This window comes from Metopolophium dirhodum, chromosome 2 (assembly GCF_019925205.1).
Source record: "Metopolophium dirhodum isolate CAU chromosome 2, ASM1992520v1, whole genome shotgun sequence".
Taxonomy (NCBI): Eukaryota; Metazoa; Arthropoda; class Insecta; order Hemiptera; family Aphididae; genus Metopolophium; species Metopolophium dirhodum.
Window position 1 is genome coordinate 33,254,297 of NC_083561.1, and position 144,179 is coordinate 33,398,475.

General features: G+C 30.5%; 1 protein-coding gene across 1 annotated transcript; it reads left to right on the top strand.

Annotated features, from left to right (window-relative positions):
- Positions 1-22,978: 22,978 nt before the first annotated feature.
- On the top strand, positions 22,979-110,381 carry LOC132939865 (uncharacterized). Its single transcript, XM_061007270.1, is given in 14 exon segments — positions 22,979-23,945; positions 68,795-69,080; positions 94,666-94,844; positions 94,984-95,177; positions 95,855-96,649; positions 96,768-96,852; positions 97,445-97,995; positions 98,690-99,369; positions 102,391-102,443; positions 102,445-102,552; positions 102,855-102,988; positions 105,048-105,214; positions 105,646-105,845; positions 109,502-110,381. Coding segments are annotated over 14 exon segments (3,708 nt in total). The 5' UTR covers positions 22,979-23,714; the 3' UTR covers positions 109,547-110,381.
- The last annotated feature ends 33,798 nt before the right edge of the window (positions 110,382-144,179 follow it).

The window sequence follows — 144,179 nt, forward strand, 5'->3', positions numbered from 1 at the left end:
CTAAATCGATAATGTCAAAAACTTGTTTTGTAAAAATATTCCTGTTTTCCATAATTTTATTTTGTTTTTCTCGATTATTTTGAATAGTACTCAGAGTTTTTGACTCTTCAAAGTATTAAATACTAAATAGATTCAATTCACTACTAGAATACTAGATACCACCCTCAAAGTGGAAGATTGAAGCATTTTTAATACACCCAGACATATACTAAAAGAAAAAATACACATTCATATAATCCTAAAACACCACCGCTCAGGATCTAAATGGCGCAAATATCATATTAATGAAATATTTTATTCGATTTCACACATTAACCAACTTTCAAATGCAGCGAAACAATAATTTAACCATACCACCCTGAACTAGCGAAATATAATTTATTTTTCAATAGTGTGATATATAAGTAGGTAGTTTCTGTTCGGTTCGATATCTTTTTATTATCGAACACTTTTTAATATATGTGTAGATATTTAAGTATTTTAAAGTTGTGTAACAATTATTTAATTTACTTAATTAATTATTTAATTATACTGATATATTTCTATAGTAGGTAGTTAGGTACATATTATTATTATATAATTATATAGGTATAATACAGGTGCACTCATCTCAACCATTTAAATATATTATCACCTATTGGTAGTTATTGTTGGAAAATGATGATAAATATATGAAATAATATTTAAATGTACAAAAATTATATTTATTTATAAATGATAAATCGACTCGTCGATCTGGTCTCAGACACGTCGTAGTAACCGTCACCTGTTCTTTATAATATTATGTTATTGTTACAACTTACAATCCGAATAATAAGCATTAGGTACGTAAATCATATTTTTTTAAATAATATGCAGTAACAGTGACTTTAATTTAATCATTCATATTACCCCCAACACTCAGTGGTGGTGTGCATTTTCTTTTTTCTATGAAGCAACTATTTAAATAATAAGTAAGCCACCCAGCATCCACTAATTGTTCTCGTGTTATTGTAAAGCGCTAACCCCCCCCCCACCATCCACCTAACCCCAGTTCATAAAAGTACATAAATCATTCGTAAATTATAAACGAGTCTGCAGGGATCATTAAGATACTTACTCACCCACACTTTTACAAGATGCGGTCGCATCACAAAATAGCTATTCTCGCCGCTACAGAACCTAGCTCATAGGCGTAGTTAGGGGATAAGGGCTTGGAGAGGGGGGCTTAGCTTAATGATATCATTTTTACATATACATGATTTTCTACTTTTAACTAAGTTTTTAAAATACAAATTTGTCGTACAATCCATAATGCACATGAAAATGAATATCATAAACATCAGTTATATCTCCCAAAATAGAACTACCTATAAAACCTTTATACCTATTTATTTTAAGAGATAGGTTCTAAGATTAAAAAAAAAGATTAACCTTATATAAAACTGAAGTGTCAAGGGAAAATAATAAAACAGGTACAATCTATCAAATTAGAGTAAATTTTACGCCCATATAAACTTAGCCCACCTACGTGGCACATAGTACACCTAGTTACAAAGTATAGGTACCTTAATTCTACAAAAACTAATTTATTAAACGCAAGGAAAATGTTGGTAAATAGTTAGTGATTGCTATAACAAAACAATTTTTGAATTTAGCAAATTGCTCCTTCTTTTAGTTAAAAGTTTATATAGTTAATAATATGGATTTATCAATATCATTTAGGTGTGTAATATTTCAGTTGTTAACTTGTTGAAGCCAAGATGTTTGCAGCCTATTTTTAAGTCATCGTCAGGCGTATAGGTATAGGTTAAGACTTATGGCAGTTTACATAAAAAAAACACAAATTGCCGTCCTCTATCCCTAGAAAAGGAAGCACGAAAAACTTTATACTATATCATAAATCATAACAAAAAATACCAAATAAAACATATCTAATATATAAACAACCAACAGTAGAGACAGTGATGTATTCAGGGTCTTAAAAATAGGAGAAATGAAAATGTTACCACCTCACCCCGCTTTTTTTACAAAATAACAAAAACAATCACAATAACCGCTTCTTGTACACGGTGTTCATCGTGTTTGATACATTTTAACATAAACCTGCAGTTACAGAAAAAAAATTAGAAATAATTACTGTATGTTAAGAATAGATACAATTTTTAAATTGATTTAAAAAAATCATATTTAGTAATAATGTATTTATATGAACATTTAATAGTATACTATTTCGAGAGCATTTCCTATTGGTAACTATAGTTTTGAATCATAGACGGATTAATATAATTTTATCTCTAATTATTTCTATAGAAGTACCTATTCAAGTAATCACTTATGTTATTACTTATCTTATTTATACCTTCCTATTTATTTGTATATATTTTCACGATCTTTCGGAGATTTTCGGTGTTAAATATTATGGTCACCTATTATTTAAATAATGGTGGATCCAGAAGATGAGCTGTGATGAGTTCTACTCTCCATACCACCATATCAACATATCACCACTCTTCATTAATATATTATAAGTTATACTTATTAACAACTTGACTGCCACGCTGTTTTATGTTAACTTGCCATAACTGACATGAGACCCAATTATGATTTACGATCGGATTAACTTAGATTAGGTACATAGTTTTTGTTTATAAAATGATTACATTATATATATATTAGTACATATGAATTAATAAATTAACGTTATTGATTTTAATATAAGCTATACTTACTACTAATTCAACTATATGGCTGGATATTTTGGGGTTAGCTGTTTCGACGTATCGCCAACATTTCCAACTCTCGCTTAACTCACTAATTAGCAGCTATGAACAATACTATCTATAGGTATAAAATTAATCTAATAAAAGAAAACCAAGTAGGGACGACGATGCAAATGTCCATTTCAACGTATGGAGCCGCCAGCGACTATAATATTATAAGGTTGCGACCGTTTAATTAATAATTATTGTTTTGGAGGGAAACCGCCGCCGCCCACCACCAATTGATCTTGACCTCGGCGATGGCGGCCGCCACGCAGCGTACTGGTTTCCCTGACACTAAAAAATATCAAATCGACTTCCCCTAGAAAATAAAAATGAAAAGCAACACTGAATGAGAATCACGTGTTGTATTGTATCCCAAATTTATAATAAAAGGTAATATAAATATATAATAAACATATTATATGATATAGAAAACCACTACTGACAATATAGAGGCAGTGGGTGTTCAAAATAGTGGGAACGAAAATGTTCCTATAAAAAAAAATACCTGTGTCCGCTCTTCTTACAAAAGAACAACCACAACAATGTTGACAACAACTTGTCAACGTTTCAACTCTTGCCCATGATGTTATATAATCGTGATATTTTCTATAATAATACGTCGGTGACTTCAGACTTATTAGTGTTAATGCAACTACCTACTTATACTTTATATTATATTAAAATTGAAAATGTTATAGGAAAATATTATTACTGGTAAGTGATAGACTTAACTTTACCATTTCAACCATCTGAATAGTTAAAAAATTTAATAATAAATAATTAGAAACAAATTGGCTACCTCAATGGATTTTCAAAAAAATTCTACTAGAGGCAAGGTGTCCAATCGCCTCTACGACTTAAGGTTCTACGCCTCTGCGTAAATACGGCACTGAGTAGTGAGTTCATAATGTTCGTAGGTAGGAAAACAGTAAAATACTAAAATATTCTTATCGGCTATCGCAACACGTACCTATAATAATAATAATAATAATAATAATAATAATAATAATGTAGTCAAATAGTATTATCGGCTGGCGCAGACGATTGAGGTGACCTACAACGGCGGCGGCATAGATAAACTCGTATAATAATAATAAAGGTACAGATAAGTCGACGAGTGACGGTGAGCGGCGTGCGCAATCCGTGAGCGCTTCTCGCGCCGGGAGAAGATTGCCGCGGCCCGCGCAACTAGTCGTGGTCTGTGGTGGGGGCGGCGGCGGCGCGCGCGGTCATATTATAGAAAACGCGGGCCGAACCGGTTGAGCGACGTTGCCGGGCCGTGCGATGTTTCTGACCGGAACGCGTTCGCCGGCGCGACCGTTCCATCGGACGGGTGTGCGGGGGGGTTACTCGATGCTGTCGCGGAGGAGGAGGTGGTCTTGTCCTCCTTCCACCGAAATAAGGTACGGCTCTCCGTCGTCGTCCTCTCACCCCCGTTCTACCTGTGTCTGTGCGTTTGCGTGCGTGCACCGCACCGTTCGAACCTCGGAGCCGCCGCGCGCGCGCGTTCAGTAATTCAGTTTGGTAACGTGGCATCCCCGAACAGGTATACCTGTGCGGTCCGTCTCGTTATTTTTAATTTTATCATTCTGTTCGACGGAGGAAGGGAATAAAAAAAAATCGAAAAATAAAAGAGAAAAAATTAAGTCGTGCGCGCCCCTACCCCGCCAGGTTTTGTTTTCGCGAGTGCGTGTGCGCGTGTGTTTGTGTATGCTCGATCGTGTGCGCCTGCGTGTGTGTATGTGATATATATATATTATATTTATTGTTATTGTACGCGTGTGTGCGAGGTTCGCCGTATCATCGTGCCAGTGCGAAATTTTTGAAAAATACCCGTCGTTTTGGTGCCTCTATCCGTCGCCGCGTTCGAGATTTCGAGAATCTCGCGCGTTCGGTTTCGGTTTCGGTTTTATATTTTTCCATACCGATTTGCGGCCGCGCGCTTGTACTCCGCACTCTGGTGCAGTGAAATTTTCGGTTGTTCGTTTTTTTTTTGATTTGTTTATTACTACATTTGTTTATTTGTTTATCAATCGAACGACAGGCGGCCTGAGTGATCCGAGCACATTAAATATTAATAATAATAATAATAAGTATCACGCGCGCCGCGCTGGTGTCAATAACCGACAAGTGGGACATCGCGCGTCAGCAAAGAAGTTTCTCCTTTTTACGGAGAGAGACATTCTACGCTGCGTGTACCGGTCTGCAAAACGGTCAGTGTACACGAATTTTATGTTTGCATTCTTCTGAACTGGCAAAATGGTACCGGGGTGGTTAGGCCTTATCGACTACCAACCCATCTCGGGAGTCAGCTGCGATGTCTATATCACGTGGAGGACGGCCCTGGTCGACTATTTCATATGTAGGTTCTATCACCTATTATGTAGATGTATAATATAGAGTAAAAATATTAAACAGCTTTGTACTGTGGTTTTCTACTCATCTCGTTAGCAGACGACTAGACGAGTACCTATTAGTTTTCACATGTATTGTTATCACGTATAATAAGCAAAACACTTGCCCGTTTAAATGTGTACCTATATGGCTTTATAGGTAGGAAGTACCCAAGCTTTGAGACTTCTGTTTGGTATTTCATATCAATATTATACTTGAATCTTCTTAATATAAGAACGTCGAGAAATAGGATGTTTCTGTGAAATATCAAGAGAAATATAGGTAGGTAGGTACTTACGTCGAGGTGTACAAATATTAAATGGGTAGTGGGTATACATATTTTTGTCCTCTCTCGGAAACCTAACCTAGCCAAAATTACGTCCTTACAAGTTACAACAGTAGTATATTAAATTATTAACATTATAATATATTGACTCTCGCATCGTTTCATTTGAAATAAATGTATATGATTTTTAATACATTTTTTAAGGCAAAATAAATAACTAACGGGCATAATAATAATATGTAGTTATGTTCTTACTAAGAGGACGTCACACCCGCATGTCTTATAAATGTAGAACACAATAAACACTTTTTTGTGTGGGACAACTTTACTCTCTCTGTATTTATAGTAGAATTACTACAATTAGCAAAATTTCACAACGCATAGGGAATCTCTTAATCTGTGTCGTGGTGTTTTCATTTTTTTTCGATAGCACTAACCAATCATTTTTAATAATCAAATGAAAAAAAACAAAAACACCTTAATATGTTATCAAGCCGATAAATTTAAATATATTTGTTATCCAAACAATAAAAACACTACAATACAGATAAAGTTCTTCCCCATGCATTGTGGAATTTTGGTAATTCTACTATAAATACAGAAGGAGTAAAGTTGTCCAACGCAAAACAGCTTTTGCCGAGGTTTTTGCTATGTTGTACATTTGTAAGACAGAGACAACACGTGAGGGTGTGAAGTCCTGGTTAGTCCTTTTGGCAGACATTTTACTAATTACTAACTGTTTAAGTCTCTTTGACCCTTGTGTAGTATACATATCTATTGGCTACTACACGTTAAATGGCAAGTACAAAATTCTTAAATTTACTTAAATGTACTATATATGCATATTATATACCTGTGTATACCTGAGAATTTATTTCGGGGGGGGGGGGGGGATTATACCATTGGATTTTATATCTGAAAAAAAAATGAAATTTGAATTTAATAAAAATACCCTAGTTGTACTGTATGCTCTTTACCTTTTTGGTATTGTTTTTAATTAGTTGGTATTTAAATGGTACACTTCTGTATTTTAAAAATTATGATAATATCAATTTTTAATAATATACTTCGGAAAACATCAATGGAAAATTGTAAATGGCCATCAAAATTGTCAAATCTGCTACATGTACCTATAATATGTATAATACACTATATAGATACTATAAAATAATCATATATTATACTAAGTGGATTGTGGATAGTTACGTGATTTACAAAACAATACGAATTTCCAATGAAGTCCTGAAAACGTAATATTGTCAATGTACGATTTTAAGTACATTAGAGCAAGGCAGACAGAAAATGTATTTATAATTTTTATTTCTTGCTCATTATTTCTTAATAACAAAAATATTACTTACCTAAGAACTAAGGATTTTCGTTTATGAAAAAATAATAGTCACTTTGTTAGATTAAATTCAAAACGAGACTTTATATAGGTACGCATTATTCAATAATTGTACAATTATTTATTAATTATTACTGAGGGAAGCGGTGTATTAAATTATACTATAAAGTATAAACTTATATACCAAACTTGAAGAAATTAAATTATTATACGTCTTAGTTTTCATTCTCTTGTTATATTAATACTTTTGGCCCATATTTTTTCCACAACAAAATGATTTTTCAAACGAAGTAGGTAGTAAGAATTTTTTGACAAAGGCGAAAGACTGAACGATATTCCACTGTAAATCAAGTATGCAAATATATACGCTATTTACAATACAATATATAATGTATTATATTCATTATAATAGTTTGATTGTTTCTAAATAAATATATTATGATGATACATTTATTATGTAAATAATGGTTTATATAATTTTACTATATGTATTTATCTTACAATTACCAACTCATATTGATTACATTTGAAAATGTTTAACTTTTACGCAATGGCGGCGTATTTATCATATTATTCGATAAGCAAAGTTAAAATAACAAAAACATGCCCCAGGATATCCATTTTTCAGGAAGAAACATCTTTTCAGTACAATAGAGAATGGATAAAATATGGCATTTACGTATATAGGTAGCTTAACTTAATTTTATTGTTAGAACCTATTTTTCTTTTCTAAATAAAATGGATTTATTTAATTATATTTACATAATCTTAACTTTGTTGAATATTTTATAATACGTTACAACCCCTAAGGTTAACCGAATAAAATGCCTGTCTTTAGACCCTAGGAATCATTATGTTAATTTGTTTTGAAAATGTAATTCTGATTTATTGCATTCATTATATTTTTTCTCCAGCAACACACCTGTCGTACTTCTTCCAACTCTTTTAAAATGTTAATTGCGTGTTCCCTAGGGTAGAAAAAAACACCATGCAATACAATACTCGAGTGCATTCATTTATGACAATTCAAAAGTGTCATATGAAAAATATTTTTATCAAAAACTGGTTTTTATAAAGTTGTGTCACGAATAGATTCTACAAATATAGTTACTCATCAAATTTGGGAATATTTGAGATGTACCAATATAATACATTTTTATGCTAGTGTAAATTAGTATTGATTTAAGTAAACCAATTTATCCGTTAATTTTGACTATGTTAGTTTAACTAATCTCATTTTAACAAATAGGTATTTTAGTAGGTTGTAAGTAGACCAATAATTAAAAACTTGTAATGTTTCTATGAACAAATAAATATTGTGCGAGTTGTTTTGATTAGATATTAGATTCATAGGCGGAGCCATTATTTAAAATATTGTGAGCGTGTTTAAAAAAAATTGTATATACCTATGTGTCATCATGTTTTGGAGCCAAAATCTATTTTGTTATTTTGTTGCAATTCAAAAATGATAGATACAGTGGCGACCAGATTTTTTTGTCCGGATGGGGCCACTAGTTTAAAGGGAGGGCCAGTGGCGGGTGGTAACAACTTACAATTACAGGTTAATAAAAAATAAAGGTCACTACCGAGTGTAATACCCACTAATTTTTAAAACTTCAATAACCCTCTTCCTCTTCGGTATGTTACTAAGTAAAGCCATAATATACTCACCAATTTGCAACATTTCTTGAGAAAAATATAACATACATTTTCAAAATTACAATATTACAATGCCTTATATAACCTAGCTTATAACATTTAATAAAGAAAATGAATGAAATAAAAAAAATAATTGTGTTAAGACCCGGTACAGACACGTCGCACATAAAAACAAATTTTATAAATTTAAAAATATTATGATGTAATCCTATGCAAAAATACTTTGAAATCATACAGGGTGGGCCAGCTGGGGGCCGGGAAGACTTTAGGGTGGGCCGTGGCCCACCCTGGCCTACCCCTGGCGCTGCCACTGGATAGATATTTACTTGAAATTCTTACCAAATATTTATATACAATTTTCTTAGACACGATCTATATAATTATTATCGTACAAATTAATATTTAATTGTTGTGCTATTTATAGATATTTAAAATTTTCTTTATTTTTTTCTTTAGTTAATTTCATCAATTTATTTTGATAACTTTTGTTTCCAAGTCAAAAAGCTTGAAAATATAATACAAGGTTCCTTGTAAGTTGTTCATGAAGCCATTTAAAATATCGAAAACACTTGAATACATATTATCTCAATTTTTGTTTACTTACAAAAGTTATTTTGTTGTTGAAAATGCATACAATTTTAATTTTTATAGCTTTGGCTTGAACATTTGATACACAGTTTTTCATAAGTTGTACTTACATAGTTCTAAAAATATTGATAATGCATAGGTACTTTTTTTCTATAAGTACACACTTAAATTCAAATTTGATATTTAAATGAACGATTTTAGTTATTATCTATTATGTTATAATTCAAAACATATAAATCGCAGGGATTAAAAACTTTTTGCAGTTACGAATAATATTATATTCAGAGTTAATTTGTATTCACAATTTTAAGCTATTTATACCACGATCTTATTTACACCGTTCTGCGATTTGTAATATTGTCATAACAAAGATATAATATGATATACCATAGGTATTACAAGTAGAAAATTAAATTATTAATAGTAGTATAAATAAATATTATAATATAAATATCCCAAGAAATATAGGCTGACATACGGTCTCTGGTTAGAATCATTTTTCATTGTACCTATGCAATGATTTATCATTGAATTCAAATTCAACACATCCATTATAAGCTCCCCGCAGCCCGCCTACACTTGAAACCTATACTATACCGCATCCCCGTTTAAAAAAAAATCGTTATTATTCGTTTCTCAAGTATTAACTTGTCCTAATATTACATAGTTTAGTCTTATTATGAATTCTTGTAGGTATTGAGAAACTTCGAATACTTTTATAGAATGGTAAAATTAAAATTATGCTTCATAATGGAGTAATTAATAATTGTATGAAGTTATATCTACATAATATTCTGATTTCCACGTATGATAGGTATATTATGTAAATATGTATTACCATAATACCATAATATGTATTGTTATAGTGAGATAATACTTCCTCAGCTTTGGTGGTGTTTTTAAATTGGTATCGGGAGTAACTGACATAATTCTGTATCACTAAGCTAATATATATATATATTATACACCCATAACATTTATTTTAATTTCCGGTTTTAAAAAGGCGTTGTGACTTTAAATATTGAATTATAAAAACTATTTTATACCTATAACTATAAGTGAAATTCGGGACATAATTCAGAATATAATCGTCTTCTAAGCTCTCGTGGAGTTAAACAAAACCTCGAACAAAACATTTAAAAATTAATATTTTATTTTAAACTTGGTTAGGAAAGCTTTAGGTATTTTGTCAAGTTCGGATGTACCGCTTATTGTTTTCCGGTTTTATCGAAAAATGAAGAGGGTGTAATATCATCTTAAGTTTCAATATCTATTTAGCTTTTCAATACAATTCCGTGAAAATGTTAGTAGTACACTTCATAAGTGTAGTCATCTGTTTAATAGTCGCTTTAAACTTTGCGAACAAATAACAATGTTGGTGAATACAACTAGCTTATGCGAATAATGCAGGTAAAGCCATGTGTAGTATCCGTATACTGTAGTAGTTACTATATACTATTTTAGCGTTTTGTTTTGGATGAACATTTTTAATTTAAAGTTAAATTTCTTATTTAATTGTTTTTAGAGAATTTTAGTTTGTTCTGAAATGTTTGTGAAAAAATATGTCTGTTCCGTATGTATATATTTGAAGCTTGTGTTGATTGATACTCAGACTTTTAATTAAAATAATTTGATGGTAGAGAGATGTGTACTCAAGGTTGAATAAAAGATTAGATGTGTGAGATGGTAAATATTGTTTTTACTTACCCGTATATGGATATGTACTGTAATCATGATAACAGTCAATCCCCATTCTTAAACATACATTCACTTTTCACACCCACAGAAGTTAAATAACTTCATTGTATATTTGTTAATTTGGTTTCTTAGATAATAACAGTTAAATCTATACTTTGTAATAAACTATTTAAATTCATTTTTTATTCAATAGTTATAGTTTATAATAAAATGATAAATAGGACATGGAATGACATTATATTATAATGTACCTAACTATATAAGGCAAGTATTCAGTATATAATTTTATACTGAACAGTATTGCAGTTAATACAATTACAGGAATATTATAGTTTATCAGTAGAAAAGCAAAACAATTTATATTTGTTAAATGCCATGTATTGAACTGTGTTTGACATATTATGGTAATGATTAATGAATAATAGATAGGTATATTATATAGTGCGTTTAGCGTAGGTGGTGGGCTTAAACAGCAAATAATATGAGTGGGGTCGACGTGTGTCAGTGTCGGGTTTCTTTGCGGTAAAAAAAAAAAAAAACAAATTACAAAATAATTGTGTCACATCAAGTACGATCACAATGACTCTCGCAAAAAAAAAAAAAAGAGTATATATACATTATAATGAACGGGGCAAATGGCACCAATATATAGATGGTCGCTTGTTTGTTTGAGTCTGCCCGGAGGCCAAACTATACATATTATATATACTACATATTATATGTTTGTGTGTGTGTGTGTGTACTTTTTCGTTGTTGATGGGTTAAGAAGTAAATCCGTAGAAGAGGGGTTTGATGTGAATTTTTAATCGTACTCGACGGCGGTAGAGAGAAGTCACCTTCACCGCCGCTCGCCTGCATGGAATTGACATTCTCGACTGGTCGACCTTGGCGCGCAATCCATTGGCAGTCGTATTGTCTGCACAGCTTTGGTACCGGTCGGCCAATAGACCGATCCTTAGCCCGCGTGTCTTTTGTCGTAGATTACTGAATATCAATTATTATTGTTGTAGATTTTACCATAGTATCCTGGACTAGGATAATAGAGCACGTATTATGTGTAGGCGAGCAGTGGCGTAGCAAGGGGGGGCGGCTAAGGGGGCTATAGCTCACCCCTCCCCATTGACCATGTTGACCTTAGCATTTATCAAGATTAATAAAAAAATAAAAGACATATTGTATTTGTATGGTGAGCCCCCCTAATACAAAATTACTGGTTACACCACTGTAGGCAGGTGTCGTTGATGTGGATTTGTTTGATTGTTTCATGTAATTTTTTAATAGTTGTTGAACTTCACGATTTTTACATTTTTTATGAATGCCGTTTCCCTAGATAATTGTTATACCTCATAATTATCAATAAATGTCTCTTATTAACTATAGATTCGTTAGTTCGAATGCTGTATAATATCTATTATATATTTATATTTTAATATTATTAAATATTGTTTAAATATTATTTAAGACATTATACTCAATTATGTTAAGCATTTTACCAAGTTTATCATTTTAAATACCTATATATAGGTACCTAGTAATTATTGAATGAAGTTTTAAAAGACTTATCACCCATACAACACAAATTAATTAAATGAAGCGTAACAAAATGGAAAGGATGCATAACATGGTTCAAATTATCGCAAATTTTGCTATATTAAAACAAATAATTGATTAATTTCAATAAAAGAAACTATATGACTATATATTTATAAATTGTTGACTGTTTCCCACACCTATGACCAATCTATTGCCAAAGAGCATTTGTCGGTAAATAATAACGGTTTTTTTAAAAAAAAATTTTAGTTAATACAAGGGGCTTAGAATTCCAAAGTGATTTTCATGATTGTACATGAACAGACTGACAATAATGTTAGGCTGTTTGCCAGTTTATAACATGCAATTGGGTTCTATTTTTATTATAGCAATCCAATGATTTATAAAAGGATATGAGTATAAAAACCCAACACAACATAATATAATATATAAGGTTTTAAAAGGAATGTATATTATTCAATAGATGCACTATACAATACTTAACCAAACCCAACATTTTATTAGGTACTTATGGTGAATTTACTCAGGTAGGTATAATGTATTACTTTGAAAAAAATGTAGAAAAATAACGTATAGGTACTATAAATTACTAAAATGCATTCATATTTTTAAATTAAAAAATAAATTAATTCTCATAATTTATAGGTTAATACTTATGGCAGAATAAGGATTGACTATTGAGTTATAATAATATTATAATTATTTATTACTATAATCGTTATTAATAATATTGAATGGTGTGAATGGGTACTGATTACAATTTTATTTAAAATCGTTGTGATTTAACTTGATGTATGATTATGAATTTTTTATATTTCTTATTTTTAGTTTCAATCTATTTAAAGCTAAAATTAAGTGTTTTTGAATTATTTTAAGTTTTACTTAACTCTTATTAAATTAATTGTTCGTAGTAATTGAATTTAAAAACAAATAAATTTAGTATCGTTATAATAGGTATACAGACTATACACATTACAGACATACAGTAATAATTCAAATAATATTTGAGAGTTTGTTGTAGAATATTAATCTATTTATTTGTAAGTGGTTTTTAAGTACATGTGTGAGTTTTAAAGCTATATGTACTTAACATTATTGATATAGTAATATTACATTTATATTATATACATAATAGGTATCTATACTAGCCTAACAAATACATTATAGCGTTGATTATAAATACTTATATTTATAATCAATGATTATAGACTTTACATGAGCACACTGTGTTCGGCTTTCCTGTGTTGCAACCACTCGGGGTCTTATGAGTAAACGGGAAAACACCGTGGCTACCCTTGTACCTACCGTATGATAAATAATATACCTAATAGATAATATTTTAAACCCACGCATAAGACTTCGTTTTTATAGGACATCCTTTTTTCTTTTAACGTATGTAGTTAAGCATACTGAAAACGATGGTGAAATCAGAATTTGGCGGTCGGACTTAGTTTTAAGTTATATAATATACTAATTGAAATTTATAGTATTTTCATATATACCCGGCGTGGTCAATCGCTCGCTGTGCTTGCTCGGACAAATAAATCAAAAACATACCTCGAGTTGTTATGTAAAACCACCTTGAATGGATCACGGACTACAAATATAGCTATAACTTAAAAACTAATCTCAAATAACGCCAAATTCTGACTTCACCATCGTTTTCAGCATGCTTAACTACATTTGTTTAAACAGTAAAAATTGAAAAAAAAGGGTGTCTGGTAAAACAGAAATATACTTTTTCTTCAAATTACTTGCAATGAAATATTTTTTTTATCTTAAATGTACCTATATAGTAGGTGCAATTAATTGACTTTGACATGACTTAGCAATTATTTTAAATCAATTACAATTTAAGGATCATTTTTACTACCATATCTCAATATCTGAGTACCTACCAATTTTTGAAAAAGAAAAACACTTTTTATAGGGAACAACTAATACATTATACATACCTTGTTTCGCTTAAAATCTAAAATCAGTTCATACTCTTTATGTATATACGTTTCTATTTTGTTTTTTGGTTATCATGTGTTGATAAAATAAACAATATACGTGCTATAAACATTGAAAAGTCCTTTTATATAATATTATATAGCCAACCCTTCGAAAGCAAGTTCGTTGCACACTATACACATATAGGTACCATTAAGATCCAATAACACGTCGTAAACAATGGGACTAATGGAAACACCACCGTACATCCGGCTTACTTGCTCACCTCTCTCTCTCTCTCTCTCTCTATCTCTACATATATATATATAATATTACATTCACACACACGGTCGAATGGAAATGACGACAAACGTCCGGGAAATAGCGTTCGGCAATAAATCACGGGCGCGCCCGACTGTATGTATATATTGTAACGATTAACGCCACCCTGACGTGCACCTCTGCAGCATTTACACAGTACACACCCTACCTAAAATTCTAGGACCACGTGACAGCGGCGAGTTTTACGCAAATCCTTAACCCCTGCAGCATGTGTGTCAATGCGGGTTGGCTTTTATTTTCTCTGCAGGTTCATTATCTTTGCTCAAAACCAGAAACCATTGACAACGTTTATATAGAATAATTATTATTTTAGTTGCACCTATATAAAGGTAATGTTTAGATATTCTTCATTGAATTGTTACTATCTATCTATTAATAATACATCCCAGCCGAGTGCGGGGTTCGTTTTTGTCTCATATAGCGTGGGATACGTGTGATAACGACTACAGTTTAAATTTGGGTGGACGCGTGGTCAACGATGCAGGCAATTGTTTTATAGATAGTGGTTTTAATAAAGTATGTACCTAGTCAGCTGGTAATTTTTGAGGACGGTACATTATCAACACCATAATATTTTTTTTGTCAATATAAAATGCAATTTTTAATTTGTATTGATTACTGGTAAATGTTATTAGGTTTTTGTTTTGTATACATCTATAATGTTTTACCAGAGAGAGAGAGAGATTAATTCTTTTAAATTTGTTATGGTCGTTAATTGTATCTGAATAGAGTTACTAATTTACTATAATAGTTAAATTCTTCATTTATAATAATTACTAAGTATATCAAAACGGAAATTTATTTTTGAACGCATTTTCATTTTTTCAACCGCATAAAAAAAATAGTCTGCACAACTAATATTGTATCGATGTATGTTACGTTAAGGGGCCCGGTGTCGGTTTTTCAAATTTTCTGCAATTCTATAAAATTTGAAAATATATTTCATATTTTAGTTGCCACCTTAATAATTATAATACCTATCCATTTCTCTACTCCCCGATACCTATTTAGGGTGGGGGGGGGGGGTGATAGGTGTATTATGTCGAAAAAAATTACTTTCACAGGAATAATTCTCAGGCTTTGTAGAATTGTCGGTTTTTGATAACTATTTTTTTATTTGAAAGAAGAATCCTTCCTTCAGGCCGCATTGAACTCCGATTATTTATTATATTTATAATAATAGTATAGAAAAAGATAGCTTAAAATTGTATTATTTTTGAAGACATATATTATTAAGTTTGAGATTGAAATATTTAAAAAAAGAGTTCAATAATGCGGCCTGTAAAAAATTATCAATTTTAGTTTATTTGTTTATTCTGCAGAACAGGATCATTAGTTCGGTAGAGCGTATTTATGTGGACAAAATTACATTGGCACCAGGCGCCTTAACTATTATTTCGATCTTTTAATTAGATGTTCATACAATTATTGTATCTATTATTTTTAAGCAACTGTACTTTACTATACTATACTAAATAATACTATACTGACTATACAAATTAAATTTTAAAAAATCAATGAGTTTTGTTGTTAATTATTAATTCAAGAGTATTAGATTTAATAATTGCGTATTTCTTAATTCTTATGCATAATGTCTTATGTGGGGTCTTATGTATTCAACTTTTTTATTGTAATTTTATCACCTAATTTAAAAGTTATGTACATGGATTTAGAAGTTGAATTTAGACGCGTTTTAGACAAGAAGGCAGTTGAATTTATAATAAGTTACTCTAATTTGGTCAAAGTCTTAAACTTATTTTTGTTTGTAGTTGACCCTAATAATTGTGCTACTAAAATTATAATATCGTAAGAACAAATGAGGATTCACCAATTGTATTGTTTAGAATGTTTAGATTCGCATTATTAAGTCATAATGTGCAAAAGCCACATGGATTTCTTCCAAAAATATGTGTTGAATTTGTGTAATGGGTACCAGATATAGATGTAACTTGTTGGATGTACAAAACAAAAAAAAATAACTCATTAATGTATATCAATACAACAGTTTATTTTAGGTTTTGGTCGGAGCAATTGGTGTACAATAATGTGTGTTATTATTCATATTTTAATTTTGTTGTCTGCTTTTAGTCACCATTCGTCACCATTTAAAGCTTCAGATGATTTTCAGATGATTTTTAAACGATTTCTGGTATAAAATTGAATCTAGTTGTTAATTTGCCGATAAAAATTGAAAGATACCATATGATTTTAAAAATAATCGAAAAAAAAATACGGATAATGGTAATATTTCTGCAACACTAATTTTTAACAACATTTTGTTATGTTGTTGTAATTCGAAAATAAAAAAAACCGTAAACACTTGACATTTTTTCTGAATAATTTTATCAGCATTTTGTATTAGCAAAAAAAAGGCTTGAAAATGTATAACGACGTTTCTCTTAATATGTTGTTCTTTCAGGAATTAATAAACCGTTAAATTAATTTTCTATGAGCGTTTGAAGTTTAAATTATGCTGAAATTGGAAATTCACACGTAAAATAACGAATTATCCTCAAACGACTTGTTATTTGTTGTAATTCAAAAATATTATTCTCAAGGACTTAAAACTTTGCGTCTCTACGTATATTATTATTTACTATGATTAATGCAATTTTCAAAATATTTAGAAATTTAGAGCTGTTTATATTTTATACCTTAAACCACATGAACATATTAAGTTTTCACACCGATCTACGGTATATTGGTATTGGCTTAAGTTAATAAAGATCAGGTATTGTTTTTTTTAGATTTGAAATATAATAATAAGAACCCTTCATACAAGTAAAGCTATTCACAGAATAATAAAAGGGTTTAAATAATTAGGTACTACCTATAGTATATGTTAAATGATAAACTAAAAATATTTTAGTCAATTATTAATAATTTTAATCATTAAATTAAAAAATATCGTTACCTTTCTCCAAGATGACTGATCACCGAAATTAGATGAGAGTCAAATACCCACCTTTCTGTATCTTGTTTATATAGTTTATTTACCGTTTCCGGTCGTGCACTGCACTCCTTCTTATACATATTATATAGTAACCCACTCAAAGTGTGAACAATTATTTTTAAACATCTAATGTCGATTAATTTAATTTTAATTCTAATTGATTTATTTTAAATAATTTTTGTTATATATTGGATTTGGTACTTTACCAATGAACTGTAGGTACATTATTAGTTTACACAATACATTCAGAGATAGCTATTAAGTTACTATTTTCTTACGTAAATAATAAATATTGATCGTATAAAGGATTGATGTGATGTGAAAAATCAATTGATTTCTAACGGATATTCTTCACAGTCATGAACAACGATTTAAATAACAAATAATAATACGGTGTTCGTAGTAAAACATGGCATGGACAATGGTACATGTTATATATTTTGACGAAAAATATCAATATTCACAAATCACAATGTATGTGTAATGTAAATTTTAGAAACGTCTCGGAATGTTCTTTGGTCATAATAGATAATCCCCTCAATTACCTTTTTTTTTTCAAAATTTATAGTAACATTAATCATATTTTTGATGATTAAATTGGTTTTAATAAAAATGTATAACACCATAGATACTCATGACATAGTATACTGACTTATTATTATAATATTTATTCTGATGGTTGTAATATTAACACCTTAGTGGCAACTGGCACTAATTTTATTGCGGTACGGGATGTTGTATCAATAGTCAATATTATAAGTACTGTATTCGACGTTAATTGATCGTTGAATTTAGTTGAATATCTTTAGTACATACATTGGAATTTATATTTTCTCCACTTTATACGCAGCCGTTATTATAGTAAAATATACGGGCGTTTGGCCAACTTGGCTTTTGTTCAGTTTTTGGGCGTATTAGTATAGTTTATCAGAATGAAATATATTGTTTGGGAATAAAAAATTATGAATACCTACTTATAAGTTATAGAGTAAATGTAGTTTATGAGCCGTAAAAATAATAGGGACCTATCCATATCCTATAATTATTTACTTTGTGTTATTACAGAAATCATGAAGAGACGACACTCAGAGGCCTAATGGAATGAAGGAATCTACAGGCTTTTTCGGCGACCCGGTAAGTAATATAAATAACACATAAGTTTAATATAGGTTTTTAACTGATCGATCGTATTCGATATTTCCATCGAGTTTTCATTAGATTAACTTTACGACTTTGAGGGTTGAGTCGAATAAGTACATTCTGCTGGAAATATGAATAACTCGTTCATAACAATGTCGATTGCTAAACTGGTTTGAGTAACACGTAGAATTATTTATAAAAACCTATAGAGTATTATAGATACTTGTAGAAAACCTGTTTATGTTTCCCGCCAATATTTTTGATATTGAAAAGGAACACAATTATTATACCTACTTAATTGATTCTAGATAGGTATGTGACGTAGAATCATAGTATGCATTACAGTATTGAACCATTTATTATATTTTTAATATACCTATACCACAGAATCAAAACTTATAAAAGTATTTGGTGAATGAGAAAAGACAATACCAACAAAAAATAATTTAGAGAAAGTTGCTACATATATATATATATATATATCGTGAGTACTTGTACAATTTATTAGCTATTATAGTCTACATAGATACATTGTATTTACTTTTTAACTACATTTTTAACTTAACCGAATTATTTAAATAAATAAATGAACAGATAATTACACATAAATAATAATAAATAATACAGTAGGTTACCTATATTATTTTATCTATAATAAATCAGTCAAAATATATTATCACCACCCAAGAGATCAACCAGTAGATAAAAGGAGCTGAAATTTTTTAAGTTTTTTCTTTCTTAAAACTAAGTCTCAGTTAGCCGCGTACGGCGTATGCATATGTCATATATATACTCATATACATGTAAATAGTATCTCTTCATAAATAGTACATGTTGTTATATAGATGCTCACAATATTTTTTTACAAATATCTTGTTCATGCTAAATTTAAACCTTTTTATCCGATATTTTCTTTAGTTTTTTTTCCGAGTATCTAAGTGGTATATTTATAGTCTATATTGTTATATGTCTTTATTAAGTTAAACGGACTGAAGACTTGGTTTTATAGATCATATTAAAATATATTAATATATTGGTCACGTGAAGCTATCTTAATATCATAAAGTCTCTATGTAGAGACTTAGATTAAATTAATATACACCGACTGCGAATGTACGATCCATAGCATGTGTCCGAAAGTTAGCGAACCAGAGCAAGGGCCAGCGAACCGTGCAGTTATAGGTATGTTTGCTACGATAATATTGCAGACGTGTTCATTTCCATTCCTTCATATTTTGAACGAAAACGAGTGAACCGCAAAATGTATACACCCGAGTACACATTTCCAATTCAAAACTTAACATAAAATACTATTATTTATCAAAGTTGTTATTGTTTTATTTCCATTTTCATTAGATATAATCGACATCATATTTTTTATAAATATTAAATTGTATATTTGTATGTCGTCAAAATATTTCACTTAGTTAATTTTGTTTTTAAAATAAATTACCTATTGAATGTTTTTTTTTTAAATTTTTTTTTTTAAGAATAACAATCCGTAATTTATTTATTTATAAGCTTTTATGCAGAATATAATTTTATGTTTAATGGTTTTGTTTAAGAAACTATCTATTTACAAAACAACATCAATAATACTATACTACATTCTACAGTAGATATATAGTATACCTACATATATTTAATATAATATGCGTTTGTTACGTCAAGGGTTCTTAACCTTATCTGGGTCACGGGTCACTAATATATTAAATATAGACATGTGCCTCTTTTTCCCCAAAAGAAATGTTTGTATGATTTAAAATCCACTATCCAGACTTATTAAAGAGATATGCAGTGGCAAATGGAATCAAAAATTTAATTTGCATGTAAAAAGTTCACCAAAATTTGATTAAATTTTAAATTTTTTGATTAAAATCTTCGTATCTATTCTATTTCATCTATTCCATTTCTTTTGATCTAAAATCAAAATCATAAAATCTAAATTCATCTTTAACTAAGTATGATTCATACATGCTATATAGTGTCTACTGTCTACCAGAAAAGGATATACGTACCTATCCAGGTCTCCGCTTTTGAATAACCATTCGAAATTTAAATGAAAAGCGTACTTATTTTTGTTATAACTTATAAATGAATTAAAAAGTTGAATTTTAATCACAAAAAAAGGGGAAAGTAGTTAACAGATTTGCTGTAGGTGCATTATGTCTCGTTATCGAGTATATATTAAGTTATATTAAAAAATCAGAAATAACATAGGTATATTACACTGTATTTAGCTATACATAAAATAAAAAAATATTATAATATTTGATGTTCAAACAGTTTTTCGTCGAATTTTCTTGGAAGTGTGAAACGTTTCACGTTTCTCGGCTGGAAGATGTTTAGACCACACAACGATGTAGATAAAATATTTTGTAAAGTGTAGTTTAGTTTGAGAATAGATATTACACTGATATCATTCTACGTGATTTAAAAAAACAACAAAATTATAATTCGTCACTTTTTTCTCGCATTATACCCGCAATGCCTTTTGTTTTGTTTTGATGTTTCATTAACATGTGCGTTTAATATGCGCATATACTCTCTGATGAACTGACAAGTTCACACCCATACATCATTCACAACTGCATTATGTTAATACTTAATTGTAATATATTATATTGCTGAAAAAAAAAACAATAACAATAATTTTCGATGTTGCAATTTACTAGTCATTATTTTTATGATTCCATATTCCTATTACCATGTTTTTTTTTAATGACGAGGTACTACATGCTTTGCCAAAAAAACATACCGAGTATTTGAAGGCCGCATTTCGTTAATGTTGCAGGAGACCAAACATTTCGTTATGTGTATTGTATTTGTATTATACATATACATAATACGCCAGTATTTAAACGCTTGTCCTTGAGTAACAAATAAATTATATGTTCGTTTTGGTTTGGAAGTCTAATGAAAAGTTAAAAAGAAATTTTACACCTCATTTTAGTGCTTCAAATAAAAATCAGTTTTATTTTCATATTTAGAAATAGTTTTGCGATGACGAATGACTAAAAAACCAGTTTTTTTGGATGCTTATTAGTGATACATAATATATATAATAAACAGTAGGTACATAGGTTTACTATACAGTTCTAAAAATTAATTTTTAAAAGATTTAGGTTTTTTTTAAATGGATACTTATATATTTTACTATTTTAATAATAATATTTTTATATCAATAGATCTTTAGAGTTAATCTTAACTCTTAAAGCACGATAACTCGTGTATACATAATATTAGATATATTATATACAACTAAAATGTTTGTATGAGTAGATGTATTTTTATGTTTTTATTGAATTGGCAAAGTTGGGTACCTAAGTTAGTAATTTTTCTTAACTGGTTTAAGTTAAGTATTTTAAGATTTAGACTTTTTGGCAATAAAAAAAGTATTATCATCATGAATCAAACAAAAAATTTTAAAAGTTGAAAATTTCAAATTTCTATAGTTATACATTAATATCTAAGAAAAAGTATATATTAAATTATTTCATGTATAATAATGCTAATATAAATTAATATATTTTAGTGAAATATTTAGACTAATATACTATATATTGAAATTATCATTAGCTTATTGCTTATACTTAAATTTGAATAATAATGGTATAAAAGTGATTGATGAATTCGCTGTAAAATTGTATTTTTCATGTAAATAACTGATGATATCGTTAATGGTATGTTATGACTTTGGTATTTTTTCCTCTATTTGTTTTCCATTAGCAAAAACGGTTTATTCTAATTGATTTTCTGCCCTTATTGACCACAATATGTTACTTTTAAATTAGTTATAATAGCGTAAACAGTTATCACGCTTGAGTAATCAAATGTTTTACCGTTATGTTATTAATTTATTGGAATATTTAAAAAATGTTTGTGTAAATATGGTCAAAAAAAGAGACCGTAAAAATTACGAATCCTATAAATAAATGTAAGCAAAGTTTTAGGTCTTGTGTAAAATTCGTTCGATAAATAATTGAGTTTGCCCGTTTGAAAGAGTGATGAGTTTTTAATTTCTAATCATTCAGCGTTTTCGAAATCAATTCTCGGGGCTTGTAATTTATGTCATTGTTGGAGATCTGATAAAATCTGAACGATATGAACAACATAATAATATGACGTGTTGCTGCACGACGATTGACGTTTTGGTTGTTGTTTCTATGCGCGCGGTGATTGGGGTGAACAGTACACGACCAGTAACTGCCGCCGTAACGCGCATGTGTCCGTCGGGTCTGTCCAGATCAGAATCACGCATTAGTAAAATATTTTTACAGGTGTTTAGGGTATTCGCCTTTTCTAGTCGGTTCAGAAGGTGAGAAGGCTTCGTCGGATTGAAAACATCGCCGAAAGATCTGATCGTCTGAAAGCAACGTATGCTGCTGATCGATAATAACAATAATAATAACAACGCCCGCAAACGACATAAACACGGCGTGCGGACGCACCGCACACAAACCAACCTTGCTCCACACAGATGACCCTCGGCCGCCACCGCCGCGCATTCTTGCCGGATTATTGGAATTCCACACCTGAACGACATGCGGTGCGTGCGCCCCACCCGAAGCGGCGGCGGCAACGGTAACCGGTGGGGCGCGAGACCGGTGTCGGCTCGGTCGGCGGTGGCGGCCCGGACCGTGGTTGCTAAGCCCGTACAACACGCGTGTCCCGTACAATAATATAGTCGTGCGCCGCGTACCGGTTCCCATACGTGCCGCCCGGCTGTACTGTTCTCTCGTCCGCGGACCGTATGTTTCGCGCGCGTATTTCTCCGATCACAGCCGCGGTCGTTTTTCGATACCGCTCGTCGCAGTATTTACTACTACTACTACCACTACGACTACGACAACAACAACAACTACTTCTACCATGACTGCTTACTAGGTACTACCACCGCCGCCACTACCATCACCGAGTCGGCGGCGTTTGTCGCCGGCACCGCTGCCCGCGCAGGTTTCCGTCGCGTTCGTTTTGAATGCCGCCGGTACGCGACCGCCGCCGCCACCACCGTCGTCGTCGCCGCCGCCGCCGGAGACTGATCCGCCTGGAACCACCGCCGCCGCCGCCGTCATGGGAATATTCCGGTGTCCGTTGATCAGGTTCAGTCAGCGGCGGGCCAGACAGCGCCGGTTGCCGGAAGAGACGTCGTCGCGATCGCCGTCTGGAGGCACATCGAAACCGCCGCACGCCGGCGCGACAGACGTCCCGGCGGTTCTCTCGTCGCCCTTACCGCAGACGCCGGCCGCCCGCACTACCTTCCGCACCACGACCCACAACGCCGCCGCACCTCTCGCACGCAAAGTCAGTACCACTTGTAATGATGTGTTGATGACGATTATTATAATATTATAATATATATCTACCTAATAACGTTTTTCCAAATTTAAAATGTTCGCATCTCGTGTGTTGGGTGGGAAATCGGACGACAGAATGATTTTAGTAGGCGCCTAATACACAAGTATCACCACGCAAGACGTTCGAAAAATTTCATAGAGATTGTAGTGTAGGTATACCTGGGGTGGTATTCGCCAACCTACATGGCTACAGACCGGCAACAGAACATTAGGTACCTAACCCAAGAAACGCTTATTAGCCGCTCTTTTTTAAACTTCAACCATTTAAATCGTCATCGTGGTGTCTGGTATAAAATATTATCGTGCACGCAACGACTAAAATCTCTCAAATTTCGTACTCCACTAATAGAATTGAAATAATATTTTATTTCACGGTATACGATTACAGTCGTGGTTAAAAGAAATTTACATATTTAGATATTTTTTTATGCCGTCATCAAATTTCGTATTCCGCACGATTAGTGCTGCCACGGCCGTGCTGCACACGATTTTAGGCCCTGCGTATGCGTCATCCGACTTATCGGTTTGTGTTGTTTCGTTTAAAAAAATTATTACATACGTCGACGGTTATTTGTTGCTTGTTGTGATTTAATCGTTTCAACTATCCGCCGAGTAGTCACAAAGCGAGTTTACGATACCTCATTTGTCAATTTATTTTCAACGCACTATAATAATATTATATATCCGAAACACTCGTAAATTGTATCTATAAACTGTCTCAGGTACACATTAAGTATATATTTATTATATGACGTTTATCTACACACATTCTCGAAAAAAATTATCAACAAATTAATTGTTAATAATATTAAACATGGTCTCGACAATGCTTGTAATGTCTTGCAAACAGCATTTTTTAAAAGCAGAACGTTTGAATCTCGTTGTATATAATATATATATATATATAATAAATTATTTATATTTTAAATGAAAAATTTGTACAAGTTAGTTATCCTGTATAATGTATAATATTATCGTTTACTGCAGGTAAGGAGACGTAAAATTCGAATACGTTTTTGCAGTGGTAATTCCGGTTGATTATACACAGAGAATATTGTTGTTTGATCAGTTTTATTCAGTAATAATTGTATGTATTTATGTGAGTGTAGCATAGAGATTCAAACCAAATGTCAAAAAACATGAAATACAATTTAAAATATTAACATATAGTTTGATGCAAAAAGTTTTTGAATTTCGATTATAGGTAAACAAAACATGTATAGCGCTCATAGAATTGGGGAGGTGCTTAAAAATTTTAAATTAATGATAATTTCATATTGATGAGTGTTCGGAATATAAAATTTACCTCATGATATATTTTTCTGCATTTGCAGTTTAAATTGTGTAAGTGTGGTGTTTACAAATGTCCCTAGTATATAGAAATGTATAAAATATATAAATATCATGTAATTCTTAAAATATAACAAGTACTATTTGTACTAAGTAGTATAAAATTAATTGATTGAACATAATATGCACTATGATGCACCATGGTATGTGTGGGATTTTGAATAAGTCGAAAAAAACGCTTGATCTAAATTTATTGTTGAGCACGAAAACAACAACTCTGTTATATTATATCCAATGGCATTGTTACAACGCGAAGTATGTGCATAAAAGCACACGTGCAAAAATTGACTTACGATAATAAGGAGATTGACGTGTATTATTACTGCAGTCTACGATCGACTATTATAGTTATACGTGCAATAGCCAATAATATTGCAAATATATTTTACTCAACCACAGATATGTGATGTAAAATGTCGACGAATACTAATATTACGATATGCTGTCTGGTTAAAATATAGTTCGGAGTGTTCCAATATGTATGTTGCACCCTGTATATTATGCACACATACGCTACAGCAATATAATATGCTTTGGAATTCCACGCCGACGCACCCCCGCCTCCCACCCAAGAACCCTCGTCGCTGTTTAAAAATCCATTTGTATATCTTGACGGAGGTCCAGTATATTCGAAACCGGTTCCAACACGTGGTCCACGCCGCGGTAACCATCTGAGATTACCTTTTCCATGGGATTCCACAGCAGCCTGCAGTCTTTACGCGGCAGATTCGGGTCCATATGTTTGGTATTATTTCCCCTTCTCACTGTTATGCTACATACCTACTTTTTCTTTTTGGCGCCACACCGCGCGCCAATTCGCTATTCAATGTGTAGTAGTTATTCTACACGGGGGACTGAATGTATATTTAAGAAAAAAAAATTTGGTAGACATTCACAGTTCACCTTCCGTAAAAACCGTACCCTCAAATCGTTTTAAGGCAATTCACTGGAATTGACCTTTTATCGATCGTAATGTCTACGACATTATCTATGTTCTGTAACAGATCAGATTATACACGTTTTTATTTTAAAATTCAATTCTTATTACAAATTAACCATCATTATTTTATCTTGTTATTCTGTATTCAGCGGGCAGATTGTACAAATTATATGTTCCATTAGTCGTTGCAGGATATTATTTTGTTTAATCGTTCCTTTAAAAGTCGTATTTAGCAATAATCTAACGATTTATCTATTAAAAATAATATATTTTGTTTTTGTGGTTAAAAGGAGAAAGTAAAATATTGTGTGTAATTATAATACATTTTCGTAACTAATTCACTGCAGTTAAAATAATGTCAATCATGTTGTTTTTTTACACGGTTCGTTGTCATTTTCACTTTTTTCCAATTTAACCACACGATAACGTACGTAAACTGCGTTGGTTATAGAAAGTGAATTTTGGCGTAGTTTTATAAATATTTGTTTTCTTTTCAAAATTAAGAAAAAAGTAATTTTTAACATTCAGCTAATATATATTTATTATTCTATAAAAAATGAAATTTACTTAAATAATTGTATAATTTTAAAAATTGATTAGCACTCTACTTTTGTTTTGAGAATTTACTATTTGTAATATTGTATTTAACTCTAATTAATTATATTTACACAAAAACATCGAGTTACTGTTAGTTAATGGAAATCATTACTATTATATGATCTTATATGTTTCGTGTACAGTCAAACAAAAAATGTATTATGGAAGTACCTTAATATTAGAGTAGGTATACAGTCAATGTGAATAATTAAGAATTTTTATTGTAACATTTTTTCTAATTATTAAATTATTGTTTCTTAAAGTTCCACTTATATATTGTTACTAATTTTATTATTTTATTATTGATATGTTATTTTAAATCGCATGTTTTAAAGCCAACAAGCTTGAATACTTAAACTTTGAAATTTAATTGAATAACTTATTTTAATGAATATATAATGAAAAATAAAATGTTTGTATGCCTTACGCTACATAAATGTATTATAAATAAGTAATTGGTTACCTTACAATCACTGTAAAATCATTACCTACACTTTATTTTGATAAAATTCTTTATATATAAAAAAAAAAAATGTTTTTTTTGCTATTTGTTTGGAAGATGCGTTTTTATTAAGAGTTTTGAATTCTTTGAAGAAAACGGGTTGGTACATAATTTACACAGGAAGTCGTTTTCACACGCAAACATGTATTTCTCTGGAAATAATCAAAAAGGTTGAGTATTTCCTGCAAAAAGAGAGAGGGATAAATTTTAAAACAATAAGCTTCTATTTTTTACATTTACTAGTGTTTTGTCTATTATATTAGATAGCTTTATTTCTAAAGAAAATATTAACCGTGTTGTATTATAGGTATAGACTGTTAGAGATGGACTTTAAATTGTCAACTGTTGATGTATGTTTTAGCTATAAACGTACTGTTAAAAAAAATGTATTAGCTGTAATTTATTTAAAAGATAAAAAAAAAATTGTATGCATGTACGTATATCGTATAACAACATTACATAACAATATTTCGTAGGAACTTTCTATGCCATTGAATATTTTGAGGTGGTTTAAATTTTTGATTACAAATATGCTATTTAAGCTGAGGAATAATACATTCGTAAAATTGCATTCTATAAGCTTTTGAACAGAGATGAATATATAAGTATAAGTAAAGTATTGTAATACTTGGTTTCATAAATAATTGCACTTGGCAAACATACCTGCAGGGGTGCAGAAATTTACCACAGTTTATGAACTCGTTCAGTAAGCTTAGCGTCCTCAAATAAGACTTTTATAATCATTCTAAATTTTCAAATTATTATTAACTATCTTAAGCGACTAAATATTTGTAAGAGTGTACAAATTTGCGATAGTAATATCTCTGAAATTAGCAAATTTTAGCTAACCTTAATTCAATTTTAATATAACATAGAATTTCAATCATAAATTTGATAAACAAAAATTACAAAACTTTATTTATATGAAATAATTAAAAATATTTGACAAAACGCCTATCACTGACAAAATAATTTATTAAATATTAATATACATATATTTTTTTTATCTCACTGCTATTCGAACATTTATAATACAAGTTAAATATTTTAAAAATAATTTCCAATTTAATACATTTATATTTATATAATTTCAAACGGGCCAGGCCCAATTACATAAGCAGTATACAAAAAACAATCATTCAATATTTAAATGATAAATCTAAAATATAAAGAAAAAAAATTGTCATCGATAGATTAAAATTTCGTTGCAATAGTTATCTATTAAATCTCAGTTTAAATCATTAATTTTTCTTTTGTCACCTCACAAACTATATTATACAGTTGAAAGAACAAAGATACATTCTGCATCTCCATCGAATTATACGAGGGGGGTGATTGCACCCCATATTGCCACCAATATTGTCGCCTATATTATTGTATAGTTAAATGTCTTAATACTTTCCATTACGTTATATTACTAAAGTTATCTCTTAATATCTACTTTATAGATAGTATGGGTAGATAAGTACAAAGGTACCATAAAAATGTCTTTTTAGTTTATTAGTTTAGGTATGTATGTTTTGTGTCTGTTTGGTGTATAATTTTCAGTATGTTTTCAACCATAAATTGGAAATAATTTCATATATAACATTATGTAGCAATGTTAGGGCGCTTCACAAAGTCAAGCCAGTAACACTTATTTTTAAAGTGTCTTTCGCGTTGACATTTTTAAGTGGACGGAATTAGACCCGTCTCCCTCTTAGTTTTTCCCACTACAACTAACAAGTCGGTCTCCCGGCTGATACACACCAGTGAGTTCAGTTTATTTTTCCCCCGTCGTTAATGATCCGTCGTAGTTTTCTGTTCCTGATTTTCCTTACAGCGGCCGACCAACTAAGAGGGTATAGAATATATATCTTATAACTTTTAAAAATTGTTTAAAAACATTTGTTCATTGTGTTTACCAAATAGTTTTGATAACGCCCGACGACGACAAAGAGAAAAACAAGAATTTACATTTTCAAAATAATACTGACGGGTAAAAAGAAGATTTTACGTAGATATTTTACGACCGGAAACGTTTTTTTAACCCTTTGCATCACCTCCCAGCAGTTTATCCGGATAACCAGTGATATTTTTTTTACCAACCACATTGTGCGTATAAATCCCCTATTGTTTTATTTCATTTTATTTCATTTTATTATAATTAAATTGTAAAACAAAGAGATTTAATGAAAAATGCGCACAACGAAATATCCATCAGCACTGATAGGCCATGTGGATAGTATACCCTTTTAGTTCTCCGGTGGGATTATTGATAACAGAGATCATACATTTATATTATTTCATTTGCTGTTCGGCAGTTCACAAGTTAACACTTTAGTAAACGTGTCAAGCTTATAAATTATATATAATAAATATTATGTGTTGTAAGTAAGTAAGCATAACCAGTCTAGTTAAGTTTTTTTTAATTTTGAAATTTGAATTTCTATCTAACTTGGTATATACACATTTAAAATATTATAAAAATAGCTGTTCTCTTTAAATAGTTTCTTAAATAGTTTAAAAATAATCAACGCATGTTTGTTGACTTTTATTTTTCACTCACTTGTTTTTGTTAAGTTGTTTTGATTTCTTTTAAAACATATGTTTCTTTATATTATATATATTATACAGTATATTCAGTATATATAGTAAACAATTTCTAATTTATTGGAACTCGTTTGGAAATTCTGGGGAAATATCTTCTTTTATGTTTATTATGCTTATTATAATACAATTTTAATATGTTTGAAACTATTTAGTCATACAATGCCCGTGTGTCCTTATTACAATATAATCATAATGTATTAATGATATCTTTATCTTCATAAAATATTGAGTATTCGGACTTGTTTTAGTTTATACGATATGTCTGAGACAACGAATAATAAATTCGTTTAATATTGTTCTCTAGCATCGTTTAACGTATATAATATACTTATATACACATACATGCACTGAAGAAGGTAAACATACACTCATACACTCACTCACTTGTCGTCGTCGGACTATTGTCGAGGTCGTGACCGCATCATTCCCTCTTACTGCGACGTTGTTGTGAAACGTCAGTAGGTGACTCACACATCTAAAAAATAACTTCGCATCTTCACGTTGAATATGGCATGTACACCGATGGCTGAAACGTTAGGCGAAGAAGTTAGCCGAATGAAACGTACGCTCAAATGGTCCGGATACAAACACGTGAGTTTTTCTCCATTCAAATCGTAGGTATAATATAGTAGTTTTTCTAACAACAATAAAAATGGGTATTGGTTGTTAAAAAAAAAAAAAAAAAAAACAAAGAAATCAGCTGGAAAATCTGCAGAATGAAAGAGAAAGTAATTTACTATTGGAACGATTATGACACGGATATAATGAATTTTCACGCTGGCGAAACAATTATACGGTGCGAAGGTCCAGAGCGAAAATTGGTTTTGCTTTGCCTAATTATTTACGACAGCTAGAGATTGCGGAACGGCGATTACTTTTTCTTCTCTCTGCTACCGGTTTTTCGCTGAATATGAATAACTGATCAAAGCCCTAGTGTAGGACATCTTTGCCGTTGCTTAATCAAGACTGATAACGAGAATGCTTCGAATACACAATATTTCTCATATGATAAATTAGTTTGTACATTTTACTCAAACAGAAAAACACCACTGAGATAATTATACAAATCCGACAAGAAAAATTTAGATGAGGACATAATGTATTATTATGTATAACAAAATTAATTTGGCAGGCAATTATTTTCCTAATAGTATATGAGGTGCAAAATACCATATAGGACTTTCATATTATTCTTTTTGTATCTCTTAATAATATAATATTACGATTTTCTGAAATCGAAGTGCCTAAGTAAATATTTTTATAGAATACTATATTATAGTAATTTCGATTTTTGGTATAACGATGTCTGTGAAATATAAAACCATTACGATTTAAAAATAATGCATTTTTAACATTACATTGAAAACTATAATATATATAGAATTATAGAGACTCACACTAAATAATTTCTAACACATAATAATGGTACTTATATAGTTATAATATTTGTCCACGTAGGTATTAACAAACAGTTAACAATGTCATAGCACTAACCATAGAGACTGTAAAATAATTATTAAAATATTTTTGTATTTTGGTATCGAGGATGATAGGTTTAAGTGTAGACGAAATGATAACTGTTTTATTCCGATCTATGATTGACTATTTACTAAGTTATTAAATCAATTTTTAAAAAACTAGAAGCTCGATCTGCTGTAGGTACAGTAGGTTTCAAGTGTATCTCGTCATTGAGTAGGTAACTGTAATTGATGTGTTAAATTTGAATTCAATGATATATCATTGAACATAAAACATGATTATTAGCTGAGACGGCCAGCCTCTATTTCTAAAGATATATTGTAATATATTAAACACCGATTTATATTATTATTTTTAGTACGGTAGGTTGAACTAATTTATTTATGATTTATATATTTTGAATTAAAAAAATATATCTTTACCTATAATCACCTATATAAAATATCATAATTGTTCGTTTAAATATTCAATGTCGTTTAAATTTGAACTTCAAATGTCTATTAAAAATAATTGTACCTATACGAGTATATTTTCGATATTTTTCAATAGCAGTATGAAAAAAATACGTGAAACCTTGAAATACATTTTCAAGCCTAGGTGTTGAAATTTAAATTGTTATGAATTATCTATGACTACGGAATAATTTTCCAATTTTCATATTTAAATTAATTTTGTAAAAAATTGAAGTTAAAAAGGTTATAAAAATCTATGTATTAGATACTATAGACATTTGTTATTTTAATATTGCTTTAACAGTACAACTATTATGAAGAACCCTGTATTACATTTTCAAGCATTTTGACTGAAAAAAGAATTTATCAATGCAAATAAAAAAGTAGATAATTTAAGATGTCTACAATTAGCCCAATCTTTTGTTACTTTATTATAATGTCTAGAAAATGCTAGTATAATTAGGTTCGTTGTATGAAAAGGTTTAGCTTAAAATTAGTCTAAATATTTTGAAATTTCATTGTGTGTAAGAAATAACAATTTACGTAATTGCAAAAAGTTTAAAGTTCATCGATACGAATAATATTTTTTTGAATTACAACAAAGTTCCTAAAATTGATGGAGGAAAATTCGTTTTTTTATGTTTAAATAAACATTCAAATATTTGTAAAGTAAAAAAAAAAAAATTGAACACATATATTTGCAATACTATTGAGTGATGAAGTCAAAAATAAAAATAATAATAATAACACCATCAATATAATAAAACTAGCAATACATTCAGTCTGCGCTCAGAATCTAAAATATATATAAATGTGCAAGTAATTATTGGTCTACCGTATATATTGAATTATAACAATCAAAATCATAATTTACAAAAGTTCTTCAGTAGGAGGTAGGAATTTACATTTTTATGATTCAGTTCGTTATAAAAATTAATAATAATTTATGCCATTTACTTCCCTAATTAATTTTATGGTAGTCTTGTTTCGCAATCGAGGTTTACCTTATTTTTACATGCAATATTTCATGTAAAGTTTCTCGTCTGTGTAATAGAATGTTAGTCGACCGTAAATTGTACCGGACAAGACATTGTTCAATTTGCCAGATCGGTGACTAAAAAATTAATTTATACCTACTTTGAAAATGTATCAAAACTTTTTTTTTCATTCTATTAAAATACTTTCTTTACGTTTTTATAAATACTCAAAAATCACTAAACTGTTTTACTAGTAAATAAATACTTGAATTATTTTGACCTATTAGTATATAAATTTATACATTTTCATCCACGGATAGATATTTAAATAGAATTACATTTTTAAAATAATTTTTGTAAATGAAAACATTATAATTATTCTATATATAGGTACTAACTTAACCTACTATAGCATGTTTTTGTTCAACCAAAAACCGATAAAAGTACTTCAAGACCTTTGAATTACACACCAGTAACATATCAAATCTACTCTTTTTTTCATATATTTATTTTAAATTGAGTTATATGAATTTGAATAAAATTGTCACAAATTATGGCCACAGAAATTGTATTCCTTTTAATAAATTCCTTAAGAAGTGTTCGATGAATTGTTTTTTTATTTTTGTTTGCACAAGGGTTATAAACGCAGATTTTAAACGATTAGATAAATAAAATTATTTTTAAACATAAATATACAGGTTCGGTTAAGTTCGTAATTTAGTTTTCACAAACTATTGGTTCAATTTATAATTTATATCTTATCAGCTTACAACTGTTTGATACCTTAATAATTCTTCAATGTAGCTATTTTTATACTTTATATGGTTATACCTACTTTAATATTTTCTTAGAAATAATTCTTCAAATGTTAATAATTTTTTTATAAAATGTTTTTTTATTATTATTCATATAACAATATAATATTATATATTACGCTAAAATATTACTGAAGGATTTTAGTTTATTCTTTGGTTGTTGATTTATGCATTACATTGTATAATAATAATAAAAAAAGTTAAAACCACGAGTAAAGGATTTTTTTGTGTTGAACATTCTGATATTGACCTGTAGCAAGACATGTTATTCTATACTAAGCAGATTAATTTATAACATTATTATTGTCTGGCTGGGGAGATAAAATACCGGTCGTGTTCGACAAATGGATCAGCTTTACCAATTGATAGATACTAGGGTGTGATTCCACAAACAGCATTAACACGTCATTGCAAGGGAACAAAAAACTCTTTGAATTACGTCGTAAAGGGACTTAATATAAAAGATTATCTTTCATTATTTACAAAAATGAGCTTTTGTTGTCGTTTTAATAGAAAATCTGTAGTTGTAGAATGTGAAAAATATAACTATTTAAAATCGGTTATTTATTTTAATTCTTGCTGTCATAGACATTTAAATATATTTTTTCCGAAAAATCTTTAAAAATGTTTTGATAAATGTATACTACTCAACAAAGAAAATAATGCTTCAATGTTTTTAAGCTTAAGTTGTTATTTCAATTTTATTTATATATTTAAGGCCAACTGTATCGTACACAACTATTAATAACGTAAGTTAAATATTAATTAATACCATAAATTATGGTGTTAGCATTTGTTGTTCGTATTATACTTCTTAGTATAGGTACCTGCGTTGAAATCGAAAGGCCAAAGTTAAAGTGCTAGTATATTTGTAAAAATACAAATATGAGCAATATGAAAACGGCGTCTAGCCCGTAATATTATTTTGTACACTTGGTTTTTGGCATAAATATCTTATTTAAAATACACTGCACTACTGCTAATTAATGTTTGTTAATAACGTTGCGAAAATGCGTTAATCTTGATTCTTGGTGTATATTTTTTAAGATAAGCCTAACTGGTCAGACTGTTGCTTAGGAGGTATCTACTTAAGTATTACAATTTTTTGTTTTATTTTATTTTAAATTTATTTTGCGATACAGGTTGAACCTATTAACAACATGATAATAGTGAATCTAAATATAATAATATAATAGATTACGGTTTATATAGAATCTAGGCTGGCTAATATAGAAAATAAAGAGAAGAGTCGGTAATTGCAATGCACAATGAGATGGAAGATTGAAGAGTAAAGAATAGATAATGAGAAACGTGTTGGGAATGGGAAAGAAAAACAAGAACGACGTGAAGGGACACTGAAAGAGACACGAGATAGAAATTCAGGACAGTCGATCTTGGACGAGAGAAGGTTGTTATTAGATATTAAATATTTTCTGAGTGCCAGGAGTGTCTACGATCCACAAGACTGTCCGAGAGAAGAATACGTAGTAGTGTAGTTACAGAGTGGTAGTAGTAGTGAAGGGGTAAAGGTATTTGTTTGTGTGTAGCGAAGGACGAAGGAATTTATACCCTTTCGATCATGCTACGAGCAGAAGTGGTGAAAGCGTCCCAAAGAACAGTGCCATACTCAAGGATATGTCGAATTATGAAAAGAAAGTCTGATCGTTATAGTGGAGTACCTAACCAACCAGTTGAAATTCAGTTATTGCACTAATATAGAATCCAAAAAGTTTGAGTACTTTACAACAAATACTTTGAAAATGCTAAGTAAGGCACTGAGTCAGAGTAAAGCCGAAGTCTTCAATTGAGTCTCTTACAATTTTGAAGGAATATTTTTAACAGAATTCATATTGAATAGGAATATTGTGGTGACAGAAAGTCATAACTGCAGTCTGCAGAGCACCTATGTACCTATACTAAGAAAAGGACCCAATGATTATCTATGTATGAAATGTTGAAAGTTGTCTCGGAGTAGTTGACAATCTGAATTAGATTAAATATTGTTTACTAATTTATTATTTATTATCATAATAATTATAGTAATATTATAACTAAAGTAATACCTACATATTGTTACAATAAGTTTCAGGTTATCTATTCTAATTTTAACTGCAAATTGTAGGACTTGTTTGTTGTTGATCGATTATCCTAGGGAATGATGGAGGTTTCTTATTTCTTTACTTTGGGATGTTGTTTTCATTTCTAGAAGTTTTTGTTTGTCAACATTTAACAAGGAGGTGCTCCTCGGCGTACTTTGACACCGATTATGTGGAAAAGAATGTCATTCGTGTCATATTTTAAAAATATGATATTATGTTCCTTTTACATTATAGGCGCGCCACCGCCGTGATTTCTGGTGCGCTTATTTAGAGGAAGCCAAACACGAAACGTACACCACGCGCTGCGCATCCCACGCCTGTATATATAATATTGTGTGGAGGTATATAATGCCTGTTTGAAATAAGGTACAGTCGTATTATATTGTATTACAATAGATAAAAATATTTGTATAAATATGTTTACAACGGATATTACAGCAAGGATTAAATATGAAATTAAACATGTTACATGTGGGGGAATCCGTGTCGGAGGCACGTCCGAAAATCCCGTGAACTTTTATTTTTATGTGGTATCAACAATCATTAACTTTTTATAAAAGTATAAGTGTAATTATACATATTGATTTATTAAAGTGTTATACGCACTTAACAAGTCGTCAGAAAAAAAAACTGATTGAATAAATAAAATGTCTTATGTACATTCAACATTGTACATATATTTTATTTCAGATAATATTATTTAATAAATCGTCACTGGCGTCAATTCGACTGGGTAGGTACTAATGAAATACCTTTATGTATACAACATACATATAACGTATAATATTATTATTCAATGGCAGTAGCTTCAATTACAGATGGTATTGGATATAGTTATTATTTTCATTTTTTTTTCCAATTTTTTTAATTTTAAAATTATAACCAGTAGGTAAAACATTTTTTTTTGATCCCCGTTTTTGAGAAATTTTTACTCGAACGATATAGTTCTACATTTTTCTGAGATTTGTAGACTTGACTATAAAATAACATTGACAAAATACGCGTTATCGCATTATTAATATGATAAACCTGAGTGAGTATATGTCTGTGTGTTATGTCGATGGTTGATGATTTAATGTTATATTTATCGTGTACCTTTGTCCTTATAATCATCGTACAAAAGCGTGTAATTTATGTGCATGTTAAGACTCAAAGTTAATGATGATTGTCCACAGTATTTTAATGAAAAAAATATTACATTCGATTATTACGAAACGGCTATGTTGAGTATGTTTATTGGCGGATAACATTTTATCGATGTGTAGCAGCTGGCTTTTATCAAATTCCATAAAGTGCTAACCGTTTAACCTGTGTATTGAACTTTACTATGTGTATATTCTAACATTCATTTTTCATGCATAATTTGAACATCAAAGTATAAATTACTATATTTTATAAGGTATTTTAATAAAAATATAGGAGGAGTTAAAGCATAATAAAATATATTGAGAAGTATCAAGTATATAAAACGTTTGGTATAGATAACTTGCTGTATATTTGTCAAAGGCTTCTAGAATCCTTTGAAAAGTTTTCAGTTGGAAAATTCTCATTTTTAAGATATGGTATATTCATTCGTTTTACATTAATGGACATTTATGGCGATCTAGTGAAAATATTAATTACAGATGCTCAGAACCAAAATATGTTCAACCACTAACTTGTAATGAATGCAATCTGCAGCTGTGGGTTATCTTTTTCCGGTGCATTTAATTGTTTATAGTTCTATATGCTATTAATAATGGTAACATAAAATTCATAATATTAGACATGAATGTGAGAAATTATCATTTTCGGAATTCCGGTTATGTCTAAAATCCATTTGACTTTTTTGTATGATATCATGGTATAAATGTAACTTTTTTAAAGCTGGAAACTGTTATTTTGTTAGTTGATAGATTATTATAATTTGTGTTATTATATTTTTTTAATCTTTTTACACCGAAATGTATCGAATATTCGAATTAACTCCATATTATAAACACACTTTGTATTTATGATTCTTATTATTCACCAGCTAACGCCGTACAACATTTGGTAATATTATTACGTTGGTTCGATTATTATTATATAAAAAAAATTACATTCTAGTAATATGATTGTAACGTGAGAAAAACTATAAAGCCATAATTATTTTTATTGAGTTCTTACCTAATTAGGATTTAATTTATTTTTAATGGTTGTTATAATTAATTAAATCATATATTTATTTTACATTCACAGCAGAGAACGGCATAAGAAAAAAAATATTTGACATCTGTACACAGCTAATATAATACGATAGATTCTTTTTCGCTTCACGTTTGTGGTTAGAGTTGAAAGTAAAACTATATCCTCCATAATTATTGATTTCTAACCGAAAATCTGCCAGAGGGATGTAAAAGTTCAGTAATTTTAACTCGTATAGTTGTAGATACAAAAGTCGACAGAAAACGATTTGGAGCTTTGGGTTTATATTACCTAGCTTACTCAGACCAACCCATGGCAATAAAAGCAGTAATCACGACTTAGGTTACAATAAGGAAGTCCATCTCATGTGTTGACATTATAAAATGTATAGATTCGTGAGTAATGTTTTATTAAACATATATGTATATTGTATTTGATTTGGAATTAGGAATCTATTGTGGAATACCCATACTTACTGATGTGATATTGCGATATTGAGTGTTGTAACAATAATATTTATATCGTATTCGATTATTGGTCGTGTACAGAGATTTTTCTTCATTGTGCTATTGACCATTTAAATAACAATAATTAAAAATTTCTCCAGGTTCATTGGAAAATATCTCGATGAATTTCTGACCCTTATATACGGTATAGTCTTTACGTGGCATGTACACATAACATATGTATAGGATGATGAGAAGGATAAAGTAGAATTTAATTAAAACCCATATCATGCAGAGATACAACAGTGGTGCGCATGATGAGGTGGGGTTAGGACATTTCGTGCATTCCTAAGTCTTGTAATTTGGATCAGCAGCACCAAGGCTAGGAAGAATGCAAATTGTGCAGGAAGAAAAATATATACGAAATAAAAGCGTTGAGAGAATTACATCGGTGATTACAACAACATCAAAAAGGAGACAATGTTGTAATTTCGTTGTGAAAAATGGAATTTATACTGGCTATACTTAGGTATATAGTATAAAGTATAAGGTTTTTTTTTTTAAAAATATGTTCAGACATTTTAAATCGAATTGTCTTATACTTCCTAAATAAATTATTATATTTTGTAAATGCTTACTATTAATAAATATTTTTTTGTTTGTTATCTCTTTGTACATTTTACTCATTTTTGGTAAATCTCGTTTATCTGGATTACGTTTGAATGTTTTTATATTTAAATCATATACCTACGAGAGATAATACTGAATAAAACTGTTTTATACTATACATATTATAGAAATTATTTAGTTTATACATTTTTAAAATGAAAAAAAATCTTCGTAAATTATTTCAACCCATTATTGTATTTCATAAATGCCATGCAAATTCAGAATACAAGTACTGCAGTACATAGGTACATATGGATTCTTATTAAACAACCCTATTTTTTTCTAAAAACAAAATAAATGTGTTATATTGATCTAGATACCTATATGTATAGCACCGGCGGGAATTGTGTATAGTTACGTCTACTTTATTCAATAGTAAATGCTTTTCTTGGTCGCTTAAACCCGCTAACCATTATGCCATTACATAAGCCATATACATGTGCAATGTACGTAAACAAGTACTTATAGTATATTATGTATACATGAATACACATTAGTACATTAAACACATAATATACCGTATTACTATTATCTGAGGATCAAAATGAAATCCTTACTTTACGATATCGCCTGGTTATAGGCTGGTATTGCACATACGCTATCGTACTTTGGGAAATCACGTTTCACGTCGACTCAGTTTTTCAGGCGTATTTACATACTGCTATAATAAAACATTTGTAAATCTACAATTCTACACTGTTAACAATAATTTGTTGATAAATAGAGCACAATACACAATAAACCGGCGTAAAAGTATAGGTACATAATATTTTTTTTTCCAACGTCAGATTTGGACGAGAAGTGCATTGTTAATATGATATCACTTGTAGACAATATGATAATATAGTATAATACTGTATCATGTTATGATATTTTTCGAAATTGATTTTTAGATCAAACTATTAACATTTAAATCAATCGTGTTTTTTAATTTTACATAGGTAGTAAGGATTTAAAAAATAAATAAATATTATATAACGGTGACTAAAATCCAGCTATGTTATAGCATAATTATTATCTATCTTATATATAGAGAGAGAGAGGTAGATGGGTAGATGGGTAAATTGTAAATGTGTGTTTATTATTTTAAACTTAAAATATAAATAAAGGGTATTATTGAATGATTTATCAACTAATATTGTTTTCAACCATGTATATAACTAGTATATTACTTATTCTAAATATATTATCAATAAAGTATTTTATTTATTTTGAATGTATCCAATACATTTTATGATGTTTTTTGAGAATTGTCAATGTCCATTATTAAAAATTAAAGTTGTAAGAATAAGTTAAGATTTTAAGATTTATGCGAATCCAATGACATGATTTTCTCGACCATTTTAGAAATGTAATATATTTTGTTAAACAAGCTGATCCTTTTACCTGAATTTGATCATAACATGGTTGTTTTTTCAGTTTCAAATACTAAAACTGTTTGTAAATTTGATATAATATATTGAAAGCTATTTGTAATATGCATTGACAATTTTAATATTGCCCGTATAAATCACAAATTATTTATTTATTTTGAAGCGAACATTTATGCATGTTTAAGTTAAATGCAATGATAGGATGCATTAATATACAATGATATAAATAATCGACTTCATTATTAAATTCTCACGTGTTTGTTGTAATCTATTTAAGCTTTCTATTGTTCTATAGGTACTTTGGCTTATCGAGAAAAGCGGGATTAGATGAAAAGGCAAAGTTTCACATAGAATTTCATTTCCTATTGAAACTCGACGTATTTTTAGGATATATAATTCACATAAATATAATACTTGAATGCCATTATTTAAAATTATTCAATATAATATAATTTGAATAAATGTAATAATTATTTTATGAGTAAAAATATACACAATTGTTTTTATTAACAATACTGTAATAAAAATGCCTTATTTAGAATAGAACAATTTAGACTTTAAATATGCTATTTAATAAGTACACCTATTAAAGCGATTTACTGATAAAAATATACATTATGTTTATGTAGGGAACAATAAAATTGTATCATAATATTATTAATTTTTCATGTCACGATCCGATCGATAGTAAACAATGACTGCATTAGTGATAGGTAAGTTAAACATCTATGTAATACCTAACAAGCATTTTAAATTATGAGCGGAACGATAAATGTATTGGTTTTACAATGATGTGTTTTATATTTTTAAAAACATTTAAAAAATATGTTAAATTGCTTCAATCTTTCTTGGGGGTGGTTTCTGATAACAAATTTAATCACGCTGGTATTTTTGTTGGTGGTGGTGAGGGAGGGGGGTCAAACGTTTCAAATTTCAATCACTAAACCTTTACGCAATTTCTATATCACAATTGGTCTTGTTATTTTGTTGTAATTAAAAACAAAAGCGTTGATAGGTAATTAACATTTTCACCAATTACTTATATTAGCATTACATTTTCTAAACAAGGTAGGTATATAATTTTCAAAACATTTCAGCTCTTTTTGTGATAGTTGTAGGCATTTTAAATTGTCTTAGTCTAAAACCTTTCCTATTCACGTAGGTACATACGCCGGTATTGATTTATATATTATAGGTATGAAATAAAATTATAAAATTATAACTATAATAAATATTACTAGGTATATATTACAATATATTATTTGATTTGTTTTTGGAGGAAAATTATTTCAATCAACCTTATTACTAATAGACAAATAAATTGCCGATAGCAATATAAATGTATAATAACATATCAGAAATATAGGCTGACAGACCATGTCTACTCATGATCGTTTTTACTTTATAGTATGCAAAATTTTATCATAGAATTTAAATTTAACTCATCCCAACATTATTACAGTGTCTTATACAATATAGAGGTATACTCGACACCTTCTATAATTCATAGCAAGGATATTTTTATTTATAGTTACGAGTGTATCTACCTATTTATATCTATATTAACTTTATATTGAATACTTCATGATGCATTTAAAGTTAATACCTACTTTGTATTACAATAGTAGGGACGTCAAAGACTTATCTAATTATCTTAGACATAAACTTCTTTTTTTTATTTTTTTATTGCACAACATTTAACTTGAAGTATCTGTTTTCTTTGTTTTTTCCTATAGATTTGAGTTCCATATGGGTTTATTATATTTCCAGTTCAAAGTGTTTTCTCTTTTGTCTATATATGACAAACATGATTAGGTCAGGATACTTATATAGGTTTTGTACTTTTTGTGTGCGCAGAATTCCCGGTTTATCCAATTTACGACCTCTGGTCAAATATTGAACACGCTCAAGGGTTGTTCTTAACGAATAAGGAAAAAAAGGCTTATGACATGGACAATCGGTTTAGGGATTGACGTCCTTGAGAGTGAAAAGAAGGAATAGAGAGGGGTGGAAGATAAATGATAATGATCGTAGTATATTCAAGCGGAAAATACTGTGCGTGGGATCAGTCGTCGGGGTTTTTCCGATTGAGGTCACTAGCCGTTTTCTGGTTTTGTGTGTTAGTCTATTCAACTTCTTTTGGAAATAAATCCGCACAACACAATGTGTGTAAATTAGAGATTGTATGTATACAATTTTGGGACAAATGCAAATATAAACTACCTCATAGAAACGAGATCAATTGGCTAATTTATGTTCGATATATTATGTCACAGAGTTTCTTATTTTAAGTTTCCTCCGCTTTTTAACTTTTGAATGAAAAAAAAACCGGGGAAGTCTCACTGCTGTATTGTAGGTGTCAAATTTACCACTTCATTGAGTAGGACACTACAATGAATGTGTTCAATTTAAACTCAATGATAAATAATTGAATACAATAAAAAAATATTTTGAGCTAAGACTGTCAGTCTATATTAGTTCTAAGGATATTTTATTTTATATTTATAACAATAATTTATAATATTGCTATTAGCTATATATTTTTCTATTATCTAGTTATGCGATAGGTTCAACTAATTTTTGCTAAAAACAAATCGCATTTTATGTTATACCATAATCATTAATATTTAGTATTAATTCAAATATTTTCACTCATCCAAAAGATGACAGACAAAAAAAAACATACATAGTGAATGAAACTAATTCATTCGTCGCTTGGCTCAGAATCTAAAACTAGAAGTTATATTGACATTCGTAAATAAAATACCAATAGCTCCTACAAGTTACTTTATTTAAATTTAAAAATACCTAATTTTTTATAAGTTTATTATGTAATAAAAAGTAAAAGGTGTTTGAACGCATTTAATTAAAAAAGTTTATACAGTTTTTTTTTGTTGCATTTTCATTTTTTAAATTTATTATTTAAGTTGTATCTAATTATAAAATCGGATATTAATAACTGTTATTTTTTTTCGGTTGGTCATAATTTGCTTAAAATTAAAATAAATGGCGTTAATTTAGTCCATTTTCCAAAAATGCTTATTATTTTAATACACTCAATTATACTTATTAAATATTTTAAACATAATTTAATAAAATGCCTTCTTTATGTGTAATATATAGTTACTTAATTATTTAAAGGAATCGATGATTAATTTAATATGCCTTTACTTTTTTGATTAGTATTAAAACCAATTGTATCCAGTTTATTTAATTTTATATGCTCTTTAATTACTAAACAAATAATATTCTAATAACTATACATTTCAAAATGATTGTAATTTAAATATCATCATCGATATACTTTATGTTGACAGAGAGAGGCTTTTGAAAAGTTTTCTGTCTTCAATTGATAGAATTAGGTTATCATCATACATAATATAGGTATAGTTTGGATTTTATTTTTATGTAGGTAGTACCCTGATGAAATATATTGTTAACTGTTAATATGTTTTAATGTTTAGGTCTGTATAAAGTGAGTCTTTTGTTAGATGCCATACCAATAGCCAATAGGAATGATTGACAGAAGCTATTAAGCGGAGGGAGATTTACTGAAAAACCTGAATTTTTCTGGTCTTGGATTGTCTAGCACGCCACATGTCTAAATATCATATTCCTAAATATACCTTAGCATTGATTTGTTCATTACCAGTTTGTTATTTAGTAGCATTTTTGAATTTAGAATATTATGATGAAGTTTTTGTTCCATTTAAACATTTTTATCAGCAAAATCAGGGTCAATATAATATTTATTGTTTGACATTCAAACGATAAGCTTATATTTTGTACAGCGTAACTCGTTATCGCGATTTTGTAGTTTTGGACCAATCTGTAGAAGTATCTATCTCTAAGGTTAGGTTAGGAATATGTATTATTATTTACTATCGAAAATGTTATTAACAATATTATTTAAAATCGCTATACAATTATCAAAATTAACATATTCGTTATCGAATTGACGTTGAAATTAACATTTAAAAGTAATTTGGGTATATTGTTTTGGTATAGATATTTTTCTTACTTTTTTATACGTTAAATTCAGTGAACAGATGCAAATTTCAGAACTTAACTAATCGGGAAAAAACCATTTTTATACTGAAGGAACTGACAAGAATGTAGATTTTTAGAGACATTTGTTTCAAGTAGACAAATAATTACTGGAACTATTTAGATTATCTATACATTTGTTTTAACTAATTACCATGCTGTATGCCTATTACGTTACACAATAACCATATTATTCTGGTGTGCTCTTATTGTCGAATAGTATCTATATCTAAATACGGTTTAATATAACCATATAATTTTACCCAATGAAAGGTCTGTTCACTAATTTAACCTACTTATTTTATTTTATAAATTAATATACTAATTAACTATCGTCGAAGTAGGAATACTATGTAAAAGACAAGACTACGTAAATAAATAAAGTTGTTACGAAAATATTTTTTATAATTTTGTTAATCACACAGATGAACTATTTTTACCTTTCCTTCAGACGTGAAAAAATGAATTTATCTGCCCGGCTGATTAACAGGGAAACTTGTAATACAATAAAGAACAGTTAAAAAGAATAAACTAGTTGTTTTACACTTTTTTTCCTTGCCGATTGGCGCAACACCTTACAAAGTACCTTTACGAAAGTTCACTTCTCCAACAGTAACATTCAAACTTACACACTTTATACTCTTACACAGTTATACACGACTGATAATCTGATTCATCACTCGAGTGAATTTAAATAATACCTACCAGATCTAATTGTTATCATATAGGGTCAGTCAATTCGCCAGCATTCAAATACGCCATCCATTTCGGCAATCAAATGTGTTTTTTGTCTGGACGATAATTCAGTCATAAATAATGATAGATAATGTTTGATATACAAACAACTCAGCTCTTTAAGACGCCCAACATTTTAAGACTATATATAATATATAGGTAAATTGAAAAAAACCTTAATCTAGTTTTATTCAATTGTTTCCTTTGAAGTTCTTTAAAAATGTAATCTTTCTTTATGTAAACTCTACGCAGATTAGCTAAAATAGCAGGTTACTTACTTTTATATTAACAACCTAAACGTCCAAAATATTTCCTTGATAACTTGAATTATTTTCTATTCCACCGCTTATAATAAGGATGTAACTGAAGACTTGACAGATGAAATAACTTTTGTTCTAAACAATATTTTTTGTTTGTATATAATTTATAGTCACTTGTGCTACTCGTATAATACAAATTTTTTTTTATTTTTTGATACTGAAAATGAAAATGAAAATTAACCAATTTGTAAATCTGATTAAAAGAAGCATTTTGATGGTAAAAACATTTATCTAAGTCAAGTAGTTTAATTTTTAAATTTTTATAAAATATCAATATTTTTTTGAGTAAATTAATTTAGAACGTAATAATTTTTTTACAAAATATTATTTATGGGAATTTCCGGAAATGAGTATATTTATTAAATTATTTATTGATCATATAATTTTCACAATTTTTGTCATACGTTTAAGTAATATAATTTTTTTTTGTCAGTTCTTCCAGTTATACCCTGTATATATTATGTACAACACACATTTATCAGCAAGTTATCATTTTTACTATAACTCATTTTTTTTTGACATTTTTATGATTTGATTTTCAACCTAATATTTGTATTGTAAAACATTTTATATTCGATGTAGTATATTATTATAATAGTATAATTGTGGTGTATACATTTTATAATATGACGTTCGTTAAATCTACGATTTACTATATTATAGGGTTGCTCTTAATTAAAAATATGTAGCAATGGAGCTGAGCTGTGCAGGTAAATTTAATCGTTTGCGTTTCCATCATTAAAATGTTAATCGACTCGTCAAGTGTTAACTTCGACGATGACACGCGAAATTCTATGGTGTGGAGCACTTAACGAACACAGTTAAATCGTTTAACATTTTCTCTTTGCCTCGTTCCTTTTATCAAGACACACACACACACACACACACACACACACACACACACTTTATCGGATATCTGTCTTCTGCGTATCAAAGTCATAACCATCGTCGGATATATAAGTTTTTTTTCTGGATTTTTTTCGTGATACAAATTAAAGCCCGTTGTGTGTTTATTATATGTATGCAGGTACTCTTTAAAATAACGAGTATACTATCTTTTGGTAATGTTATCATATTATATTGGGAGGGGAATAGTCAACGCCTTCTGTGTCCACCATATGAGGTCTACGCATATTAGGTATCATGGCCACCGCCGTTTTTATTTGTAGTTATTACAGACTGTGCATGATTTCTAGACTGGAAAAAAATTGTATTTACGCACATTAAATTAAAAACATTAACATTTTAGATAATGGACATAGCGATGTATACATAACAACTTAATAATATCACATGGCACGGTCTGCAGTGGTGCGTCAAGGGAAAAGAGTGGGAGAATTCGTGAATGGATGGATAACGTGGGAAGGTATAAGAAACCGTTGGAGGGAATTAGAGGGGTAGTCGAGTCGCACGCGACTGAGATAGGGCTCACTCGCTGTCGCCGCACCTGCTGCCGCCCGCCACGGTCGTACGCCAACCCCTCGTGGTGCGTTCTGTTTTCAGTGTCGCGCCGACCGCCCGAGCGGATAGAGCAGCCGCCCGAACACGTCACGTGCCGCTGCTACCATCCGAGAATTACGCATTCGATGACAATAATAATATAGCTGTGATGGGAAAAATCGCGTGCAACCGAAATCGGGTCGCAACTACCGTCCGTCAGCAAGGTCACTGTGCTCTGACGCGCTCCGAACTTTTGACGCGCATATCAAAAATGGTTAGCCTTCATGTGGGTACAATTTTTTTCCTTATTTAGTAGTGTTGGTTTTTAGTATTTTTAGTCTTTTGAAATTCAAAAACAATCAAAACCTACATAATATTTCTTTTCTTTTTTTCTTGTTAAAAATACAAACGTATAGACACGCGTCTGCTGTGGTTTATCGTTGACAAACAAACAAAGTGCCCAATATATTATATATTACGTTGTACTATACACGTTTTAATATTTGATGACACGTGCGTATATTGTTTCATTTAGGCGTAATGTACCAAGTATTAAACAATATTTATAAGTGTACGACACGATCTTTTATTTATTTTTCGGCTATATTTATAAATCAAATTACTATTTTTGCTGATGTAGACGTTTTTGCGCAAACAACTATAAATCAGATAATTGCAGATGCATTTTTAGTATGCACGACTAAAATATTTTTATTATTTAGGTATATGTTTTAATAAAACCCTTAGATATGTTATTTCTAATGTAGTCTCTTATTTTTGAGTACGGTGCTCTGGTTATTGTGTGATTTATTAATTAATAATTATATTTACTTACAATTATTATTATTCAATTTAAAAGTACAATATAATATAACTATAAAAGTTTTTTGAGCTATAAGTACTTACGTATGTTAACGTGGAACGGGTCCTTAAATCGTGACTCCACTCTGGTTGCTCTCGAAAAGTTTTGATGCGAATGCATTAAAACCATAGCTCTTATTATATGTATTTGTCCTTAGAAAATATCTTAAAATATAAAATACCATCGTTTTCGTTTATACGCTCGAGGACAAGTTTTAAATTACGTTAAATTCCCGCTAAAATGAGAGTTCGGCATCAATAAATGGTTTCAAAATAGTTTCATAGATCTTTCAATGGCTTATGAAACTTGAAAATTCTTGTAGTTCCTAAATATAATCATACTTTTAAAATATCCTCCGAGAATACTATTACATTATCAGTGAAAGTAATTTTATAGGATTTTATTTAGAAGTATATAATGTTCTATTTACGATATATACTGATATCCTTATACCACCGCATCAGAACTTTTGAGGAAAAGAACACGGTAATACCGTATTTATCCGATATTATTGATTTTCACTTAAGTTTTTATACCACGAGTCTCACGGACGACATTCTTTTCAATTTTTCACCAACAACTATTTAACTTTCCATACATATTTTGTTTAAAATTTTAATACAAAAAAAAAGAAAACATTTTTTGTTGCTTTAATGAAGTACATTTTTAAAGTTGGTAGTGGGTTATAGTAATTTATATCTGTAGCATCCTTTTTAAATTTTCATTGTAATTAAAAATGAGACAACTAACTTAATTAAAAACACTTTTGTTCAGCTAATGAACACGGGTCTTGCATATTTATTATTATTTTTACTGTTTGTAAAATACGATCGAACCTACCTGACGATCGGATTCATATACATGGTAGCAGGATCTGAAATGGATTATTCCAATGTAGTCCCACAAACTTTAAATGAACTTTCAGGAGCTAAAAGTGCGATTTATGAACGTAACTTTATGCATATAAATGAGTTCCGTTGCGGACCATTCGTTCTAATTAAGTCACTCAGGCTGATGTATTTTTTTTTAGACAATGATAACACTTCAATTAATTTCTTTTTTCTTAAGTTTTAATCTCATAGAATTTGTATAAATGTTGGGATTGGTTAGTTTAAAGTATATACAAATAGAAACTCTTCAATGATTAAACTTGTTAATAAATCAAAAAATTATTATATTATCCATTAGAATAGGAAGAAAAATATTTTACTGTGATAAATTGTAGCCATTTCGTTGAAGTATTTTATCCTGGTACATTAATTGCGTTTTATTTACAAAATGATAAAAGATAAAACAGAATGCGTAAAAAGAAATTTTAAGTATGAATAAAATTGTATTGTTTAATATTATTTTTGAGAAATATAAGAACAATTATGATTGATTAAACGAAATTAATATTATGACATAAACTTAAAAACGTTCATTATAGTAATTATACGATGTTGTTTACCAGGCGTTTTTAGATAGGCAATTCAGCTACTTTCATGTTTTTATTATTATTTCAAACAATGTTTGATATAACACAGAAGATTTTGATGAGAATCATTAGTAGGACCTTTTCGTATTATTACTTTTAAACCTAGAAATGTAATTCGTTCTTTCTCATGATTACCTTTTTAACCATTCAACATATATCTGCAGTAATCTGAAGATTTTATAAAATATTTTAATGATTAATTAAATCTGTAAGTACCTACTATTTAAAGATTTAATCGAGAACGCAATTAATATAAAATATCTGGAAATATTATTTTATTTTCGTTGTGTATTATTCTAATAGATTTTCCCATAAAAATGATTACTGTAATAAATCTTACTAAAAAATATTGTTTATAAAAGTCTCTTAATTTTAATTTCACATTTATAACATAATAAAAGGTACATGTTACATAATGTTCTGCTCTAATAAAATGTAATTCCGACTTGAAAAAAAAATATTTAAATCTAACAGTAATTTTAACTTTTCGTTAAAAATCGACCGTAACTGAAGCCAATCATTTCCTACCTGTTACCTAATAATAAGAATCGTATATATTAGAATTTTTTTTTAGATTTCTTCACTTGTGCTGTTTGAATTTAATAACTACCTAATGTGTAACAGTATTTTCGATTTCGCCTAATTTAGATTTATATCCGTTGATAACCAATAACCACCAGATACGTATATAGTGTCGTGTGTAATTTATTTCATATCGTATTCCTTGGCTTCTCTAACTATTTTAATAAACTAAAATCCTTTCTTTGCATTTGGATTATCAAAGGCACAATTATTTGTTGTTGTCATCTGACGTTTTAATATGAATTAGTAAAATGAATATGCCATACAATATTTTGGCTGATACTGAGTGACAGTTAAATTAAAAAGGAATAATAGTAAAATCTCGATTTTAATCACAAGGTTTAATTCCATCGATTTTATATGAGCTTGTGGTAATGACTTCCATATAATTAAATACTCATTTTGCATCTAAACCTACTTTGTTGAATAACGTTTTGTTTGATATTGATTTTATTGTAAACTTGTAATAATTGACAATATATTAAAATTATACTTATTAAAAACATATAATGTTTCCATGTAGAATAGTTACACGAATTATTTTACCATGTTGTGCTTTTCAACAAGGTTCATTGCCATAACATTTTAAAATATGATTAACCCATATATTTCAAACATAAAATAGTAAATTTAATAAAACTTAACCATTGATTAAACTGTATAAAAGTTTATGCCTGTCGATATGATTAAATACTTCGTCGATCGGTATTATATTATGTGTGAAGTATTTTTTATTAGCATTGTTTTTTCACTACTGACAGAATGGTAGTTTTATTGTGTTTAAATTTATAGCTACTACATATTAGAATCGTTATCTAATACAAACATTTGTCGTATGATTTAAAAAAAAAATTTTTCAACGTGTATGGTATGGTATATTATATACATACTTTAAAAATGTCGTATAATATATAGGTTAACATAATTTTAAATTCGTATCTCGGTATTTTCCGGTTGTATTTTGATTAAAAAAAAAAAAAAAATAGTTAGCTTAAGTACATAACCGCAGATCTAGGTAAGAATATTATATATAGAGCAATATAACCAGAACCGGCGGCGGGTCATCCCAATATGCACCCGGTTGACTCAAAGACACTTTATAAAGTTTTGTTGTTCCATTCTTTTTCGTGTAAACAATGAAATCAAAAAGGGTACGGGACTTTTCCCCAGCGTGGCGTTTATACGTTCTCTCCAATAAAACCCAACAACTAGTAGTAAAAGTAGTAGTAGTATAGTACTGCGGTAGTAGTGGAAGCGTGTGTTATTACATTCTTTTATCGTACATGTTGAACACGTAAAAACGTACATGTGGTATATGTGCAGTATGAATATATTATTATCAAGTGCGGCCAATATGTGTGTGTATATTCACAGAACAATAATAGCGTGTGTGTAAGTGTATTATATTTACGGTCAGCGTCATAGAAACCGATGGTAAAACAAAACGTATGGTCGACCCCCTTTTCGTTTTCATATATTTATACAAATCACGAATTTCCATTTCTGAAAAGAAAAATTTGTGTTCGATGCCTATTATATATACATACGGCATACAATTTATTCGATAAGCAATACTCACGTGATGAAAGTTCCTGTTGTATGTATAGGTTTCGTAATGCAGCCGCATCCGACTTCCCCTCGACCCACCACAAAGACATCCTTGACAACTTTAGTTTATATCGTGACAACTTTAATTTATATCGTACTTGATTCTTTTGAAATTGCATGACGATTTTTAGAACTTTTTTTTAACAATAACGTAAGTATTTGAGTAATATCATAAATACCAAAGAGAGATAAAGACATGTGTCTAAACCCCATCTAATTTATAAAAATTAAATCATAAACATTCTACGTATAATAACTTAACGGAGCCTTATGCCCCTGGATCCTTTTCAGTATTTTTTATATTACTGCAAAATATTATTGTTGAACAAATTCTTAAAATCTTTATTGTCATACATCGGTATTATATACAAAGTATTTACATACAAATGAATATCTCTGATCGTTGGAGGACGGAACGTCCCCCTCTGTTCAGACAAACTCGTTCATAAATCGCGGATTTTAATAATGTTTGACAAATCACGAGTCCATGTATTAGGCCATCTAGTTTTCCATTTTTCACTGTTTATGGCGGCCCTTTCCGTAACGAACAGTGTAATAAGTAATACCGGCATGTTGTGGTTTTTACTCTTCAAATTTGGCGCATGGGGCTCAATTCATTAATAATATATTATTATGGGCTTTGTTGAATTTTATACATGTATATTGTATAAGTAAGGACTTGTAAGATATAACAATTATGTTTGCAGGCACATGGTTAAACATTTTTAAATTGCAAAACAATAAAATGATTCATAAAATATAAAAAAGTTTTTCTTCGTTTTTTTTTTTTTTTGAAATTCCACATTATCGATCCACAATCGTTAAAAAAAACACACACACGTAGAACGACATAAGATCCACTTTGTATAGTGGTTTGTTGCTTATTCTCGTGTATTTATAGTGTTCGGCAATTAATTGATCGGCCCAACTAACACAGAAACGTTCGTGGTTGTCAAGTGTGGGTACTAGGTGTCTAGGTGCTGGTCGTGTGGGAATAGTGTTTTGAAACTATATATATATATATATTGTTATGTTAGGATCCGCTAAGAGCTAAAGCAGGTATATAGGAGGATAAGAGTTGGTGTATTAGTTTGTTATAAAATACACACATACACATACATAATATATTATACATATATAATGTGCGTATACCAAAGATAATAATAAACGTATGCTGCGAGGATTATCACAGTCTCCGGTGTTGCGACGATTGACGACTATACAGTGACTGTATCGTGTGAGCGACGAAAACTCTCGTCGCCGTCGCCGCGTGATCGTGTGGTTGTGGGTCGGATTTAAATGATCACACTGTGTAGTCGGCCGCAGTGGGCCAACGTTAAAAGCTGTTCTCCACGTCTCAACCCCTAAATCACGAACGGCTTACGTGGTGCAGTCGCATTCGCGATCGAAGACGGCACTTCTATATGGTTGAAAGAAATGTCGACAGACCGTCGTCGTATATCGTATACAGTATGGCATACGGCTATAATATAAAACGTATCATATATTATACACACACATAGGTACCTAACCTACACACACTATGATACATACATTGTATTATACGCGTGTATAATGTGGGAATGGCATTACACCGGTTGCCATAATACCGTATTATATACGATATATATTGTATATTTGTGTGTGTGTACACAACTAAATTCTCTCCCCCGAACATAATATATAAATGCTTAATGCGAAACGAGTATTAATGATTCCGCCGGCGTGTGTAATACATATCTATACAATATTGTAATATGTGCCGCGGGGGTTTTATTTCTCATAAATCAGATTTTTCATCCGTTTGTTTTTTTTATAATTTCTTATTTCTGTGTCTTCTCTCAGTTTCACTCTCTCGCTTTCTGTCTGTCTCTCTGTGTCTGTCTGTCTGTCTGTCTATTGAAAACGTCATCGCCGCGCAGCTCTCACCAATAACATATTATTAGATATTGTGCCATTACAAGCCGGCCGCGCGTGCGATTGAAAAACTTTTACGATTAGAGTCGACGGGTGGCACGTGGTATATTATTATTATTAAACTCTGATTGTACTAACGATAACACTGAACCCCCGGGAGATTTGAGATTACCATTACGTAAACTTACACAAAAACATCAGACAAACGAACGGATGCTGCTATATTATATCTATGTATTCAGTTTACTCAAGCAGTCAAGCTGCCTCATTGCGGACAGTTAATTAGCTATAGAAATATTATTCGTCAACTAATAATTTTATAACATGTACGAATATCTCATTTTTAATTTGTTGTGGCATTTCATCGGCTTAGTATATTGTATCCATTAGGGCTGCAGGTAGTGTGTATTTTAAAATATAGATCACGATAATATATAAACAATAACAATTATAGGCGTCGTCGTATTTTATAAGGTGTATAATCTTCATTGTAAGTATCTTCTATAACACGTAGTAGTGTGCATTATTGTCAAAACATATATAGGAACAATATTTTATTTAATATAGGTAATCATAAATTTGATACACCAGTGCCTATAATAAGTTAGGAGGACGCACACCCACATGTGTTGTCTCCGTCTTACAAATGTAAAATATTGCAAAATTGTTTTGCGCGGTTGAGAACCACTCAGGCTGTAGTCCAAGCTAAGCAGCCAAATTTGCACACTGTAAAGAGGAGAACATTTACTGTGCAACGTCGTTTTTATTTTTTAGTTCTGATATCGAAAAAATAAAAACGACGTTGCACAGTAAATGTTTTCCTCTTTATAGCATGCAAATTTGCTTAACTTGTACCTACTACAGCCCGAGTGGTAATCACCCGCGCAAAGCAGTTTTTGCAATGTTTTACATTTGTAAGATGGAGACAAACAACTCATGCAGATATGTAGCTTCTTCTTAATAACGTTAGACGGAAGTTTCGATTTAGTAGGTGAACTTTGAAACATGCGATCGTATACGGTATAATATGACATAAGTAATAAGTATTAATAACTATGTAAACCGAATAATAAATGGGGTCTAATTATTATTTATGGCCACTAATAATAATTGTTTCGATGCACTCTAACCTGGTGGTTTAAAACCGCTTAGAGATTGCTAACACATGATATACCTAACCTATGCAATTTACATACAAAAATAATTTCAATAAGACGATAATATCATCTAATTTGCGTGTAATCACTTTAAAAACAATAAGGATTACTGCTCTAAACGATGAAATTCTAGTGTGTCGGATTTGTAAATCAATTCCGCACAGTACTGTATAATTTATTGGTTTCCATTTAGTGAATTCTATAATCTATATTAACAAAAACTGATTGATGAAATTAATTTCGGCGTGTTAAACAAACACCTCTCGCCCATATTAATACCATATTATCTATGATTCTGATAAAACCAAACGTGTGCAATATCTTTTTACTGTGCTGTATTATTATTTGTTGTTTACATTTTTCCGACGATTTTCTTACGGCCGTCGAATACTGCGAATTATCGCATCGCCGTCAATCAGCTACCGTTTTCGGCCGTGACGATTTTTAACAGTTTCCAACAATACTAACCTGCGCACTCCGTCCATACCACAGATTTTTTTAATGTATTTTAATGTATTATTATTGATGTAGCTTAGTGATAAATCGTTTGTATACGTATATACAATAACATACTATTCATATATAAAGGCACACGATAGAGACTAACGACCGAATGATAATCGACGTCGCGCGTCGGTCAGATTTTTTCTTTCAATTTTTTTTTTTCACAAATCACATTTGCAACGCAAATCTTCTGCCGACACAGCAGTCACCGTCGCTGACCGGATGTGCTTAATTTCTCTACACCTCAATCAATCACGTGGACGAACAAATTACCGAATAATTGACGTTGTCCCCGTAACCTAGCCGAGAGGCTCTATATATTATGTAGCCACGTATAATGTGTTGTATATAATATACGGACCCGCGTACCTACATATATATATGTATATATTATATACGTGGTTAATGGTTATATACCGAGCATGCACTTACTATTACATTATTATCATCGTATATTATTATATTGCTCTAAATAGCAATATGTGGAGAACTACGTCGTCATAGTCTCCTCCTCCGGCTGCTGTTCGCCCCATGTCCACGAAAAAAGAAAATCCAAACGGCCAAACGGGTTTAGTTATTATTATTCTGTGCATTTGTGTTCGAGCGCGTGTGTGTCGTGTTTTGGCCGCCAGCAGAAACAATACAATTCATTGTGAATGATAACAATAAAAAAATAAAAGTAGAATAATATAATTTTAATTATGAAATTATTATTTAAAATGTCGTCGCATCACGACGAGACACGACGTTATACCTTAACTTATACTTGCTACGTGCTGTATCTATACGCGATTATATATTATTAGGTAGGTAAGTATTTATAATATTCTTCCGGTTTCGATTTGCATTCACGTTGTCGTTCTACCTATGTAAGAAATCATATTTTAATAATTAAAATTCGTTTTTTTATGTTATAATCTTTATCTTTTACCGTATTTATAATATATTATAGTAACGTACATGCTTTCGAACCGATTGTGGACAATTTCCCGGGTTGGCTTACTCCGTAACTCGAACTTCTCTCTCTATCTTGCTTTTATTCATAGGTACCTATGTATGTATATCTAAACTATAAATTATTCAGTCTTGGCGGTTTTTTCAAAATAATAGTACAATAAGTACAATACGTGCGTGGGCCACGGTATGTGTAGAGGTAGGCACGGATGAAAGGTTAACTGTTGGAAGCCGGACATCGTTTTTATTCTACGACCACGGTCGGAGTTGATGGAGTTCTCAAGAAAATGCCTCGAGCAAGAGGCTGTTATCGTTTAATTTTTTTCCGTCATCCCTTTTATTCGCATTATCATTCGAGTGATGCCGCTGCCGAGCGTTATTAGACTAGGTCGCATCGTAAAAACGTGCTTTACGCGATTCGGTATTTTACGACTGAATTTCCTCTCATGGCTTCCCCCAGACCATTCGCCACCACCTTTGTCGGCACTCACCTACTACCCTACGAACCTTAGAACTCCGCTAGCCTTATATCTCTCTGTCCCACAGGACCATAAAATATATATGTTTAATGTATTTATATATGTACGCTATACAGGGTGATTCACCAAGTATGCTTACCCCCATTTTCTTTATTTAACGATGAATTTATTCAAATCCCGAATTTTTAAATATTTAACTACACTTATCATATTTTGAGATACTTAAATTTTATACCATTTAAGGAATGTCCTGTGGTGGTAGTACCAAATTAGTTTTCAAATAAGAACTAACCTAATGTATATTGTAAATTGTTATGTAAGTGTTGAATTATGATTTGTTTGAAAATATTGGTGTAGAATTTGAACGAGTTGTTTCTAAATTAAAATATATATATTCAGGATAATAGTCCTTAAAAATGGCTTAAATAATTTTTAAATAGAATCTAGTACTTGTCGTACTAGGATAATGTTTACAATTTTTACAAATTATAAAATGTTGATACATTAATAATAATTTTATTGCTTTAATGTTCAAATCATCATTTTTAATTTGGAAAAAGTAAATTGTCGTTGTAAACAACGTTAAATAACTGAATAATACACGTTTGAAATTTGGTTTAGATAGGTACCTAGGTACTTATATAAATATTTTCAAAAAAATAAACATAAACATTTTATCGTTAACAATTTACACGAAAATAGCGATTCTCATTGAAAATAAATGTCGCCAGAGGACTGCAATTTTTAAAACCGTAAGTAGATACCTACCTGTTTGAAAATATGGTCATTAATAAGTATACTCAAAATTAAAAAAATCAGAATTCAAGAAAAATATGGGGGGTGACATGCTTGGGAATCACCCTGTATGTATACTGTATAGGTATATATTAATATATTATGCTATATAAATGAATACGTACAGCGGCGTTACGCATCGCTCAGGTCGATGTTGGCCAACTGTTACTCTCTATACTGCCGTGCTAAGCGAAAAAGCAGTATCTCCAATTTTAGTCGAAATTGAGATATTGCTACATGGGGGTTAACAATGTGGTTTTGTACCATTTTTTGCAGTAAAAAAGCAGTATATCCAATATTTAACATTGAAAATTAGCATTTGAAATTAAGAAAATAAACAGTAAGTCCATAATTTTTGTGAAACTAGTAGCAAAAATACAGTAGATCCCAATAAGTAGCAAATAAGCAGTAAGTGACATGGAGTTACTGTTATTTCGCTTATTTTCAAAACATTTTAAACAGTAACTAAAAACACAGTATCTCCGTATAGTATATTTGATAATATTGGTGTATAAATTATATTCTGTAGTCACAACCACGGTTTCAGATTTATATTAAAGGTATATCAATCATGGTCACACAGCTAATATGTCCATAATCAATTTGATGGAATACTGAATTATTACAAAATTCAAATGCATCACTGAATCATTATAATTTTGTTACTGTAATATTGTTGACTCTTTGTAGATTTTTAAATTTAGTAAAAGTATAAATATAAAATATAAGACCAATGCTTAGTGACATTGTTCATATAAAGGCAGAAATAGGGTTGAATTATTTGCTTTACAAAACCGACTACAGTGAATATTGTCCATTTGGAAAACTTGATTTTTTAAAAAACAACATCATTAAAAATGGAATTTCAAAACCAGACCAAAAAATTAAAGTTCTTGGTATTTATCCAATCAAAAAAGAAAGTATCATAAAAACATTAGTTCCTTTAATGCCAGAAACAAGGAAACAATTCTGGCTAGATTTTCCATGTGCTATGGAAGCACCAGATTTATACAGTGACTACGAAAATTAAAAATATTAATATAATGATAGTTATTATTATAAAAATGTCAGTCTGATTAAATTATTTTTAATTATTTTAAAAATTGTTAATTTAAAGTAAAAAGTACTTACTTGCTCAAAAGTATTTGCAACTTATTTATTTATATAATAATGTACTGTAACCAAATGTATTGTATAAATATGTTATTAGTTATTACTATTTACTACTAAGTTAGTAATTACTTTATAGATTTTTCTATTAATTTTCCTTATAATATTACATAGGTAGTTTAAAAAAAAAAACAGTATCTCCCTATTATAATAAATTTTGTTAGAATAAAATATACAGTATCTCCATAGAAATGGATATACTGTAAATTTGCTTCTGATAGTGCTTATAAAATAAGCAGTAAGTCCATTTTAATGGTCAAGGAATTAACGAAAATATTTAAAAACTCATAAAATCAATTCTATGATATAAAATTAGTATATACACGTTTATTTTAGGATCGTATGTTAATTATACTTGGTGCACGGATCAGTAATGAGTCTAAACCTGTTTAGTCGATTTCCCAACATTTTGCTTAGATGGAGATACTGCTTTTTCGCTAAGCACGGCAGTATATACATTACACCTACATAACAATGCAACACACACACACACACACACACACACACACACACACACACACACACACACACACGCTGGTGAAATTTCCAGACAAATAGTAATTATTTTATTGTTCCTTAGCGTTTACTCTCGGTCGGTGGCGTACTATCATTTCAACGCGCGCGGGCGGGCGTGTGTGAGTGGGCGAGGCGATACGGATGCATTTAATTTCCAGTAGTCATTCGAAATCATCCCTTGCCATTTAATATACTACCGGCTCACCGTCCTCCTTCCGTCATAAATCGTTTATAACAATAAATTCTGCCTGTTAAACGACGAAGTTCCTTTTCCTCACGATATTTTATCTTAGATTTGTTTGTTCAGCTCTCGAGGAAATCTATTCGGATTACAGGGGAGAACGGGAGATGCTTCTTTGATATCTCTAATACCCTGAAACCCCTTCTTTCTATTTTAAACTATGCCACAGCCGTAAATTAAATCGCATGTTATTATTATTGTGTTATTATATTACAATATCAACAAAATGAACGGACTTTTTTTCAAATCTATAATTTTGTTTTGCTAGTAAGTCAAGACTGAAAAAATTGGATCAGTTCAAGACTTTCGTATTTTCCGCGTGTGCAACAGCTTGTCGTCCGGGTGGGAGTTTTTTATTTTATTTTTATTTTAATCGCAAGACACCAGTGACGCACAAACGAATACGACCTTTTTTCATCATACATATAAAACCGAATTTTTTCTCGTCAAGTATATACTATATACATATATTTAGGATAAGTTAAACAAAATAAAGTATTTTTTTACGAATACATTCAAAGCTGGCGGGGACCACGGGGTGGTTAACTTATCTTAATCAACTTTTATAATATACTAACATAGAATGAAAGACTGTGTTTATACTTTATATATTTTTACTATTCATTTTAAATCAATGATTTGTACTAGGTAACGTTCTTTTTTTTGTACCTATTATCAACGTAACGTCTACAAACGATAATTTCTATTACAATATTGTAATAATAATACATCGTCCATCACTTTTGACAGTTTACAAAATTTACTTTTCATAGAAATAGTTAGGTTTTAATATTGTCTCCCGAATACAAGAACCTATAAGATATAGCAAGCCGTTATTAAAAAGAATGAGTGTTTAATTTTTTATTTTTTTAGTCATCGCATTCGTCCATTGTTCATATTATATTAATTATCGTATACTAACATTTATTATTCCACACAAAATATAGGTATAGGTTAGGTTAGTATAAGACTACACGGTGGAATTAATTAATAATTATTCATCCTTGCATATTTCATAATTCTATCGTTGTTTTTACCACTTCAGTTGTTTAAATTCATTAAGTATAATATTTATGAACAATACTCCATAATATATGATTTAGTACTATATTGCAGAATCATCACAATTTATTAACAACTGATGGGACTTCCACGGAATCACATTATTTAGTTACTATATACTCTTGGCAATTTGCAACTATACGTAAACCTTTTTTTTTAGTGATATTTACCTTTGTACCTATGTAATGTATTATTCTGGGAGTTGTTTTTACACGATACGGTTTAGTGCGCTACTATTCGGTTTGTATTCCGTCCCACCATAGTTTTCTTAGGCGGAAATTATACGAAGAACACGGACGTAATCTGTGTAAAATATATAATATAATATTATAACAAAATATATTGCAACAAGTATACGTAATACGGTTGACTACATAATTTATGAAATTATAGTAATAATATTGTAGGGTACCTAATTGGGTTTAATGTGAAAGTACAAAACGGTCTCACCGCTGTCACTCGCAAAAGGTTTCAACCGCACCTACCGCGCTTCGCATCAAAACTATGATATTTTGTTTACATTTTTCGAGTAACTGCAGAAGTCGGTATAAGATATTATTCCATTTAGGCACAACTATATCTATCTATAAATATATTATGTGCTTTGTATAATTCAATGCACTGTATTTTAAACGCTCGCAATGAGGAGAAAGTGGGAAGTATGAAAAATGTATGCTTTCCAAGTTAAGTTTTCAAAAGATTGCCACGTTATATAATATTCTCGAGATTTCGTTGAGCGAGTGGGCTTAGCAATTGTTTCCGCCGGTATATTGGATTGAAGAGGTTGATAAAATATTGATATCCATTTCAATTGTGTTCCATGCGATATGTAGTTCTTACGAATTGGAAGCCATATACAAATCGCGGGTTTTCGGAATCACCGTCTAACCAGGACAAAGGCGGCGCAAAATTTCAGAATGGCTCTTAAATCCTTGAGGTTTTCGTGTTAAAAATGAATAGGTCTAGACGAAACGAAAATGGGGAAATACATCTCACTCCAGTGGTTTTCTATATGCATGGACGTGGGTGACAAAGAAAAATATGTGTCCGCCGGTGGGGACAATTCCGAGAGATGACGATAAAAGCGAAATAGAGAGTGCCGGCTAAATAGAGAGTTTAGTATGTAAATATAGTAGCCATAACAATAACAACAATAATAATATGAGTAAAATATTGAATTAGTGAGACTACGGTGGTAGGAGGGTACGGCCGTAGAGATTTTTCAAATTCTTAACTCGACACTCCTCCGACCACGGTATTTGAATTGCTCACATAATAATTGGTGGATGAAGTGGCCGAGTGGACTACGACGTCGGTTCTAACGCGCACCGTCGACGGTTCGAATCCCGGCCACGGGCGGCATCGCTCTATGGGCAAGTAACTGTTCATACGGCGAGACCGCCATCCCTCAACCGGGCATGGCAGAAATCTACGAGTGCCCAATTAGAAATTCTGCCAAATAGGCGTCCGAACTAGACCTTCGGGCATACTCCCGGATATAGCGCCAATACGTAAAAAAAAACATAATAATTGCAAATATAATATTATAATATTATATTAGGTATGCAGTTATTTTTTTTATTCCCGCCTATACGTCATAAATATAATAGTGTATTTTCTTTTTTAAAATTTAAATTAAATATTAAAGATGTATCAATTTGTAACGAACGCGATTTGTTCTCTATGACATGGATTTCTCAGGTATCAAAACCAGCTCTATTGTATAGTATTCAGTTATGACATTTTTATTTTGCATTAGTAGTTATTTTATATTTTGGTATTTAGATTGTGTTTTAGGTAGTTTCTTTTTTTCTTATTTTAGCAGTAGGAATTAAATTAGATAATTGAAATGACCTCAAGAATTACGTCGTAACTATGTAGTTATGAATTTCCAGTTATATATCTAAATATATGAGACATAAAATAATTTTTTTACTTTAAATGCATTGTATGATGTTTTATAGTGCAATATATTATATTCACAGTCCTAATTATTTTTATTGTGCCCGTACGACTGTGCATATTGTACGGCAACAGCGCTCATCTTTGTGGCGGGATATTAACGTTTAACGAGAAAATAATAGTTTATTCGCAATGTTATTTTACAAACAGTGTATCATAATTTAGAAATATTATATTATTATGTATACATGAATTTCGAAAGATAAAACGAAATCCATTACAATATTCACTCGTGAAGAATACCTATATTCGCTTTCAATTCGACGTTATGTTTAACATAATATTATCATAATACCATTTCTATTTAAACGATAATGACTACAGGAGACGGGCGACGTCGTTGACGTCGAAGGAACGCTAAAATAATTCATAATAATAATATAATGTGCCGGCTATATGCATTTTAAATGTAGCGTTCCAAAGAACCGTTTCAAATATTCATATTTAGTATTTTTTTTATTCATCACTATTTAATCGTTTTTTTCTATATAATAATATTATATATGTACGTATGACATATGTATATATTATATTTGGTATTATTTGTAAAAATCAATTGTCCAACCTTGAATAGAAACAACGAACACGAGTGAAATGTGAAAAAAAATATCCCTTTGGTGTAAAGACTATTATAGGATCGCGTGTAAAGCCGCTTCCCTTACAACATGGAGTCTACTATATAATACGCTATATTGTTTTTTATGGGTCAACATTTATTATTTGACGTATACAGTAGTATAATATTATATAGATACATAAGAAATCGTTGCTCGCATAGCCACATAGAGCTGTCCACCAAGAAAAGCCGAAAAGTTATTGACGTTTCGACTAATTTGTTTGTACAATATATATATATAATATTACCAACAGGGACGTATATTTTCTTTTCTCTTCTTTCCGACCAGACATTTATTAAACGAGTCGTATTACCACTTGGATTACAGTTTGGATACGAAATACCAAGAACCTTAAGACGTGTATTTATATTATTTTCGTTACCACCGTTGGGGTTTGACATCTCATGATTGGTAGCATAACGAACTCGCAGCTAATGCGTGCGTATGTGTACTGCGACGTATGGATTTCAAATCTAATAATGCATTTTGGTTCGATTTTCCTTTTTAGTTGTAACATTTTTTTTTCTGCCCCTAAATATAGATACGATTTGTTTTCCTCATGGCTATTTTGTTATCGAAAAAGATGGTCGCTAGTTGTTATAACGTAATAACGTATATTATTTTTATTATAATATAGGAAAAGCGATGATATTTTATTTTCTTAAACAATTTCCGTTTACCACATCATAAAATACGTTAATGTATACTTGTAGACATAATGTATGTATGTGAATTAAAATACATAGATTTTTTTTCAAATTACCTGTATGACACTACTACCAGATGTATTTCCTAAAAATGGACCAACATTCAAACTAAATATCTAGAATGTAGGTTGGTACGAATATTGTCATATTTCATTATGGCTATTCATAACTACTGTAGAAATGATTACTATCTCAAACAGTTTCGGCCAGTTTGTATTAAACAGGATGCAAAATTATTGTGGGACTGCTGCGGTGGTGGGTAGTATTCAAATTTTACCCGACAAATATTAGGCTTCAATTATTAAAGGTTGAATAAACATACCTACATATTATTATTTACTATTATATATACCACGTAACCAGTTATGTGTGATTACAAGAATAATTAACATGCTCGAGTTCTGCAATTAACAAGCACAAAGAGTCGTAATCGAATCCAGGTACGCACACGGTGTGTTTTAAATGGAAAACCACAAAGGTGCAGGGGTAGTTTATAACGTAGTTCCAGTGATATTTATATTATATAATTGTTTTGCATTATTATTATGTTAGTTTTATATTTTTCGTGGGTATACACGAGTCAAGTTGGTACGTTCGTGACTATTGTATTTTTAAGGTTTCGCCGATTGTCTTTGAAAGGTTTCGGTCGGGTTTGTATTTTTTAACACGTCCGCGCGATAATAATTTGGGATGCCCTTTGAACCGTTGTTTGTCACGCAGTCGTTTGAATTTGCAATGGCTATACATTAAAACCGACAATATAAATAATATATTATAACCATATTTATTTATTATTTATATAAGTATAATATTATATAAAATGATACAAATTTAAATTATTTACACCATTGCGGGTCGACACTAAAAACAATATACATGATGCCCACCACGACGGTGGATGGGTTTTGGGAAAAATATCATGTGAAAATAGATTTACATAAAAGCACACCCTCGGGGTTTTCAAAAACGTTTACTCGCATTTGTACACACATACTACCGAGGGTGTTGAGCTTGATTTATGTTTGTGTATTTCTCTCCATCGATGCCACCCTGGTATTTGAGCATATGTATATATTATGAATAAAATATCTGTGTACGGTAAGTACACACGTGCAAGAGATACCTTAAAGGAAAAGAACGCGTTTGGCGGTGACAATATCAGACGATTTTACACACATAATCGCGTGCACCGCACGTGTGGTTGTGGGTTTATGCCGCGTTTTCCCCCATTCCCCTCAGATTATAAAATAAATAACAGAAAACACTCTAACGAATTAAATCGGATGGAAATAAAAGAAAATGGTTCGGGAAAAGGTTTGTGGCGTGTGCGTCAGCTGAGAGAACCGCGTTTTCTATACCGGATGTATCCAATTGTCATTGGAAGCAGAGAGAGAGAGAGAGAGAGAGAGAGAGAGACTGCATTTACACAATTCACACATAATATAATATTATCTATTTAGATACCATACAGCTGCTATATTTCACGATTATCATGCCCAAGTTCTCTCGTGTGTAAGTTTCAGGTTAAGTTTCATACACATTACACACACATATACCTAGTTACGTATAGTTTGTCTCAAAATTGTATAATATCTATATTATATATATATATATATAATTAAATGATGTAATAAAAACGTTTTGTATGGGTATTAAAGGTTTTATTTTTCAGTCGAATTGATTTTTTATTCAGTCGCGTGGTCTTATCTTGAACGCTCATACACTTCAATATTTCGTATAGTACATAATATACAATGATATTTTATTCAGGTTTTTACTCTATATTCTTTTCAAAGTACATACCATCTCCCGGTCGTACTCGTGAATTACCATCGGAGGACTATTGCCATATACGTTCGAATTATTTTGTTCCGTACCGTTTGACGACAAACGTTTTCTCCGCCAGTATAATGTTATAGTTGGTATAATGTTTTTCATATGTACGAGATGGTGTTTAGTGTTTATTCAACGTCGGAATTATTTGACGCAGAGTAGTGTTTTGAAAAGTGTTGTGGTTTTTTATGCACGCTTTTCTTTTTTTAACGACATTATTTGTGACGAGGATCAGAAACCATACAATTTTTCGCTGTACAATATTCAAACATTTTTATCCAAGTCGATAAAAAAAAATCATAAAAGCGTAAAACACTATAACGTCCACGTGTAGATGAGATACATTGTCCATCTTGTGATAAAAAAAACAACTGCTCTGAATATATAAAACGCTCATGTTCATATGAGTTTATGCACTACGCAGCACACTTTGCGTCCCTAAGGCGCCGTTTTATATTTAGTTAGCGTCGTGATGCCGTGATATTGTATAACATCGAGAATCGATAATAAGCCGTAAAAATGTTAAAAATATCAATATCTCATTTTATAATAACCTTTTTTTTTTAATCGTCTATATTATTTTATTCGTTTACATTTTCTGTATTAGGTAGCACAAACTTTTGCGCGTGCTGTGACTTCACACACGAGCATATTATATATGGTATATAGATTCGTGTGTTCAGAAACCGTGTTATTAACCATGGCGTTTTATTTTCGTTACTTCCTCACCACCATTCGCCAACTGCCCTGACCCGGAACTCCATAAGTATATTATTGCAGGGCAAAACTCACGAGTCCGTGACCGATCGACTTACGTGGTTCATTGAAGCTCGCTCGCGTAATCAATCAAAAATAAAACACATACGTACATTGTATAAACTATAAATATAGGTATATTTGTCCATAGAGTTAGGTAGGTAGGTACTTATCTTTATATAAATATTATATATTAGGTAAGTCGTGGTTTTAGTAACAGTTTTGTGTTTTCGGCGTGGTATTTTTTCTTTACTCTGACGTAAAGAAAATTAAAATAATCCACGTGATGTTTTCATTATTGATAATAATTTCCAAAATACCGGCTCATCTATTTGATGTTTGTGGCCATTAGATAGTAGTCCGGCTTATACTTGATTTTTGATATCTGGTGGTGTTTGACGAGTTTATAAAGATATATATATAATATTTATTATATTGTAATGGTGATGTGCGATGTGTGAAATCTTGACACTGTTCATAAATATTTAAAAAACAATCCGACGAGATCACTTTTTTAAAAGTACATTACATATACGCTTGTAATTAAATAAACACTTTGTGCTGTAACAGTTGTGATTTTCGCTCTTCCGTGCGATTAAGTTTTCCATAAATTTAATGTTAGAAATAGTGATGCAAAAAACAACCCATTATGCAAAAAAAAGAAAAAAAAAACAATTTAAAGGACGACGGGGGCGTCAACAGACTGCCGATGCCGTCTGTGATGAAATATGTATACACACCACCGGCTCAGTTAGTAGCTGTTATAGATATATGCACGCCATCCCTGCGAAACTCATACATGTGTTGTATAACCGTCATAATTAATGATATAGCTTTAATGTTGTTTCACACACCTTTTTATATATTTTTATTTAGAGCAGGGATTATTATAAGTACAATATAGGGATCAGAGCGTTTTTGTTTCGGTTTAGATCTCAAACCATATTAAAATATAAATTATACATTGCAGTTTTTCAGGTTTATTGATCATAATATAACTATATACGTATTATGCTCAGGGCGCTTATCATTTTTTTTTTCATTAAGTATAATATAAGCACTAGGAAAAAATAAAATCTCGGCGGTTCACCCTGTATAGCGGATATGATATTATAGTATTATATTAATATACATACTTGTACTCGTCAAAGTACGTTTTTTAATTATTATAGTAGAAGAAAAAATACTCTATGCTTATGGGTGATGTACCTATATACAGTACTCGTACAATTCACGTATGCTTTGTTCTGTAATAATAATTTATATGTGAATTTATTTCACTTGACGATGTTTTTCATTAAGCATACAAGTGCTACGTGTGTGTGCAATTGTTATTATTATTGTTGGCGATGTTTTATTTTCTTACTCTCTCTCTCTCTCTCTCTCTCTCTTCGAAAATAACCTCGAGGATTCGAGTATTGTTTATCTATCGTTATAGTGTACAGTGGTCACTAATATTAAGTGGGTACATTGTTGTCGACCACCGACGAACGGTACATTTTTGTCAAGATATAACATATTATATGTTTCATATCGTGTGGATCATAAATACTACTGTTCACGTTCTGGGTTATCTTCGTTGAAATCTACAAACATCGCTGATATTGTGATCGCCTCACTAGCTGACAACAGCACGAAGATTGTATCGAGGGTGATTTTTGAATGGTGGTATTGGTTGGGATATGTTAGTTAACGTATGCTAACCTATCATAACCTAACCTATGAGTAATTCGGCAAATTGACACGTTTCGAAGACGCCGGAGAACTCGTCATTATTATTATTACTTTGACTACTTCGATTATCCATGCTCCGTTGCTCGGTTTGTCTGCTATTATTATATTAAGTAGGTATTATTATTTGTACGAGGTCAAATTTTCACACGTATAGGTTTATGCATAAGCAGATTACGAACGTAAATTGACTTTTATTGGTTGTTTTTATACGGTCGATACCCGCGGGTGGGGACCTAAGTTCGAAATCCACATATTGATAATACGCCGCGGTTAATGGATTCAACATGGACACGGCGTCGTCGAGTAACGGTGTATTTATAGCGTTAAATCCATATAATAATATAGTATAATGTGCATTATCATACTATGATAATAATACCTATCATATTTACATTTTTTGTGTACGGTCCACGCGTTAAACGGTTTTTAAAGGGTATGTAAAAATAATGAACGGTAAAAAAAAACCAAAAACAAAACAAAAAGACAAACCCAAATATAGTGCACGCCGTGGTCGATACAAATAATATTATAAGCGATTTGGATTTAATATGCGTGTAATGATAATAGAAATAATAATAAACAATATTGTATAGCATGCGTTCGGTTGGTGCATTAACGTCCGTCAACGGCTCTGCCGGGCGATGTGTGACGTCGCATTTTGTTCTTGACGCGACCACTTTTTTTCTGCGGCCGTCGAATCTCGATTATTAATGGTATGCAATAAGCTATATATTCATACTTGGTTTTGGACTATGGAATATCGCGTGGTGACCGTCGAGGTCGATTACTCGAATTGTGTATGGCGGGAAGCGGGGAGAACAAGAAACTAAGCTCTAAAAAAAAAAAACTTAAATTATTTTGCAGTTACCGACGTCGGGAGAAACAGGCACAGAACTGACGGTCCGGGAGCTGGAAGAGATGGCGTGCCGGCAACAGCATCAGATCGAGTCGCAGCGGCAGTTGTTGGCTGCCAAAGAGCAGCGACTCCGCTATCTGAAACAGCACGACGCCAAGCACCATCAGGTGGCGGCGGAGCACGATAGGCTCCGCCGCCTCCGGGATCGGGTCGAGGCTCAGGAACAAAAGCTCCGTAAGCTCCGGGCGCTCAGAGGTCAAGTGGACCAGACTAAACTCAACAACGCCACACTCAGTGAGTACTTATATAAACATAAATATAACTATATTCATTATTATTATTATTATTATTATTATTATATGTATACACTGCACCAGTAATAATACTATACACTGGTGTAATATGCATACGAGTATATGTATACACTATGCAGTCACTCTTAATCTTTGGCTATTATTATCATATTATATATATATAGATATAGGTATTTGCAACCCTCAGAGAGTCGTCTTAGACACACCGTATATATATATAATGAAAATATGAACGCATTATAATTGCACATTATATGTACAATCGTCTGAGTACTTGTTATTGTCATTCCATTCTATATACACGTATACGAAAGATTATATATATATATTATATATATTATTATGTATACTTTGAAACACTTAAGTAGGATTTGGACATTTCCCCCCATTCTCCCTCTGTAGGAGTTCGTCGTTCACTGCAGTGCACGTCCCTAGATTTTTTCTCTTTAATTTTTTTTACCCTTGTTTAAACACGATGCGAACAACAATACGTCGTCGTTTTTACAGGCACACTGTATAATGTACATACTTAATACTCGTGTAGTTATGTATGTTATAATATGTATGTATAATACTATATTGTATAATGTATGTACTCGCGAGATTCATAATGTATATATTATTATATTTATTCAGTGCGTGTGTCCTCTGCGATACTTACCGTAATTTTTTTAATTAGATTTTTTTTTTCTAGACACGTATCGTAAACGGATTTGTGGTGAACTTATCGCCAAAAATACAAATAGCTATTTTTCATTTAAAATAAAATATAATATACCCACATTAAATGTGAAGTCGTTAGAAAAAAATATCTGAAAAATTTATGTTATTTGTCAGTACATATTATTATCATTAAATGGTATAGTTTTTGTTTCTGAGTCAAAAATGACTAACCCTTTTAAATGATCCCTACTTATCGATCGCACTCGTGTATTCCGTAACTGTATTCCGCGACGTATTGTAATAACATGTCGTTTATTTTGGAAACGTCGTATATAATAATATAGGTACCTAATACACATACTTATACGTAATATATGATTACCATAAAAGCCTTTATTCGCCGAACAGTGCGGAGCTCAGATAGTGTTGTGTCAGCATCAATCAGGTGCTACAATAATGGTATTGGGTGGTGAAAAGAATGCGTCTAAATACTATTCGACAGTGTTGAATTAAATTCTCCGAAAATCTTCAATTCATTATAATATATGTACCTATAGAAATATTTTTTAATTTAGTTGTTTGCGTTTATAGTTAATATTTTATTAGAACTGATTAATACGAATATCAGATTTATTATGTGTAGGTACCTGGAAATCAATTTTTATTTAAAACAAAATGTAGGTACAAGACGTGACCACTTGGATAAATGTTTTGGTAAAAATTATGCCAAAAGCTAATATCGATTGAACAACCTCCCCCCGAAACAATAATTTATAGTTTTCATGATCGCAAAAGAAACTAATACGCTCATCGTTACGTTGCAGTGCATAATATTACATTATAATACATGTTATATAATACGAGATTTTATTTGTGTCGCTTTTAAAAGCTTTTTTCTCGTTTAATTAAAATAAAACCGACGTTGGTAGGTGCAGGTGTATTATGAAATTATATTATTTCTTATTTTTCTCTAAGAGCGTTTATATTTATAGTAAAATGTATCATATTATTATGATATATATATATAATAATATTGCATTGTGTAACAGAGTATAAAATATGTAAGTAGAATATATTTTTTCTTTAGAAGCGGTCGTGGTTGGTCTTTGATTGAAAAATCGATACACTTTTCAGTTCTCATATATACACACGTACCCACTATTATACAGATAGAAACACACACACACACACACACACACACACACACACACACACACACACACACACACACACACACATATATAATTCCGCGGTCCGCGGCCGACGTCGATCTCCTCCATACGACGCCGTTGCTCTAGTGTTTCCTTGACATTTCTATATTACACGACTGTATAAGGACTATTTATATACGGGAATAATGATGATATCCATCCATGTGGTGGCAGCGTGTGCGAGTGCGTTTTCAGTAAAAGCTTTCGTGTACATTCGTTCCAGTGCGCTGGGAGCATTTAAAACAACATACCGCAAACGATCATTGCCGACGAGCACGATGTTCAAAAACAACGAAAAATAGATAAAATTGTATTTTTGTTCGCGTGGTGAACCCAATTTATTTCCAGAAAAATAACCGGCAGTTAATATTAAACCTATCCCACTAGCCATACCTACATTATACGTATATCTACAGTTAATGGTTTAATATGATATCAAATCTGTATAAAATACAAAAAAAACAATAATGAACTCGTCTAACCTGTAACCACCGAGCATTTTTTAACCTCATCTATAATGTCACATATCTTAAATTAGGTAGGTATACTCGTCTAATGCCTACCCCGAAATGTGTTCCTATACTATTGTAATATTATTATTTAGATACCAATAAGAATACTGACAATGCAGGTAAACATGTATCATTCATTAGTTTGTTAATAAATGAATTGTTCACCAGTAAACAACTTTGTTATCGCGTAAAAACAATTTAAATGTAGGATTGACAAACTATAAGTGCCTTTCTTAAATGTTTTAGCCCCTTCTCGTTTTTCTCCGTATTTAATTTTTACATGCCACCATAACGTTTCAATGGGTTGAGTTTGAGATCTTATTTTGGGATCTATAACATTTTCTGTGGTTTATTGCATAATGTAAATATTGTAATGTGATTGTAATTGTTTAGTGAGTGATATATCCTGCATTGGTCGGAATAAATTATAGAACTCGATGGCACTTCGTTCAATATTATAGAGATAAGTGTTTCCAGATGTTGTTTTTCCGCAATGAATAACCTCCGTTCTAAAATATTGTTGTTATTACGAAAAAGACCGAAAACCATGGTCCTTGGACTTGTTTAACATAATTACGTATATTATTATCATAGTCTTCTGTTTTTGTGTTATCACTTATTTGTATCGTGTGGGTCATTATTTACATATAATAATCTTCTTCGATTATATTTTCTTTTAACTTGGAAACAGCCTCATCAATCAATCTAAATAACACATCCTGCGCCACCATTTTTACAAGCATCAAATATACTGACACGAATATCTCTACCGAAATTATTCTAGTCAACAATTGTGTTGTGACTTGTTGTTGTTATTTTTTCTGTTTTTACCTACTACTGGATTTTGCAATACCCAGTACTACAGTAGCTCCGTCATTTCAATAAAGTTCAAACGACTATTGAATTTGTCATTTACCTCGATGTAAGTAAAAATTGATTTCCTCTCCTTATATAAGTGTATATTTGGCAGCCATTTTGTTTTGACAACGGTTTTTTTTAACGGTCTTAAAAACTGAGTCAACGTAATATTACATATAGTTTCAAAAATGCTCAGTGCTCAGACGCCATGGTCATATAGTACCTACCTTTTTTTGTGGTTTATCACGGAATAACAAGGAGGTACTTCACCCCCTTACCTCCATATTGTTACTCAGCCATATATAGTACCTAGGAGTGTCACAAAATCAGTAAATGGAAAATATCTTATTTTTTATAATGCGATGCAGTTTAGGGTATGATTTTTATAGTTAATATTTTTTTAATATTTGTTTGCGTATTTTTTGATATGTAATATGTATAAATAATAAATATTTTCTTCTGCAATATATTTTAGGAATTTTTAGCGTATAACAACTTTTCTGTTTTGTGTCGTATATTTTATTAAAATATAATAATTATATATTTATATATATATATCCATAGCGGTTCATACTTACTAAATATCACACAATATTGAATCTTATTATGTTTTAAACCTATGGTGATTTATGCAGATTTAAAAGTTATAACCTATACTATTATAATATTATATTATACAGTTTGATACTCTTCTAAGTTCTAACACTCCTTAACTCCTGTATAAGTACACATGTATACGTATTTTGTTATGTAATTTATTTCTTTGTTCGGAACACAATTAAAATACGGTACATATGTGGTGAGTATGCAACGTAAAAAAATAGAATTTGATTTCTTTTTTTTAATTGGTGAAAATAATACATCCAACCTGAGCAGAAAGCACGTCATATAATACATTATGTGAATTCACTATAACCCATTTGTGATACGTGACTCAAGTATATTATACGTGTGGACGAGGATTTTATTTTAGAGTTTGATTTTTTTAATACGAATATTAATTGTATAAATATATTTTTAGTATGAACAATATTCTCCTCTCATAAATTATTATTTTCTGATTTTACGTGACAAGTCAATTAGCTTTATCATGAATATAATCATCGCACTGATTATAAAAGTCGTTGATTCTCTAATCATCAACATCTATAGAAATGTATTTAGGGCTTTAACAACTTGGCACTGCTTAATAACTATAGAGGGTAAATAACTATAAATATAATATGCAGATTTCCAAAGATTTCTAATGGCTTTCAAAAATTTCAGATATTGTGGCGTATCTTCTGATTATAATTGCATAACTGCAGGTATTTTATTCAAATCACGATAAAGTTTTCTCTTGAAAATACGTATATTGACAACGTTCTTTTTTTATTTTTGATATGTTTATAATTTTTATATATATATTATTATTATTATTTTACCAATAATAGTTCACCGGTTGATGTGGAACACCATTATTACTAACAGGCTATGATATATTATTATTAAATAGCAATTAAATATTTGTATAACAATAACTTTGAAGTCTCCGTCCGCACATCAGTTATGGCATAAATAATATATTATAAATTATAATATTATCTAATGGTTAGGATTATGTAATATATAGCATAGATATTATATAAATATAGAGGTGTGGAGTAAATAAATTAATGTTTTATTACATTTTTTCACAAACATGAAATGCCATGAGAAAAACGTCCGTTCACCGTAATATATTAATATATAACCGTAAAGTAGTTGTGGCAGAATTATACTTATATTTTTCATTTACATTTTCGGCAGTTGCACGTGCCTATAATGTGATCAAGCGTATTATATTAATATATGGCATAGAGGTGCGGTGTAGGTCTCTCTATCATAGTCTTCAAACCGTTTCACAATTTACATAATAGTATATAGGTACATTTTGCATAAAAACTGTATACACGACTTCGGTTTGTGGACCCAATAAATCAAAAAACTGGAAGTTTTGAGTGTACTTCGCCATTGGGTAGGTTATGGTAATGGCTACGGATGTGTTAAATTTGAATTTTTAATTAAATTATTAATCATTACATACCTTCGAAATACGATTTTGAGTTTTTTTTAACCTCTATTTCTTGGGATATTTTGTTATTTATTTCTATAATTTATTTTACCTTTATAGTACTTTATTTTTCTATTAGTATAGTACCTACCTATAGAATATTGAACTCATTTTTTCCAAAAATATCGCATTTATTACCTGTATAATAATTATTATTACCATATTATTTTATTATTATTAACTTATGAGTCAATGCCACGTTCCGACGTTCCATCGAATGGTGTGAATTGTTTCAGGGTATAAATAGTTTAAAATTAGTCTAAATATTTTGAAAATGTCCTTGTGTATGGAAAATAATAGTCTATAGGTACGCGATGGTGAAAAGTTTCAAGTTCCTACTCCCTATGATTAATATTTGAATTACAAAATAATATAAATATTTTGGTTATTCCTAATTCTTCATTAATATTTTAAAAAGTACTGGGAATTCCCAATCAGAAACCATCTTCCAAGTTGAAGATTCAATCATTTTTATTGCTTCAAAAGATAACGATAGAAACACACGAAAAAAGGAAATCACACATCATTGAAAATCCGCTTAGCCCAGAACCTACAATTATTAGTAGGTAGCGCCTTATTTGTGAATAGAGAAGTGAAGTGGAAGACCCGGTTTTTAGATTGAAATATTGTTACTTAGATTATGATTAATTTCATTTTTCTTTCTATTCGTATATTTTGTAAAATCCAACGTGAGTGGTTTAGAGAAAGAAAATGATAATAAAATAAATCTTAGGTAGGTAGTGGAAAATAAAAACATTTTCATACACACGAACTTTTTTCACGAACCGCGGTCTAACTTCATATGATAGTATAATATTATAACTTCGATTACGTGTATACCTTCGATAAATATTTGATATATTTGTATTATGTTTATTGCCTATATCCAGACACTCAGTATTGGTCAGTAATTAGTTACATGTACCTATCAAAGTTACGTAATTAAGATACATTTGTAACTTGGAATGTGTTACGTAATTTTCAAGTAACTTTAAAATGTAACTAGTATTTTGAGACCAATCTTTTGATAAATGTTGATGTTAATACTTTTAAATTTTAGTGTAACTTGTTACACGCAGGTACAATTAATCGAGTAACTTGCTTATCTCTGCCTATCCCAGTTGATTAAAATATTAATAATTATTATAATTAAATGGACTACCAACAATTAGGAGGCCTCTAATAATTATACTGCAATAATAATAATTATTCCAGTATAATATCGTGAAGTGAATATGGATGGAAAACTGTTTGTGTTTAATAAAATAACGATTTTTCTATTTCCACACACGCGATTTGAAAAATAAAAACGTGCATTCTGGGGGTTGTATTTGCGCACGCAAAAATAGTATGACCTAGTTTTATTTTATTTTCTATTATATTTTTTGAATAATTGCATGGTTAAGTCTAATTTTCTGAAATACCATAGATTATAATTTGAATTCTAAAGCAATAATAATATTGCACTACCTCGGAAAGTTCGGTTAAAACTTTCTCGTTCATTTTATAGCGACGCATATAATAATATGTACGCGTATTTCTTCGGATGAGTTGGTATTTGTTTCTCATGCGATGGATGGCCAAAATAAATTATTTTATCTCTATTATATTAAATTTTTTACTTATTATATTGTTTTTTGACTTATCATCGACTTTAAAAGATTATGCATTTGTGTAAATCCAATAATAAAATAATTTTGCAGTTATGTTGAAACACAAGTTACTTTATCGTCAAATTCGATTGAGTTTAGACATCTGTGTCAAAGTATATATTGAAATAATGAAACAAACAAGTTTTAATTTTGGACAGAAACATTTAATTAGGTACCTAGTATTTAAGTCGTTTGAACCCATTTATACCTACAGTTAGTTATTATCAAATTACTAATTAATAGAGTATTTGTTTTCATAAATTCATAAAATCATAAAGTTGAAAAAATTCACAACTATAATTTATAATAACTTATAATTTCATATGCTTCAAAGTAGAAAAGGCTGTTGGAAAGATCATAATATTTTGATTTTAATTTCACAACAAAATAATAGTTTAAAAATAAATTCAATTTGATTTATACCACTGGTAAGTATAAAATAATTGTTTCACGGACAAATTTAATATTCATGTCGTTCGCTCGTTTTAAGTTGCACGATTGAATTTTATATATAATAATAGTATAAATAAATACAAGGTGATTCACCTGAAAGTATGTTCATGTTATCCATTCATTATTACGCATTTATTCAAATTCTGATATTTGGAATTTGTAAGTGTACTTAAACATTGCATTTTAAAATAGGAACTAGAACCATATTGAAAATAAATTGTTATGAAATTAGAATCATTCAACCGTTTACCAGTTCAGAAACTACACGTAAAAAATTTGATTTATAAATGGGAGTCGCATCTCATTTGAATGGAATACCACCACCAACTCTCTTACAGTTCAAATGTTGTAACTAGTAATTATCGCCTTTTTACAAAACAAAAGTTCTTATTGTATGAAATATTTTACTGACGACGAAGAGATGAAAGAGTTAGTTGAAAAGTGGATAAAGGAGGTGCTGTGTAAGTTCTTCGACACTGGTAACAAAAGTTGGTTTCATGCTAACAAAAGTGCATTGATTTTAACAGTGACTATTAAAAATAATATCTATATACCAGTGGCGAAAACTCGTAATTTTTATAAAATGCTTTTAAACTTTACTTGCAAAACGTGATGACAAACAACAAAAAATTATGTAACCGCTCTGCTGTAAAGTAAGTTTTGAGAGTATCTATTGACATTGAGTATCCGGCTCATACCGTAGATAGTGGATATGTTAAATTTAATACAATGATACATATTGCATTTTATGATAAACGGTTTTGAGGGGAAATGGTGGTATAGCAACTTGTTAACTTCTATTTCTAAAGATATTGAATAATTGTTCTATATTACAACGAATATGAGTAGTATAAAGTATATACATTAATAAAATATATAATAATATAAATTACCTTGCCCTTTACCAAACGGCGTGAATAGGTTTCTGGTATAAATAGCTTAAAGTTAGTCTATATATTTTCAAGATTATTTTGTGAATAGAAAATCATATATTAGGTACGTAATGGTGAAAACTTTCAAGTCCCTATACGATATTTTTTTTTACTTACAACAAATACACTTAAACCGTTTAGGGAAAGTTTGTTATTCTTCAGATTTAATCAAAATTAGAACTTCAAATGTCAAATAATATAGCTGAAACGATTTTTTGATACTCAAAGTATAAGATTAAAGCATTTTTACGGATTTTTACGTGATCGTAAATTCCCAAAAAATATTGTAATTTATTTATTTATAATAAAATGAATTGTTTGCGTCTCGATTGCGCTAAATGTAAAACGCCAAAAAACGTATTAATATTTATTCGATTTCCAGATCCACGTTATCGCGTACACTCGTAGGTACGATATTACAGAAATATTTTTTATGGGAATTCTAAGCGATTAAGAATATATTGTTTTGCGAACTGTCTTTTTCTCACATACTCCGCGTCTCACTACCAATAACCGTCTTTCGAGCGTCGGCACGTAAGAACTATGTATAGGAAGTGAGCGTTCATCCATCCTGAATATAAATATATATATATATAAAGAGAGAGAAAGAGTTGTGTACACGTTATGAAATAATAAATTTCATCTCTAATGGAGAGGAGCTGCACAATCGATTTATCTCGTAACGGTAACTGTTTTCTTTTTCTTTTATTACGACACACATACACACACACATACACACACGTACAAGAGGTTTCGTGGTAGCAATTTGTCATTTGATTTTTTATTTTATTTCGTTCACTCACCATTATATTGGATCTCATCCGCCCTCCTTGTGCCATATATATTATCAACCATATACTACCTACCATTTCGTCACCTCGCCGTCGTCGCCGGTATTTGCACCGTTTTGTCGAACGCCACACTTTAAACGTCGTCATAAAAAAAAAAAAATATAGAATAATAAAAACCAAATAAAAGTAGGTATAAATACAAAAATAAAAACCACCATCGATTATATTATGTATTTATATATATCGTATATCATCGCGTACCTGTGGGTTATAACCTACCGACCTCCCGGAGTTTTTAGATATCCACCGCCGTCACCTTCGTGTTCGAAATGCTTAAACTTCGAACACGCACACAGTACCATGTTACGTGCGCACGAGACATATTTTATAAGTCGCGTGTTGTGGCGTACCTATGGTGATTTTCGTCATCGTTGTTGTTGTCGGTGTATATATATATATATATATATATATAGTATATTATACATACTTATACGACATTATTTTATACTTATTTATGATATTTTTCGGGAGGGGTGGAAGGGTTGTGGGTGGGCGATACCGATACGTATTATACAGTGTATAATTGCGTGTGGCGTGAGCTGGGCGTATCTCGGTACAGACGGGTAGCCGGCAGAGTACTATATTTTCCGCTGACTCGACCGAAATTGTATTTGTATCGCCACTGATTGTCTGCCGGTGGCCTCTCCGTTGCGCTCGTATCTGTATTATTATGTAATTATATAATGTTATCGAAAAAAATCATAACTGTAGATTATCAATCATATTATATGAAAAATCATGTACGTTACAGTTTTGGAATAGCCTATTACACTATATGTCTATATGTTATACGCGTATATAGTACACTATACGCTGTATGTTCGGGGGCGGCGCAACAAAATTTAAATCTGTTAATCGAAATCCATTCCTTTTCCTATGAATTTGTATACTAATTTCTATGGATAGGAGAGGTTCGGAAATGATACCCTAATAAACTATTCAAGTCGAGTTTCAAACTAGTTGTATGTGTAACTTAATAAAGTTATTTCGTGTTTTTTTAAATTTAAGTAAGATTTCGTGTTTTTTGTTTGTCTTACGTTATAATATGTGGCCCCAGGTGGGTCAATTAATTATAAACTATATACCTATGAAACAAATTTAGTATTATATTACCATACGTTTTTTATAAATTAAAATAAACTACCTAAATAGTGTTACGATTATTACAGAAGTTGACTTAACCCACTTGACGCTGGAGCTTATACAGATAACAAATTAAAGTGCAGTACATCAATATTTTGGAAAATGCAAAAATATATTTATTCATAAAATATTTGTCGATGGATTTCTCGAATTCACATGGTTTGAATACAACGTAAATGTTATAAATTAAATTATGGGTCATAAAAAAAAAATAATAAATAAGCAAAACGAAAATTATTATAGTTTGTCGGTTCCGATGTCCAATGTCCATATATATGTCAATATATACGATATGACATAATAATATAATATAATAACATGTGTGCTCTAGTCTAAATACTCATCGTCTAGGTACCACGGCCAGGTTGGCGACAACGTCATCATTCTCCTCCCCTCAACCTCGAACATCCAAATTTCACGAAAGCGAGCGAAGGGTTAGGTAGTCAATACATTAAGTTTGCTATCCCACGGACGTGAAGGGGTGAATTAATTTTATACAACGCATATTTAATATTCATGCTCCCCCTCCCCTAACAAAATTCACATATCCACAGATAAGTTGGTAATCTTGAATACTTTTATAATATTTGAAAAACAGTTTTTTCAAAACCAATTTTTATTATTAGAATTCCAACTTAGTTACCATATTATGTTAGTATATAAATTAAAAGACATACACGCTATTCATATGCTTGCCTATGTAATAAATATTACTTAAAAAATGTTAGAAACGTATTTATAGGTATCCTTCCCAAGACCACATTAATACAATAGCGCTATTGATTATGTGGTAAGACATCGGTACCCACGGTAGATCCGTATAGGTACTCGTATAACCGCTGAGTAATCGTAACTAAAAAATGTATATTCATAGACAATTTAAAATTATTTAGGAAGAAGTGTTGAATGAACTGGGTAAGAAAATAAGAAAAATTGATTTGATATCTTACGATTTAGATTTAACTGACCACATGTATTTTATTAATGATAAGTAAATATTAACGATAGTTTTTATATGTTACTAACTGATCCCATTTACTGTGTTGTCCATTAAAAATGCCAATTCTATATGAATAACAATAAATTATTATTATAATAGCTTTAAAACCCATGGCAACCATTTATAAACAAAAATTTCCATCGGAAATCTCAAAATCCCTGTTTGAGCACCTCCTGGGGTTTTGTCCTCTTCCTTTTTAAATTAGCCTATCTTCTGCCCAGAGGTCTAATCTATCTCTGTATCAAATTTCATCAATATCGGTCCTGCCGTTTAGGAATGCATAAAGGACACATATACACAGCCAGACAGACAAACATTCATATTCATATATAGATTATTTGATTATATCTAAATGTTATGACATAATACGACAAATAAAAAATATTTTATTATTTAATTAAAACAACTCTCAATAAATGTATTTATTTATTTATAACAGATAAGTCACTCAATACATGATACAATTTTTTTTTGTACCATAGTCAAATACAAAATGTTATTCAACTTTATACCTCCATACAAAACATATTTTAAAATAGAATATTAGAATGATTTATAGAAAACACATATTGTTAATACCATTTGGTGGTTCCAGTAGGAATTTTCTGGCTTTGTCTAATACACGTGTAATACCTATTGGATTATATGGACGTGTTCTATTGACAACGTACCGATTGATCTAGTGAAACGATAAGAATTATGAAAACAAATGTGAATTCAGCATTAAGTCTACAATGTAATATCTGGTCCATTTTTTGGAATTTATTTTAAGTTTTTTATTAATGATTAATTAAATTTTTTAAATTGTTGAATTTTTTAAATCAGTTTTGTTTTTCATGTTAGGGACTGATATTTAAAAAAGTGGCCCGGAAATTCCATTGTAGACTTTATGCTGAATTAAAATTTGTTTTCAGAATTCAAATCACTACACTTGATTAATTGGTACGTTGTCAATAGAACACGTCTATATAATCCTATGTTTCACATGTGTTAGGCAAAGACAGAAAATTCCGACTGGAACCGCCTTAATATAATTAATTAACAAATTAAATAAGATTGGAGAGAGATGATCTCCGTAAAGATCATCTGACATTAATGAAATAAAATCTAAGATAACAATTTTAGATTTAACAAGTTGAGATCTTTGAGTGAAGACAGAAATAAACCAAGATAATAAAGGATCAGCATAGCCTTTTTTAAAGTTTATTAATTAAGAGTTGATGGTTAATACTATCAAAAGCTTTTTAAAAGTAGGTGTATATAACATCAGCAGGTTGTTAGATATGGAGTTTAAAATAAATTGTCTATATGAGATTTAATCAGTAATGGTAGATTTATTACTTCAGAAACCATGTTTCTAAAAAGAGGGGTGAGTTTAAAATTTAGTATTTTCAAAAATATATTTGAAAGTATAAAAATTATGGATATGGACTATAATTGGAAACTAATGATCTCTCCTTTAAAAAAAATAGGGTTGATAAATGTAAATTGCAAATAGAGGGAAAAGAACCTTTTTTAAGAAGTACCTATTAAAAAGAAAAATAATAGGTAGAAAAAGAATAAATCTACAACATGCGTGCAAAATCATGGGTAAGAATTCACCAGGACTAATACATATATATCTTGAACTTAAACTAATTACCTAATTCATCATTTATAGGAAAACATCAACTAATTTAATTTTACATTTATGAATATAATCAAACTACTGAACGAAGATTAACGTAAACTATAATAGACACTTTTTTATAACTCGATGTGAAATAACGACTGAATAAATCAATATGTTTCTCAGACCGTAGATGATCTTACATTTTTATAAAAATCCAAAGTTGACAAGGATTTGATTTTAGTGAGAGTTGAACATTCTGTAAATACATTTGCTAATCATTTTTACTACACCGTTTGTATTCAGTTCAAAAAACATGAATTTAAAAATTTAATTTAGTATATTTTATTTCTTTTTAATATAGTATGAAATATTGTTTTTTGATTATCTAGTTAGAATTTTTAAATTTCTTAGAAAACCATTATGGTATTATAGTAAAGATATAAAATAAAATATAGTTATATATATTGTACATTAATTAAAATATTTGATTTCATTGAATAAAACCGAAGAATTATAAGATAGAATTATGATCTCATTTTCATCATACATATATAATTGACATAATTAATAATGGACGGGGCTTTAACATTTAACCATCGTTTAAAATGTTTAAATCTGTGATTAGTTTAAACCAATTTATATTTAAATAATCAGAAACTTTTAGTCATAACAATTGATGATAAATGTGACCATATCGTATTCATTTTTGCGCTTAATTGTGAGTAATTTTGGTATAAGAAAAAACATTATGATTTAATTCGCCGACAAATTATATGTACTCAATCGTATTGTACATTTTTTTATCGTACCTAAACAAAAAATACTGTAATTTGACTAATCCGATTTGAATTATTATCTATATAAAGGTAATTATTTCGCTAATGGCATAAACCTTATCAGTATAGTATGCATTTGGGTTAAAGTCTAACCAATTAGACTCGATTTCTGATCTTCCAAAGTGTCCAATAAGTAAGCTAGTAAGCAAAACCTTTTTAGTCACTCCTCCATCTAAACATTTTTTTTACAAATAATGATAGCAGTTGATCACTTTAGAGCTATAGCATAAACCTTATATATTCCGTCAGCTACGTATCATAATATTTATCTACTGACTCCTTTAATCATTTTTCATATACTTCTAACTATGCAACTTTATTTTAAATGTAATACATGAATATTTAAAATTATAAGTTTTAAAAGTGGTGGTAGTTAGTTCGTTGCATGGATATTAAATACAATTTAACTAATAAATTATAATATATTTTATGTTTTATAATTTTATTTTGATTTATCAATGTTTTAAATTTTAAAAATTTTAAAAATGTTCGACCATATTATTTAGGTAATAATATTTATGCTGTATGAGTAATAATATAATGATAATAATGTATAGTAATATAATCTTAAAACTTAAAATTGCCTCCACGTATTGTATGTAAAACATATTTTAAAAATATTGTAAAAACATAAACATTATTCATAAATTGTATAGTGACAATGAATTTAAAAAATATCTTTTCAATATTTGATCTTCTGCAAAAAAGTGATCTAAATTATATTGCGATGATATTTAAAAACTTTCTTTGAAACTATTTACAAATCAAAATCTGAATATATTAAAAATGTATTGGAAACTTTTTTCAAATATTATTTTGCCATGTATATACTTTATAGTATATGAGACGCATATTTATATATCATAGTGGAATAATGCTTGGGAATGACTCTAAAAAAAATATTCCAAAAACTAATATTTCAAGGCTATATTATAGCAACATCCGTCACGTTTCAATAAAATCTACAAGTTATTCTGGATATTATAAATCATAAAATACTTCATCATCCCATACCTGAATTGAGATTATTAGATAGGTACATATTTTATATTGGTAAAATATTAGGTATATTATAAAATGTCTATGAATGTTTTTGTGTTGTTTAGTTTTAACTATGATTTTTAGTTCAGCATTTAATTTAAACTGTTTTTAAAATCATTTATTTTCAAACTGAAAATATAAATATTTACGAATTACGATTGGCTTTACACTTACTCACAAGTAAAAAAGGCATACTTATAAAACCAATTATTCAGTCCAACAAAATCTAAAATATTAAGTTTTTAAAATCATACTATGTAGCATTGTAGCATTGTATCAGTAGATTTGTAGATTTCGCTATAACGTATTAAATTAGAAAAAAAAGAAAAACATGGAAATAATTTGTAACCATAATATCTAGATATTACATGATGCATCATATTCAACAACCCCACGCAAATAAGTGGAAAACAGTTAAAATTATTGAGAGGAGGGCTTGAAAATTGTTGTTATTTTCCGTTGTAAGGAGATTTCTGTCACAAGGAGGTTTTACCTAAATATCTGATTTTTCATTTTTGAATTTATAAAAATTTGACAAAATTACTCCATTGCTCTTAACATTTTACCTATAATAGGTATGTGTCGTGTGCAGGCACTTCATCATTGAGTAGGTCACTGTAATGGATGAGTAAAGTTTAAATTCAATGATAAATCATTGCGTAGAAAACACAAATCTGAGTGGAGACTAAAAAATAATTAGCATATTTTCGTGATTTTGCAAAAATGTTAACTTACGCTTTATAAAAACCGTACTTACCTATGTATTAATGTTTTATTAATAAAAACAAATATTTATAGATTTTATACTTTTTTAAATTACTACAAAACAACACAATTTGTTTTTTCGTAAAAATGCTAATTTTGCCTTGATTTTTGATTTAATATTCCAGAATTATTTTGAACTGTACTGGAACATGTTTACTCTTGACACCCACTCTATCGTCCCTCCCATAAAAAACTTTACCAACTTTATTTTGTATGTATCAGAATTGCCCTTCAAAGTTGAAGATTGAATCGTTTTTCTACTATAAAAAATATCTCCAGACACAAAAAAAAAATATAACTAAAAAAACACTTGTTAAAATAAAATCAATACATTTATCGCTTTACTCAGAATCTGAAATAGTGTAGGTATCTCAATATGAAAATATTTTGATTATTTTCAATTTACAGTACCTATCGAATTATTCTGCAGAAATATCATCATTTGTCTTAATCAAATCAAGCATTCTTGGACGCTAAAAGAAATGATATCCATTAAAATTATTTTTACTATAAGATATTAAATTACAAATAATTACGAAAATACGTAATTATTACGATGAATTATCTAGAAAAAAAAATCCACTATAATCACGGTTTAATATTTTTATTAAAGAAATTAAATTAATTATATACGAAATTCGTATTATAAAACGTACCTTAGTCACATTAATATTATGATAATATAGGTAGATAATTTAAATTAATTATACTTTATATTATAAACATAATATTATGTATTAATACATTTAAGATTATGACTTAGGTAAGTCATCAATTAATTATATTAATAAACAGTCCAGTAAAATATTGATTGATTTTAAAACGAATTGATAGTTTGTACCATTGAGGTACCATATAGGTATAAATTTAAGACGAAGTGGATACTGGAAACGATAGATTAGGGCAGGTATCAATAATCTGCCGAGTACCTATAATAATATATTATACTCTATTATACTAAATCTTTTATAGCATTTTATAAGGATGTTTCGGTTGAACCGATAAATTCCCACCGATAAAATCTAAAAATATATAAAAAAATTTACATAGGTACATAATATTTTATTTTCTCAACTACGTAGATACATTTAGAATTAAGACCATAGATTATGTACGTATTACCTTGATTAACTTGACCATGACGTGTGGTCGCTGGAACTACTGCCATGTTCTGTCAATTATAGTATATACGGTCTATGATTATAACGAACTATCTGCAGTTTTCTTATCAGCACAAGTTATATGTTATCTCTGCAAAAAATAACTGTAAAAAAATTAAATGGTATTCACAAAATTTGATTTTATATAATTTATAAATATATTATATAAGACACTATCTAACCGGACTTGGCCCGAGTTAATAAAATGAATCCATCTTTCTATCGTTTTCCATTTTGTTTCAGTTGAAAAATATAATAGAGACACATATTTTGCAATGATTAGTTTTATGATTTTCCACTACTTAATTCTGGACAAATTTTTGATGTAAACAATAAAAACTGGTGACAGATTCAACGAATCAACGTAAATCCAATATAGTTAAAATTGGTAGATATTTGTCTTTATGTGTTTACATAAAAAATATGTCCATAATTAAGAGAGAAAATCATAAAAGTAATTATTGTAAAAATGTGCTTAATATTATTTGATTTTAATATTTATTTGTTTTTAATTATATTTGTAACATTTTTTATATCATATTTCTTTTAATTATGATAGTGATATAATATATAACCATTGGCAACAAAAAATAACATTCGATTTTCGTGAGCTAAAACTAAATTCATGTTTGAGCCAGCCAGAGGAGTTGAAAAATAAGCTGTAAACACCCTCCGAGTGCCAATAAGAATCTACTGGTGTAACTTTTATTGAAAACTTTTTTTGGAGTTCTATATTAACTGACAATTCACAAACTTTTACATTTTTTATTTCTTATTTTGAATTTCCACATATTGTAGTGGTTTTGAATATTTAATTTGGGTTTAAAAAGCATAGGTACAATTATTTTATCATCTAAAGTAACTAAAAATATTATATGCTTACATATTATATCTTAATAATACGATGTAACTGATTTTAGTTCTCGGTTATAACACTTTAGAATAAAATAAACGTAAGTATTTGTATTTAAATTTGCGTATAGCATGCGTGTAATTATAATATAAACAATGACGTATACAAAGACATAAAGTAATAGATATGACTCATATGAGTATTGAACGTTGGATACATCTAAATTTTTCCATCTTTTTACTTATACTCACAAGTGATTCTCGTCAACGTCCGAATAACCCGATCACCACCACCACACCCACCGTCTATTGCTTACGTAGGTGTACTCGAAAATGGGTAATGGTGTTTTTTAGCAGCATATTTATCACAAGTTTTTCACTATAAATATAATACATAGTCTGACAAATATATTAGGTGTGATATTATATTATATGCTTGCGTGCGTGTGAAAAAGTACCTACTCGTATACAGTTATACGTATACATTATACCTAACTTAATTCATGGCTAGTGTAGGTACGTATATTATTATTTTTATACGCATGAACGTGTGTAGATATGAGGAATGTTCTATATACTTGATAACACACTATATATATATCTCGTACGGTATAATATACATATTATACACATTACACTATACTGGGTAACAGAAAGGAATCGAGCAAAAAAATTGAATTTCACAAATGGAAACATCGCGTACAAACGTGCAAGACTGTGATACTTCGCTATTCCCCGGACATTTTTATTATATGTTTTTTGTGTTCCATTAGTGTATACGGAGATTTTCGTGTTTTTTATTTTTAACAGTTATGAAGTGCCTAATATTGGACGGACGAATCTGTTCGATAGTGTACATATTATGTTTCTGCTAACATATAAGTAAATTTGCGTTTGAATTTGGAGAAAGTCAAAACATAGAAATATCTATAGTAGAAATCACTCGTAATCATTTTAAACGTAAAATTGGATTTTATGGAGAAATCTCATGGTCCGACAAAATCTTATTTTAATAATGAACTAAATCCCTTGAAATTCACTTCAACCGGTTTTTACTGTATTGTTATTACATTTTTGTTTAATGGCGTCAAGAGTCAACTAGGTGTATCATATCATTATAATATTATAAATTAATATGTACGTAACATATTGAATATAATTTCGCGAAATGGCGTGCAAGCGATTTATGGTTTCGGCCGCAATATATCCTTTACTAATTTCTCTCTTCCAACATGTTATTTGGTATATTTTCGAAACAAAATCGTGAATAATTATTTCTTTGATACGTAAAATACGGAAAATATTATAATATCGTCTTTACCCGACGGCACCAACCAATAGTTATAATTTATAATTTATGATTTATTCACGTTAACAGTGTCTTAAAGACCGTAGACATATAATTTGATTTTTATCGAATTAAGTAAACTCGAATAATATGTGTGTCGTACTATAGTGTATTTATTTATATATAGAAGTAACCGAATTTTAATTATTACTCAATCTTATAGGCGGTGCTGTAAGGTTAGATAAGCGTGTCGATATTTTATACGTGTACTGCCATAAAAGTTAAAGTTTACGTTTTCTTCTTAAATAAAAATTAATAAATAGATATACAAATATATTGCACAATACCATATACGATATACCTAAGTATATAGTTTTCCACGTATCATAAACCTGGTATCTTAAATATATTTATATGACACATTTGGTTAACGTTTGTTTTTAATTTTATGAAATTGGATAGCGACCATGTAACTTTCACGTACTTACCTATACATGCGCGTTATGAAAATACCTACCCGTAACGGAGTAACGAAGACTACAAGCTTATTAAACACGAAAAGACACATTTGCATATACAGATTGTCATTTAATTTATACCTATTTATCGTGGTTTTACATTTGAAGTCAGTACACTGAGAATATACAGTTTAATTTTGCATTTTTATGCTGATTTCATTTTAAAACTACCATGTCATTGTTTTGGTTTTTAATAAAATATTATAATAATAACCAAGGACAGAGGACAGTAATAAAAAAAAAACCTTAGTAATCGCCTTATTTGCCAACCATTATGTAGGCACTGGGTAATTTCCCGTTTAGTAATTTTTAATTACTCGTGACAATTTCGTCCGAGACCAAATTGCTGCGTACCTACTTAAGTCATGGTTAATATAAATTAGTTTAATAACGCTATGCATTATTAACCGAAAATTATTTATGTGAACAGTGCACAGATTATATCCGCCAACAGTATAATTCTGACGTTATGACGAATTTATGAACTCATTGTTTTTCAAAAATATTTTCAAATTTTGAGTCCATAGAACATGTTATCTGGTTGTATATCGTGCATGACCAATTTATAAGTTATTATTTTAAAATTAAAAACCGTTTGAACCAGTTTACCAGGAACATATTTTAGATGGTTTTTTTTTACCAGACCTCCAACACAAATTTTAGCTTAACATTACGAATACTGTATGCTCGTCAAACCTGTGACAACCTGTCGTTCGGAGTAGAAGATAAAAATGTTTTACACATTGTAATACTATAATATACCCAGGATATAATATGGTCACAATATGTGGGCTATGGAATATTAAAATCAGAAACCTATTTGAAAAATACAAGTTAATTTTTAATAATCTTAACTATATAGTATACCTATATTATAAGATCGTGATAAGTTGGATTAGAAGTTTCGGGCCGATATGTTATTATAATATACAGTTTAAATCAGTGCGCTCTATATAATCGCTCGCCATATGTGATGTGCAGCACACCTGCAGGCGGCAGGCCTATATTATGCGGAATAAATAATATCCATGTGCCATATATTACAATAGCCAATGTTTCGGTGGACCTAACTCTACAACCGCAAACGAAATATTATCGTCATTTTTATTATTATTTATTATGCGTTTAACCGACCTTGACTCGCTCACACGCACGTACCTCAGTGTATTCGTATAACTATATATATATTTGGAAAAACATATCGTTTGTACGTATACTATGTGTGTATAGTTTATGTGTGGGGGAGGGGGGGGGTGGCAGTCGGCGCGTACAACGGCAGAACAATTATTTTAAATTTAGCCGCTGGCGATGGCAGTGATTTGTCAACGTCACGAGGCCGCGAAGAAGTGTTCGGAAGAGAGACGCGAATAGTGTGTGTGTGTGTGTGTGTGTGAGGGAGCATAAAATAGTGTGACGACCATGGTGGTGGTTGGCGGCGCCCATGTGGAAGAGCAACAATTTATATTAAAAAACTTTTTTTACTCCTCTAAAAAACCTATATTTATATACATAAATACATATCATATACGAGCGCGCGTGCTCAATGGAAAAACGTCGTTTTTTATTTTTGTTTTAACGTCTCCCATCCTACTCTTTATACTTCATCCGGCTTAATGGCCGAACGAATAATCTTCCGTTTAAAATGGCTGCGGGCGCAAGCGGCGTGAGTAATACCGATTCGCGAAACTATTACACTACATATATATACGCGCGTTACTCCAAAAAAGATACATTTGTGCAATTATAAAACGTTTAAATCCCTACTGCGTGGCGTGTGAATTTTACAAACCAGAATATATATGTACAACCTCCTTCTTATCCTCTCCATAATCACGCCCCGCGACTACTTTTGACACCGAGTCTAACGCTGCGCAAATATTTTTTCCAGCAAAAACGTAGTCACCGGACCCGCGACTGGAAACAACGAAAAAATATTTTACAGATAACCTGCCTATATTAAAAAAAAAACGAGTATGCCACTCGAGGTAGATTTGCATGTTTGATACACACGTGGATTTTTCCCCTATATCTGCTCCGACGTATATACAGAGCGGTACGCCACCGCGTTTTTCCACATAATATTATATTATATCTGATACAGGTGGCCAGCTATATAATATTATATAACTATCTACTGCGTGACACGATAACGGACGAATGCGTGATATGTGCGTACGTCAACCTACCGCCGAAGTTTCCAAACGCCCTTCTGCCTCCTAAGCCGACCGCCCGAATCATTTATCCATCAGATTTTAATTAGGCTGTCGTTTTCATAAGCGCGCTTTACATCGCGACCGTCCCATACTCGATAATATTATACGGTTTGTCGTCATACATAATTTAATAATAATGATATTAATTACATCGAGCCGGAGCCTTTACGATTTATAGCTGTTCGCTCAACGACGATTTTATTTCTGATTCATTTCAACATAGGTTTATAATATCTATAGTAGTAATAATATATACTAATAATGTACCTATTATGTTATACTGCAATATTATAGCCAAGTAATATATTGTATTATATACTATTATACACCCGGCGATAATCCGGGAAAACATGTGATTGACTTTACATACTATGGGTACATGATAGTATATTATTCCGATAGATTCGTGTTTAACGACTCCTAAGCATCTAATTTGTGCGCGTGTGTCTCGCTCACGGCGGACGTCGTGTCATCGGTTTATTATCCCCATTTCGAAATGGATGTGAATACTTAATTGAATTTCGTCCGCTCGTATATTTTATTAGTTTGTCGAACGTTCGTATACATTAGGTGTATTGTTACACGGTGGTGTTTCTATTTTTCACTCCCACTCCCTGAATTCGGCCAAAAGCACGCGTACTTGTTTGCGTATAATTTACAGTCGTTGGTTTTTGAAAGTTTATCGTGGCATTCTGAAAGTAATTTTCCATCGAAGTAATTACGAGTGTTGTTGTTCATGGCAATATTTCAAACAATTATTAATAACTTTGATGGCGCTACTGAAAGACCGCAGACTTACACGTATTCCGTTTTTAAAAAAGTAATAACACCCACAACACCCATTTGGTGTACATACCTATAGTTGAATATTTAAATATACAATACATATTACCATCGTGATTTAAATAATTATAATCGTAGATTAAAAGAGTCACGTGTCACATGTCGCCTCACGCATATCCGCAATAATGTTCAATATAATATATGAAACACTGCAGAGATGACAAAATAATATACTAATACTTGCAGTATATCTTGACGTATTTTATATTAGGACATGGGTGGGCGGGTGGCTTATAGATGATTGTGGTGGGGTTGGATTGTATAATTACCTTTATACATGGTAATGTATATATATAGTTTCTAATCAGACTTGTGTAATTTTATCGCACATATCATTTATATATTTAAACACTTTGAATCGTATGACGGTGCGCTTTGGGATGGAACAAATGCCATTCAACCCATTAGAAAGTACAATGAACTTGGAGAACAAAGTACTCCAATTGTTGATTTCGTTAAGGAAAAAAATCATAGCCAACGATGAGACACATAATGCTTAGAATTTTATTTTTTGTCATCCGACACGATAATTACATATTAATTACACTTTTTACATGTATAGTTGACGATTATCATAACAATGCGTTCGTATTTCAATGCTATATATACATTATACATAGTATAATACTCGTTTTATCGTGCATTTTTTATAATTTTCTTACACCCTAACCGTGTACATGTAATGTACGACGTAGTATATACATATATTATACCTACTCTTTATTTTGTGTACACAACATGCACCGACTGTACCTATCGTTTTCATCATGTGATTATTATTTTTAGAAGGATTTCATTTAATTTGGAATTCAACGAGTTATAAAATACTAATTTGTTGAAAACCGTTTTTACTTTCTATACATTTAGTCGATGAGTACCCGGCGTTAGCAAAAAAAAAAATTCTGATTGTTCAACTATTGGGTGTAACACGCTGTGGAAGCAATGTCTTTTTAAGTGTAAATGATATTATATTTTTAATGCATAGCGATCCCGTCGGCGTTGTCCGTGAGATTCGCAGCAGTAGATCGCGGACCCCGTGTGGTTTGTACGTAAGTGTATTATTTAACCCTTAAGTATCAATGTTATACCAAGTTTGTTGTTTTTACTTAATTCAACCAGCTATGGTGGATTAATACAATCAATTAATACAAAATCTTAACTTAACCGTAAAAAATCCGATGAATAAAAAAAAACCAAACATCCGTATGTATAAAATATGTATGGATAAAGCCAAAAATTAAATAGGAAAAGTAAGAAAAAAAAAACAATATAAAAATAATGCTCAAAAAATTGGTTCACCGAAACCGTGGTTCGAAGTTCAGACATTCTGTGCCACTACGCCAACTGCAGGCATATCCCTTTAAGAAAAATAATTATTATTAAAAGAAATAGCGACCATTTACAAACAAACATTTTCATCGTAAATCTCAGAATCCATGTTAGAGCACCTCCCCGAGCCGGACCTCTAGTTTACCCTTTAAAAATTATCCTATCTTTTTCACAGAGGTCTAATCTATATTTGCACTAAATTTCATCGCAATCGGATAAAATATGGTTAGGAATGCATAAAGGACACACACACACACACATTCATGTTTATGTACCTATATATATTTATATCATAAATATGATTGTTGTCATGACTATAATACACTTACTTCAAATCTGTAAACACTATATTTTAATGTAGAATACAATATATATGCGTATAGTGATATAAATGTCAACAACGTGATTATCTACTTCAACGTTTCGTAACGAATTATAATATATTGTAAAAATTACATAACTTAGAAAAATTGTTAAACTATTTTTTATAATTGTAATTTATAAAAACACAAACTGGTGTATCAGTATTTTAATACAAATTATTAATATTCAAGTACATTTTCATAAAACAATTTTATTCATACAGGCAACTGTGATTTATATAGTTATTAAAAAAATATTTTATTTAGGATTTTTAGTGAAATGAGAAACACTTTGGCTTTCATGTCTTGTTTTTAACAATTTTTATGACAATCAAAAACATATTAACTTTATATAAATAATTTTGGAATATTGAAAAAAAAAATCATTATTTCGTTTTTAGTATATATTATAAGTAGGTAGGTACTTCATATGAAACGAATGTCATATATTAATAAGTAACGTTTAATTTGCACTCAGTTTTAACGCGACTCATTAATTTCGTTATTATATGTCTTCTGCACCTATTCACTGTTAAACACTTACACGGATCATAATGCCGCGACCGACCATAATATTGCCTATTAGGTTCATTATTCCTTACTCATTCGATGTCCTACACAAAAGTGTCAAGTATGGTTAATTTCATTCAATGATTTCAATAAAATGTATGAGTTAGAAAATAGGTATACATTTGGTTTACTTATTTCGATATTATTATAATAATTAATCGTTCTTAATTTTTCTTTATTTAGTAGTAGAAAAAAATGGAATATGGAATATGTAATTCTAAAGCATAAACAGTGGATTATATTTTTGGAAGGTTTTCACACAAGTAGCTTTGAATTATGATGCAGTTTGTAAGCAAAAGTTAAATTACATTCATTTACTTACGATGGATGTGGTGAAGCTGTCTTATCGGCGACTGAAGGGAAAATCGAATTAATTGCAGTGTTAATTTAGAAATCGATGTATTTCTAGTATACCCTGACAAATAACTACAATCTATTTTCTACTAGGCTACAACTTACCGTGAAACCCGACGGTAAAAATATGTTACGCTTTGTCAAACGTACAATATATGACCATTTTTTGACAGGTCACAAAGGGATTTAAAAATATTTTTTTACTGTTGAATTTGGCGCCCAAAAAAACCATTAGAGGTTAGAAGAAAGTTATTTTGTTTTTTTGCTGCATAGCAGTTTTGAAAAATTGTGACAGTTTGAGATTAGCCCAAAGGTAGATTTCCCGGTTGAAACCTACCATGTGACTATTTCCTTTTTTACCCCGGGGCCCAAATGTAATCGAGTTTCATATTATTTAATACTACAAATACAACAACACATTTATCACATTTAGACATTTCACTTTGTTGTTTCAGCTTCTGACCTGGAATCGATCCGTGCCTTGTTTAATGAAAAAGAAAAAGAACTAACAATGGCTGTAGCTAAAGTGGATGAACTAACTAGGCAACTAGAAGACGTTCATAAAGGACGTGGCCATGCACAGCCTACATCTCCGGCCTCCATAGAACTCGACAAACTACGGGCCGAGTTATTAGTGAGTGTTATTGTTCATACATTTTAGTTAGGTATGCTCTTATATTTCCAAATAGGTACTATTTTTATTTATGTTTAAATTAAACAGGTTGTATAACGCTAATATAATATATCATTTATTTTTTTTTTAAATTTTAAAGTACCGGAATAAATTGGGCGAACAGCAAACTGCCAGGCTGGTACAACAACGTGAGGTTCTGTCCAAAAGACAAGAGGAAATGGCATCCATTGACCGGCGAATATCGGAACTACAAGCTAGGTTACACAGGAAGAGACTGCTCAACCAACAGCTGGCCAATCAAATTCAGGCTAACAAACCAGGCCAAAATAACAGGCGAGTAATCATTTTGAGCATAATAATGCTAAAAAAAGATTTCAACAAGATCTCGTGAGATGGGTCATCTAATTACATTTTAGTTTCTTGTAAACTATTAATGTAAGTTTATAAAAGAATATTCATTTTGTTTGCGGTGAAGTCACTATGCTGTTAGATAGATTATGTTTTATACAATAGGCCAGGGGTCATCAACCTTTTCCAACAAGTGAGCCACATTAATCATTTTATTTATCTGGTGATCCACCACTTTTTAGGTACAGTTTAGGTATATTATTACAATTTTATATTATTGCATGCAGTCTAATAATTGATTGTATAATAATATTCTTATTTCATTATTTATCCATAGGAAAATGTTATGTTTTTCTTCTCTAATAAATGCGTTACTTTAAATATAAAGCGTAAAGGTGTGTTTAAGTCTTAAACTTTAAGAATACGCGCATGATCATCATATTATAGGAAAATGAATTTTTAATAAGTTCGACAAATATTATTTCTCTAAATATCCACCAGCCAAACATCTCCTTAAATAATGTGAATGTACTATAATTTACAACCTTATTAACCCTGTCAACCATTAGGATTGATTTTTGATTTTAAAACATTTATCATATGCATAGAAACTGTCAAAAAATTATAATTATACTAACGTGTACATTTTCTTTTGATTTAAGATCTCTGGGCGGCCCGGGTAAACAAATGATGCCGCTGTGCGATGGGAAAATGAACGGTGGAGGCGGAAATGTTGCAGCCATCGAGCCGTTTAACCACATACCAGACGCGATGAGTAAGAATTCAATGTTACGCAAGTCCGAGGATAACATCCTTAGTCACGCGACGGTAGACTGTGACCCACAGTCGTATGGTGGACGGTCAACCAGACCTGAGCTTAAGTCTCTGTCTCAGCAGCCTTTAGTCCAGAAACCTATGGTGGACCCATACCATCAACAGTACCAGTCGTCAAATAACAACTACAAAATTGAACAACAGAGTAACGGTAACCCAGGTGACCTCGCGTATTTCGGTGGTAGCAAGTTTGACCCTAAATACCAGACACTACCCTACAATACCAAATTTTCACCGTTGGCAAACTACAGTGGAAACCAACCGGCGCTCCAGCACCATCAACATCAGCAGCAACAACAGCTACAACATCATCATCATCATCAGCAGCAGCAGCAACAGCAGCAGCAGCAGCAGCAGCAACAACAGAACCAGCATCAACAGTGGTTCGGCCAGCACGAAGACATGTCCGAGGACATTAATAGAGACCTAGTCAATAACAATACCAGCTGTTACGGAGCTGATCAAAAACTTAACGGAACGGCCCAAAGTAAAAAGTCAGTTTTGGCCGGCCAAGTTCTGACGAACCTGGGACAAAATTTACAAATGCAGAGTTCCAGCAGACCTATCAACGCTCAAGTGTATCACACGAAACCACTTTCATCGTCTAATCATGCTTCTCAAAGGTACAGTGGTATTTATATTTAACGTTTATTTCTATATTTCACATTATAATATTATTATATTGTCTATAATATAATATTATAAAATAATATAATATACTCATTCAATATTATGTTTTAGGCCTTTAAACTATTCGGTACACCACCCTCCAGTTCTAGTGACTAGAAGCCAACCAGTCGGTGGAACCGGGATAATAAATCATCAGGTAATTGAATCTTATACGATATTATTTAGAAATTACTTTTTTTTCTCCAAAATAATACGCATAGTACAGTATGTACGTATTTATTTCGAAATTATTTATGCTAATGATTCGATTTAACTTGAAACCGTATTTTAACGTCGATTTAATAGTACCTATTTTATTTCGTCCGGATTTTGGTGCGAATGAAAGACGGAGTATCAGAATGAATCATTTAGAGTATTAATCAAGACTATTGTGTTGTTATACGCGTTTAACGTCAGAATAATCGTTATATATAAGGGATTAGGGCGTTCTACAACGATTAATAATATCGTCCTTATCGCAGTGGTTGTAATAGTCCGTCAATTCGAGTCGAGTCTTACGAGAGCCTACAGGTCTTTTTCTTTCGTATTATTTAGTACGAGAGTTTACTATATACGCGCACGAAAATCGAGACAAACTTAATTTAATATCTCCTAACTTAATTTAGGGAAATAATTTGTAATAACTTTGAGGCATGGAGCGCCACTGGCGTAATGTAATTTACCATCATACGCTTTATTATATTATTGTGTTTATTAAAATAATAACATACAAACCAATTTGTCCACAGAAACCGACAAGCAGCGTGTCGCCCATTTATCAGACGTCTTCGACCAAAGTACAGCCGGTGCAGCCTCAAGTATTAAATTCCGTGGCGGCGAACCAAGTAGTACCTAAAGAATCAAAACAACCAATTAGGTTAGCGGCGGTGGTTGCTGCGGAGTCTGAACAATTGGTCGGCGTGGACCGGGCCGGCAGTCCTCCGACCATTGGAAAACCGGCGTTACCCCCCAAACCTCCTCCGCCACTGGTCAAGACTTGTACGCCACCACCGCCGCCAAGGCAAAACGCTTACCACCACCATATACCTCAGTATAACCAGCCGGATCCATCTTTGGAAGACGGGGGCCTAGGAGGAGCTGGCGGTGGTCGTGCGTACTACACCGACTGCAGACCAGCCCCACTTCAAAAAGACTTGACGCCTCCCCCGCCGCGGATACCCAACGGTGGCATTACTGGAGCCCCGGTCAAGTCTGGATTTGGTAACTTGGTGGATTCGTCCGAGTCCGACAACTCGTCGAGTTCGGCGTCCATGCGATGTACGATCGGTAGCAACGCCAAGTGAGTGTTATAATGCGTACAGAATATGATATATTATATGCGGTGAAAAAACGTTAAGCTTGATAAGATGTAATACTAATATAATTATTAATTAATATATTATATTATAGTATCGCACCGTGTTTACGTCTGTTCACTGTTGGTGAAAATTTCTGATAAGACTGCCCATAATATTTCTAGTCGATTAAGACTCGTATTATCTAGATTGTATTTTGATCCATAACTGTTTCATAACAGTTAAGCTCAGGTTATCTATCACTTATAATACGATGTGATACTAAGTATGATATGTGTGTGTCTTCTTCTTTTTCTTTTTCGGTTTTATGGCCCAATCGGGACCAGAATATTCCCCACGAGCTATCCATGTAGAAGATATATAACCTATATATATATATATATACCTATATAACAATTTGTTCTGGACTATAATCATTACTAAATTTCTGTCAGTTAACACTAAGTCATAGAGTTCAGTTAATCGTTCCCTTAAGTGGATGATCAACTGGATCTAATTGTGTAGTCAAAACAAATGGTAAGACCTATTAGTACTGTAGTTTTCGTACGTTTTCATTACGTCGCACAACAATAGAAAAATCCTGTACGATAAAGGCGCATGTTTTTATGTGTATAATATCTATGATAGGTTATATATTTATAATTCGATTTTTTTATGTTTTATTTTTCACTTTTTTAGAAGTGGCGAACATTTGTTGGACAGTGTGAGATCTGTGAGCATATCAACGACCAAAGGAACGCCTCCCCCTCCACCACCACCACCACAACCCCAACCACAGGAGTCGTCTACTACCACAGCCACATCTCCAACTGAACCCGTGGGAGTCAAAGATCAGCAACAGCAGCAGCCACCACCCCAAGAAGCCAAACTCCCCTCTAGACTGCCATCACTTTTGCTCAGCCGAACCACTTCTTATCCGGTGACGGATATTGTCGGGAGCGAGAGTAAAGTCAACAACAACAACAATAACAACCTCCATCACCATCTCCTTAACCATAATCATAATAACATCAACAATAACCACCAGCAATTGCAACACCGGATGTCAGTCGCACCACCTCAACAGCAGCAGCAACCAGCACAGACTCCATCTGCCATCGCCACTTCCACCATTTCCACCACATCGACCGGCAGACAACTAGATCCTCAGGCTGCGGCGGTTGATGAAACAGACAGAGCTCGGGCAGTTAGTGTGGCCCAGCGCATTGACGAACTGGAGACACGTTTTGGGGGCGGAGGCAGCAGTATAGGGGTCGTTGGATGTGGTGGGTCTTCGTCCACTGACGATAACAGCACCAGCAACCACAGCTCTTCATCGCCGGACTCTGGCCAAGACTCAGGCAGAGACGACATATCCGGTAAGAGTTCACTACATAAGTAAAAAAAATAACGACATTTTGCATAACATCAATATCATTTAAGTTTATCAATATTTACTAACTTTAAAAAAATCACATTAAATCAGAGCCTTGCACCCAAATTAACAGGAATCTATTTACGTTTTGTAAAGATATGGCCATATGGGGCTTCAAAGTTAGTCTTTTCTTTAATGTTACGCCTAAATAAGTATTAAATATTTTCCAATGTCAGCACATTTTAATATCTATGCTTCGTTTTAATCATTAATTTACAAGTATAATTTACCATTTACTAATAATATTTTAAGAAATATCGTATAACTTAAAAGATTTGGTACCAATATCGTATTCAAATTAAGTTTCTTCTGAACTACTTAACATCCATATAAATCAATATTAACCAGAATAATAACAGGTATGCACAGCACCCAAACGTTTATTTAATTTTTTTATTCATTTGTTTGAAGTGTTTGAAACCCGAATATATTTGATTCTGGTGCAAAGGTCTGGAATTCAATTGAGCAGCATATTCGTATATATTAATGTGTTCGAAAACTTCAGTTTGTGGTATCGAAATAATAGGTAAAAAATCATAAACGAGACTTTCGCATTCTTAAAATATTTTTTTTTAGTGCCGATGACCTGTTAATACGTAGTACTTATTCTCCTAAAATGTATTATTCTTAATTTACTTTTAGTCTCTCGAGGCATTGTACGTTATCTAAAAGAATACAATTTTTAAAATAGCATTTTTTTCTTCATATTTTAATGTAATAATAAAAAGAATCATATCAGAAATACTACTTTTGAAATGTTATCCACTATAAAACAACATAATTTTAACAAATTACAAGTATAAAAATAGTATGGAAATTGAACACAACTCGTGGTTTTTGATAAGACACGTACCTATATATATTAATAATATATAATATATAATATACACACGGCGATTGTCCCGAAATAATGATAAAATAATTCAATCAGTGAACAACAAATGCGAAATATATTGCTCTATATTATAATAATAATATTATTATCTCCGATGAAATTTGCTTTTGATCTGTCTATTTATGGGGAACTATCCGAAGAAAATAATATGCAAATCCGCGGCTCGATAATCCGTGCGTGGTGTATATATTATATATTATATTGTGCTATATATATATATATATAGATGTGTAGCACAGTAAGTATTATGATGCTCGCGGGAGGTATACTATGGATCGTTTAAGCTAATGGGTTTCCATGTCGAACTTACTCCTATGCGCCACAACACCGGTACATAATATAACATTGCGCGTAAATTTGAATTGATTTAAATGTGTTTTATCTGCAACCCCTACTCTATACCAATTACACTATAAACACAACAATTTCAGAGGGTATAGTATATACAAACTAAATGCTTCAACTAAATGAGTTAGACAAAGTTCATCATTTTATACTATTTTATGGCATACTATTTGGATCGAATACGATTATAATTATTTAATATTTGCACCAAGTTGGAATTCCAATTTTAAGCTATTTATACCACGACCCTGTTCCATTCTAAGGTACGTCGGTATTGACTTATAAGTACGAGAACAATAATATACGATATAATACCATAATAATACCATAATTGTTATTTCAGATATAATATAATATATGTTGATATAATATGATTTCTGTAAAAATGAGTTCAACATTACCGTATTACTTATAGAAAAATGTAAAACTTTTAATAGTAATTTATATTAATATAATTAAAATAGCATTAGAAATAAACAATGCAACACCGTTTTTGTTCAAAATCATTTGTTGTTTTATTGAATAATATTCATTGAATTTAACATATCCGTATTTGTCACTGCAATAGTGTTCTTCTCAATGACGAGGTACATCCAAAACCCTACAATGCAGCATAGCGAATCCCACGGTTTTTATTTATTATTTTTTGGTTTATTTTATGCGATTTCAAATAACTATTTATGTTGGTAGTCTATTAGTATTTTTTTTTCTTTTTTTTTGGCGGGGGGGCTTAACCAATCGAGCTGGGTACCTTAGTTCCGCTTATGAAAACTAGCTTACATATTATATCTGGTGCAGTATATCTCCAGTGATGACAATCACTCCATCCATTCATATTTACAAAGGCCAACGAGTTGGTAAAATATATCATAATAATAATAATGTCCCAATCCCCGATACCTCTTTTTATTTCCACTAGTTTTTAGGTACATATGATTCAACTACGATATTTATTATGATGCAAATATAAATAAGTAGTGTCTACCTATGTATGTAAATCGGAGAACTTTCTTTGTTTGGATTTATCTAGTTATGTGTGATATTGTATAGTATGTACCAACCTATTAAATTATCTCTAAACTACATTGACATCCTATACGGTTTAACACAGATTTATATATAAACACGAACGAAAGTATAACGACAATAACAACGCACATTACTCGCGTTTAGTTGTGACATTTCTCATTTTCGCTTGTTGCTGACGGTTGCTCACATAATATATCAATATAATATTATAGTTTTCCAATTCACCGAAGTTCGTTAGTTAAGATATCGATCTTGTAACGTAACCTATCCCGTGACCGGCCGTTGTCGATACAGTATATTTAATGTACTATATGGAATCAGATGAAGATATGGAGATTTCTATGCATTTTCGTATTTGTTTGGTTGATTGTATGTGATGATATGCTAGGTAAGAGGATAAATACTTCTTTCAACTATATTTGATATAAATTATATCGTTGTGTTCAGTGTGAATTTATACGATTTTAGCTCATATTATATCGATACATTTTATGGACAAAAGAAGTGTATGTTAATTATTAATATTTTAACGCCTATAAAAATATAGGTCTACATATAGTCAATAAATTGCGTTGCATATAATATTGTCGAATGTCCTCCGATCACGTATTTTTATGGCATATCGATTTATGATATTATATTGAATATCATTTTGCATCATTACACCTCCAGTAATAAAATTGTGTGTATTTGCAGTGGAATGCAGAAACAGGTTGGTGGTGCGGAAAAAAGGCAACCTCAAGGAGTCGGGGCGGTAGCATCGGTCACAAGCGACGTGTATCGTTCGATCCGCTCGCATTGCTGTTGGACGCCTCGTTGGAGGGCGAACTTGAGCTGGTTATGCGAACCGCTGAACAAGTAAGTGTGCTAGCAAATTTTTACTATTAATATTAATATATTATACATATGAAAGACTCGACAGCAAAGGTTTCATATGCGTTTTTTTTTTATTTCCGAGATATTCAGATATTATAATAATTTCGGAGACCGATGGTTATGCGAGTGTAGTTGGTAGTAGCGGAGTAGGGTATAATAGACCCTGTATTTCTTTATATATATATAATAGTAATAAATAATGGTATACTATGAATTACTCTAACTTCAAAGATATTTTATTATGTAAGTTGTTTATTAACATCGTCGTATGTCATGTGTTTTAGGTGGGAGATCCGAGCGCGGCTAATGATGAAGGAATAACTGCGCTACACAATGCCATATGCGCCGGCCATATAGACATTGTTAAGTTCTTAGTTAAGTTTGGCTGTGATGTAAATGCTCAAGACTCCGATGGATGGTGAGTACAAAGTTAATATTAGCATAGTGTAAACATCGTCTGTTGTTATGCTTGCAAGTACGAATTTGAATTCTTACGGCCTGTGGGTAATAATGTAAAATTAATATAATACATATTGTTGAATAGCTTACTTTCAAAAAAAATAATATATTATATAAGTTAATGTAATATATCAGTTGATGAGTGTGTAACATGAGTAGTATTTTATAAGTTTTACGCAAAGCTACATATTATGTAACATAACAAATAATGGAAAAATTCAAATATTATCACACATAATAGAAAATTTAACGACAAATAATCGTAAGAACATGTAAGATAAAAAAATTATTATAAATAACATTGTTGTTAAACGTATGTTTGACGTTTTCGAATACCGATAAACGGAAAAAATCATTCAACGTCTGGTCTGAAAGTACAGTGGTCGTAAAACGCCCTCCCTATAGTTTCTGTATGGTGTTGTAGAGTTATCAGAGGTCGTAGAATGGTGGCGATTGTGTCTGGTCACATGGGTGGATGGTTGAAAGGACAGGTGAAGGTTCATGTTACGACAGTTTTTACTCGTAAACATGTCGTGGCTAAACCAGCGACACGCTTTTGCCGCGGAAGCCAATTTTTTTCAAAACGTGTCTGCATACCTACCGCCCTACACGCATTCCGTAGGCTTCATGAATTTTTTTTCAGTGGCGTTATTAAAAATCCGGGATTTATAATCATCGTCCAAGGAACCTGAAAGCTCTAAAGGAAACAATTTATACAGAAATTACTAGAAATGCTCAAAAGGGTTATAATATAATATTTAATAATATATAAAAAAAATAAAATGTTTGTAGCTAAAATTGTTTTTTTTTTTAATGAAATATAAATTTTAATTCAAGGTATGTTTATAAGGTTTGTACTTCTAGCGAAATCAATATTATATTGTTTACTTATTGGAAGTTCTAATGACGGCTTGTCGTTAATATTCACATTGTTCGAAACAATTTATTTTTCATTGACATATTTATGCGTTTTCTCTATTATAATAATTGACTTAAATAGTTAATGAAAAATCGAGTTTAAAAATATTGAAATGTTCCCATCCACAGATATTATTTTTTAATTAATAAATCTAAAGTAATATTTTGCAATCTGCGTAATAATCTTTCTACTTAATCATATTTAATTAGCCTGTGTCCATTAGCACAATGAAAAAATAATTCTTCTTCGAGCTGCTCCGCGAATACAAATTGATATTTCCCCAGCAATTCATATTATAGAATAGTATTGTATATTAAGTATTAACAGTAATTAAATGATTATATTACGTGCTAAACCTGTGTATTATTGGATTATTATTATATTATTGTACCGAGCGCGCATTTGTTGGATTAAAGTTACATAACACGCGTATATAGGTATAAGGAATTATATTAAACCTATTAACGAGCACAATAAGCTGTAAATATATATATATATATGTAATATATTTTATAATTAAGTTATTAAAACTCGTCGCGCAGTAGTTCTTTTCATCGAACCGTTAAAAATCGATAAGTCTCGCTAGTCTTTGTAGCATATAGCCACTATGCGCCGTAGGTATACTATACAAAACTCCATCACCGTATGCTAGTGTATATTATGTAAGTGTTCCCAACAAGAATTTTATTACAAAATTGAATTCCTTATTTATAACGTAAAAAAATAATTCGAACTCCGTACAAAACACTATTTCATAAACTTGAAAGTTGTATGCATTCGTGCGACAAATCATATTTATATATTGTATTTTATGATGTCTGTTTTCACGCTCGCTGGTTGCTATAGTATAATACTTTACACACTGCACTTGCAATACTGCAGTATACACAATTATGATATAATTACATAACGAGTGGTTGGTGCTGGTTGCAAGGTAAGGTACGCGTCGTCGTAGGTTAAGTGACCGTTATACCGTTGACCTTTGCATACCTGTAGCTATTATACAGCGGGTGTGATGTATTTTAAACGTGAATATACCGACACCGAAGGGAGATCATATTATTTACTAACGAATACTTATTTCTTTTGATGCCCACAGGACGCCGTTACACTGTGCCGCCAGCTGTAACAACCTCGCCATGGTCCGATTTCTGGTGGAGCACGGGGCGTGCATATTCGCCACCACGTTGTCAGACCAGGAGACGGCCGCCGAAAAGTGCGAGGAGGACGAAGAGGGTTTTGATGGATGTTCAGAGTTTCTTTACAGTGAGTTGAATAATGTCTTTGTTTTAATTTTTAATTACTTGGCTATATTTTAACAACCCCCCCCCCCCCCTCACCTCCGAAAATAAAACTATTATTAACATCATCTGCGTACTCATCTAATCCTTTAGAATAACTGAAATATTTTATCTGGATACGAAATGATTTGTATCTAATATACTTAATATTTTAGACATATATACATAAGGAACATACTAATTATATAATATACACTTAAAAATAATATGATTTATCATTTATGATTTGTATTAATATGGTTTACTCAAAACAAAAATATGTATACTGTATTTTATTTATTTTAATAGTACCTACGTCAATGACAGACCTCCAGTAACTTAATAAATACTATGTACATATGTATAAAACATTTACAAAAAAGGAAATTGTACTAAACTGTGAAACGATGTCTGCAGGCGTTCAAGAGAAGTTAGGTATAATGAACAATGGCGCGGTGTACGCGGTTTTCGGTTACGAGGCGCACAACCAGGACGAGTTGACTTTCGACGACGGCGACAGGATCGTCGTTCTACGGAAGGGCGACGACACCGAACGAGAATGGTGGTGGTCGAGGATTGACGACCGCGAAGGATACGTGCCACGGAATTTGCTAGGGGTGAGTTTTTCTTCTTCTTCGCAAACTCGCTAAAACATAAATGTCGGAAATATACGTACCAACAGAAAAATGATTCCTTGTAGTTAATCTATATTTATATATATCTTAATTATATAGGTATATTATAGTATAAAGTTATGTACAATAGGTGGTATGGCTTTAAGAGAAATAACTAGTTTTGATCTAAAACTTATATATATATATATATATATAGGTACTATAACCTTTGGAATTTAATTTTTGTTTATTTGCGTATTTATAGTCCACTCAGTTATACATCGTCACTCTACTACTATGTAGGTACTAACATATAGTCAGAACTAAAAGCATCATGTCACTATGTCATGCTGGTTCTGATACCGAGAAAATATAGTACGCATGAAATATTATACATGTAGGATTTTGTGCACAAATAAAATATGTCCGTTGATTTCTATTTAGAAGTCAAAAAAAAAAAAACTATTAAATTCATATTAATTTTATGAAAGCAGAAATGAATTATGCTTGACCGCTTGACATATTGTTAACTGTTATCATCGGCATTTGAATAACAAAACGATATCTGCACTGTGCAGATTAATGTTATCTGAATGAAAAAAACAACAACAATTATATGAAACACATAATAAAAAATGCTTTGTCAATTCGGGTCTCAATCAAAGCTTCATTACTGTGGTCTGTGGGCTGTGGGGAGGGTGTATGGAAACACGCGTTGTAATCTCACAGCCTCGGCGCAATCGTCGCGTCGATATTATAATATTTTAATTGGTACCTATACATAGATTTCAATTAAAATGTTTTAATGATTACTGTTGCACGCAACGTTTTCACCGTTTGACACTATTATAGTATAACAATGAACATATATACGTAATGCATTTTAAAGTTTCCCGCAAAAACAATTCATGTAAATACAGATTATTCGATCGTCTGCTTAGTGCTTACCATATCATCTGTATTTTATATAAACTAGGTTGTTATAAAAATACTCACTACTCCGGTTGTGATTAGTGAATAGAAGGGAGGTAGGTAAATTTAAAATCAATTTGTTTGAATCAAATTAATTTCATAGAAATAACCTATTGTATATGTGTAGGTATAAAGATAGCGCGTCGTTCATTTTAATATATTACATTAATACAAGCCGCGTGATCCAATAATACATTTTCGTTGGGAAATAAATAAAAAAAAATTGCGTTTTTTTTTAAACTAAGTGTAATGTAATAAGCGAATACAGAATGGAAATGATTTTACCGCCAGAGAGTCGTATATAATGCGGACCCCGTCCAATGATTTTTAGTTGAGTTTATATTAATGATTTCGCGATTATTTTTCTAGGTATATCTATCATAAACGTGCATGTGTACGGTGGCGTGCTAACTTTCATTGGCGCCCCTGGGCAATAATATTTGGCACCTAATCCCTATAAACATACATATTTAAACATTTTCCGTCCTTTAAAATGTTACAACTTTTGCTACCCTAGGGCACTTGCCCCATTTGCCACCCCTTGGCACGATTCTACGGTGTTTGTTACCATTGTATATAATATTACATATTATATAGGTACTATGGTAATATATACTAGGTCTAAGGGTTGCATTTACAACCATTGCATCTTTACTGAAAAAAGATAAATTAATTTCATATCATTTTCAATAATTTTAAACTTAAAAAAAAATAAATTCCTATATTATTTATATATATTTATCCATAAATACATGTTTTTATAATATTTCCGTTATTTATTTTTTATTTTTTGAAAATGTTTACAATTCTCAAAACTAAGATAATTTGTCAATTTTTATCATAAAAAATTGGAACAAACGTGGTTCATGGTCGGTGGTTTAGTAGGGGACTTTGATTGGTCGTAAAAATGTTGTAAGTGTGTACTGTGTTTATTTTTGCGATATTTTAAAACCATATAATTATGCCATTGATTTACTTTGGAATGATATGAATATAAAAACAATTGTCTTTCGTTATAACGTTTAAAAAAATTAATAATTTTTTCTTTCAATATTGAGTATTGCACTATTTACTTACATATTTTGAATTTTCTGTTACATTTAAATGTAGATGAAGTCATTGGTGGATCCAGGGCTTAATTTGGAGGGGGGGGGGGCAAAAGCACAAAAAGTACAAAAAATTGACTACAAAATTGGTAAAACACAGTGTAAGCCACCTCCTGGATCCGCCACTGCTTGGAGTAGATTAAGATGTGGGTGTCAGATAGTTTTGGTTTCCTTAATCAAGCGTTGATATATAATACAACAAATATAATATTATACATAATTTTACCTGTCAAATATGATGGCAGTATACACTGTACATAAACACGTTTTACTTAATATTCACAATCAATATATATATTATATTAATATACGCATGATACCTATAAAGTTCGGATTTCGATTGATTCAAGAAATTTGCATGATTTTGTTAAGAACATGTGTTTTTTAGAAATATATTCTTCAATTTTTCTTTTAACAACTTATGCATTATGCTTGGCTTAGAACGCGTTAATTTTTTTACTATTATTGCGGTTTCAAAAATGTTTATTAAAAAAAAAATCTATCTCATTGTTTTACTTCGCTGCAATTAGGTACTCGATGACGCACTTTACTTAGGATTTAAACAGTTCATGCTAAACGAATGGATTTATAAGTTTTAGATTTCTTACTAATTGAGTTGTTGTTGGTTTGGGCTGATTTTTCTTAATTGTATAAATAAATGAATTCCTCAGTAACAAAACAATTTCGTATGTATCACCATCATTATAAATTGCAAATTAAACTATTTAATGAAAGCATAAAATATAGATTACAGTAATTTACAGTAATATCAATTAGTACCTAGGTATTATTATTATTATGTATTTTAAATAATATTATTATAGGTTCTAAAATAAGTTTGTGGTTAGCAACGTATTACGAAACGACTCCCTTAATATAGTCTGCAACGAACATTTCTTTCGCACCGCCGAATCCACCCACGTCCTACATGTATACATAATAATAATCGTGGGTATGCAACTGAGTATAGTAGGTTAATCCGTGCGTGCACGTATAAATGTGTGTGTGTGTGTATGTGTGTATGTGTGTGTGTGTGTGTGTGTGTGTGTGTGTGTGTGTGTGTGTGTGTGTGTGTGTGTGTGTCAGTGGTAGCCCTGGAGCTAGATCTTATGGTGGGTGGAGGACAAAGGTCTGCACTCCATTTTATTGCAGTTTATGCTATGTTCCTAGGATTTATCACTAGCAGTTGAATCGTGAAGAAGTTCGCCCCCCTTATCCAATTTTATGATAAACTCAACCGCTTACATAATATTATATACGTTGTTCTTCGCGAACCCTTAAACCGCTCTTCGCTCTCGACTCACTAATATTTCCAAATCAGTATGATAAAATTATATTAAGCAATAAGAAACAATGATATGATTGGGTGTTTAGTAGGAGGAGAGGATGCCCCATTTGCACTCCCCCCCTTCCCCTTTAATCTGACAGTGACATGTGCGTATGCATTATGTATGTAGGCACGGAATTGAATTTAAAGCATTTCTCGTGTACGTGGTAACTGACGGGACTGCTATTATACGCACCGAAACTGTATATTATACGGTGTAATGGACGGGCGTTTGTTGTTTTTTCGTTTTTCAGCTTTACCCGAGAGTGATCGGTGGCAAAAAATCGGTGACCGAATGACAATCCGCTTCGATGGCAACCGCGATATCACCGGGGCCCGTCAAGAAGCTGATCGATTCTTGGGTCCCGCCAACATCATATCATACAACGATATCATTCTTATTATGTTAGACTTTCTCATATCTATAACGTTATTATATATATTATTATTATTATTATTATTATTATTATTATTATTACTATGATAATTATTTTTTACGATTTCTTTTTGACTTATTGTTTTTTTTTTTCACATGGAAAACACACTTCATTTATTTATTTATTATTTCTATAATTATCATTATTATTATTATTTTGTTGTAATTTAAGACCAAAGTTTATTTATGCGTTTTGACCATGACAAATTTTATGAAAGCATTATCGCGGTGTATATATCGTATAGTAATTTTATAATAATTTAGTTGACAAAAAAAACTTAACATTTAAAATGCATGTATATTCTTATTCAAACACTGAAAAGTTCACGCGGTCGAGTACGTGACATATATATCATATAATATTGTATTCACAGTGAACGTGCATAAATTGTTTTTGGATGTTTTTTTTTATTTATTTATTTTTTGTTTTCCTAAGTGTTTTCACGTTTATACGAGTACATTAAACTAAACATCATCATATTTGTAACATATAGTATTTTGACTAAGGAATTTTTTTTCTAAAAATTGTGATGTATAAAAATAGTATAAAACGTATTTCTTTTCTTTGTTGTTTATCCAATATTATTGTTATTGAAATAAATTTTTATTATTATACGATCGAGTTACAATATACGAGTATCAAAATGAGTACCAAGTGGCCGCGTATCAATAATAACAATATACAATTATTATTTTTATTATTATTATTATTATTATTATTATTATTATTATGTGCACCATCGCTACTAGATATTATAATATAACTGACTAGTCGGGAAAGAATACGTATTTATGATAAATACGACTAAATAATTTATTTCATCCCGGTTCTTGTGCATATTTCTTTAAATATTTTTTATTTACTGAAGAAAAGTATAATATGATATTTATATAAATATATTCGTGTTTTGACGTCGATAGAGAAGAGCTCATCGATTGTGTTTGGAACCAACCAGGCGCAACGTGCTCGAAAAATGACGGAGTTGAGGAAAATAATAATGGCAATAATAAAAATGGACGACTTTAAACTCGCCGTTTTTATAAAAAAAAAAAACCTTTGACGATACGAACAATTTCGAAAGGTACTTCCTGCACATTTTTAAGCTTTACTCGATTTTACAGGGTTCCTGAAAATATTAAACAACAACATAAACCGGAATAATTAAGAAAAAAAAATAATTTTACTCACGAAATGTGATTTTAACATTAACTGAAATAATATACCGTATACCATAGTAGGTATCTAAGGTATTTGCACGCGTATATAACATACAAGTTGCTCGAAACACTATGTTGTACCGAGTGTGTGGGGGGTCGCAAACAATTTTAATATGTTATGCCTGCCAATTTTACAACGCAAAATTCTGATGACCATGTATAAAACGGCGAGAAAAATAAACCTCGACCCAATATTTATATTTGTTTTCATATTTTCATCATCGACGATGACAAGTATGTTGTGCGTGAGTGTGAGAGATCACGTCGCATCCGCCAGTGAAACAATAATAATATTATAAACGCACTGCCGACAATAGTGGCGGTCGCGGTAAGGGGCGTGCGAGAAAAAAATAATCCCTAATCACTACTTTGGCATCGACTGAGTGCAATTCCGTGTCGGGATCATTAACATTATAGTATGATTATTATATTATATCGGGTATTATTTTTATGTGTTAAATATATTGGGATAGAACGAGCTGCAGCCCGCCGGAAGTGAACGACGCAGTATAATAGTGTTAATCTGACATGCCGCAGATTCCATAAGTACGCTGCCTCACCATCGTTTCTATTAAAACGTGTGTATATTATATTTCAGTCCATTATATACCTACATAATAATTAATGATATGTTTTATACTATCAGCTACATGGCTGATTTTCATCTGCCCAAATTGAAAAAAAAAATTAAACGACACAATATTATAATAAATAACAATGACCTATCATTATACATCGTATTTTTTTGTAACCACTCCAACCGTTTACAGGACAACTTTTCATAAAGAACATTGCACGAAAATCAGAATCCTATTTCCTAAAACAAATCTACATAGAAAATGGATTGAGGATTTGACTTCCATTTGCACGGGATGCATTGAGATTTCCAGTGGTTGACAGTGGATCCAAAAACCATTAAATTAGAATTCCTATCTGCATTCGAGTTTTTAAGGGTGTCTATTTTAATACTCTATGTCAAGGAGATTTCAATTTATCACGAAACTGATTTCACATTCCCTCGTTTTGATATGTCACCTGGATTTTGAAAAGATACGTTTGTAGCCTGACTCAAGTTTTGACGCTCAGAGATAATAATACTGAATCGGTGTAAAAAATTTATAAATAAAATACTCTAGTGACAACATATGAAAATATATGTGTTTATAATGGTACTGCGTAGTCGTATTCAACCTTAGAAAAAATTCTAACCTATTAGAAAAAAAATAGTGTCATGATGAAATGGCCACTTTAGGTTCGAGGTACGTAGGTAGGTACCTATATATACGTTACACCTAGGTTAGTGGCGTAACCCACTACCCATAGGCCATAATATAGGTCGAGTGCGGGAAGACGATAAAGAGGTTTTCAACTCAAGCAGCTGTAGTTAATTTGTTTGGTCATTCAAAAATAGATCATGGCATATATATTTTATTCACATATTAGTTATAACTTATAATTATATTATCAAAGTGCTGATGTTTCTTTCGTAATAATAATTAATAACTGTTTAAACTGGATACATAGGTAGTTCGTACTTCGTAGCTAATAAAAAATAAACATTCTGGAATATTATGACGTATAGTATACGTATAGTATAACCTAACCTATACAAATCTGCCACATTTTAAGCGTCGCAAATATTTGACTACGTAAAAGTCAAGTTTTATTCATTATTTTTTTCTGAATAATTATAATGTATAATGACTTGTCTTAATATTTTACTCAGCTTCTAGATTACAATAAGACGACGGTGATTCGATGTGTGTGCCATGGCAAAGCGGTATTACATATTATACAACTACGTACGTATCTATGTTTTTTTTAAGAGCCACATATATGATGAGAAAATCCGTGGTGAGCCACTTTTTATATAGATATTTATTTTATACAATAGGTCCACGTAGTAGGAAATTGCTCGAGTTCGCCGCTCGCTAGCCAAACTTTTGGGATACAACATTATACCTATAGATAATACCCTTAAAAACGTTTAACGCGAGAGGGTCACTGGGGAGCAAAGAAGAAGTATAAGAAGTACGCGGGTTTTCATCATAATATTATATAGGGCGATGTTTAACAGTGCTCATTGTTTCGAAAAATATTGGCCCTTTAGGATACATAATAACCAATTCTAAGTTCTCATTTTTTTCATTTCACTCGCATGCCACTATCAACTATATATTATTTTTTTTAAATTGCATAATCTTAATGTTTAATTTTTAAACAAACTAAATTTATACAAGCTCCGTTGAATATTGGTGTGGGCGTACTTCGCTTGTATGTAAAAATAAGATTGAAATTAGTAATCATATTGATTATAAAAATAATTATAGATAGCGCTCACTGAAATATAAAATACACTGCATGAACATTTTTTTTTACGATATAGGAAACCTATAACGAGTTCACCTCGTCATTAAATAGATTACTTCAATGGAAGTAACGATAAATCATTATCACGTGTAAGTATGTAACACCTATCGAAAAAAATACGCAAACGTTTAAAATGGTCCAAGACATTAAAATAATTATACCATGTTTAAAAGTGCGTATATAATTAATAATCAGTAAATATTTTAAATATCTTTAATTATTTAATTTAATTTCTGAACTACATCAAATAGAAGAAATATTATATTATATAGGTTTTTTCAAAAATAGATGTTGCGTAAACATTCCTATTTTCTCGCTATTCTTTGTTGGATAAATCAATTTACAAAAAAATTGTTAGGGACCTGGTTCCGTGGCATGGTGGTTAGCATCAGTCACTTACCACTAATGTGTGCTGCGGTCAACCATCGTCCAGCGTCGCAGGCTCCTTGATGAGTAACCACCCGGGTTCTTTGCGACGGATCCTTGCCTCACATAAAAAAAAAACATGCATTCCAACCGTTTCAACTGTAACTCCTACAATAACCCAATGGTCCATGTTACCGAGGGTTAAAATAAAAACTATTTGTTCATTAAAGTTTGATATTATTTATCTTTAATTATTAGTGTTGAAGTATTATTAATTAATGTTACTAATTCATTAGTTTAGAAGTATTCAAATTACATATCTATACTATGTTTTTCCCATTCGAATTGTTCTAACTTACATTTTTGTTTCTCCGGTTTTTCAAATTTATTTTTTCTTAATTTTGTTTTCTATTACAGTTCTATTTTGTATAGACTCAAACATAAATAATTCGAAAAGTGTTGAACCAATTTTAAGAATATTGTATAAATTATTGAGTATTTTATTATTATATATGACAAAAAAAAAATCAATAGGTAAACGTTTTTGTACATAACTGTACATCGATTTGGATAATTAATTTCTTCTGTTGTTCTCATTGTAGACTTTTAAACTATACAATTCAAATTAACAATTAAATCTTTTAAATATATTCGGAAGAATATACAATTGAACATTATTCGTGTGTTGATTTTTATTCTAACATAAGTGAGTAGTAACATAATCTTCTACAGATTACGATTGTTGAACTTGTAGACTTCTGATATATTTTAACTTTCAATGAATCTTGATGATAAATTATATTTTTCAACAAAAATAATTTTAATTGTGTTAGAAACTTTGACATAACTTCGCAATACATCAACTTAATCAACTGATTAAATTAATCTTCGTTTAATCCACAGTTGCACTTGTCTGATGTATTCATTAGTGAAAAAGAAGATGTATATTTTGCAAAATACTACGACACATTTTTAATAAATGCTTTTCTTTTATCCATTTGTCTGACACATTATAGATCTTCATATAATCTATACATCAACAAAAATAGTTTTTTTTCGAGGTATCCTGTTATTTTACAAATAAGAAGGTTACAAGGTGACACAAATCGATAATACTTTATTAACACCCAAGTTTTTTGTGTTTGGAAAACTCTATATAGGTACGTAGTACTTTTCATTTGTTTAAAAATATACTGATTCTTTTTTTCATAAATTTCTATTTGGGTTCTTGTCATAAAAGTGTTTACACTTTTCAGCTATAATTGCAAGCATCTGCAGTTGCGTATTATTAAATTCTAACATACAAAACATATGACATTTCAGGAAAATGCGTCGATGATAGAAGTGCAGCTGAATTGCCTATTTAGAACGCCGTGTTACCAAAATTGTATTATTGAAATGTATCAAAAATATAAGAGATACTGAACAAAGACCAAAATGGTGGCGGCTTGTCTATAGTTTTGTTGGATTGAAGTTCCCCCACTCACATTGATGTTTATAATGTTAGCCCCCCCTGAAATTGTAATGGATTTCCGCCTATGAGACAAGGTCACTGAACCGAATATAACCTTAAGAGTGCAGTATGTGTTGCTTAAGTTTGTTATCATATTATACATAACATATTTTTACATCCAGATTTCTTACTTTTCCTGACAATTACGAACACAACAGAAAAAATTCATCTAAATCGGTAAACACGTTCTCAAGTGATACCATCACAAACAATTAGGGTTCATTTTTATTTATTTAGACATATAAATATAATAATAATCTATGTATATATAATTTATTAAGTTTTAGGTATAGGTAGCTTTAAAAATGGTCTGTGACTACGTTGATCATAATATCTTATACAGAAAATTAGAACACTTTGAAATTAGTTAAATCCAGTTAAATTTATTAAAATCTTACATTAATAATATGAGACAAAAAGTAGTAATTGGTGATGTCTATTATGATGACTGATGAGTTATTATCATATTCTTACAACACAAAAATCCCGTTAAAATGTTTATTCAATAAGCCAATACACTATGCAACACAACTTATTTGTATGATGAAAATGACGTCTTAAGTAATAATAAGGCTGCATGCATATAAATCCTGTCTGTACTGTTTTATTTAGACAACGAAATGCAATTAAATTACCAATGAATAATTATATAGTTAGTCAAAATTAATTAAAGATATTAATATTTCATGACCTATATCAAGAATAGCTTTAGTTAATTTGGTACTTATTTAGTATGTATTCGTCTTTTTATCAAACATATAAAAAATGTGCATAACTATATTAGTTTTAACTGTTTTAAGCAGTTTCAAAAAAACTACTTATCTCCCTTAACATTAATAACCTACAGTTGTAATTCTTATTTATATACTAATCTCGTTTTCTTTTTTCTCTCTTTTAAATGTTTCTTACTATAATATACTATTCTTTTTATTCATTTACTAAATAATAAATATAAATTCTTGTAAATGAAATTATTTGAACTATTATCTTCAGCACACCCTAAGGCTTTGGATATCATCCGACAAAAATTTAAATTTTGTGTATATCAATAGTTATGTATTGCTTATTTGAATATATAAATCTTAATCTTAATCAATATATAATTATCAGGGCACACACATCCTCCTTTTTTACCACTTAAAAATGTACACTATAGTTGATGATTTATTTGCCCATAGTATACATGGTGACTAGTCATCATGTAATACAAATACGGGTGGGTAAAATAAAAATAAAATATAAAATAATAATACCATCAGTAAAAGTTTTATGTGCTGATCCAGCCCTATACTATACTACCAAAGAATCCAAATATATTATATTATTATGTATTGCTAGGTTTATTGAGCAATGAGAAATCGAGTACAGTACGCGAAACATCTGTCATTGTTTATCTAGGACGTTTCGTCATGTTGTTCTTCCCCATCAGGCATCAATATCAGTTTTTCAATAGAATATTTTTTAAATAACTGTATTTTTGAAAACCACTATCGTATTATATTGGAGGGCCAGAATATTATTATGATTTATTATGGAAGCTGTTTGGTTTATATAATACTGAAATAATATTGTAATGGGTGCAGTAGTGTACATGGTTGTTTACAAAATTAAATATTATCTAACCACCTAGCCGTAGTAGGTATATATAAACGCTTGTGTTGTATGTTTATAACTCAGCGGTAGTGATAGTATATAATATTATTATGGTATACCTATTGGGCATTGGCCTTACATAACATAGTACGTAAACATAATGTGTAGGTAGTGAGTAGACAACCCATTACTCTTTGCGCAGTCTCGAGTTTGTTTACACTCGTGTCATGTATTATTATGATGCAAGTGTGCCGAGGTGCTAAGGTATAGAAACAAACGAAAATGAACACGTTCATTGAGTATTATAGTAATTAACTTCGAAATGATAAACGAATGTACGTGTGAAACGATTTACGGCTTTCTCGCTCAAACCAATTATTGTATTTATGTTCCTGTTTTAACGACATAAATTGTATTTTCAAACAAATTTTAGCTACCTACCGAAACGTGAATTTGAAACGTATGATGAATTTATCGCTTAATCATTTCCCTGTCTATAAATATTATACTATTCACTACCATTACAGTATATTATTTTATGGATAAATGCACGACGTTAACTACACTATACACACGTGACCTGGAGCATCAACTTCTAGGCAGATGTACATTTTTAAATTTCTCATAAGAAAATCGATTAGAAAAAGAAACCAAAAGATATCTTGTAAGAAATATAATATATTATAAACATATATAATATGTATTTAATTTTTCTCCAAATAAGCGAAAATTGAATAGGTAACTATTGCAATTACTATAATATGTACATAGGTACTATACATATACTTATAGTAGCGCGGTGCACGCAGTAGCGTACCATAATTAGAACTCGCAATGACTCGGTGTTTCTGATTCACACCAAACCAACTTGACGGTCGCGACTAAAATATATCATAATATTAATGTGAACAATGAACATCAAAGACTCCCAAAACTTCCGGAACGCATCCTGCTCTATATATGATCTACTCAATCCCTTTATCGTCCATCTAAATAAACAATTACAAATTCGTCAACAAATCCAGCGATGACTTTGTGCATCAGACGAGAAGTGGTGGTGGTGTTTTTAACTAACTAACCAATTGATCTAACTTCAACCTTCAACATTCCGATCCATTTTCGCAGTTATTAATATTTTCGAAGAATGATTAAAAAAAAAAAAATAAAGGTAAAGTATAAATCTAGTTAATTAATAATGTATTAAAGAACAATTTTAATTTATAGAATTGTTGTTTTTGCTCACCTATTTTAAAAATTTAAAAATTACAAATTCGTTTATGCTATTCTGAGATTAATAGAACTAATTTATATAGTATAATAATCTTAAGAATATAATTAATTATTTTCATCATAAGTGTTTTAATAACTAATAAGGATTATATTATAGTTTAGACAGGAGGGGAATAGAAGTGTATATAATAACAGTGGCGTAATTAGGAATTTGTCCTGGAGGGGGATATACATTTTTTTACACACAAAATATTAAATTTTCAAGTACATTGGTGAGTATATAATATTATGAAGGCCCTGGGGGGGATCTATCCCCCTCATCCCCTCCCTTAATTACGCCCCTGTATAATAATATAAATAATTTATAATATTTGGGTGATTATGTACGAAGACAAACATGTTGATACACCCTGCTGCATACATATATCAATTCTTTAATAAATTCTTATATTAAATATTCTAATACTAGGTATATAAGTTATAGATACTTCGTTCAAATAAAAATACCGCAAAAATCCTTAACGGTATTATAAAAGTTTTGACTTAACTTAATAATATACTATATACGATATGAGCAGTGATGCTCAACTGTATATTATGACTTCAGCAAAAGATTCTCGTTTCGGCGGAAACACGCGCTCTTTTCGAGAATTTCATTCCACGTATATCGCTCGCCGGAAAGACGGAGACACGCAGTAAATAAATGTCTGTCTCTTGTAATAATAGTTACACGTTACACGCGTTCGCCCGGAAAACGCACGTAAAGCTATTTTCTTTGAGTATTCTCAGCGGACGCATACCCAACCTAAGAAAGACCTAACTTCACCTACCATCAACAGTATGGAACGCGATGTGTTACATTTTTGAAAGATTAATAAAATTGTTTGATTTCGGATCCATCGCAATAGAGTCTACGACATTTGGAGTCTTTTATTTTTTTTTTAGGCTCCACCTCCACGTGTTTATTTCGGAGGAAAATTATTTGTTAAATTATAAAATGTTGAAATAAATGTTTTTATTTTAATAATAATGTTAACATTTACAATAGCATGGCCGTGCTAGGGAGAAGGGGGGATAATTTAAGGGGCATATCTTAATCGTATAAATGCATAAAAATCGACCAATATGAATAATTTCGTTGCATTTCAAAAGAATGTCTATGTATACAGTCGCAAGCAGTAAAATTATACGTTTATAATAAATATAATATATATATTGTTCACTGGAATTAAGCTCTGGTTCTATGCAGTATGGCTAAACAACACCCCTACAAAAGATATATTATACTATGTAGGTCGACCTGCAAGCTAAGTTGAATAACAGAACGAGTGAGTACACTGAATAGAAGTATAGAACAACACGTACGTATATACGCCAATCGCACAATGATCATTATAATAATATACTATTATTCTGCACAACTAAATATGGGTTAAACGAGATTTGTAGCGGGTGGGCAAGATTAAAACTACGGATTTATTTCGATTTGGTTAGGTCCACGGCTAAATAATAAGAGGAGAACGAACTTTCTTCGTTCATCCCAACCAACGTTTTAATGGTGCGCGACAGTAATAATAGTCGATTTGACGAAATTTAAAGAAAATACCATCAGCACCGTTCTTCTTCATTCGAAATTAATATAAAACTATTGAGTCAGTTGAGACGACATTCTTGGTACAGATTTTGTCATTCTAAAAGATATGCAATATAATACTACAAATTACCATAACCATGAAAATGAGCTCTTTCGAAAAAAAAAAACACGAAAATTTAACCTTAACCCACTACCAAATTTCAATTAATTTCAGCAATAACACGAGTCCGTGCATATTGTGTGAATGATTCTACTATATATAGTATTTAACTGCAACAACCAGCGTATATTATATCCGTTCGTTATGTGGAATTGTGAAACATACTACAACAACACGTCTACATTAAAATGAAATGTATTTACATGTACGAAAAGTTTTATTTATATTTCACTATTATTATTATTGCTGTTATTATGTATAGCATACCTGCGTTTGATTATAAACAGTGTTTAATCAAAAATGTTAATTATTATCGATGTTCGATGTTAATTTGTAAGCGGTAAATGACTTAAAATAAAAAACATCATTGAAAATATAACATCGACAGCATTTTGGGATTCAGTTGCAGACACTAACAAATATATATTAGTTACAAAGTACGTGAGAGAAGGTCTCTCGCAAGAAAATTAATTTCGAGATCTGGCCACAAAAACTTGTAATTTGTCAATTCATAATATGGAACTAACAGAGGAATAAACAAAAATTAAATACTTCCAGTGTTCCTATATTGACATATAAAATAAATGTCCAACTTTTTTTTTTCTGCTCACGAAAAAAAGAATATTGTTTTGTTTATTTAATTGTTTAATAGATTGTCATTGGTATCATATTATTATATGACTTTTATAGTCAGTGTAGAAATATGTTACCTATATACATTTTTTTACAAATATATTTATAAAAAACCAACTCGTTGGCAGGTATTATTTTATTTATTTTTTATTATTGTGACAAATGCCTCGGCAACTATGGGCCATTGGTTACAAAAAAAAAAAAATTACATAGTATTTATATTAATAATAGATAAGTTACATTAAATATGGTAGGTACATTATACTTATAATATATATTAAATTTCTTTATGAAGTTCTGTATCCCTTAGGAATTTGAGAACGTTGGTTGTATCGATGTTGAGGTTTTCAGCGAGATGGTGAGTTAGATTGAATTTTTGACGTTGTAATTCGTACTTTCTGCAGTCGGTGAGGATGTGTTTAACTGTCATGGGATCGTTGCAAGTCGGGCACATGGGTGGATCTTCTTACTTCATTAGGAAGGTGTGGGTTAATCTAGTGTGGTCTATTCTGAGCCTATTGATAACTACTTCTTCTTTTCTGGTGAGTGTGTTGTTTGGCCAAGGGAGAATGTGGTTTTTAATTTTATTTAATTTGGTGTTAGAAATTTTCCATTCGTTTTGCCAGATATTGAGAATTATTTTTTTAATTATTTGTTTGATGTCGGTTATTGAATAAACTTAGCATGGCGTTGCATTTTGTGACGCAGTAGCCTCTTTGGCAAGTGCATCAGCTCTTTCATTTCCTGAGATATTTGTATAGGTATTATTGTTATTAACTTTTGAGTTGATCCCTACTTAAGCATAGAACGGTGTGAATATGGCATACATTTACTAAAGTAGCTTAAAGTTAATTTAAATATTTTAAAAATGTCATTGTATATTATATAGTAAAATATAATAATATTCGTAAAAGCTTCTATAATAACCATTAACATCCGATAGTATTGATTTGTCTCTTTAACATGTATTGCATGTATTATTCTGTGTCGCTCGCACTATTTCTTCATAGAATATATGGATGATCAATAGCAAACATCCTGACCATTGTCCATTACATCCTGTTATCACACAATATGAATGCAAACACAAATCTTCCTCTCCGCAGCCCCTTTAAGGTGTTGGACAATGGTACAAGTCACTTTGATCATTATTCTATAACCTAATTTTATTACTTTATGATCGTTAAAATATTTTTTAAAAAAGCGGGTATTATATCATTGAATTCAAGTTTAATATAACCCATTGCACATTGACCCACTTGTAACCTACTGTATAGCAGAGTGACATCCACTTACCCGCTTTTTTTTAGATGACGTGAATTGATTTGCCTTCCAGCTTGTGAGGAATATAACTCAGTATGAACGATTTATTAACTGATTATTGTTTATAAATAATCGTTTTTTTTGTTTTTTTATTGATTTTAAGCATCATCAACTATGGACTTTTAGCGGAGGAATAAGGTTGGTTGAGGAACACGTGTATGTGGGGTGAGGATTCGTCACTAAACCACTCGGGTGATCACCCTTCCTGAAACTAGCAACGCCGGCCGTTGTTTGACCTCAGAACACTTTAGTGAACACCAAGAACCAACATAATGTTTATTTCAGTGTACAGAAGTAATCAACTTTGTTCCTTGGCTAACTGCATTACTCTTTTATATAGAATGAATATTGCCTATGGAAACTTATAAAATATTATACAATGCATAGGTACTACTAATTTTAACTCTATGGATTTGTTTTCTCTTCTTTTTTTTAGTCTTGTATTTGTAAAAATGAGGGAGTGGCACCTAGTTGAAATTTGCAGACAAGGCAAAATTATTTACTCTTAGTTAACTAAAAATACATTTTTTGACCGAAAACCGATCGTGAGAAATAATGTTTACATATATTGACGAGCTTATAGTTCGTGCGTCGATGTGTCAACGTGTCAACGTCCCACGTCCAATATTTGCGTTTGTGTACCCATATGTTAAAGGGTATGGACACGAGTGTAGTGGAATACATATAACATACCTACTCTATATTATATAATAATAGCGTTTGAACAGAATTACGTGGTTTTGAATCACCGCTGCATGTGTGGGATAACGAGCGTCTTGTAAATAAATTATTTGGTTTCATTTCAGACGAGTTGGTATGTTAGAATACACATAGCATATAAGTATATATTATATATTATATAATAGGGAGGGAGGGGTGAACTAAACAGACAAACACGACCCGCGTGTAGTACCTTTACGCTCTATTATTATATCAGTACACTATCGTACTATATATTACATGAATACAGTATATATTTATACACATATATAGTTAGACTTGAGAATAAAACTTTCAAACATTCATTAATTAATAATATAAGAGTTTTTCAATCCAAATATATTTAGTGTAGATACATCTACATTATATAACTAGTATATCATATTATAATGGGTACATTTTTTAACAGCCGTTTTGTAACATGAAAAAACCTTTTTTGATAATATTATACTTATAAGTTATAAGTTATAACCATGAAGAATAAATATCTTTATTCTTCATGGTTATAACAAAAAAATATATATATATATATATATATTGTAACATACGCAGTATTAAGGGTGTCGTCGTTCTTATGGAAAGAAGGTCAAGGGAAAAAGTCCCCTATAATCATGTATATGATAATAAAGAAACTATAACAACTAACTCCGATGCATGTAATTGCTAATGGGTATCATTTCAATTTATTGCAAATAGTCAACTAATTCATGGTAGAACATTTTTTCTATACGGATCACTCCAGTTTTTTTTTAATAAACCTCATCTGCACAAAATTCTCAACAGTAGTAAGTTAAAACACTTGTAAACACGTATAGCTTTTTAATTTAGATAATGTACCTACTACCTATACAATTACCTACCTATTATATTCGTTTTAGAATAGAAAGAATAATATTGAATACGAACACAGAGTTCTAAAAAAATCATGAAATATTCATTGATTGATATGAGATAGTCATATTTTAACAATTCATTACCTATATTATAGGTATACATTTCTTAATAATTATAAAAATTAAACTATTCTATTGCATATATTACCTACTTTATATTTCATGAAGTATTCTACACGATTTGAGCATTCTAAAACTATATCTATCGAGTATTTAAAACAATAATGAAATTGTTCGATATTCGTATTTTTAAACCGGTCTCACCTGTAAGCTTATAATTGTATATTATGTATTAGTTGAGATTCTCTTAACGGACGACACTAACATAATTATGACAATAAATATAAATAAAGCACACACATTTTTCGATTCTGAGCGAAGCGATGAATGTATTGATTTTACAATGATGTGTGTTTTTTTATTTAATTTTTTTTTTAATATTTTTATTTATTTTTTTATTTTTTTATTTTTGTGTCTGTCATCACCTTTTAGGACAGTAAAAGTGCTTGGATTTTCTTCAACAGTAACTTTTCTGATAGGAAAGTGAATCTAGTTGGTACTTTGGGGGGTCAAAAGTAAAAATTTCCCAGTAGTTTTCAAAAGCGACGTGAAAAAAAAAAGAAAAATTAAGGAAAAACGGGAATTTTTAGGCAAACTCTGTTTTCGGTTTTTGGTGTAACTCTAAAACAAATGACCGTAGGGACATGAAATTTTGACTGAATGTTTATATTAGCATTTACTATACACCATAAAATTTTGAAAATATTTTGACTCTTTTTGAGCTGTTTACGGACATTGTCAGTTTTCAATTTTTTTAGTTTTTTTTTCTATGAATATCAATAAAATTTTATCTGTTTAGTAAAAAAGCTTGAAAATTTAATAGAAGGCTCCTAGGTTATTGTTTCATAGGCAGATGAAAAAAATTAAAAATCCTTAGTCATAGCTTTTATTTATAAGCATTTAAAGTTCAAATTTTGACAAAATACGGAAAAATCACGAAATTGTCAGTTTTCAATTTATGAAAATTTAATATAAGGCTCCTGATATATCGTTCTAATAGCAGTTGAAAAATATTAAAAATACATAGGCACAATTTTTTTTTATAAGCATTTAAAGTTCAAATGTTGACAACATTTATCAAATTTATAATTTATTAATTATTTTGTAGTTAAAAATGTATAAAATGTTTAACTTTTATGGCTAAGGATTTAAAATTTAAAACAAGGCTCCGCGTAAGTAGGTCATGTTATATAAATTACTTTATTCACAATAATATCATCAAATATACTTGGTAATATCATAGGCTGACTGACCGTATTCGCTCAGAATCGTTTTTCTTATACAATGATATTATATCATTGAATTCAAATTTAACACCATCCATTACAGTGACCCACTTGTAAACTACTGTACAGCAGAGCGACATCCACTTATCCACCTTTTTTGTAAATTATTGTTATAAGGTTAGAAATAATATTTGGAGAACTATAATGAATTTACAAATTATTCAGGTAACGATATGTCCGCTACCTTCCTTTTTATTTGAATTGGATTCACATTTCATATGAGTCCGTGGCCTCGTCGGTCATATTTTAAAGATACAATGAAATTATAGATGTAGAAGATGTTACTATTAATATCACCTACTATTATTATATTTAGTATTTTGGTGTATTTTGATTCCTCTGTTCGTAATATGATCACGAAAATCACTTCAACCTCAGTCACAAAATGTAATCATAGTAGAATAATGGGTTTCGTGAAAGGCTCCCTATAATCTGGTCTTAATCTGGAGGATTTTCCAAATTCACATTGAAGTAGGAATAGAATTCATTTAATTAAATTTAAAAACAATAAACACCAACATAATATACATCTACGTTGTATATTATACAGGATGATTCACCATACATTTAATAATGAAATTAATTCAAAATTCTGATATTGGGATTTTTTAAACATACATAAGAACAACATTTTCAAATTTTTGATATTTTTTCCTACCACGGAAAAAAACTTTTATTATTCAAATGAGAAATAACCCCCCCCCCTCCATCAAAACTGTTAATTATTTAGTGGATAATATTTTTAAAAATGTTGATGTAGGTACCTAATTAAAAATTCAAACTAGTAATTTTAAAGTTATTAAATTGTTTATATTAAAGATTATAGTTCTTAAAAATATATCCATCTAAAAAATGTTTTTACAAAAGTATAAAATATACTCGTATGTTATATCGGATCGAGTATTCATATTACCTTAATCATATTAAAAAGTTTTATAAATTGATAGAGACCGAGTGGCCGAGTGGACTAAGGCGTCGGTTGTAATGCGCACCGTCGCCGGTTCGAACCTCGGTCACGGGCGCACTTCTCTCCGGGCAGATATCTATAGAGGCCGCCATTCCCCGACCGGGCATGGCAAATACCAACGGGTACCCAAATCAGCAGTAGAAAAATTCTCAAGAATTGGAAAATATTGTGTTTAAATATATTTAAAACTTCCAAAAATCATATTTTGTATAACAACTGCATTATTCATGAAAAAAAAGGGTCATTCATCCTGTATATATAAGATGGGCCACAGTGTTTTACTGATTTCAGATAAGACTTATAACATAGGAAAACCAGGAATCTTACCTGCCGCAGTCATCTTATTATGTTTACTATTTTTTCGTGTTTTGTTTACGATAATTTTGCTGCTTAACGGAAACTCATGACTTCGGATGAAACAGCAGCTATTATTTTTGCAGTATTCGTCGTATTGTAAGTTGTTGCTCACATGCAAAGAAGATCCTGTGCAAAACTTGTAATGTATCAGATCGTGAAAGGTGTTCGTAGATACCGTTATATAAAATATATAATAGATATTTTTTCTATTAAAATATGCGTTTGAAATATCTACTTAAAATGTGTATAAATCATTGAAACAATAGGTATGTACTACACCTTATGGCTTATAGTATAGGCAGTATTAGGCACATATTATATAGGTTACAATGAACAAATTCTAACGTATCTACCGATAAACTGAAATGATTCTAATTTGGATAATTTACATTTTTTTTAAGTATATTGCATCAGATAGGTATTTTTAATGCAGTTCAAATAAACAACGCTGTACCGCACGACACAAATATTTCTTAGAAAAGGTAATTAATATGCATGTGGTCTGTTGTCTGCCATATGATTGCAAAAAAGTAAACTTAAAACTTAAAAGTTATAATGTTACGTAAATAAAATCGTAATTGTATTTTTAGTTTACCCCCAAAAGTTTTATAAAAGCGCACAACTAAAATAGGAAATCAAACCACAACTGCAGACGGTACTAATATTGATGCTGCCATGTTTTGCTTACATCTCAACACATCCAAAAAATTATGGTCAGTCTTTGACAGTTTGTAGGATACAGACCTTTGACCTTTTATTGATTAATCTTCTACTAGAATTGTATTTTGAGCAATTTCATGTATTTTCATACACATAATTTACAATGTAAATGGAATACATAAGGTGGCTTGTGCTCCGCGTGTTGCGAAACTAGTGGCTCTCAATGTAATAATTTAATATAATAGTCCGTCCTAAAGTCACCGTGGTGCCGTGCCTATCGTCAATATATTTCTTAACTTAGTATTATCATGTATTTGTACACTATTTCAGGTAGAAAAAAATGATTGGATTTTTATGGTTTTAGTTGGCACTTTTAGTAGGTCAAAATTAAAATTTCCCAGTATTTTTAATAATTTTTGGGAGAATCAAAAACAAATTACTGGAAAACGGGAATTTTCACTTAGTATATCTATTTGACAAAAATGTTTTTCTTATTTTGTTGTAATTCAAATAGATACGTGACATTTTCATCAAATGTATATTATATTGGCAATTATTAATTGAAGTTACCTATAATTTTTAAATATTTTGAATTTTTTGAGTAATTCATACTTTATAAGCATGAGAAACTTTCGATTTTAAGTTTTTTACTATCATTATCAATGAAACATTTTTGCTAGACCCTTAGATTATAAGTAATTTATTCTGAAATCAAAAAATCCTTAAAAATATTTCATTGCAATTTATTTTATAGACATTGTAAGTTCAAATTTGGATGAAATTGGATACATACCTGTCTAAACTAAGAATAACAGTTATAATTTTTTTTTGTGATTCAAAAACTTTATTCGGAGGAAATTGTAACTCATACGTTTATTAGTATATATAAATATATTATTTGTATAATATACATAATGAAATTTTCAAAACATTTAGATTAATTTCAAGCTATTGCTAAAGCCCGAAACTTACTCTACGGTAAGTCTGTATTGACTCAAAACTCAAAAGTTAATAATAATAAAAATAAATTATTCAAATATATACTATCATAATAATTAAATATTAATAATAATATAATAAATGGAAATAAAAAAAAAATAATTAAATCACCCTATCGTCATAGGTACTAATAGTTATATGTAATAATATAAATCACGTTATTAGAAATATCAAAAAACTCATAATGAATTAATATATACATAGTAATATAGGCTGACATCTGTTTTCGCTCAGTTATCGTTTTATAATTTATCATCGAATTCAAATTTCAAACTGAACAAATACATTACGGTGACTTACTCAATTACGAGGTACACTCGACACCTATACTGTACACCAAGACGGTTACCCACTATACCCTTTGTTTTATTTGATGACAGAATTATTTCATCAAAGATAATCCCTCTATTATTTAGACATTGTAATCGTTTGTAAATTAATATTGGTAGGTATCTAATTTATTCAACAACGCGATCGGGTATTAAATATCTAATATTTGATTGCTTATTAGTATAACAGTGTAATATTATTCTCATCAACATAATTCAAACATATTATTATACGTTTATACATGTATAAACTTGAAATATATCACGATGCAATTGCAATTACGTGTAATTGAGTAAACAGTAAAGTGAAGTGTATACATATAGATGCGCTGATTATTATATTTGCTGACGTACTACATGATGCTTCACCGTGTTTATTGTTATTGTGCATCTTAAGCCAACAACTAATTTTAAAGGGTGTTTCGTTTGACCGCCATAATTACTAGTGCTGAGATTGGAAAAAACCAGAAGAGGGATTCAAAGATTAAAAAAAAAAATGCGTACCTTAAGGCTAAAGGTTTAAATTTATTTTGATTATAATTAGAAAGGGTACGGAAAATATTATTTATTACTCCGTCCATTCGAGTTATTTGCACAGATAAACAACCGAAATATTACCGAAAAATTCACAAACAGATTTTTTATCAGATGTTGTTAATTTTATTTTAAGTATTTACTTGCACTGCAGTCTTTATTTGTTCATAAGTCATAACCATTTTATTAACCCGTATTTCCGCTGTCTAAACCAGTATTTTTTTATGTTGACAATAATTTCTCTTTACCACGTTCTGTTGAAATTATTCTTTGTTTTTAATAAATAAAAAAAAACTCCAAGCAATATTTATTTAATAGTTGACAAATTAACGCGTGTACTATAACTTCAGTATATTCAGAGAGACATACTACAGCCATGGACCGTATGTAATATGTATGCCATTATAACACCTTTGAATATGGAATAATTTGTGGTGACTTGAATTTACCTCAGGTCAAAAAGATTACCAGCGATTCTGGCCTTGAGTATTATGGGTCAGCCCCTTATACTACACCTGAATTATCTTTATTACCTTCCTCCATTTATATTTTAGCCGAAGAAGTTCTGCTTTTCACATACGATGCCAAGATTTTCTATTCGATATATTCTATGGAGGACTGTTTAGTCCAAAATGTCTTATATAAGTTTGTAACTTTTTGTAATAACTTTGGATTATATCTAAACACTGACAAATGCAAAATTATGACCTTTCGTCGTACTAGAAAATGTTTAAGTTTGATATCAACTTATAATAGTCAATCACTGCTGCGTGTTTACCAAGTAAAGGATCTTGGGTTTATTTTTGTCCCCTCTTTTGACTTTCAACCCCATTTAGATTTTACCACTAGCAAAGCCCTTCGGGTTCTCGGCTCTGTTAGAAAACATTATACAAACTTTGACAATCCAAAATGACTATCTACCCTCTATAATGCCTTAATAAGGTAAGTTTTAGAATATGGTGCAATAGTTTGGTCCTCTCATACCATAGGTAATTTACGGTGTCTCGATAGGGTCCAAAATCGTTTCCTAAGCTTTGCTGACTTCCATCTCAATATTTCCCATCAACGATCAACTTCATAATTAAACGCCTATTAGTGAATGACTCAAGTTTAATCGTTATCCGAGCATCGCGATATCTCTAGTTTTCACTTTATTTGGGGTTTAAGCAACAAAACAATTTATGCCCTCAACCTATTGAAATGACTCAACATTCATATCCCTGGTAATACAAGACTCCAAGACATTTTTTACCTACCAGTTTGCCGAACTAACTTTTCTAAAAATGCACCACTAATTAAAATTATGTAAATTACTCACGACGACCCACAATTTCGTACCTAGGACTACAATTAACTGTTCTTCTTTATTTATGTACCTACGTCACTATTATTATTACCTTTACCCTGTCATTCTTATAATTTATGAACTGTATTTAATTTGTGTACAGTATATTGTAAATGTAAATGCCGTTTGGCGTTAATAATAAAATAAAATAAAAAAATATTCAACTGAAATATCTTGTAAAATACCGTAAGTATTTACATTTAATGCGTTCATAATTTCCATATTATCGAAGTAGCCGGTATTATTTATAAATTTAGCAACATTTGCCCGCAATTGTGTACTTAAATAGGCCACCCCTATAAGAACCAGCCGGCATCCGAAATCGTGTATCACCATCCGACGTCCCTGTCTAACAATTCAAGCACTTATTAAAACACAGATAATTAGTTCTGATATACATATATTAGTTCTGAACAGACCGTTATAAAGAGTGTATCGATTTTACAGTGTTTAAAAAAAAAAACACAAATGTTTTGTGTCCGTGTATGGTAGTCGTTGGTAGCAAATTGGATCAAGTTTATACTTTGGTATGAACATTATCATTGTTGCTTAAGTTGGTTTTTAACGATATCCTAATTTCCATTTGATTTTAAATGAGAATTTTTAACATTTTAACTTTTTTATCCAATCATAACTCACATGGGAAATTAAAATATGATAAAAACCAACATAAGAAATAGATATGTAATATTTTTGTCATTAAGCATGATTAGTCAATTTAATTTAGCATTTGGTAGGTATTTTGTACGTTTGTAAGACATATCTTACCTCTTAAAGTCTTAACTTCATACGCACGTTGGAAATGAGTTTTCATGATACCTACGTCTGAAACGTGTGAGAGTGCTTATATGGTGGGTTCCAAACGTATCTACAATAATTATGATGATAATACACTTGTCAAACTAATACCTATATTGTTAAAATGCACAGAAAATATCGAAATAACTTTACAGGACCCAGTTGAATCACCACGTACGATCCCTATAAAACGAAGTTTTAAAGAAAATAATACAGTTAAAACTTTTTTGAAAAAAAAGCTTAAAATAATAACTAAAGTAAAATATTTACTTCCCGCTAATTCTATACCTTAGTGCAGGCATTACCATTTATCATGCCATTAAATGTAAAATTCTACCCAAAAGTTCTGTGTTGCACGATTTTTTTGGCTAATTTGGCAACTAGCTTAAATTATTATTTATTAATTTATTACAAAAATATACGGGTTACCCATTTAAGATTGAAGTAACAGTTCAATAACAATTAATATAATAGTAGGCCATTTTAATACATTATAATTAATATTATATGTAATATAATAACAGATGTACTAATATTAAAACAGTAAAACAAACCTATCATTAAATGAGGGGTTCTCATTGGCAAGTGACATATAGAGGTTCGTTTTGTAAATAATTTGTGTTGGCGCCAGCAATATGGAAAGTTTTTTGAAAACGAGATGTATGCGAAGGGAATTAAAAATGTATTTGGGATAACAATAACACGGGGAATCAATTTTGTTCGTTATTAGACCACGAATATATTTTTAATTTAATATTCTTCTTTATAGGTACCATTAATAGTGCTAAAATTATAATGTATATAAATTCATATTGTAATTTTACGTCCGATTTTATGGTGGTAGTAATTTATACTTATCATCAAAACAACGATAAATTGGTATTATATTGAGTACGAATATCATAATATAGATCATCTTTTTTTGTAGGCGGAAAAATGAAGTTATAAACACCCCTCGAGTCTTAAGGAATATTTGAACAAAATTTGATGCCAATTAGTTTAGAAGTTTTCAAGTCCATAAGCCCCATCCAAACGTACATGAACTTATTATATATACATACTAGCTGATCCCGCTGGCACTTCGTTGCCCGTTAAATGTACCAATTGTATAAGACTCAAACTTTGTTCAATTCGTTATTTAATATTCGGTGTATGGTGTATGGTGTTCACAATTTATCCTAACTTTTCTGTTGCCAGGAATAAAAATTCTGATTCGCAGCAGTATTTTATCAGGTAGGCAATCTACCTGCGGTAGATCGCGGACCCCGTGCTGTTTGTACGTAAGTGTAAGATTTAACTCTAAAGTATAAAAAATGTACCAAGTTTGTCATTTTTACTTAATTCCACCCACGGAGGATTAATATAATAAATTAATACAAAAGCCTAACGCAACCGTTCTAAAATCCGATGAATAAAAATGAACAAATTTAACACTTTCTTAATTAGCCTATCTTCTTCACAGAGGTCTAATCTACACACCATTCATTTTTATCTATACTAACAACTCTCAGCATGCCTACCCCCACTACTACTCCTGTTGGAAAAGCCTGTGTGCTTCGCGCGTCGTCGATTGTGGCAAGCGTTATAATAGAATCATAAACGGCACATGCCACCGTATTATTTTAAAATCGAAATTAATAATATTATAATGTGTTATCGATAAAGTTTTGAATATCCGAGACATAATATCTATATATTATCTGCTCGTCGGTCTATTGCTCTATCGTCTGCTCGTCGGCGGCGCGGCGGTTGGCGGTGTCGGCGGCGGTGACATGGAAGGGGAAATTTGGGCGGCCACGTCTAGCCACCGCGCGTCGACGGCTACCGCACCGCGAACCCCTCACCCACCGTTAAAAATTAACTATTTTATGCTCTTTATACCCTTTAAAATGCGAATTTCGAAAAATCCTTTCTTAGTGCGCCTATACATAGTAATAAATACATTTACTGAAAATTTCATATCCATAGCTTCAGCAGTTCCGGCTAGGCGATGATGAATCACCCAGGACAAGTCTTTTTATATATACAGAATAGATAAATTTATATTTTTGAAAAAGAATCTCTTAAAAGGCGGTGCAAACTACTTGCGTCCGGATCAAAAAGGTCCAAAACCAGTCATAATTACTATTTCGTTAATTTATAAATTAACTTGTTAATAACATAAAACATCACTAATCTGCTCTCTAACTTAACATATATATATATATATAAATATATACGATCCAGAATACAAAAAAAAAAAAAACACTTATTTTTTAAATAATATAAAAAATTGTTTTTTACTTAGTTATTTCTTTTTATTAATGTTTATCAATTAATAAATATCTATAAATTAAGAAATCAAGTATAAAATTTATAACAGAAACAAAATGCATTGGTATTTAATAATAAATAAATAATAACTATTGATTTCAGCGATAGGATATAATATGATGTAATTTTCGGATATGCAAGTTACTCGGTGAATGTACTACCTGTAAAATGGTAGTATATGCAACTATGCAGCCCTTTTGCTTGCGTATCATTTCTAGGAAAAATACTTCATAATATTCACGAGATCATCATAACAACATAATAGTAAATGTGCATTATATATATTCCATACTGCACCAGAAGTTTTAAAAACAAAAAACCAACCTTGTGTATTTTTATTATTATTATTATTATTATTATTCAAACGTTATTTGGAAATCGATCAAATCGAATATGATGACGGAATGCTAAATAAAAGCTTAAATAAATATTTTTTATTGAAGTTAAAAAATGTATCGCCATCAATCAAATTCTAGTATTATAATTACATTTATAAAAACCTTAGAAAATGTATTGTACATTACGCGTTTTAATATTGACTTTATATAGAACTGATGCATTTTGATTTTTAAATAATATTAGTTTCACTACTGCATAATATTATTAAACATTATACCTACCTATTACGTGAATGCATATTCTCGAACTCACATTTTTTTCTACACTAAAAATCCTTAATTCCTAATAATTAGTACCTATACTAATTCCCAAACACATCAAACCTACACAAATAATGGCTGTTAATTGTAATTAAAAAGTATGTATATCGTAATTTTAGGGGTTTGTGTAGATGCAATATGCATACGTTTATTCGATAACGATAAAAACTATGAGGGTAAAAAAATATTATACACCTCTGTGGATTTCTTTTAATGCCGTTTATGTTTCAGTGTCGTGCTATCGTATAATGTTTTATTGAAAACGTATTGTCTGTACCTAAATATAATAAATGCGCCGAATGAAGCAAATTAAACAAAAATCGTTGGCGAATACAATATGATAATTGATAATAAAACACAATATTACAATATTGTAGTATGAAGCTAGCACCACACATAAATTAATATAGTAATCAACAGGACGTACTCGTGTGACGTTAAATTAAGTCTCGGTCGGTATATTATTATGGTTTTATTCATTGTTACGACCAATCATTTTAATTTCGAACATTTTAAATACCGTGGCGTCCAAGTATATTTTCGTAATTATTTAATACAATTTAACAATTATATCTTATTTAATAATTGTATGCTATGATCAAAAAAGGTTTATAGTTATGCACACGTTTGATACTGTGTTATGGAATACCAGATGAGTCAATTACTTTTTGTTTTATGCGTATATCTCAAACACTTTTCATTAGAAAACACTGTCCATATTTTAAGGTTTACAAATTGGATAAAGGTATACGCTATAGTACCTATACAACATTTAATCATTGTCCTATTCATCATCGTTCAATTAACTCGATCAATGGCATTATAGTTAAAATATTCAAAGCATGAATGTAGTCATGAGAATTGTGTGTATACTGAGGAGATGGGAACCTATGCCGATTATGCTGATTTATAATTTATACATCGAAACATTTATAGGTACCATCACTACTAAACAATAAAATAATTATTACTATATAAATATAATAGCCTAATTTACATAAAATTTATATTCAGTTTTTTTAAATTTACATTTTTCTATAATATCAGCTGTAATGAATTGGAAGGAAGGAAAAACTGTTTTTACAAAATAACGACTTTTTACCCCTACGACACCGCGTGTGAACGATATGGCTTAAAAATAAATAAAAATAAACAAAATATAATAGTTTTAATATATTAATATATGTATGTTTTATATATCTACTTGAATATTTGAATGTTTTTAAACGTGTTTCAAATCCATCTACTATAATTGTATATCCGGAGATCCAAACTTTACCATTATAAAAATGACTTTCTTTGATCTAAAATTAAAAATTCTAGATAGCTGTTATTTAATATATCTGACCTCTGTTCAATATTATGCCTCACCATTTAGGTTGATTAATCGAAACATCAGTACATTATATTATACACTAGCAAATTTATTATTTTGGTTATTTGATTTCTATCGACGAATATTTAGGTACTAAAATACCAACTTAATTTCAACATAATAAATATCAATGATTATATCCTTTGTTCGGAGTAAAAATTACTAAAAATTAATTTAATTATTAATCAGCTCCCGGGAACTTTGGGAGTCATTAGATATTTTAATTAAAACTGAGGTTTAATTGTTTGGATAACAACTATGGCAATTAATAATTTTCTTGATTTAAACAAATATGTACTTTCGAAAATAAGTCTGATGAAATTAAAACCAAATCACAAGAGAACGCGTTTAATGAATCGTTATTTCCAAATGAGACATTATTGTTTATTAACTGTAGTAATAACACAATATAGGTACTTTGGTAGTTTTAATTATTTAAAGGGATTATTATATTATAAAATTATGTCAATTGTGTTTCCTATGTAAGTTATTTTTCGGGGGGTGCGTCAGTGAATAATGTTTCAACAGAAAACAAAAATACTGTTTTAATCACCATTTCCATTTGAGTAAATATTGAACACTTCCTTTCGATAAAAGTGCAAAATTATAGTTTCTACTCGGGGGAGTTTTGTGGCCAATACTCAGTGTAGATTAGTACTTAAATATATTGTATAAATAAATATAATAATAGCATTTTTGAAGTTTCTTAGGATTAAAAATTAAATATTCGGGTTTTAATCAAACGACCATCACGTCAGATTTTAATCAATAATTTATTCATAAATACGCATCAGTTAAAGGTCATTTATTACAAAGTTTTAATTTTTTTTTGTCATTATTATTTAAATACAGCTTGGATTTTAATGAATTTGAAACTTTTTTTCGAATACCTGACACGGTGCTGCTTACCAAACTACAAACGTGTTTCAAGTACATAATATTCTAACTATTTTTTAAAGTGAATCTTTTCATTTGAGACTTATTTCTAGAAATATGACAAAAAATATTTTAAAATGTATGTTTGAGATTAATTCACGTGACTACGCCAGTGAAACATTTTTTTTTTGACAAGGGTCAACTCATCGTTTTATAAAATATATTAGTTAACATGTACCTATTATAAAATAATAGAAATAACAAATTTTATTAGAGCATTTTATGGTGTTTTAAGGATGTAAATTAATTTTTATATAGTATATTACTATAGGAAATCATTGAATTAAAAATGCCAGCCTTAATTTTTGATTATCATTATGATGATTTTTAATACGTAGGTACTCGCGCACTCTAAATAGAGAATCTTAAAGGGTATTAGTAACGGCTTCAATGGATGTTGATGAGCCGTAGAACAAAAGAAGAATATAATAATACCTTTTATAATATCATGTACCTATTATTTTGATTTTCAAAAGTCACTGCTTGAATGATGATGGTATTTTATTTAAATTATCCCGTCTGGATGTTGCGTTCACCTTGACAATTTACTTATAAAGCGTAGAAGCAGCTTAGCCTCATTGAGACGAGACCTCAATGATCATTCCGAAACATCTTCATCGTACTTATAAAGGATGCCCTTTTGTGATTTTACTGGTAAAATAGTAGAAAGCAGCCCATTTGCTACGCGCTGTATAATATATATACCATATGTAACCATAATGTTGTCTTACATAAATTTAATTTTACTCTATATTAACCCAAACTCATAATCATATTATGTAACATAAATATAACAGTTTTAGATTTTTATTTTGAGTTATAAGCAAATCCAAAAAAAATACTATAAATTATAAAAACGGTGGCTATAGAACATACCTTACCGCATATAATATAATATATACATAATTTACACAATGCTGAACATGAAAATATTGAAAATATTAACTCGAGGGTTGGACCCAAACGGTCGCAACATCCTTTAGTTATCGCTCTAATGATTTATGATGCACAATCAATCAGAGCTCGCATAGTAATAAGCTCCCCACTGTATCTCTTACACAGTGGCAGATTTAGGGGGGCAGAGGGGACCACCCCCATTGGCCCAGCATATAGGTTAATAAATTAGGCCGTTTTGAAATATTTGAGTCGGTAAAAGACAATGCCCCCCTCCCAAGAAAAATTCTAGCTCCACCATTGTTGTACAGTCGAACATATAAGTACCGGAGGGTACTAGCTGGAGATTTGCCCAATAACACATTATTAGCACAAAAAAAAAGAATTATTAAATGTTTTATTTTACAGCTTAAAATTAACAAGAATTTATTATAATAATAATCTAAAATGCGGTTCCTACGCTAGATAGCCTAGATACAGTTTGTATACAGCAGGTTTCAATATTTTGGGAACTTTGGTACATCGATACAAACTTTTAAGTAAATTAAGAATAAATTATGCATGATGTAATTTATTAGATTTCTGCATTCGGATATAGACATTTATAAAAAAAAAATATACAGCATTTTATTTCGGTAATGTAAATGTCATCCAATATTGTTTTATTATGTAACAAACCAAAATCTATATTATAATATATTATTTAACCATCAATGTTATTAGAAACTAACTAAACTTAATGTATTTAACACCTAAATTATGCATTTTTATATAATCTTTTACGTTTGAAAACAATTGTGGTTTGTAAGCACACATACTTGATTTTTTTATTTTGTACACATTTAAAGTATACATAAAAATAAACAGAAAGTCAAAAATGACAAACGCATTTTTATCGAAAGTCATATTATATTTTACCGTACTAGACAACTACAGTTAAAAAATATCGGATACAATAATTTTTAATACGCCTAGTTATATATTAAAAATAACAAAAAAAGTGGGTGCGTGGGTGTCGCTCTGCTGTACAGTATATGTTACAAGTGGGTCACTGTAATGGATGGTGTTAAATTTAAATTCAATGATATAATATCATTGTATACGAAAAACGATTCTGAGCAGAGACTGTTTCGATTTGTCAGGCTACATTGTTGTATTCCTATTACAATTATTTTATTATTAATATTACGGTAGACGGTACGTTGAATTAATGTTATTATAACTTTGTAAGTACCGAGTAATGTATTATTGCTTTTGCACAGGTACTTATATTTTAAATTATTATTTTATAAGAACATAAATATTTAAAAAAATATGCATATAAAATTAAATGCTTATAAAAAAGTCGTATGTATGCATCTTTGATATTTTTTAACTGCTATTATATCAATTTATATCTTTTATAAGGACCCTCGTATTAAATTTTCATATCTTAAGTATACCTACTATGACATTTTTTTATAAATATCTGACTACAGAATAATTTAAAAATTGTCGAGATTATGATAAATTTCGTAAAAATTTGAAATTTAAATACCTTTAAGAAAATTATGTCTATGTATTTTTAATATTTTTCAACAGCTATTATAGAAACTTATGAGGAATTTTATATTACATTTTCAAGCCTTTTGACCCAATAAATAACAACGACATTTTATTATGCTTATAAATAACTCAACAGTGTCACAATATTTTGAAAATGTAATGGGGATTTTATTTTGAGATTTTAATTACATAAGACACACAGACGCATATGGTATTACACTATATGCATATGAGGATTTTGATTTCGGTCAAAAAATACGTATAGGTACCTATATAATATTACATGTACAAACCACAGTAGGTACCTACCTATTAGTCTATGTAGTGTATTGTATAAACCCTAAATGTATACATAAAATATATTTTAATATATATATTAATGCATATTACAGATGGTAAGTTGCCGTAAGTTTGGTATGGCAAAACGAAAATAAAACATTGAACGATGTAATATAAAATAAACATATTACTATATAAATACTCCGTATAGGAGTATTATAGTTTATAGAAATATAGTATTACCACACGTAATTTTTTTAGCATCACAACAATGACTACATTTCTGGATTTATACAACAGAATAAAAATATTTTTTGTTTAATTTTTTTATTCCTTGAAAACACTCGATCACCACTGTAGAAATATATGGAAAAGTATAAGCCCTTATTTGTGAATATTGTTTTAAATTATTTTTTCCAGGTGTATTTTAACGTTTGATATAAACATTTCACAGAGATAATTGTTGTTGAACAGATTTATTTTCAAACTTCAAATTAAATATAGGTATTATAATTTTAAGGATGAGGGTTAAAACGTATTTTAAAAAGATATATGTTTATGTTGTATATAATATGTATATATGTTACGATGTGATATGTGTCTGATTGTTTGTATTTATTGTATAAAATATTTTATGATAGTTTATACCAATTGCATGTTAAATCCTTTAGCTATATACGTATACTCTGCAGTGAGAATTACGTAGATTTATCTATTGATCCTGAGTTTTATAGTTGGTTTTTAGAAAAATAGAATCTACAATAACAATATGCTACCCGAAACATCTAAACTGTAGAAAGAATCAATATAAGTATCCAAAAATTGTTATGGTAATAACTTACACAAATTAAATGTGAAATAAATAAAAAAAGTCATCGACGGAGAATGGGGATAGAGCATGGTTTGATACCCAACTGTAGTAGGTAGTCATAGATAATATTTTATGATATTTTTTTACATCTAGTTTAAAGAAAATAATATTGTTGTTACACATTATCAATACGTAATTTTATTTCAATTAACAGGTTACGGGTCACAGGTATTGTTGTACTACAAAAAATATGATTGTGAATTTGCTTACAGAAGCACAAAAGCATCGGCAAAACGATAATAAATACATTCGTATGGATAGAGACGTGAAAAACAAGAAAAAAAAACAACTATACTGTGTAAGTGTTATCGTGTAAAAAGTTTTCCAATGTTCTACGAAGTCAAGTCCTCGCGGAGTACACGGCCAATTTCACGTTACACATTTTGAATATGTGTATAAAAATACGTCTTCCGGTAAACTATTTAACATGGGCAATCATCGTCACGGTATTTTAATATAATATAAAATATATACGTTGTGCGATGGATCATCGTATTTGTCGGACAATTAATAAAGTCGCAGTATGCTATTACATGCAGTTTTATACAAAATAATACTGGCATAACAACCGCAGTAATCACAAACGACAAAAAAATCTAATAATGTTTTCACGACGCGTACAATCAAAAATACTATACCCACCTACATACAATATGATAATATTATACATGGACTATAATGAGCGTTAACGAACCGCATATTACTCGTGGCATTATAAAATATGATATTTATTGCCCAAATATGTGTGTATACTGTGTATACTTGTGCTTGGACGTCTGCGCGGAGGTGACAGTGGAGCATAAAAGTTTATGTCGCACGCATGTTTACACATGAATTATACGCGAAAACTTGTATAAATAATGCTCGGCGAATTCGGTAGAGGCTATGCATAAATTAGCTTCTCTGTTCGCTCTCTTCCTCACCCTCTCCTTGTCCGTTTCACTGGTGACTGCGAGAGAGAAACAAATATTTCGGAGCTCACAATATACGTCCTTTTACATAACCGTAACGTGCGTAAACCTTAAAACTTTAAATTGCAAATAATTAATTTCGTTACCACCCGTCAATACGAAACGATTTGGACTATGTACGAAATAATAATATATACATAAATATTATGTACAATGTAAAGTTATCAAAACAAAATAATAATAGTGAAAAGTATATGATATTGTCTTCAATATCACGCAAGACTGTTGCAAGATCGAACAACAATGTCATTGGATTTTCATAGTTTATGCTCTGCCCGAAATTTGACCACCCCGACGGCGTGAGCGTCACTAGGCGAAAGACACGATGAATTAATAGTGTCATAGATTTTAGCGCATAACTATATTTTAATTTTTAATTACACTTTGTTAAGATAGGAATTTAGTGTAGTATAGTAAAATCGAGTAATCGGACAGGGTCTATAGTGCTTAGTCAATATTGCTACCGTACCTACAAAAAGCTTTAAAGATGTGATGCCGATGAGAAGAATTTCGATTGCTATATTATTATTACTAAATTTACAATTTGTGTTGATGTTAACGGTTTATAGTGTAATGTAAAGGTAGTCAAACTTGTTTTGATAAATTAGTTATATTTTATAGGAATAATTTTCATTTAGGAGATCATACAAATACATACAACTATTGCCGACAGTGCCACAGTGGTCACTGGGATTTATGAGAAGGGATTAACTAAATGTATAATAATAAATTCTAACAAAGAGATATCGACTTTACAATCGTTTGCAACCGATTGTTTGACCAATGACCACCCCTGTTAAAATGTATACGTTATTTTTTGGGGGTCCAGACTAAAATATAGCTGACATTTCGCAAATAGTACAATATAGTATTAGCAATTAAATATTAAATAATTGATATACATAGTAATAAAAATAATTTAGAATAATATATTTTGAACCAGTTGATTCGCGTTAGATTAGTGTTGTTGTAATGCTAAATTATATATAGCACATTTGATCTCTATACCGATACATGTCGCCGAGTCAGATTATACTTGATTTAAAAGTATATCGTGATTTTAATATTCTTTTTTTATTTTTTTTAACTGATAACATTTCTATGCATTTTGATACTCGATGAATGTTTATGCTAATAGTTGTGACTTAACCATCAAATAGATTTTTTTTTATTAATGTTTACAAATTACCATAACATAGCATTGTAATATAAACAATAATTATCCAATAGGGATGTGCATTGAACACTGGTCTATGACAACACATTGACGGATAGTGAGGATTATTAATAATTATAAAAAGCATGCCTCAATTAATCAATGATTTTATAAAATAAATAATAAATATTTTTTTTTAAATATATTTGCTTTGTTTTGTCGGTGAACAATGTCACTTTATGATATACTATAAAGTATTGGTCTCTCATATGATACCATTGAAAAAAACACTGCTGTACTGTATGTGAATTCAAAAGTGTCCCCTGGCATCACCAAACAAAAATACGGGTACAGCAGTACTTTTTCATGATTGTCTGTCAATGTGTTAAAAAAAAATTAAAGATATTCATATTTAAATGGTAATTAAAGATACTAGACAATGTTAATATAATTGAGTAATTTAATTTTTATACCTATGCTAAATCTGCCATTAGAGTCCACGCACATATCCTATGTGTCGTCTATTTATAATAGCTTAACAATAAGTATTGGATGCATCTGGTATACAACATACAGAATCATTAAAACGTAAAAAGTTTAAAATTCCGTTACCACCAAAATTGTTCTTTTTATACGCGCGGGCTTAAAAAAACTTTATCTACATTATTTGCCTCCAATTAATTGAAATACAACTGTCAAACTTTAATCATGGTTATTACTAGCTAAGTTACCTGGCTTCATCTACGAGTGATAAATATATATTTTATATAAACTACAAATAATATTTACTTAATAGTACCTAAATAGTAAAAATATTATGATATTTTAATAATTTAATAATTTAATAATTCAACTATAATTCTGAAGTATTGTCACTGGAGAAACCTTTATTTATAAATTGATCCAGTTTTTATAATCTCAAGAAAAAATGAATTTAATTAAAATTTTTAATTTTACAGTTTATTGTCAATGTTCATTGTTTTTTCATATATTTTAAAATAATAATCAGCCATGCGTCATTTTAATTGTAACTTTTTGTTTAAATATCAAATTTGTTTAAAACATTTAAGTTAAAATATGTATAAGACACTAGGTTTTGAGTGTTCCTCGTCTGCACTGAATGGTCACTGTAATGGATGTGTTAAATTTGAATTCAATGATACATTATCATTGTATACCTACAATGGAAAACGATTCTGAGCCTATATTTCTAAGGATATTTTATTATACATTAATTATCAAACAATAGTAATTTATTTTTCTATATATGTAATAAGGAAGGTTGTACCAATTTTTACCACAAAAATAACATATATGATATATTAAATATTTTATGGGGGACGGAGTAGCCGAGCGAACTAAGGCGTCGGTTGCGACGCGCATCGTCACCGGTTCGAACTCGGCCACGGACGGCAATTTTCATCAGGCAACCACAGTGTCCAGAGAGATAGGCCGCCATCCCCCACCCGGGATACCTACGGGTGCCCACATAAAAATACTGCCGAAAACAAACAAACACGTGTTCAAAACCTACAGTACCCTCCCCCATAGTTCCACAGGCTAATAACCTCAGTTGTCTAATATAAATGTCATATAATAATATTACTATTAAAATGGTAAAATGTTTATAATATTTGCTATAATTTCTACAGATAGGTTCAAATTAATATAAATATTATGAACATTTCATTGAGTAAATATGTATTTTTTCGTCAACAATTGTTACGTGGTATGGTTGCTATATAATAATTATAGCTATTTTATAAGTCATTAATTATGAATTAAAAACTAACTAGACTTAGTCTTGACCAAAATAGTCAACTATAGTACAGATAAATTCTTAGCATACGTGTGTAAGCCTTTACTGATTACGAATCGTATTATATATTATTATTTATTAGGTATATATTTATTATACTATTATACAACAAGTAAAAATATTATTTGTTCTTTTATCCTGACACATAAAATATTATCTTGCCATGACACTCATCGCACTGTTTGTAATAAAATGTAATTTTATAAGCAAATTCGAAAAATATATTTTGCATTAAATGTAACGACAATAGTTTCGTGTACGCAGAGTGAACAATTTGCACAGGATATCAACTCGTCATGCAGAAACTGTACGATAGTAAAAATAATCATTTTGCTATATTGAATCATGTTTATAAACATTTTTGGACGATGGCCCGGCAATATAAATATTATTATATTATATTCACATAATACTTTACAAAAGTTCGCGATACGATGATGACTCGTGAAATAAAGTATTGCCACTACTAACGTCATTTCGCCGTATACAATATAATATATTTTAAAGTATGAATGCTTGTCCATAAAACAAAAAATATATGAAATTTAAACAATGATTTGTCAATGGTCGTTATTTGAAGCGTATGTGCAGAACGATTGCAGTAGCTCAAATCACTCACCATCGCGTTTCATCTTATTTCCAGGAGAGCTATAGTGGAGAGTTAAAAGTGCGGATTTACATTTGTGTGTGTGTGTGTGTGTGTAGCTCGATCATCAGAGATTGGGAGTGC